General features: G+C 40.3%; 1 protein-coding gene across 1 annotated transcript; it reads right to left on the bottom strand.

Moving 5' to 3' along the window:
* Positions 1-27092: 27092 nt before the first annotated feature.
* ELOVL6 (ELOVL fatty acid elongase 6) lies at positions 27093-108525 on the bottom strand. The gene is made up of 4 exons (XM_070948494.1): positions 108226-108525; positions 44875-45006; positions 31263-31414; positions 27093-27601 (listed from the first exon to the last, which is right to left on the bottom strand). Exons 1-4 carry the CDS (start codon positions 108312-108314, stop codon positions 27177-27179), a joined length of 798 nt encoding a protein of 265 aa, XP_070804595.1. The 5' UTR covers positions 108315-108525; the 3' UTR covers positions 27093-27176.
* Positions 108526-111225: the final 2700 nt, after the last annotated feature.

The raw sequence follows: 111225 nt of genomic DNA, 5'->3' as shown, positions 1-111225 counted from the left end.
AAATGTAAGTAAAGTAAATATTAAAGCTACAATCAAATAAATGCAAAATCATTTTAAAAATTAAAACCTGGTGAAAGAGATATATCTGTGGAGTTCTTGGGGCTTTTTGAGTTTGAGTGCTTGCTTGAGGATATTTTCTTACCCAAGTAGGTAACAGCATCACTGCAAATGAGGATGGGATTTGCTACCTGTTTATGTTTGCTAGTAGTAGTAGAGGTGTGGCTTCCTGCTTGATGTTTCCTTGATCAAAGTATTGTTTTATACATGATTGTTTGTTTGATATTGATCCTTGTTTATGTGATTATGCACTGCTAGAGGGAATGTGTTCTTTTTGTTTCCTTCCTAGGTTTTTTTGTGTCTCTTGCGTATGATGTATAGATGTGGTTTATCTCTATGTGCCTCTTGGTGCCTGATTTATCTGACATCCAAACATCCAAGACTTCCTAGCATTTTGGATCTGGATTCATTCATTCATTTTATCTGGCCGTCAACTCAGGGGTGAAATGCTCCCGGTTCGGACTGGATCGCCCGATCCGGGAGTGATGGAGGCGGGTGGTTCGGAGAACCGGTAGCAAAAATCCCTGCCCCCGCCCCCCATGTCCAGCTGAGCTGCACAATCATCAGAGGCTTTTTTTTTTTTACTTTTTAAAGCATTTTTTCTACAACCTCTTTGGCTGAAAACTCTTTTTTTCTTTTTTTCAGGCAACTCAGTTGGGATCGTCAGAGCCTTTTGAAAGCATTTTTTTACAACCTCTTCGCCAAAGAGGTTGTAGAAAAAAATGGTTTTAAGAGAAAAAAAAATTGGCTATGCCCACCCAGTCACATTACCCCCCCACCAAGCCACGCCCACAGAATGAGTAGTAACAAATTTTAGATTTCACCACTGCATCAATTCACATACGAACTGTAAGTCACAATCATTAAAATGAAAATAAAAAACTAGGTTAGAAAAAAGCAACAAAATACATTGAACCAGTGTAATAACAATTGAACTCAAAATACAGGAAATCCTCAATTTATGGCAGTTCATTTCGTGATGGTTCAAAGTTACAATGGTACTGAAAAAAGTGACTTATAACCATTTTTCACACTAATGACCGTTGCAGCATCCCTGTGGTCACATGATCAAACTTTGGCAACTGGCATGTATTTATGACAGTTGTAGTGTGGTGGGATCATATGATCCCCTTTTGCGATCTCCTGACTAATAAAGTCAGTGGGGAAGCCATATTCACTTAATAATTGTGTTACTAACTTAACAACTGCAGTGATTCACTTAACAACCAAAGCAAGAAAGGTCTTAAAATGGAGTAAAACTCACTTAAAAACTCTCTCATTTAGCAATGGTAACTTTGGGCTCAATTGTGGTCATAAGTCTAAAACTACTTGTACAGAAGCTGGCCTCACCAATGCTCTGTTCCAATCCATGGGAGAAGAATCAGTGTTCCATGAAAAGCCAACAGGAGTGGGATTGTCCTAATCTCAAGGGATATGTTTTTTCCCTATAGGGAAGATATTGTGACAGAGAAAATGTCCTTCCTGCATCCCGTAAGATGACACTGTTTAATTGAGAGGAAATAGAATATGCTCACCCTTTCTCATCTGACTAAGAACTTGTCACTTCCACATCATATCAGTCCCTATTTTACCCACTTTCTTTGGTTAACTTTTAGTATTTAATGTTTTAGTATTTAAATGTTTTAAGACATGGGTGTCAGACTTGCGGCGTGATGTTGCCATCACGTGACATATCACAAATCTTTTCCTCTTCGCGGAGCTGGGGTGGGTGCAGCCTGCATGTAACTGTTTGACACCCCTGTTTTAAGATGAGATAAAAGACAAGAAGGGGGTCAAGTGATATCATGCATGTCATGATGTTATCACACAAACGACTTTATTTATTTGCATGCTTTCAAACTTCCAGGAGCTGGGAGCAAGTAACAGGAGCTTACCCCATTGCGCAGCATTCAGGTCTCAAACCCAGGCTGTCAGCTTTCTATCTGACAAGCTCAGCATCTGTAACCCACTGAGCCATCACGCCCCCATGTGGTTCATATCTTGACACAATTATCATGGGTTTTATATTGGATTATTTCTTTGGTGCAATGCGTTTACTGCCGTTGTTTTTGTAACTCTTTGGTTAGTTTGATGTATGGTTTTTAATCCTTTTATTAGAGAAGGTTTGATAAGCCAGAGTGGCATGTAAGTCACAGTACGTAAATGAACACAGTAACTAAAATTGTGTAATGTACATAAATTGTGTGATGACATGTTGTGCCGAATGTCATAAATGTCCTAATGGCTTCTACTGGATGTCTGTGAATGCTATGTTTCTCTGCATTATTAAACCTTTTAACTCGTAATTTTTATTTAGAACATTTTAATGCCTCCATTTGAGGTAAAGCAATTTCTGTAAATGGATATAACTCAAACCACAATAGTATTATTGTGAAGAGTTGTAAACAAAAACAATTTTAAAATAACAGTTAAAATTGGATTGCTCACTTAGATATACAAAGATGTAAGAGAGGCAAAATTCATAAACACGATTTTTAAAGATATTAGAATAAAACAGGAATGATGGGAAATACACACAGAAATTTTGTTTGATTTTTATTACATGCTTACAAAGCAGTTGTTGAGAAGTTCTTGGTTGTGAGTGTTCAGATAAGCAAATTGTCTTAATAATTTGAGAATTTAAAAGGAGGTCAGGTGTTCCTGGATGTGTATTAGATCAGGTTATATAGGGTTTATGTCTATTGTAAATATTTTGAAATCCAGAAGATTAAAAGTGGTTTGATTATTGTTATCTCTTCTGCGTTCCTCATGTTGGCACATAGGCACAGAGTGTGGTCTAACTGTCCTAGTTTCAGAATTATTTTCTAGGGCAGTGTTTTTGCATATACCAATTGTTGAGGCATATCACAAGTCACAAGTATTAATGAATATTAAAAGTAATCTCCTTGCCCAGTTTGTATCAAACAATATAACAATGGGAAAGGAGATTATTACCTCATAGCAGAGGTGGGTTTCAGCAGGTTCTGACCAGTTCTGGAGAACTGGTAGTGGAAATTTTGAGTAGTTCGGAGAACCGGTAGTAAAAATTCTGACTGGCCCCACCCCCATCTATTCTCTGCCTCCACAGTCCCAGCTGATCAGGAGGAAATGGGGATTTTGCAGTAACCTTCCCCTGGACTGGGGAGGGAATGGAGACTTTACAGTATCCTTCCCCTGGAGTGGGGTGGGAATGGAGATTTTGCAGTATCCTTCCCCTGCCATGCCCGCCAAGCCACGCCCACCAAGCCACACCCACAGAACTGGCAGTAAAAAAATTTGAAACCCACCACTGCCTCATAGGCAAGGCTTAATTTGATATACTTAAACTGAAAAGGAATAAGATGGCCTGCCAAAGGTGACATTTCATTTGAAGGTGTTGCAATATTTTCAGGATCAGACTCAATAAAGATAATAAGAATTAGAGATTTAAATATATTTCTCTTTAATAATAATAGGCATTCTATATTCGCTGAATATTCAAGATAGAAGCAAGGAAAATGGTGAGGGTGGCTCCTTATATATACAAGGGGTGGAGCCAGGAATGGGAGTGGTAAATTATGAATACATTAAAATCCAAAGAATAAGTTAACCCCTGATGTCCCATATATACATTATTTACACAATAGAGAATAAGGCATTTACATCTGACAAATCCCCCTCTAAATGCCGGTTCGCTATACAACACCAATTACATTCAGATTCAGGACAATATAATACATACAATTTAGAAGTTAAATATTTGTGCTGTTTAGAAGGTAAAGGCTTCGTTAATATGTCAGCTAATTGTTCAGAAGTATCACAATGTATTGCTTTGATGAATCCATCTTGAGATAATTGTCTCACGTGCTTAAATTTTATATCAATATGCCTGGACCTTTGTCCAATGGCATCGGATCTGGATATTTCAATGGCTGCTTTATTATCTTCATGCACAACAAAAGGTAATGCAGGTTTTTTCCAAACATCTGAGATCAAGTCATTGAACCATACAAGGTTATTTGCAGCTTTGGATAAACAAACATATTCCGCTTCTGTGGTTGAAGTGGCTACCAGTTCTTGTTTACCAGTGTACCAGTAAACTGGACAATCATTCAATAGAAAAATATAACCAGAAGTACTCTTTCTGCATGATGTATCACCAGCCCAATCTGCATCCGCATAACAGGTAATTTTTGGTTCTTTGTCATTATTAGGTTCTAATACTAAACAAAAATCTAATGTACTTTTCAAATATCTTAGAATTCTTTTGACAGCTTCCCAATGATACATGGTTGGTTTGCTAACATATCTTGACAATAAATTGAGAGGTAATGCAATATCTGGTCTGGTCCAATTAGATATATAAAGGAGTGAGCCTATAACTGATCTGTAAAATGTATTATCTTTAAATTCAGGGGAAGACTCATCAGTGTTTCTAAGGAAATCAGTTTGCATAGGAGTGTCACAGGTTTTGGCATTGTTTAAATTACATTTGTTTAGAAGTTCAATGATCTTATCTTTCTGAGTAAGTTTGAATCCCCTTCTAGTTTTGTTAATTTGTACACCAAGGTATTTATTCACTTTACCTAGAGATTTCAACGAGAAATGTTCGTTTAACTTATTTACAAAGATTTCTCTGCTCTCTTTGTGTTTTCCTATATATAAAATATCATCCACATAAATTAATACAAATTCAATGTGATCATCACTCTTTTTTACAAAGAAACAGTTATCAGCAGTGGTAGCGTTGAAATCCATGGTCTTTAGTACTTTTACCAAGCAATCGTACCATCTCTTGCCAGATTGCTTTAATCCGTATAGACTCTTGTTTAATAACCAAATTTCATTCTTATTAGTGTATTGACTATGTGGTGCTCTTACATATATTTCCTTATCTAGTTTTGCGTGTAAATACGCAGTCTGTATGTCATATTGAAATACGTCCAGATTGAGTGCAGATGCTACTACTAGAGCAGTTTTAACACTCTCTGTCCTCACCGTGGGGGAGTATGTGTCAGTATAATCTTCTGGATATTTTTGTGCATAACCTTGTGCAACTAGTCTAGCCTTGTATAAAGTATTGCCTCCTTCTAGGTTCTTAATTTTATAAATCCACCTGGTACCTATAATTGTTTTATCCTTAGGTGCGATCGCAGGAGTGAATACATTTAATCCTTGCAAACTTTCCATCTCTTTTTTCATAGCTAGTTCCCATTTTTCTCTTTCTTCACGAGGGAGTTTTAATACTTCCTCATATGTATTAGGTGTTATTTGTTCTCCATTCATATGCATTATGTAATCTTTGTATTTACTTGGTATTTGATTTCTATTGTTTCTAATAGCTCTTTCAGGTTTGCTATGGTTGTCGTGCAAATATCTAACTTCCTTTTTTGTTAATGTGTCTGTCTTTATTTTATGCTGACTATTTGTCCAAGTTTTGGTTTTGTTCTTATTTTTGTTAATGTTTTGATTTTCTATTGTCCCTTCCTCGCAAGATATCGCATCTTTGCATTTATTTGGAAATATTTCATTAAGGTGCAGTTTAGACCAATTGGCCTGCTCATGAAACACAGCTGTTCTGGAGACTATAAATTTGTTATTATTATCAATGAATCTGTACCCTTTGGTTCCAGTTTCATATCCCATAAATCTTAATCTTCTGGATACGTTTTCTCCCTTTCTCCTCAACTGCTTAGGTATGTGCACATCTGCAGTGACTCCAAATATGTGCATGTGTGCTAATTTAGGTTTCCTATTGTACATCACCTCATACGGTGTCTTATTCACAATACTGGACCAGGTTCTATTTTGAGTGTAATTTGAATAATGTAGGGCTTCTGACCAGAATTGTTTGCCTAAACCAGCATCCTCTAATGTGCATCTAATCATGGTTTGTAGTGTGGAATTCTTTCTCTCTGCAATCCCGTTTTGAAACGCAGAAAATGGATTGGACGTGAAATGTAGCATTCCCCTATCCTTTAACCATTGGGAGAATTCTTTAGACATGAATTCACATCCCCTATCTGTCATAATTTGTTTTATTCTGATATTATGTTGTGTTTCTATGCGTTTGTAGAATTCCTTAAATTTCTGAAAGGTTTCATCCTTGTGCTTTAATGTGTAAACAAAACCATAGCGACTATAATCATCCACTATTGTTAGAAAATAACGTTTTCTATAGGTAATTGATGGAGTTAATGGACCAACTAAATCCATATGTACTAAGTCAAAAATATTGTTAGTTGATCTGTTAGATTTTTTTGGTCTGGGACTGGTTTTTAGTTTGGTGGATTTACATACTGAGCATTCCAAATAATTTTCACAATTTTTTATTTTGACACCTTCTGCGTGTTCAGTCATTTTTTGAACTACAGGAAAGCTTGCATGTCCTAACTTCCTATGTAAGATGTGAGCACACTCATCATGAATTGGTTTACCTATTTTTGGTTTCTTCTCATTGTGTGTATTTTTGTGATCATGAGATATTTTACATTCATCATTGTCACTGTTACTAACATTTTCATCATCTGCTTCAATACAATCTTCCATATTTGAATCAATGTTATGTAACCATCTTTCTTTCGTTATCAGATAGGGTAGACCTCCTTTTATCATCACAGTGCCTATATTTGTTTTGTCCTTCTCTAAAGTTGCTTTCCCCTTTGAGAAAACTATATTGATGTCAGAATCTCTGCTTAGTTTTATAGCACTTAGTATGTTATGAGGTATTTCTGGGATTAATAATACCCCCTCTATTTTACCTAAACCAGGCAAGGTCACATTTCCTCTGCCTAATACTTGAACCTTTTCTTGATTAGCTACCTTTATCACAAACTTATCTTCTGTAAATGAAGATAATATACTTTTGTTGTTAGTGGTGTGATTGGTTGCACCAGAATCAATGAGCCAATTATTGTTCTCATTTTGTTGTGTTTTGGTGTTTTCTTGTTTGTTTAGTCCATTTAGTGACTCAGATTTTCTCTCTTTTGAATTTTCTCTACCCCCTCTACTTTCTCTGTAATTTGGTGGGCTTCTATATTTGTGTCTATCTGTGGAAGACTGTCTATAATTGTATTTGCTCCTATATTCTGGCCTATGTCTCTCCCTTGAGACTTTGGGACAGTCTCTTCTACTGTGTTCCCTGGACCCACAATTGTGGCATCTAAAGGCTTCATTATATTTTTCTTGGAAAGCTACTTTCCTAAAAGATTTGTGTTCTGTTTGATTACTGGAACGATTTTTTCTTGAATTGTCTTCTGCTATCAATTTGTTAGATAGACTTTCTATGGTTAAATATCCTAAATTAATAGTATCTAAGTGTGACATAAAGCTATCCCATGATGGATCAAGTGAATTGATAATAACACTTTTCATTGTTTGATCTGAAATCACTTCCCCCCTCAATTGCAGCTCAGCTCTTATTTTGTTTAGAGATATCAAATGCTCACTTATAGAAACCCCTGGTTTCACTCTAGAAGAAAAGAAATCCTTAGACATTCTTGTAGTTGTAGCTACGCTATCGCTGTGAAATAGATTAAACATGCATTGAATTATTTCTGACACAGTTAGGTTTGATTTGATGCTATGATACATTGCAGGAGATACGCTAGATATTATTATGAAAAATGCTCTATGATGTAAACAATCTATTTTTAAAGTCCAAGGTCTTCTTGGAGGACTAGTTATAAAGAATAGTAAATTTTCTTTCATAAAGACAACCTGAAGCTGTTGATACCACTCTTGTAAATTAATGCCATCAATTCTAAGTTTTGGGAAGTCACTGGGTAAGTTCCCCGCATTATTTTGTCCATTACTTACAACCTGAGGCAGTCCGTGGTCTCGCAAGTGCAGGAAATTACAGAACGGCATGGGGATGCTCGCAACGAGTCTGCGCGGTTCTCTGGCCAGTTCAAGTCTTTCGGGGCCGTCTACGTAGCTTTGCACATGCGCGTTGCTCATTTCTTCCTTGGCGTCGTCGTGGAAGGTTCTCTCCATTTCAGCTCTCTCGTTCCGCTCCTCTTCAGATGAGTCGGTCTCTGGTTCGGTTTTAGGGGTTCTGGTGGTGGCGACAGCTCTTCTCTTTCTTTCGTGTGCGTTGGCACTTGATCCGGTCTGCGGTGTAGGACGGAATCGGCATGGCTCTCTGGGCTCAGGTGTCGTCGCCTTCGAAGTCAGGATGGGATCGTGCAGGTCTCGAGTTGTCGGTTTGATCTCTTGCTTCTTCGTTGGTGCCTTGGAAATTTTCAATCTTGGCCTAAAAGCAGCAAAAAGCGTTTTCATTGCTGACTTTACTTGAGACTTTGTTAAATCGTCTTCACTTTCTGATTCTGGTTCTTCTGAAGAGTTTGAGTCTTCTTTTTCACTTTCGTCGTCTGATAGCGTTTTTCGCGCCAGAAATTTTGAACTGAGCGTTTTGATTGGCTCTGCTCCATTCTCTTTTGAAGTTCGTTGAAACCAAGATGGCTGCCATTCAAAATTTCGCGCGGGATCACATCTTTTCTTTTTTACAACGACTTTCTCAGTATTCATTTCACTCACAGTTTTTTGATCTTTGGGTTTTTCTTTAACGACGTTTTTCTCTCTCGCTGCTCCGTTGTTCTTCAGCATTTCTTGGAGGTTCGCGATGAGGCTTTCATCGTTCTTCTGGCTTTTTAGTATCTTCAATATCTCTGACCTGAGTTCGTTATTTTCTACTTCGATTTCTTCCTGGTCATTATTTTCATTTATCAGTTCTTCTTCTTCAGTGGTGTATTCTTCGGATTCTCTCGAAATCGCGTTAGTGGATTCGTTGATCATCTCTTGTTCAGTTTCTATTTCCTTGCTGTAGGCCCTGGTGTTGGGCCTATCTTTCTTAGACATTTTTAATTATTTATTGAGTCAATTAACCATCCTCTGCTACCAGCTTGTTGCAATATTTTCAGGATCAGACTCAATAAAGATAATAAGAATTAGAGATTTAAATATATTTCTCTTTAATAATAATAGGCATTCTATATTCGCTGAATATTCAAGATAGAAGCAAGGAAAATGGTGAGGGTGGCTCCTTATATATACAAGGGGTGGAGCCAGGAATGGGAGTGGTAAATTATGAATACATTAAAATCCAAAGAATAAGTTAACCCCTGATGTCCCATATATACATTATTTACACAATAGAGAATAAGGCATTTACATCTGACAGAAGGTGCCTCCTATTGAAATGGATTGTAGTTCAAATCTGATTTAAGATGGAAGTCCATAAATTAAGAGCAGCAGGGAACATTGTCCAGTAGCATATGGTCAGCAGACTAAGCAGGTATGCTCATCACAGATGGAATTAAACTCTTACTGAATTTTGTAATATATTTTCAATTATTGTAATGCTAAACTCTATAGATAATCACCATTGATCAACATGGCCAGCTCGCATGTTTAGTGATATGGGAAATAAATAAATATTTCTCAGGGCTTTCTTCTACGGAATGGAAACAATGTTTAGACTCAGACTGGGAGAATAAAAATTTTGCCAATTTATGTGAACTGAACAGAGATCTCAGTCCTATTAATATATAGGAAGGTTTAAAACTAATAATTACCTTCATTTTTGGCTTCCCCGATGTTTTGCTTACACTAATGGAGATATAAAAGAACAGCTTACCAAACTGGTGCTTTAGCATTTTTAGATTAGTTTAGTATTTATAGTGAAACCTGTTTTAACAGATTAGGTAGGATGTGGTCATGTTCATTAACCATCCATTAAACAAAAAAATACATGTGAAGCAATTTATATTATTTGTGGAATGACATTATTATTCATTCTGTACATATTTGGATTCATACATCACACTGGATGAATACTGCATATTGCTTATTCTGTAAACTTCTGTAAACTGTAAAGATATTAACTACCGGTTGCAGGGATGAAATCCAGCAGATTCTGACAGGTTCTGGAGAACCAATAGTGGAAATTTTGAGTAGTTCGGAGAATTGGCAAATACCACCTCTGGCTGGCCCCAGAGTGGGGTGGGAATGGAGATTTTGCAATATCCTTCCCCCAGGAAGGGAGGGAATGGGGATTTTGCAGTATCATTCTCCTGCCACGCCCACCAAGCCACACCATGCCCACCAAGCCACACCCACAGAATCGGTAGTAAAAAAAATTTGGATTTCACCACTGACCGATTGGTATGGCTGTATTAGGCTGGATTGAATATCGCAAGGTGTTCTATGACTGCTATTTCAGAACTGCACATAGAGTATTTACATTTCTTGCAAAATGATGAAAATTGCCACAGAAATTTGGTTTGTTGCATGACTAGTTGATCATATCAGTCGACGAAATGTGTTGAAACATTCAGGATGTTTTTCTCCTTAGAAGAAAGTACATTGAAATGTGAATTCCTTTTTCAGAAATCTGAAGAAATACATCAGAACCAATAGAAGAAAAAGGTCAGGTCACTCTTTTTGTATGCTTTTCAGGGACAAAAAGCAAGGCTGGTTTGCTGATCTATTTCTCAAGGTCGTAAAAATTAAATGTAAATATTATTACAAGCCTTTTGTCCTGCTGCATCTCTCTTGGAGCATGCCTATCATTGAATAATTTCCATTTGGTTTTCCCACTTACTTCTGACAAAAATTGTATGTTCTTATTTCATTGGTTTTCATAATTTTGCTGTTTGAGATACTCAACCCCTTAATAACCCTATTTTAGCTTTACATTTACTGTTTGAGGTGAGAGATTTCAGTTTAATTATGTGGCAAAAGCTTTTAAACTTAAATAGGATTTTCTTTTTATGGGAACAGAGGAAGACACTAAAAATCCCTAACCCAAAGAGTTTGACAAGAAAACTTTTTGTGTTGCTATCATATAGGTATAATTCTTGTTCGGTATTGTCACATTCATGCTTCTGAGTGCCAGTTAAGATGTTATGTGGAAAGAAAGAGCTTTCTACTAAAAATGTTAATAATTTTAACATAAGTGTTACATTTTTAAAAAAAGTCTTCAAAGAAATCTGAACTCTTTCCTCCTTTTTTGTGTTTTAATACCACCAGAGGGCACACATTCTTAAAATATGTCCTTATGGATCTAAGGTTAGTTTTATACTAAACAGTAGTCAAAGAAAATAAAGAGTTTAGTGATGCTGTAATATATTCTGGCATCTCTTGGTGTTTATGGCATGATGTAGCAGGCTAACGTCAAGGAGACAGCCACATAACAGCCAGATTCACAATTCTAGTCATCCCTATACCACCTGTATTTTCAAAGTTATGGGGCAGGAGGAAATTAAAAACCTAACATGGTAGAAAGTAAGGAAAGTTGTTGGCGAAGATTATACCCAAACTTTGGAATTCCTTGCTAAGGAGGTCAAACTAGATTTATCCATATTGTTCTTCCAGCAGAATGTAAACTATTTTTCTTCCTGCCAATATTTTGCATTTTAAATGCCTCTCTTGGAATGTGAGGCAACCACAGTTTACCTACATGAGGCATTAAAAATCTTTTCAAAACATAGAGATGATTTTATTCGCCCCATCATAGTGTTTTATGTAATTCCAGTTTCTCCTTTAGCACATCCAGTAGCCATAAGATACTTCTTATTTAATTGGTGGTTGTTTCTCCCCCCACCCCCATTTCCTTTCCTATATTTAAGTTTGGAATTAAATTATGTTTTAATTTGGTTTTTAGCCAATATGGTCTTTTAAATTGTAATTGAGTTTTTAATCTTTAATTTTGTTACTGTTATTTGCCTGCAGCACCAATTTGGGAAGGATATGAATTAAATAATTCAATAGGCACCATGTCACGTTACTATGAATGACAAAATAAAGAGAGCAGGCATGGAATATGAAGTAGCCCTCTTGAAAAGGAAAATGTGGACAGATGTAATTAAAATCTCTGAAGAGCAGAAGAGACTTTCCAACAATCCCCAGGATAGTTATTCTTGGAGCCTAAAACAAAGGCTATTTTTCACCTCATCATTTCTCCCAAGATGCACTGCAGGGAAAAACATACTCATTGTACACTACAAAAATGACTTGTTTTTCTAAGAATTTTCAGCAAACATACCTTATTCCAGTGATGGCTAATTTTTTTGCCATCGCATGCCAGGAAAGGGAGGGGGCGGGGGAGGGTCACGTGCCCACACGCATGCACGCGCAATCCCCCTCCCCGCTCCTGGCACATGGTGGCCTGGTAGGCCTGTTTTTCTTTCTTACCTGGTTCCAGATCCTCTCTATTTATCTGGGAAGGGCGAAAACAGCCTTTTTCACTCTCTCGGAGGCCCTCCAAAGGCCTGAAACAGCCCATTTCCCAACTCCCGGTGGGACAGGAAGTGACATTTTTTGCTGTCCCCAGCCTCCAGAGCCTCTCTAGGAGTCTCTGGAGGCTGGGGACAGGAAAAAAGTCCCTTCCTGTTCCACCGGGAGTTGGGAAATGGGGCCTTTCAGGCCTCCAAAGGAGTGGGAAAGGCTGTTTTCGCCCTCCCCAGATAAATAGAGAGGATCTGGAGCCAGGTAAAAAAGAAAAACAGCCTTTCCCACTCCTTTGGAGGCCTGAAAGGCCCCATTTCCCAACTCCCGGTGGAACAGGAAGGGACTTTTTTCCTGTCCCCAGCCTCCAGAGACTCCTAGAGAGGCTCTGGAGGCTGGGGACAGCAAAAAATGTCACTTCCTGTCCCACCGGGAGTTGGGAAATGGGCCGTTTCAGGCCTTTGGAGGGCCTCCGAGAGAGTGAAAAAGGCTGTTTTCGCCCTTCCCAGATAAATAGAGAGGATCTGGAGCCAGGTAAAAAAGAAAAACGGGCCTTCCCCACCCTCCTAGGCCCTCCAGAGGCAGGAAACAGCTGGAAACAAACTTCTGGTGGGCCCAGAAGGCCCAAAAATCAGCTGGCTGGTGTGCGCATGCACCCCAGAGCTGAACTGGCATGCCCACTAATATGGCTCTGCATGCCACCTGTGGCACGCATGCCATAGGTTCGCCATCATGGCCTTGTTCAAGCTAGTTACTAAGTCTGCATTACTATTAATCTTTTCATCGTTCCTATCATCCATCTCCTTCCACTTATTGATAAATACTGAGGTGGGTAGGCAGAAACGAGGCCAATTCAATTAACCATAACCATTCCGTTAATTAGAACGAGTTAACAGCAACGGCTGGATCTCTACAACAACAATTAACTGAGGAACTAAGCAATTCTGTCAGGCTTTGACAGCTCTTAAATACCCGAGCTGTCAGCGTCTTATCCAATGAGCGCTCTGCTCATTCCCGCCAGAAGAGCGCCCTCGCCTGGCGGTGGCAGACATGCATGCGCCAATCTGTCAGTACATAACACTTATAACTGTATGACTGCAGTGGTGGGTTGCCCCTAGTTCACACTGGTTCTATAGAACTGGTAGTAAAACCGGTGAGAGGCTCCCCCCACTGACCTTGACATCATTAAAACGCTTCTGCGCAGAAACTTCTGTGCTTACGCAGAAGAGTGTGTGTGTGCGAGCGAAACAAGCACGTGCATGCAGCCCCGCTGCAAACTAGTAGTAAAGGTAAGTAGAACCCACCCCTGTATGACTGTAACCTTGTTGCTGATATCCTTACAATTTACATTGACTGTTTCCTAATAGGATTTGATTGCTTATTTGTTCCTTATGACTATCATTAAGTGTTGTACCTTATGATTCTTGATGAATGTATCTTTTCTTTTATGTACACCGAGAGCATACACAAATTCCTTGTGTATCCAATCACACTTGGCCAATAAAAGATTCTATTCTATTCTCCATGAGTTAGTAATTTTTGTTTGTACACTATTCTCCTGGAAGTCAATTCAGAATATGATGCGGGAACTTATTTGTTAATTCAGTTTTCAAAACTTTTTTTTTGGACAGGGATCATCCTTGGGATCACAAAATGGAGAGCGCCCTTCCTGCCCTTTTGAGGTGGGGCACACATCAAAACCCTAATGTAAATCCTACAAACAAGTCGATCAATCAATGGCTTGATCTTTCTCCAAAGAAAAACACAGGGGGAGGGCAGAGAGGGAGGAACGGAAAATCCTTCTCTGACTGCATTCAAGACATGATTCATCCCTTTTACCCTACTTTTACTGTTACTACCCCCAAAATATTAAGGCTACTTATTGACTGGCGTAAGTTTACTAGGTTTCTTAAAGGAGCATATACAGATGATGAGATGATAAATTTTCTTTGCGATTTATATTTGATTTTATATATAGATCAGGGGTGTCAAACTCAATTTCATTGATGGCTTCATCAATGAAGGGTTTGACCTTGGGAGGCCGGGTGGGCGTGGCCATGGCCAGTTTGACATTATTGTGTTGGGGGCACCTGTGGTGGCCCGGGCGGGGCTGGGAGAATTCACTTTTCCTAGTAGTTTGTTTTACTAGCACGCATGGCCACCGTGGCTCCATTTTCAGTGATGGAGCCAGGGTGTGATGGCCTCCTGCAGCCTCTGACAATGAAAAGGGCCATTGCGTGCGGCCCTCCCGAGCTCCATTTTCACTGGCAGAGGCACCGCAGACCAGTTCTTTGCTATTTCAGGGCAGTCTCCGGGCCAGATGCGGTCCACGAGCCTTGAGTTTGATCTTGATATAGACTAAAGATGAAAGATGATTTTATAAAATCAAACTTTGGGTGATGAAGCCTCAGAAAATGAAGCTTAGATAGGAACAAGCATAGTTTGGTTAGTAAATTAGAGGAGCTTAGCGCACAAGATGTTTGATTATGATAAGATCAAAAAAATGATAATCACTTGCTTTTGGGGAATTATCCTTGCACAATCATAAATAAAGGATCCTGCACATGTAGAAATGTGTAAATCCATGTGGGAGAGGCTCTAAATCACGTTAATTGTTTTCCAAGGACCTTGCCCAATAACCACAAATACGATTTGTTCTTATTTCAAAAGCATTTATTTATACCATGTCCTTTTCTTTCAGCTGAACATCTGGAACAAAATGGTCAGTCCCTGGGCATGGATTTATATACCACGGAGGAGGAGTCAAGGTAAGGAGGGGTCAAGGGAAGGGCTACGTGGGGAAAGGTGGAGTTAACCCATGCACTGCCGCATACAAAGTTAGGCATTTATTCATAACAAATCAATGCTTGGGTTAGTGATTGAACAAATGATTGTTCAGTCGGTTAGCCAACAAGTCTTTAATAATGAGTGGGCGATATATAAATCTTTCTGCAATTTTTTTTCCCAACCAGTTTTCATTCAATATAATGAAAAAATAGTTTGCTTGAAAGATGTTTGCAATGGAAGTAAAATTTAGGTGAAGTTTACAGAAGCTGAATGTCAATGTTGTTCTTTTTTTTTGTAGAATCATCTCATCATGGTTTTGGCTTCCTCCTCTTCCATTACACTCTTAGATTTAAAGAAAATCTAGAAAGCTGCAATTTATAGCTTGTATTTCTGATTCTACTTTCTTTTTAACAGTGGAAAACAGTTCCAGGTCATCTTTCCTGTAGTGCTTTTTAATGTACTTTTCCTCCAGACTGAACAGTGCAAGTTCAACATTATAGTAAAACAGTTGCAATGGAAGCATTTTAAAGCTTGCATGCTGATCCCAGAATAAAAGGTGCAAAGCACTTGGAGAAGCTTTGCAACTGTGAAAGGCCCATGGCAGAGAGTATTCAGAGACCATTTGAACATTGTACTTCAATTGCATTTTTTAAGTTACATTAAATGTTCTCTGTTACTATAGGAGCAGGGCAAATGGAAAAGCACCATATTTGGGGGAAAAAAAAACAACTCATTTTTTTTTATTGCTAAACTGTTCTGAATATTTCCATCTCTATAATTGAATTTCTTTTGTTCTTTGTTTTGTTTTTGGTTTTATTTCTATCTTAAGACTTCGAAGGGTGCCAGGGCACATATCACTATCTGCTGTTATGAACTTGCGAATAATCAGACATGATTTAGGGTGAGAGGAAATTAAACATCTAATTAAATTTACATTGTTAATATACTGATTTGTTTGATCTAAGACTCTTAAAGGTGGATGAAGAAAAAAAAAAACAGAATTTTCATACTAGGCCACAAATTTAAGGTTTTTTTTTTTTCTCCCCTTTGGCAATGCCAGTAAATCCTAAATTCTCAGTGGCATGAGTTTCTCGAGTTTCTCTCCCAATGGACATGAGTGCAAAATCTATCAGGTTAGCAAGCTGATTGTGCAGAGGATGGGACTAAGACGAGACACTAAGAGCGAGTCCTTTTGATGCACTATGCAAGTAAGCTCCCATTTCACTCCATACCCCTCCGCCAAATTACTGAACTGTTTTTGGAAATATGACTGCTGATCTCCAAAAAACAAAATGGGCAGCTCCGTGTTCTGAAATAAACTAAATGGCAGTCTGTCACAACAACATCTCTTTTAGTGGAGCAACTTGAAAACTAATGAAAATGTGGTTAATATCCCATTCTAGGTGGTTGCCCACCATTACCTGAATGTATTAAGGAAAAGGAACTGGTAGTGGGTTTTTTTTCATGCTGGTTAGCTATTGGATGGATGAAGGGGAAATAAAGCTAGGTGAATCTGCCAATTTCTGCCTTTAAATTACCATGCAGTAAAGCTGTCACAACAGGACCATTCCTATGTCTTGTTACATAGCAAAATAGAGTTTAGCTATTGGGAGAATGAAAATTATGCTGTGTACTTTTCTGACTACTCAAAGACTAGAGGAATGCACATTAATGAGGCTTTCGGGGAGATATATTCGTTTCTAGTTGTTTGATAATCCTAGTTGCCTGTTTTTGAATCCTTATTAAGGGGTGGCATCCAAAACAGCTTATAAATTGAAGCTGGATCTAAATAGCACAGGAAAAAAAACAATCATTTCCTGGGATATGGAATTTAGTTATTTGCAGACTTTTGTATGCTATTCATTCTAGGTGGATTCTAAAAGCATAAATCTAATGGTCAGTTAAACCACTAAATCTGACTACTGCAATCTCCTGAGAATTTTCCACTCCGAAAGCCCCGTGGAAGAGCATTTTCTTTACAGGGATGGGGGAAGGGGGCACCCTGATCTCTGAGAACAAATGTTTTTAAGTTGGGGGCTACTCTGGACACTTGTTCCCCAATCTTGTGATGTCTAGCATCATTCATTTAGTCCATTTTGCTGGAATTCAGTCAGAATTCAGTCAGTTGTCCAGCAAATTCACGTAGATCAGGGGTGTCAAACTCAAGGCCCGTGAGCTGGATCTGGCCCGCGGGGCTGGCCTGGAAATATCAAAGGACCAGCCTGAGGTGCCCCTGCCAGCCAAAACTGGCCACACGGAGGTCCCACGCGGCCATATGGCCTGTTTTCGGCCTCCTGCAGCACTCTGCCGGCCAAAAATAGCAGTGGCCATGGCCACACATCACCCTCGGCCCTCTGAGGTCAAACACAACCCTGATGCAGCCCTCAATGAAATCGAGTTTGACACTCCTGATGTAGATGGTAAACAATAGAGAAAAAGACCATGTCCTGAGAAATCTCACCCAAATGCTCAATCTTTCCTCCACAACGCAGAAAGGAGTGGAACCATCGTGAAACTGTGGTCTCAATCCACCCACTCAATCCACTCCCTGAAAGACACATCCACCACCTCCATGTTAGCATGTTTTCTTATCGTAATATTTCATATTATGTCTGAATCTGTCATAGGACAGATTTCATATAATTGTTTATGAGAACAATTTGGAAGCAGAGAAATGGGAACTTTGCCTCTCATTTTTTATACTGTACAATAGCTTTTGTAGAGATTCTTGTGACTTAATTACAATTCTTAATTTTTTAAAGAATGCAATCATTTATTTTTACTTCTTTCAAAGTTATCTTTTGAACTATGCCTAAAATATGATGTAGCTAAATTTGGTGTGGTAGATAATGGGATTTGACCAGTGGTAGGATTCAAATAATTTAACAACCGGTTCTCTGCCCTAATGATTTCTTCCAACAACCAATTCACCAAACTGCTCAGAAAGTTAACAACCGGTTTTCCCAAAGTGGTGCGAACTGGCTGAATCCCACCACTGGATTTGACAGAAAATAATAATTGAGATAACATATTTGAATGTGTTCTCATGTAATGAAATATCTAATTAGAGCAAATGTTGATATACATTGTTGCTGCCTTTTTCCGATCAATGATTGTACTGAAGCTACCATTATGATTTTGGATTTAATATCAACATTTTTCAAGAAGGCAATCAAATCTGAATGTTTTTCAAAGGATTGGGTTCTATAATGTGGTAGCAGATGGTCATCTTGCTAGAAGTATTGCATGAAATTTGATAGGAGTGTAAGATTATTTTAGAATTACTATGAGTGGTTCTACCATGGATATTGCAATATTACTATATTAATTTTGATATGATTATTGTTAACTATTTGATATTTATTGTAGACCTTTGATTCTCTATGTACGTTGCTACAACAACACTTTGTTTTGTTTGTGTCATGAATCTTTGTAGTTGTGATGGCAAATAAAACAAATGCTTGGAACATTAGATTTACTGTATTATTGTCTCTCAAGATCCCATTGCTTTCATTTTCAAACAATTCCATGTCAATGATGTAAAACTACTCTTTTGATATGATGTTAGGGCTCTCTCTATATTCTACTGTAGTATATAGTCTAGGGCAGGGGTGCCGAACTTGATTTCATTGGGAGCTGCATTAGGGTTGTTTGACCTCGGGGTGACTGGGGGGGATGGCCAGGGGGTGCGTGGCCAGTTTGATGTCACTCGTGTCAGGGGTGCCTGTGGTGGCCCAAGTGCTCTGCCAGCGAAAACGGGGTCGTGAGCTCCGTTTTCAACTGGGACGGCCTCCTGCAACCCTCTGCCAGTGAAAACGGAGTTCGGGAGGGCCACACGCAGCCCTCGTGAGCAACATTTTTGCTGGCAGAGGCACCGCAAGCCGGTCCTTTGCTGTTTCCAGAGTGGCCTGTGGGCCAGATCTAAGCACCAGATTTGGCCTGCGAGCCTTGAGTTTGACACCCCCGGTCTAGGGTCAATCAACATATCTTTCTTGGTTTTGTTATACTAACTTGTTCCTGGTTTTATTCACTGCTTTCATCCAGACAGGTAGACTGTAACCCAAATGCACTTCAAACTATTTCATAGCAATGGACAAAGGCATTAAAAAAAGCAACTATTAGTTAGGAAGCTAGATTCAAATAGACTCTGTAGAAAAAAAGAAAATACTTCGCACAGAGATGATTTCAAGTAATTACAAAATTGATCCTATTTTTAGTATGGAAATGGAATGCTAACATGGCCTTTCATTACAAAATTTTTTTTGCATCTAAAAGCAAAATGGAAATGAATAGGATAGGATAGGATACGATAGGATAGTGAAGTGGGACGCTGTGTTTCTATAGAAGCCTTCAACTTTTAACGTGCTCGGTTATGACTCATAATACTGATAAACGAAAACAGGGTCTATGCAGTGGTGGGATTCAAATAATTTAACAACCGGTTCTCTGCCATAATGACTGGCTGGGTGGGCATTGCCATGGTAGGCATGGCCAGGGGGTGTGACGGGCAGCATTTGGCCTCCTGCACCCCCCCTAGGAGCAAAAATGGGCTGCGGGGGGGGAATGTCCCCCGCTCCCCATTTTGGGCCTATTAGGCCTCCCGGGAGCAAAAACGGGACGCATGGGGAAGTGCCAGCCAGCAATTTAACAACTGGTTTGGCCGAAGTGGTGTGAACCGGTTGAATCCCACCACTGGGTCTATGGTTAAAATGGTGTCCGGGAAGAGTTTGATCACAATATGGATTTTTGGAGATTGGGTTTACATGAATGTATTTTTGTGTCTTCCACCATAAATAAATAGAATGCAAAACTAGCAATATAGAAGCTAATTAAATTTGCTTAGTGTTAAACCATGGTAGTTTTCAGAGTTCTATGTTAATTCTCAGGAAACAGTTTTATAATGATTTTTGGGATGCTGATTAGAAATGGTTTCATCAGGCTTTTTGGAATAAAGTAGCATATTTTTCTTTCTCTCAGAATGTTTTACATAAATTACAACCAGATATGTACTGATACATTCTTTTAAAAACAAAACAAGATATATTGTGCATAATAAGACAGACAAATGTGTTATTTTAAACCAAAAAAATCACATTTTATTTAGAATATCGATATACCAAAATAAAATTAAAATTAAAAACTCTCCCTTTATGGAATGAAACATCCATATTTGAAAATGGCAAAATAAAGCTATTCCTAATCATTATAGATACTTTACAGACAACTTTAATCTGAACATACATCTGATTCAAGCTTTAAGACACTGAAGAGCAAAATAGCTCTTGAGAATGAAGACAGGTGAGAAGCCTGTAATCCCATGCTGGGAACCAGTAGGGCACTAGAAGAATGATATGGTGTAAAATGGTCTCATTTTGGCTAGACAATGAGACTCTAGAAGAAACAAAATGTTTGGCAAGTTAAACTGCTGTTGACACAGAGGTGAGTAATTCTCTTGGGAAAATGACGTGAGGGCTCACCCAAGCTCAGGTGTTGGCATGCATTTTGCTGTTATTCTATTAAGCAGATGAGATGATCAAATCACATGACTTTCTTGAGCAAGGTCCCAGAAGCCATGGAAGTGATTGGCATCAGGGGAGAGATGATGGCATCTCCCATTGCCCAAGAAAAACCTGCTAGCTGCTTTGGTTCAAAATAAAGAGTGTTTATGGTGCAATAACCACAGTGGATGGAAAGGACTGTTAAGAATCCTTCTCCCTTTTGACAAAGCCGAGATATACTTTAACTGAGATTATGTAACTCAGTTGCAGTTGCTGTAAAAGTACAAAGTACTATACTTTTCACAAGGCAGTTCACTTCAGTTCATCTGCAGCTTTATATTTTCCAATATAAAGCATTGGAAAAGTGGAACGGGCAATTTATAAAATCCATTCCTGGTTTTGCACAACATGCTGAGCCCCAATATCCTTTGTTGGGTTATGGCTCATTATATAGCCTGAATCAGCCATTGTGGATGGTGGCTTTGCATGTTGTCTGATCCCAATTGTGGTTTATTTAAAAAAAAATAACTATGGTTAAGCAAATCATAGTGTGATTCTTATCCTAGCCCCTATGATGAATTCAATTATGAAATTTCAACATGAAGAACCTTCCCTCACAGCTAGGGGAGGGGGGAAGGTTCTAGGCTGTCAAACTCACAGCCCGCCAGCCGGATGCCTCACATGCTGGCCATGCCCAGGCCTGGTTTAGTGAAGGGGAAAAAAGTCCCGTGACATCGCCGTGACACTGTGAGTTTGACACCGCTGTTCCAGGCATTAGAGACCCCCGCTTGCTTATGAATGACTTATGGCTCTGTGAAAAAATAGACCCCATCCCCTGCCTACTATATCTTTTCTTTCCGAGGGGTACTAGTTACAACTATGATCCTCATCAGCATTTAATGATATCCTCCTCAATCATGACCTATCTACATATATAAAAATAGAAAATAGAGTACCTATATTCATTGTGCAAGGAACTATTTAAAAGGTGGATAGTAAAAATTCAGAGTATAGATTCATTTTTGTTTACTAACACACTCTTCTTTACAGGCTTACTCAAAACTAGCAATGATTATTTCAGGGCCATTTTAGCCAAACTGACACATGTTGTTGTTGTTTTTTCCTTCAAAAGGGAAATCGTTGTTTTCATAAAAATAAAAACTATCATGCTGAAAACTGGAATGAATGTTTTTCAAAATCTTTTCATGGGAAATAGAATGACAGCAGGAAGAAATTAAATTGCCAATGTTTAACCGGATGCGGTAAATTAGTAATAAACTTCCAAATGAATGCTTTCAGTAGGATTTAATCAGGAGTTGCTGAACTAGGGAAACAAAGGGTGGGAAAACAATTTGTTCCTCAATGTCAAGGAATTCTGAATGATAACTATTTCTTACAATTGTATTCTCCTGCAAAGGAGGAGGAAGAGAAAGAAGAAGCAGTATTCTCTGAAGTGTCCTTTGGCGTCCTTAAGATGGATCTACAGTATACTGTATATGTCAAAACTCCCAGCAAATATAACATTTAGGAATTTCACCTGGTGAATATCTAAATATCAGATGAAATGCCCTTCAGGATATGCTTACATGTTAAGTGTCATGTGTTATAAAAAATTTATTAAATTAATTAAATTTATTATGGGAAATTGAGTTTTTAGTGGTCAAGCCCATGCTTTTCTCTTAGATGGTTATATTCAAAAAAATTTCTTTGAAAGAAGCTGGCCCTAAGCAAGAAGAAAAGCTCCTGGACAGTTTACGATGAGGGAGAGAAAGGGTCAAGATTTCCAACTGCTGGCAAACAGAGCAAGAAAACTGCTAAGCGTGGCTTTGAAACACTTTTCCTCTCTATTTGGCTCAAGCCAACTCTCACTGCTGATTCGGATATTTTTTTGGTTCATTAAGATGCACACCTTAATGTTATTTCAACATAATGGCATCATATGTACTGTGTTACATACCATTTAATTTAAAAATCTATTTCATCACTTATTTTTTAGCTATATCTTCTGAGTAGATGCAAATAAACTAAGCTTTCATTAAAATGGGGGGGGGGAAGTAAAATTACTTTCTAAGATGGGTAAGTGGCTGGTATGCAAACTGACCATCGGTGATAAATAATTTGAGACAAATTTTAGCAGGACTGAGGTATGAGTCAGAATGCTAAACTGTGGACATGGTTGGGTCTATCCCAATTTATTGGGAAATAAATCGCTCCCTGATATAAGGTGATCTTGGTTTTGAATCAACATGATATGACCTGCATGGTTAGCCTTGCAAACTATTCACTCCCCCATTCTCCAGAATTACAAAATCTTAAGACATATTTCTGCATGGGAGATTCTTCAAGGCAATGCAGAGCAGTCATGTTCACACAGTCACTGATCCACTTTTAGATGTCTTCTTTTTAACTGCTCTACTCTCTATGTATTTGTGAGTCTTCTATTTCTATATCAGCTCAGCCAAGACAGACAAATCCACTGACATTAGCATGCTTAAGCATGACTCAAGTGTTTCTAGATTTAGGCCATATAAGGTGAGTGCTCAGCCTGAGAATGAATGAATGAATTCACTTGCTCAACAAGAAGAGTTTACCAGGACAATGAAAAACTTGCCTCAATATAATGTATGGTCTAAAATGGGATCATCAGCACTGGATTGGGTGTATTCCAGATAAGCTAGCTGACACACGTTTGGGTGATTTCAGAGTCTGCAGCTTCTTTAGGTCTAAAGAATAGATCATGCAAGTATATTTAACTTATTCACTATATTTTGGAGACCTAAATGGTTAAAGCAAGAGATTCTGTGGATGGGCAACTATTAAGAAAATTGCAAATGACTCAGCAAACATTATAATCTGTTTATGGAACTTCAGGAATCAAGGTTTCCAATTAGCTTTCCAATAAGGAAAAAATATTTTGCAGATTTTGCAATAATTTAACCCAGTTACTAAATAGTAACTTAGCTGAATTTATTCTTTTAAGAATATCAAAGGTGATAAATGTTAGGCCATTATGCACTGCAGTATATTTGCAAAAATATGCAAAATGCTCATTTATAAATACAGTAAAAAAAAAAAAGGGTACTAGCTAGCTATCGCCTCACACATTTTCAGAGCCAATTATTTGAATGGGAGAGTTGGGATATAAATATTTTGGTTCTGGACAGAATATGCCTATTCTGGACAAAAGATGCCTGTTTTTCTTCTGGTTCATTTTATAACAATTTTCATCTTATAACTGCTATTATTATAATAATAATAATTATTATTACAGTGCAATATCATTTTTTTTTCATTTTTCTTTCTAATAATAATAAACAAACTTCCCCTTTCAAAAGTAAACCACAACTGCTTTAATGGAAGAGGAATAAGGCTGGAATGCTGTTTCGAGTTCTGTGACATTGTGCATTTGAACAACTATCTCAGAACTGCCCTGTCAAAGCATTCTCACAAATCATATGAAGAAAGAATTTAAATGGTTGCTTACCACTCTTATTAATACTACAATAAAACAGGGGAAAAAAAACACTTTTAAATCAATGATTTTCACTGATGTAGTCCATTCCTTTGGTTACGGGGAGCAAAAACAATAAAATTCTCAGCATCCCTTGTGAAATACCATCTTTTAAAAAAGTAAATTTTCCATGAATGAGTACGGGATCAGCTTATAATGAAAACAATTAAGAGAGACATGAAAGATGCATGTGGTTAGGGCACAACTGCAGACTACCAACTACTACTTCCCACAACTTTTCCACACTTTAGTTTTGCTTCAAATATTTGTTGTGGGAGCAGAAAGCAAAGGAAGGCTTACTGTGGAATATAATTCTTACCCTCCCAACTTCAAATAACATTGTCTACATTTTAATTTAATGCCCATGTACCCTATAAGTCCTATAATTTACTATTATATCTTTTATGTTCTACCTAGTATAATATTTTGTTATTCTTGTAGTGTATAACAATGTCAGAACATCAATAACTTAAATGACACAGCTACAAACTTTTTTTCAATTTTTCACAGTTATGATTAAGCCCTAGAGAGCTTCTCAACCCCATAGCCCCGCTCCCCAAATACAGTTCACATACAGTCAAATAGAATGTAGCAGTTTTCCTGGATATCATGGAACATTGAAAGCCCTTTATGTCTAACAGGGTTATTACATTGAATGACAGACAGCACAGTTGAAGCTAAATCAAGATTAAATTACTACGTACGTTATTATTATGTAGTCTGAGGTTAAAGTAAGAAAGTTGACAACATTTTCCATTAGAAAAAAAGGTGATTCTGCCTGGCCCCATTTTTTGGACAAGTCATGTAAGGATTATATATGTAGTTACATGTACGTTTGATTCCATACGTAAAACAGCAGCTTTTCATTGTTTCTCTAGTTCTTCTAATTGTTAAAAAGAATCAAACATAGAAATGAGAAAACATTATGCTAATACACTTGTAACATTAAATTTACATACTTGTTTCTTTGAAGTATTAGGAATGTTATATATTTTATTTGGCTTTGTAAGGACTGAAATCTTACAGATAATACAATCTACTTTTTCTTTGCAGAAAATATGGCTCTTTTCAGCTATTTCTCTGAGGTTCAGAGTGGCGTCTTTTTATCTGCAGCTGACTGAAGAACCAGATGTCTTTTTAAGCAATCAAGGATGCTACAGTATAGTTTTCCTATGGATTTTTTTTTTTAAAAAAGTGAGCATGAAGTTTGTCTATACATTAATTTGTTGCAGCACACAACCACTCCATTCAGGATTTGCCCTCTTCAAAGCTTGCAGTATGATTGCATGGTCTGCCTTCTAGAGTAGTATCTCTAAGTGGCCACAGGAGGGCACTTTAAACATCTTTGCATTGCTTGTGAAGCAAATACAGAAGCACAGTGTTAGCTAAAGTCATATACAGTCTGTAAAATACTATTTAAAGTTGCAGATATCTATTCTTTGAAGTTCATAAAAATATAAAATATGTACCATACCACAATATTTGTTTCCTGATCTCTCTAATACTAATATATCTCCAAAGCTAATTTTTGCTTGTCTTTGTACCTCTCATTCCAATTGCACTTAATGATGTATCTTCGGGCTCTATCATCTTAAGATAGCTTCTATTTTCTTCTCCCTACGATGGTTCCAACCTCAGTTTTGGAGCCTTAGACTTGTTTGGTAGGAGCAGCAATTTGCATACACCAATGAAAATTGTACCTCTGTTTATGATCTATGATAAAGAAATTACAAGTTCTCTTAACAATGACTTGTGGTCATGAGCTGTGAGCCATCACTGGAATCAACAGGAAGAAAGAGAAGACATTGGAAGCAGGAAACGTTGTTCCAAAAACCAGCCTTATTGTAACATTTGCATTCCCTTATCTTGAACAATTCTGGCTAACAGAAATAACTTTGGATAAAGTGATTCAGATGACATACACCAACTAAATGAAGAGTGAACAATATCCTCTGTATCTGAAACAGTAGGATAGCATTACAGCACAGCAGCTGAAAAGATTTCTGCAAATTGGCTTATTGTAAAGGGCCATTTTCTATCCCTTTTTTCTCTCTCTCTCCTTCTCCTGCTCTCCGTTATCAATAGTTCCAGCAAATGTAACTAATTGACTCAATATTACAACTATTCTCGGCCATGTTTTAGACTCAAAATACACTTGAATCAATGCCTTCTAATGCATTTCTCAAGAAAGCATTCAATCTTCAGGTTATTCTAATTCTAAATCTTTAATTTAACTGATATACCAGAGCCTCTGACAGCATGATACAGAATATATATGAACAAAGGCACCCATGCTTTCTTGTTACCTTTTTTTTTATGTAGTGCTTCAGTGGAATTTAAATGGCTGCCCTAATAAGAGCTTTGATAGGAACCTTTTTTATAATTTGGCTTCCTAGAGTGCAACCTTTTCAAGAAGGAGCTTTTTCCCACTTTACAGAAATACTGGCATTGTATAGGAAGGAATTCTTAACTCAATTGGAGAGCAAATACTTTGGCTGCAGAAATGTCCAAGGTTTAATCCTTGGATTCTTGGTTTTATATATGTATCTTAAAAACAAAACCAGGATCTTTACTTGCAGGGCATTTCCCAAGGTTAGTGGAACTGCTGCCGGTCAGAATAGAGAAGATGGAACTCAAGAGAACCATGCTCTGACAGCATAAGGCAGCTTTGTATATTTCATAGGATACAGAATATTTGTTTCCTCTTCTTAAATTTTGTTCAAGTTTTATATCTTTAAAAACAAAAAGTTAGAAAGAATATAATAAATTTCATTTAAAATAAAGGTTATCTATGATCGGGGAAACCATATATTTTAATATTTTATTTTGCAAAATTCTGACCTTCTTCTCCTTTTATTTTCTGAATGCAAGATTGCTTCTTTTAAGAGATGCAAGAAAGAAGATGTCTTACAGCAGCCTGCTAAGATGTAAGATCATTCCTTGAGTCCTTACCATAACATGATCATAAATTTATTGGTTTGAACAAACCTATCTGTCCACAGCTGCTGAGTTTTACTTGCACCATATATAAATGGTTTTTCTTGTGCCATTTTGTTTTGCTTTGTGTTTCTGGTTTGGTCGATGAGCTGAGTGGTGGCTTAGCAGTATTCCTAGCGTTACTCAGCCTTCCTTGCTTTCCTTGTTTTGCCAATATATGCCTCAAAGAAGAAATGACAGAAAAGCACAAAGTAGCTGAGGTACATGAGGGAACACCAAACAACGTTGTAAACATGTGAGTGGCATTGGCCTTGTTGCATCCAGGCGAAAACCAGGTAGTTGATTATGCAGCCAACAAACATCTGTGTAATCTGTGACAAGGTGATAAACATGGCAAATTTGCGTGATACTCTGAAGCCCGCAGCCCGCAAGGCATAATATGTGTACATGACTGCATGTACTCCATAGTTCATGGTCATAAACCAGCCACCACCAGCCACCATGTCCTTGTAAGAGTACCAAGAATATAGTAGTACTGTAATATGATGATACCAATGGAGGAAGATGAGCTTCTGTTTCCTAAGAATAATAAATATTGTATCTCCTGCAGGGAGAAAAAAAAGAGAGAATAGTATAAATATGTATATTGTACAACACTGTTGTAGGAAAAAAACCAAGACATTAAAAGAACCCTTTGAAATACTCTGAAACATTACATCAGTTTAAAAATGTAGGTGTTCTTTAATCACAGAAATAAGGATTTTCTACAGAAATATTTTGAATGCAATATCATCTTAAAATTGGCTTTAGAATCTTTAATTGTGACCGTTTGTATTTGTTTGTATATTATGATGTATAATGACATCATAATAAAAATCTCTGCCAGGCCCTAACTTTAGATTCAATTTTTATTTCTTAATAAGGAAAAATACACAAGAAATAATCTCCATAAATTATTAAATATCAGTTAAATACATCTTTATGATAATCTTATACTTCTAAAATAGATAATAATTATGCCTGTAATTAGCATAATCAAAAGAACATATAGCAATGAAGAAAATACTTATGTTCTAAATCAGAGGTGGGTTTCAGCAGGTTCTGACCAGTCCTGGAGAACCGGTAGCAGAAATTTTGAGTAGTTTGGAGAATCCATAGTAAAAATTCTGACTGGCCCTGGCCCCATCTATTCTCTGCCTCTCAAGTCCCAGCTTATAGGGAGGAAATGGGGATTTTGCAGTAACCTTCCCCTGGAGTGGGGTGGGAATGGAGATTTTTCAGTATCCTTTCCCTGCCATGCCCACCAAGCCATGCCCGCAGAACCGGTAATAAAAAATTTTGAAACCCACCACTGTTCTAAATTACAATATGATTTCTGAGCATGTTAATGTGCTTCAAGCCTGATTAACCTTGTTTATTCTCTTCAGATCTTTAGAATGAAAAATATTTTTTTTATAGAAAACAAATATCCAAAACAGTAAGAGAAAAATAATTGTAGTTACAAAACATTAGTGTATCTTAAGACAGTATTTAATATGAATTGCAAAGAAACTTTAAATCTATGACACAGTTGGTTCAGCTCTCTCTTTGGATTAAGCATCTCAGATTTCCAGCTGAATTGTGAAGACGGTGCAAGGGGGAAAATATATTACCCTAGAAAGATTAAAAGTTGCTAAGATCTACACAAATCTGCTTTTCATATTGTGAGTTGTAACACAGACCTGATTTTAGTGTGAAGGATATTTTAAAGGCGGTGGTACTGAAAAATATAGTTCAGTGAATTGCAATGGTTTAGTCCTGAGTATGCAATACTGCTTCAGAGGGTACATGCTGGATTTTTAAATCATAGTTGACTGTATCCTAAACAGTACATACAATACCTCTCTTTTCTCCCAAAACTCAATTCTACAATCTAAATTCAATATAATTAAAAAAGAATGTCATATTTTTCAGGTTCCCAAAAATGCAAATATATACATGTTCAACAGATTCAAAAGTTCCAGAGAACTGGCTCAAGATCTATCGTAGCACTTTTAGAGAAAAACTAAAAAGTTTGTTTAACTCCTAGGTATGGCTTTCAATATTTCATTGTATTTTGATTTGTGGCAACAAGTAAAATAAAGCTGTAAGCCAAGTAGCAAAATCAAGGTTTGTTTCCAGGGTCTGAGTAGATGTGATTTTTTTTTCTTCTCCTAGTAGGTGACCTGCAACTCTTACTTATTTTGCTAAAAAATTTTTTAAAAATTTCTATGCTTTCCTCTTTATTTCAATTGTTTCTTTTAACTTTTAAAATTATATTTTTACTACTGCATATTTCTCTGAGTGTTACCTTTGAGACACAGAAGATATACTTATATGCAGGCAAGTGCTTCAAAACTAAAATAAAGAATGATAGCAAAAGACAAGTTAGATGCTGTATTTTCATCAGTAATATTCTAGTCTTAAACACTTTCCAATGCAACTACTGCAGAAGTTCACTAGCATATATGGAATTTGGAATTGGAACTATTCCAATGAGTCTAAATATAAACAAAGATTTTTGGGCAGATCAAAACAGAAATAATCAAATATTTCTATAAATGGTTGATAAAGAGAATTATGTAAGGGTTTGCTGTAAGGAGTGATGAATCATTCTGTGCCTGCAGCTCTTTGATATGTATTTGAAAAAAGAACACCTATCTAGTGAATGTGCTGTAAAGCAATTTTTTAAATTTTACATATCTCTTTTCACTACTATTCTGTTGTAGAATATGCGAGGATAAATTTAAAAACAAAATATCATCATACAGTTTATGATAAATTAACAATTGACCTGTTGGATACCTTTGATATTTCTATATAGAAAAATATTCTCAAATATTAGTTCCAATTAATTTTATTCTATCCTGTTCTCAGTGGTTTCCAGAGTGCTGGAATTAAAACCATGTATCAGACAAATTTAAGGACAAAGAAACAAAAGTTGAAAGAAAGTAGCACTATCATGTTAGTTTTTCATTTTAAGATGAATTAAAAGATACTATAAAGAATTCTCTTTGTCACACATGAAAATGTGCATTACATGCACTGATAAGTGAGCAATAATATTCATGTAGCAAAATGTACGAGTAACTTAACTACCATGTTTCCCCGAAAATAAGACCCTGTCTTATATATTTTTGGCGCTTGGCCTTATTTTTGGGGAGGTCTTATTATTTTGGAGCACGTGGAGCAAGATGAGGCTGTTTTACCTGATTTCCAGTTCTGTTTAAATATTTTCGGGGAGGGCTTATTTTGGTGCATGCACTCAAAAGCCCGATTGGGTTTATTATCAGGGGATGTCTTATTTTCAGGGAAACAGGGTCTAATAATTAAAAAACTGAAAATGCATTGCAGAAAAAGGGTGAAAACAATCTCATTCTTTATTCTTATGCTCTGTTAAACAGACAGGACTTTGTTATTTTACCAATGACAGGAACATGGAGCACTAAAGATTTCAGGATGGAGAATATTCTAAAGACATAGGGCCTGCTTCTGCTTCTGCCTCTGCCTTAGAGAAATGGGATACACCTTCTCTGAGACATGTGATGGCTGAAATTTCAAGGATATGTTGTACATCCATTTTTTTTGGTGCTGCCACAATTTTGAATGTTCACTAAACTAATCGATGTAAACCAAGGACTACCTGTACTGTGCTTGCAATGAGCTTAGTTATAGGATTGGGGAAGTGCTTGGAATTTTTTTTTTAAAAGAGAAAAGATTTCTCAAAAGAGCCTAGAGTTTTCTAAACTATACATGTTGAATAATATCAAAGCATCTTAATGCATGTCACAGAATATTTTTTTTTGTTTCTTCTAGTCTATAAAATTTTAACCAATTAACGAACCTGGCTCTTTCCACAGCACTAAGACATTATGAATTTGTGGCTGCGTTAATCATTCTCTGGGCTAGTGCAGAATTTATTGTATGGAGGAAGTGCTACTTTCTAGCGCAAAGGTAGAGCTGGAGTATAGAATAAAGAACAGAATTCAGAAATTTTATAATTCAAACCGAAACTGCATGGATTAAGAATTTCCTCAACTTTTTTGATATGCTATTCATTTTACAATTTGACTGGGGAGAGAAAGTGATTTTCAAACTTACAAATAAAAAATTCATCAGGATGCAGAGCAATATTTTAAAACCACTTAAAACACCAAGGTAAATTCTTTCGCAACTTTGCTTTTTTTTCTTTCATTATGTCCCATAAAGTTTTTATTTTTATATTTCTTTTAAAAAAAGCCACTCACCTAATTCTGGTGCTTTACTTAGCACAAATGCATACGCCCAGAATTTGCTGACTGGTCCATTGTAAAAACTCTGGTCGCAAACAGATTGCTTCAGTCCTTTGGTCATCAATATATATACCATATAAGCACCCGTTCGAACAGCACCAAATATACTTTGTGACCATAAAGAGAAAAACAAATAGTCATTAACTGTAAGAAGCAATGGAGGCAAAATTTACAGACACGATTAGTGTGCAGAGTTGGTCATGTTTTTTCTTTTAAAAAATTTCACTATATGAAAGAATGAGGAACAAACAGAACACTTAAACATTACCTATATAAAAGTAACACTAACTGAATCACTAATTGAGGAAGAAAGCAAGAACAGAGGAAAATAACATGAACTGTTTTTTTTTCCCCCCAGTGGTATTATACAAATATTAGTTCTATGAGAGAACCAATTCTGTCAATTTCTTTGTAGTTGGATATTTTGGATTCACAAACATAGCCTTTCCTGAGACAACGACTACTACTACTACTACTACTACTACTACTACTACTACTATTACTACTACTAGCCTATATCCAGGCTAATTCAGATGACTTCTAGTTGGCAGCAAAGTGATACTGAAAACTGTAGTGGCTGTCCTGATTTTTGCAAGTCCAGATATGTGAGTCTCCAAGGACAATGATGAATTAAGGAAAATCCCCAACCAAAACGTGGGGGAAGGGGGATCCAAAGTTGTTGAGGAAATTTATAAACTTAGACCTAAACATATGTACCCATAAATCATCAACAATAGTTTTTTAATCTGGTCAGGATTAGGTTTTAGTGTAGTGAAGTCAAGTGCAAAGAATCAAGACCATTTGTAAGGTTGCAGCATAGAAGATTTATTCAAGTCTAAGAATCTGGTCAAGTAAAGTTCAACACTAAATTGGAGCCAGATAAAGGCTCCGGAAGCAGTTGGACTTGGAGTGCTTGTGGGTATGCAACAACTCTAAACTGATGATGCACTTAACTCCCTCGCCATAGCTCTGGCTACTCTTTTCCCACAAGTAAGGCCTCACCAATGTTATTATATTTATCTAAAAATCAACACCCTGATTAAAGAACCTCAGATAAAAGAGAGAATTCTTATCAATGGCAGACTAGTAATAATATTCCAAGCAATTTTACTTTATTAAGATGTGAAAGAGCAAAGGAAATGCAATACATATACCATTTCTGTACAATTTCAATGCAATTTCTGTAAGGAATGCAGCATTATAAATGAAACTATGTCTCTTAATCTTATTATTGCAATGATAAAAAAAGAATCAATAACTTTACACTCTCCTCTTTTTCTTTTTTAATAAGAACTATCCATCATCCAAGGCTATTCCAATGATAATCTGAGCCCTGAAGCAAGATTGGAGAAACCCAGACAATTCCTTTCATCCAAGATTGCGGGGCATGGTGAGTAATTTGCAGATAATTTACAATTTGGTAATCATTAATTAAATTTCAAAACTTCATAGGGTATTTGTGGTTCTGTGTGAATTCTTTGGAGATTACACTGTATATACATAAGCACATTTTAAATAAGTCAATCATTCAAATTTATTTTGCTCATGGACCTACATAGAAACAATAATGCAACAATTACACTAAAATAGAAATAAAAAGTCACATTGGCAGAATAAAATCAGGTAAAGATAAAATTATTAATGTAAAATTAGTATATAGGAATTAAAAGGGAAAAGAATCTTATAAAGCTACAATTAATTTTACAATGAATAATCTAATAATCGACCCTGACCTGAGGTAATCTTTTTATCACAAGACCCATCACAAGTCTCACAGATGACTCATCACAAGACCTGTCATAAGACCCTACACCTACACCTAAACCTTATAAACAGAACACTGACATCCCCTAAACTCTGCTGAAGATGTTACCTAGCCTGGTAATAAAACATTCGGAAACCAACCCACAAGCTCAGAGAACAAACTTTTACCCTCAGCTTCTGGACTCTAATTATTAAGTTACACATGGGGAAACATACATATCTGTAGATATATGTAGTTCTAGGCTGCATTAACAGAGGGATAATCCCTTCGAACTCTATATTTTCATTTGGATTTAATGCAAATGTTTAAATGGATCACATCTCTTCCATGTGGTAAAAATATATTGTGAAGTTTCTGAAAGATGCCCTAATTAATTCATGAGCCAAACTTCAAAAGAAATACAGTCGTTTATTAGGAACGCCATTCCGGCAATATTCTGATGCAGTCAGAACTGACCTCACGTAGATTTACGGTCCCCCATGACCCTGTCTCCCCCCTCCTCCCTGGCCATGTCATAAATCATATTCTCCAATCAACCACGTTGGCGGGCTGTGAAACCCACAGGCCCCTCTACTGACTCCGCTAACCTAGGACACAATCTACAGAAAGGCATTTGTTGAATGTAGTTTCAGGGAAATCAAGCAGTTCCATCAGTTCACCCCCCCCCCTCCTGCTTATGGCAACTTGAAAGCTTTGCAAGTTGACACATACCTTTACATGATCATACCTTTTGTGGGACAAAAAATGTTTGAGAAAATGATATAAACATATATTAATAAATTTTCTATTCCATTAACAAAAGTTTAAAAGAGAAAATAAGTCTATCAACAATATTTTTTTAAATAAAACATTGCATTGTGGGTTTAAAAGCATCAGCATATGTATTGTCCCTATATCCAACTTGCTCTCCAGATACTCAGTTGATATTTAGTTTACTAAATATCAGATGCTGTTTACTCAGATCTGTATAGAAGACAGATCTACCTTTGCACATAGAAATATAAATAGTCCTGGTGACACATAGCATTTTTTATTATCGTAGATCAGACTAATTCTAGCACCATGCTCTCAAATATAACTCAGCTTAGTTATACATGCCATGATAATCTTCACCTTATAATGTAGAAGATGTGAAATGTGAATTGTTTTATAATATAACTTGAAAATTTCACAACCTTGTTGGTTTCCAGTTTCTTATGAGGACAATTTAAAGTCCAGGCAGTTTACTTAAAATCTGAAGCAGCTGCTGTTACCACATATCACGTGGTGATTCATGTGACCACATGAATACAGGGTATTTTAGCAGTACTTATAAAGCTTTATAGACATGGAAGCTGAAAGGACCTCATTTATTATTTACCTGTCGATATAACTAAGGAAGAAACAAAAAGACCAGAGGATGTCCTCTCCAGCAGCCTACACCCAGATAAGCAGGGATTAACACCAAGCAAACAATCAGGCAGAACACAATGCCCAAATCAAAGAACTACCAGGGAGAAAACTACACACCCACCAATATTTGCAGAACAAGCTACTGTATATAAACAGGGAACAAATACCACTCTCACTAGTACTGATGATGTTACCCAGTCGGGTAACAAAATGTCTGCAAGTAAAGTACCAAGGTCAGAGAATACCAAGGACTCCACAATAAGTGAAGAATTTGCTGCATTCTAAATGCACCAATTATATGGTGCACTTAGGGTAAACCTGAAGCTCATATAATACTGGTTTCATATTTTACAAAGTGCTAAAAAGGACCCTGTTTGTTTTTCAAGCTGAGCTATGTCCTGGATTTGATGGAAATGCTATTTTTAAAAAAGCAAATTAATAGGTTCCTATTTAAGTACCTATATTCTCAATAATGACACCTATAATCTATGGAGTAAAATTCATTCAGGCTATTGCTACCTGTCCATGAGCTTCATAGACAGGCAGCAACAGAATGGACATTGACTTACCTGAATGTCCTTTTTCGGAACGCTGCGTATACACTCCAGCATTGGGGAAAATCCTCTTATCTGACAGCAACTGAGAGAACTTTTTTTTACACTTTATCTACCTACTCTGTGCTCTCTCCACGCCCCCTTTTGCACCCGAATCTCCAGTCTTGAACGAAGACACAAAAGGTGAATCACAACAAAATTTATTAACACAAAACAACCACAAGCCAACAAATAAAGAGGGAGGGAAATGGAGTGTATACGCAGCGTTCCGAAAAAGGACATTCAGGTAAGTCAATGTCCATTTTCCAGAACGCTGCTACTACACTCCAGCATTGGGACATACCCAAGCCTAACTCCCAGGGTCGGGCAAAACACTAGCCTCTTCAGTAGACCCAGACACCACTGCTTGTAACACCCGTCGCCCAAAGGACGCCTCAGCCGAGGCGTAAGCATCAATCCTATAATGTCTTATGAATGGCGACAAAGAGGTCCAGGTAGCTGCCCTACAAATGTCCAATACAGAAGCCTGGGTAGCCCAGGCAGCCGAAGTAGCCGCACTCCGAGTCGAATGAGGCAAAATATTCCCAGGAACCGGGCGACGCTGATTCTCATAAGCAGAAGCGATACAGGCCTTAATCCAACGACCTATCGTGGTCGACGACACTTTCTGACCCATGGACGCAGGATGGAACGAAACAAAAAGGGCTTCCGTCTTCCGGAACGACGCTGTCCTACGCATATAACGTCTCAAGGCCCTGCGCACGTCCAGAGTATGCCAAAGAACCTCGCGGTGATGTCTCGGCGAGGGACAGAAATCCGGCAGACCCAACTCCTGCGCCCGATGAAACCACGAATTAACTTTGGGCATGAAGGCAGGGTCCATCCGCAGGACCACCGTATTAGCATGAAAAATGCACAGGTTTTTCCTGACCGATAATGCAGCGAGCTCAGAAATGCGCCTAGCCGACGTGATCGCCAGCAGGAAAGCAACTTTGAACGACAAAAACTTAAGGGAGATGGAGCCAAGTGGCTCAAACGGGGACAACGTGAGGGCCTGGAAAACCAGAGATAAATCCCAAGAAGGATAACGATGAACCGTAGGCGGTCTCAGGTTCGTAGCTCCATGAAGAAATCCCTTCACCCACGGATGATGAGACAGTGAGGTGTACGGTGGAAAGGATAACACAGTGGCCAAAGCCGCCACCTGACGCCTGAGAGTAGCAGAAGACAAACCCCTTTCCACGCCCACTTGCAGAAAGATGAGGACATCCTGTATCGTCGCAGACGTAGGATCCACATGAGCAGTCGCACACCAACGGCAAAATGCTCTCCAGGAGGCTTCGTAGATCCTCGTCGTGGATGGCCGCCGGGCCGATTGAATCGTACCAATCACCGTATCTGGCAATCGGTCTTTCTTCAGGATGACGCACTCAAATGCCAAACGGCCAACTGCAGCCACTGGGGCTCGGGATGACGAATGGCTCCCTGACACAGCACTATCTGATGTGGAGGGATCACCCACGGGTCTGCCACTGAAAATTCCACAAGATCCGCGAACCACGGCCTGCGCGGCCAATGTGGTGCCACCAGTAACATCTCCGCCCTCTCCGCTATCATCTTCCGGACTACCTGCTGAATTAACGTGATGGGAGGGAAAGCGTATAGCAGACCCGCTGGCCAACAACACCGCAGAGCGTTTGTATCTTCCGCCGCTGGAGCCGGATACCGAGTGATGAACCGGGGAAGCTGGGCATTGGTCGGACTGGCGAATAGGTCTACCAGCGGTCGTCCGAAGCGAAGAGAGATCTCCTGAAACAAACTGGGAAGCAGTTGCCATTCGGCCTGGTCGATCACTTCCCTGCTGAGCCAATCCGCCCTTGTGTTGGCCTTCCCCGAAATGTGATCTGTGAGAATTGACTCCAGATGTCTCTCCGCCCAATTGAACAGACGTACCGACTCGAGCATCAACGTCTGTGACCTCGTCCCCCCTTCCCGGTTTATGTGCGCTTTGGCGGATGTATTGTCCGTGAGTATCAGGACATGTCGACCCAAAACCATCGTCCGGAAATGCAGGAGGGCGAGGCGAATGGCTCGAAGTTCCAAGAGGTTGATACTCTGTACACGTTCCTCTGGAGACCATTGTCCTTGGCCCATCTGGGCACCCAGGTGGGCCCCCCAGCCATGGAGACTGGCATCGGTGGTGATCACGACCCGGTCCAGTTCCAGAAAGGTGCACCCCCGCAGGATGGCCGACGATCTCCACCAATGTAGTGAAAGTCTGACTTGTGGAGGCACGAGGACTTTTCTTGACGTGTTGGAACTGCCGGTCCTCTGGAACGGGAGGAGTAGCCATTGCAGCGGGCGGGAATGTCTGCGAGCCCACGGGACAATGCGGAAACACGAGACCATCTTCCCCAACAGTCTCAAAAGAGTCAAGAGAGGTACTTTCCTCTGGGCCAGGACTTGGTCTAAAAGTGACTTGATGCTCTCCACCCTTTCTGAGGACAGAAAAACCTGACCTTTCTCGGAGTCTATCAAGGTCCCGAGATGTAAAATTGAGGTCGTGGGGACGAGCTGGCTCTTGTCCAGATTGATGGAGAAACCGTGCTTCCGGAAGGCTGAAAGCACCCTCTCCCTGTCTCGCTCCGCTTGTACCCTGGACGCTGAAAGGATTAGAATGTCGTCCAGGTAACACAACACTCTCACCGGGACGGCACTGAGAGAGGCGGCCACTACTGCTACCAGCTTGGTGAAAGACCTGGGAGCCGAAGAAAGTCCGAACGGCATCGCACAGTACTGGTAATGCTTGCCCGCATACTCGAATCACAGAAACTGCCGATGCGAAGGAAGCACTGGAACATGCAGGTAGGCCTCTCGTAGATCCACCGACTGCATCAGGTCTCCCTGGCGAATTGATGCCAGAATGGACCGAAGAGAGTGCATCTTGAAACGACGGTAACGTACCGCTCTGTTCAAATCCTTGAGGTTGAGGATACCTCTGACCCCGCCAGAATTTTTGGGGACCAAAAACAGGACCGAATAGAAACCGGTCCCCTGTTGGTCTAATGGAACCGGTTCTATCGCGCTGATCTCCAGCAGGTGTGCTATCTCCTGCACCATCAAGCTGTGCGAATCTGTCGCCAGGGGAACTGGACACCGGATGAACCGTCGTGGAGGCCTCTCTGTGAATTCTATCGCGAGTCCCTCTGAAATTGTGCGATGCACCCACTCGTCCGGAGAGGACCAGGCCCACTGATGACAAAAGGCCTGGAGACGACCCCCCACTGGTCCCGGAGTCGGTGAGTCATTTGCCCCTTCTAAAGGGCCTGGAAGTGGACCCACGATAGGGGCGTTTGGAAGCGGACTGAGGTCTGCCCCGCTCCCTGAAACGCTGCCTGTCTGAGAAGCGGTCTGGAGTTTGGAATGACTGCCGCTAAGAAGAGGGGCCTCCCTGCCCCGAGTAGGAACGAAAGGGCTGACGCTGCGTGTATGGAGTATAACGCCTGTCCTGTCTGCGAAAGGATGATGGCATAACTTTACGTTTGTCTTTGTCCTCGACAAGGACCGGCTCCAAAGCAGTGCCAAATAGGTTCGGGGCTTTATACGGGGCCGCCGCCAACTTCCATTTGGTTTTAACATCGGCCTTCCACGGCCGTAGCCAGAAAAGACGTCGCGACGTGACAGATGTCGCCAACGCCCGCGATGCAAACTTTACAGAGTTCAATGAAGCGTCCGCCGAGTATTCAGTGGCAGCAATGATCTTATTAATATTGTGACGCAAACGGGTATCCTCTGGAGGGAGCCGTTCCTGAAGTTGCCGCAACCAGATCAAGGAGGCCCTATTGAAAAACGAAGTAGCCGTGGCAGTTCTAACAGTCCAGGCCACGGCCTGATGTGATCTACGAAAGGCCAATTCGGTGCGCCTGTCTTCTGATTTTAGACCCTCCAGCGGGTCAGCTGAAACCATGGAATGAGACGTGAGGGTTGCCACCAGTGCATCCACTGTGGGCAAGTCCAACATGGCCTCAAGCTCGGGCGCCGCACAGAAAAGCTTCTTGCTTGGCGCAGTGGACGACCCTGGTTGGGCCCAAGGTGCCTGTAGCACATCCGTGAACAGTTGAGGGCATGGAATAAAGTCCTTTTCCTGCTTGACTTGTTTAAATAAGGCATCATGAGGACCGGTCTCAGACGGGGTTTTCGGGGGTTGTGCTCCCACAGAACCCAAGTTAGTAGTCAAACGAGCCTTGTGCAGGAGAGACTTAAACAAGCCCGTGAAGGCCGGAGTGTCAGGTACCAGTCCTTCATCCTCGGAGAATTCGAGGTCTTCAGGGCCCTCCTCGTCATGGCACGAACCCTCAGACGAAACAGACTCTCGAGGGGAGGGAGAGCGAGCCCTGCGGGACCCCGAAGTGGTCAGCCTGCCTGAAGATGTTCCTGCCGCGGGCGTCTGGGCCGCTGTTTGTGCTCCAGCCGCCATAATCGAAGCTAACGCCGTAGACAACATCGTCTGGAAGTCGAATTGTGATGGAGGCGGAGGGTTGTCCACTGATCGGAGGCCCGCGGCTGTGGGCGTGAAAGTGGCCGAAGGTTGGCGCCGAGGCGGAGGAAAGGCTTCCAAACCCGCTACAGAAACATCAGGCATCGACTGGGACACACCCTTCTGCCAAGCCAAGGAAGCGGATCGGGCTTCCCTTCGCTCCGACCCGTCAGGAACAGGAACAGCCTGCTGGGCGGAAGCCGTATCAGAACTGTGTAATGAAGCTGACACTTGCTTGGCTTTCTCACATTGTTTTTCTAATGCCTTATGACGCCTGAGAGCGTCCTTATCAGCTGCAGCGGAGGTTTTGGAGTGGCGGGACTTGTGACCGCTAGATGCAGAACGTTTGCCCGACTGTTTCTTGCGGGACTTAGTGGATCTGACAGGGCTAACCTCCTGATCACTATCTGAGGAGAATGAACAGTCCTCCATGGTGAAAACGCCTCGAGCGGGACTCAGTAGGCAGGTTAATGAATATTTATTTATTAATTGATTGATTTATAGAGAAAGAAATATGAGAAATATGAATTAATTAACGAATGGTTGATTGATTGATTGATTGTTGCTTGATTGATTAATTGATTGCTTGATGAATTGATAGATTGATAAACTGATTGGTTCAATGATCAAAAGGGAATTGATTAATAAATTGATGATTGGTTGATTGATTGTCTGAATATACTGGTTAATGATCCAAATTCCACTAGAGGTGATGGCACTCCTGCCAAGTCAATTAAGAGGGCACCCCACTCTCTGCCCAGGTCTGGGGATAGGCCCTACACAAAAGGGCGACCAAGGGGTGAGCGATAACCATAAACGCCCCCCCTTTTCTTTACTGAGGTAATGTCACGGCCGGGACTGAAGTTCAGTAAGCAAGGCCCCAGAAAGGAGGCTGCGGCCCTTTACTTAGGGTCCGCGCTGCTCTAGTCAATCCAAAATGGCGGCCGCCCTTGCCCAAAATGGCGGCCGCGCGTTGGTGGCGTAGGAGTAAAAATGGCGGCCCGCCCGTGCTCACGAGAATGACTGGGCGCTTTTCCCCTGGTGCCGCTCGCACACGGTCGTCACTGGGGAATGATGCCCCGGCCGGCTGCCCCACGGCAGGAGGGTGGTGAGCAACCGAAAGCCACGCTGCACCCCCCCCCTAGGCAAACACTCACGGAGGTCGAGCCGAATCCACGTAAGCCAAACACCTCAGCGCCGCCCGCAGAAGCCTGACGGGACGGCCGCTGGATAAGCAACGCCACAACGTGAGGGGCGCCAGTAGCCGCTCCTTGTCAGCCTCCTCGCTGCGGCTTCAAAGTCCACCCGGTGGTTGGGGAGCGATCTGCTCAGCCCCGACCTTACCGGCAGTGAAAATCCGGCCGGATCCGCCCCGAAGGGACAGAAGCCGGCGGCAGCTAGCGCGGAAGCGCAAAAGCCGGCACGACCCAGATCCCTGGGCACGCAACTGACTATCAGCTGGCTGATTCCCAGGAGAATTAAACCTAAACCTGACTGAGACCAATACAGAAACAAAACAACAAAAAAAGGGGGCTAATCAAAAATAACCAAAAGGCCTACCGCAATACTCAGAGCACAGAGAAAACCCTCTCAGTCTGTCAGCAACTGAGAGAAAGACTGGAGATTCGGGTGCAAAAGGGGGCGTGGAGAGAGCACAGAGTAGGTAGATAAAGTGTAAAAAAAAGTTCTCTCAGTTGCTGTCAGATAAGAGGATTTTCCCCAATGCTGGAGTGTAGTAGCAGCGTTCTGGAAAATGAATGCATTTTAGTTATAAAGTAAATATACATATTTATACAGTATTTGTCTCCACTGACCTAAGTCTTAGTTTGGTTAAAAATGATAGGAAATCTAATAAATGTCACAACGAATAAACAAAAGGATAAAAAGACAGTAGTAAGAAAGTTGAAAACAACTAATAATAATCAACCATGTCTTAATAGTCACCTGGAAGACTAAGAAATAGCTCATTTCTTTTCAAACTAAAGGTTCATAGTGAAAACAACCTCAAAAGAATCTGAAATGATTTGCTGCCAAAAAAAAAAACAGTTGGTTGAGAGCACCATGTGAGAGCAAACAACATCTCAATCAGGTCATTCATTTTTATCTATTCGGCCAAAAAATGAATTGTAACAAAAGATTTAAATAGCTACTACAATTACAAGGCAATGTTCCAAAGAAAGAGCTTATTCTTAGGATCAGCTGATGCCACCTCCAGAGAATGGGGCAAAGATATCTTCAGTAGGGATCAGACCAACATCAGGGATTATGTTAGCATAATAGCGACTACATTAAAATGCAGCTTCATTAGTATTTTGGCAGACTCACTAACTCTTGGATTAATCTGCTTTGTAGGAATAAAACCGGGCCGAGATACCATTGCATGCCACTTCAGACTCCAAGAGGAAGATATGAAAACAAACAGATAAATAAAAGAATGCAAACAACATTTTTAATTAGAGGGCAGCAAGAAATTACGTTCCAAATATCGCTACTGATGGCCAACCTTGGTGATTTTTTTTTTTTTAACTTGTCAGGATCCCAGTTTGGTCTACAGCAGGGGTGTCAAACTCGCGGCCCGCAGGCTGGATGTGTCACATGCTGGCTATGCCCGGTTTAGCGAAGGGGGAAAAAGCTGTGATACCTCAAGTGATGATGCGGTGACGACGTGAGTTTGACACCCCTGGTCTACAGGTAGTCCTCACTGATGGAACTCAGACCAACAGCTCTGTTGTTAAGCTAGGTAAAGATAAAGGTTCCCCTCGCACGTATGTGCCAGTTGTTCCCAATGCTAGGGGGCAGTGCTCATCTCTGTTTCAAAGCCAAAGAGCCAGCGCTGTCCAAAGATGTCTCCGTGGTCATGCGGCCGGCATGACTAAATGCCAAAGGCGCACGGAACCCTGTTACCTTCCCACCAGGGATGATCCCTATTTGTCTACTTGCATTTTATACTGTAAATATATTTATTTAGGGAAAATTAGACAAATTGCTAGTTACTACAGTTATTGTTTCAATTTATTTCCCCAAACAAAGTCAGGTATAATTTCTTAGGAAAGTATTCAAATACTGTAAATTAGTAAAATTTGATAGAAGTAGATTTAAAAATAAACAAATACACTTCTCAGACAGAAGTGGATATTCTAAGTGTGGAAAAAAGTTCCTGCAATACTCTGACATGTTAATATTATTGCAGATTCAACAGATGACACAAAACCTTATATAACCCAAGAAAATAAATGTATATATTATTTGCAGCATGCTAAATAAATATATTAAAGCTACCATTGGGATAAAATTATGTTATTAAAAAACATATAGGACGTTAGCAAAATGAGGAAGCTTCTCGTTGTAGATGTTTTCACTTTAAATTCTCTACTTGGCAAATAATTTTCTTGTAATTAAAGGACTTACTTAATAAACTTTAACACAATTCAAAATACATGCATCAATATGGTATAAAATTTAAATAATCTCCAATGATTTTTTTTCAGAAAATAGTCTGTTATACTGTGGTCATAATGCTAATGGTAGTAAATCTTAAGTCCCGAAAGTATCTTGAGATATTTAAGAAGATTTGAACAGCAGTCTAAAAAGGAAGGAAGCCTATTTCTACAGGAAATTCTTCAAGTTATAAAAAAACCCCCAGAGGTATCCAGATGTTGGAAACAATAGAGCAGAGGTGTCAAACTTGATTTCATTGAGGGCCACATCAGGGTTGTGTTTGACCTCAGGGGGCCAAGGTGGGCGTGGCCAGGTAGGTGTGGCCAGCTTAACGTCACTCCTGTTAGGAGCAACTGTGGTGGCCTGAGCGCTCTGCCAGAATGGGCTCCTGAGCTCCGTTTTCGGCTGCCATGGCCTCCTGCAACCCTCTGCCAGTGAAAATGGAGCATGCGGCCCTCCCAAGTTCCGTTTTCATTGGCAGGGGGTTGTAGGAAGCTGTGGCAGCTGAAAACAGAGCTTGGGAGCCTGTTTTTGCTGGCAGAAGCACCGCAGGCCGGTCCTTCGCTGTTTCCAGGGCGGCCCCTTGGGCCAGATCTAAGTACCTCCTGGGCCGAATCTGGCCCCCAGGCCTTGAGTTTGACATCGCTGCAATAGAGTATCCACCATTGAAATCTGTCATCTATCTACCTATCCTAAATCAAAATATTTATGATGATGATGATTGTCTTCAAGTCAATCCTGAACAACATTTTTTAGAAGTGGGTTGCCTTGCCTTTTTCCTTAAGACTGGTGCACCAAAGTGACTCTCATACACGTTACAGCTGTTAGAAAACTTTTGGACATGTAACAGAAACCTAGGCTACATCCTACATTTCCATGAACATGACATAGCACGCTCGAGCGCATGAAAGCTTATGCCTTTTCATAAAATTTGTTAGGCTGGAAAAGTGCTACCAGACTCTTCTTATTTTCGACTACTAACAATCTCTCCTTCTACAGTGCATTCCTGTAGGATTAAGCAGTATTGCTTCCAATGTGAGTTAATTTGAGTAGACAAGTACATGATTGCAAGGTAGAATTGCCAGAAAGCTGTGGTAAACAGATTAAATCCACAATTTAAAGATGGTGAAAATAATATTGTACTTACTTCCTCAGATGTTCCTTAATCCTGAGCCAATCCTCATATGCTTTAATGAAGCTTGAAAGGACATACATCTTTCAGGAGGACAGTTTATTTTTATTTATCTAAAAAATTTGTATAGCCACCCATTTTAAAGCTTAACTTTAGATGCACCCATTTTGAGCATAACTGTAGAGCAGGGCTGTCAAACTCCCGGCCCGTGGGACAGATGCGTCACGCGCTGGCCACACCCATGCCCAGTTTAGCAAAGGGGAAAAAAGTCCCAATACGTCATGTGATGCTGCCGTGATGACGTGAGTTTGACACTCCTGTTGTAGAGCATAAAGGCACAAAGCAGTAAAATAAAACATCCATAAAACAAAGAAAAAAACCCCAGTGCCATACCCATTGCCCTGTGATGCCCCTAACATGCCAGCCACAGGCTCCCATTTCAATCCAGCCTAATACTTGGGGAAATAAGTGGCCAGATAACTGGAAAAGATGCCTCACAGGGTATGGACCACTACAGAAAAGGCAGTTTACACCATGCAATTGTGGTACATATATATTCTAAAACACATTGGCTGGGAATTCTCAGAGTTGAAATTTCTCTGTCTCCAAGCAGTTTCCTGCTTGGGGAAGGCAAAATGTAAAATGTAAGAATCCTGATGTTTTTTTAAAAAATTACTTTTAAAATATTTTCCTTATTTAAACCAGTTAATAATTTAAATATGAATAGCTTCTTCCAAAAAGTAGCTTACCTGAAAACTGCGAGACTCAAAGACCACAAAACTAATGGTTTTCTTAGTTCAAATTTTGCTCTTTTGTTCATTAGATGCCGACCACCGAATATAAAGGCAGCATATAGAGCAGAAAACAGGAAAGATTTTTTCCTAAAAAAGAAAAATGAAATAAACCTCAATGACAAAATGCTATTTGATCAGCCATTAGTGTGCAAATCTTCCACCTATATTTGAAGGTATGTAACACAGAAAAGCATTCAGGTTATTGCTACTGATATATGAGTTTTCTTTCAGTCAAGCAAAACATAGAATATTGAACGCAAATTAAGTACTCTGTGTAATAAACTCAAAATATAATTATAAAGTGCAACCCAGTTAAAATTACTTTGTGATCTTGTTGTGTTCCCAGTAATAACCCAGTATTCTGATATAAGGCTGCTTAAAGACATAATGTACCATGTTTTTCCAAAAATAAGAATGTTTTATATTTTTTTGAACCCTGAAATAAGCGCTTGGCCTTATTGCCATGAGCTCAAAAGCCTGATTGGGCTTATTATCAGGGGATGTCTTATTTTGGGGGAAACAGGGTAATTCTTTGGATTGGATTGAACACATTGTGTAAATTCAGCCAATCATGATTAAACAATGGTTCAACATGCCATATGAGCTTGCAAGTGGGTAACCGAAATATAGAAAAACAAATTAAAGCATATGACCATGTTACATCTGAACTAGACCAGAATTTTCAGTGAAAGTAGTTTTTGTATGTTTTAATTATATGGGATTTTCAATGAGCATTAATAGAAGGTAACAGGCCAGCCTATACCTATCTATATCTATATCACCTGTATCAGAGTTCTCCAATCTTTCCGGCTTTGCGGACCGGAGGGGAGGGATGATTCCACAGAAGCGGCGGGCAAGCTTGCGCGTGCAGTGGTCATGCCCACCTGCTATTTGCACAAATCGTGTGCATGTGCACATGCTCGCCTGCTTGCACAAGTGGGAATGCAAGTAGGAATGCACGTGCTTGCCTGCCACTTCCATGACCCGGTTCCGAACGGCTCAAGGACCAGTAGTGAGCCACGGCCTGGGAGTTGGGGACATCTGACCTATATATATATATCTGTCTCGGGAAATAGCTTACAAGCATTAATTGGGATTTTGAATACTACTCTAGGCATTTCAGCGCGTCCAGATCAGGGGTAAAATCCAGCAGGTTCTGACAGGTTCTGGAGAACTGGTAGCGGAAATTTTGAGTAGTTCAGAGAACCAGTAAATACCACTTCTGGCTGGTCCCAGAGTGGGGTAGGAATGGAGATTTTGCAATATCCTTCCCCCAGGAGTGGGGAGGGAATGGGGATTTTGCAGTATCCTTCCCCTGGAGTGGGGTGGGAATGGAGATTTTGCATTATCCTTCTCCTGCCATGCCCACCAAGCCACGCCCACTAAGCCACACCATGCCCACCAAGCCATACCCACAGAACTGGTAGTAATAAAATTTGAATTTCACCACTGGTCCAAATGCTCCTAAAAATATTACAATGGTGACTTCAAATACTGGATTAGCCTGTAACATAGCAGCAGATACATAATAGAGTTTCATTAGCATAATAAAAATGTGTCTTGGACTGACCTTAAATTAGAATTGAAACATAAGCATAAGGCACCGCAGCTTCAGCAACAATTCAGAAATTTCCAGTGACATATTCCCAAACAATTCATTTAGTGCAGTTGGAAAACGGAAAGTTATCTAGCTGTCACCTTAAAGAACAGGTAAACAGTTTCATAGTTGAAAATGAAATCCTTCAACAGAGCATTGAATCCAGAAGCAGATGTCTTGCTGAACTGCCAAGCTGCATTTTAACCTAATGTCTTCCTTTCTCCATGGTTATTTTACACATCACTTATGAAGGACAAGTAAAAATAGTTTCCTTCACACTGAGCTTGGCTTCTGCTGCTGACTGCAGGGACATGTCTCCGTAGGGTTTTTGGCAATAACACAGAACTAGTTTCTCATTATCATTTTCCTACTCTCTCCCCCATATAGGCTATAGTCCAGGAAATGCTAATGGTCTCCCATTGAAATACTAATCAAATCCAGCTGTGTTTATCTTTCTCAGGTCTACATTGGTAGAATAGCATTCTCCTCTACCATGCTTATGAAGGAGATAGACAGAGAAACAGACAAACACCTCAGAGGTTTTCTAATCCAACCCCCTACTCAAGCAAGAGACATTTTAAACAAATGGTTGTCCAATCTCTTCTTGATAACTTCCAACAATGGAACACCCACTTCTGAAGGCAAGCCATTTCACTGATTAATTGTTCTAATTGTCAGGAAATTTCTCCTCATTTCTAGGTTGGTTCTCTGCTTGATTACTTTCCATCCGTTGTTTCTTGTTTTGCCTTCAGGAGCTTTGGAGATTAGACAGACAGACAGAAACAGAAACAGAAACAGAAACAGAGACAGAGACAGACACACACACACACACACAGAGAGAGAGAGAGAGAGAGAGAGAGAGAGAGAGAGAGAGAGAGAGAGAGAGAGAGAGAGAGAGAGAGAAACTAACCAATGACTGACTGACTGACTGGGTTGAATCTGATCACATTGCATCACAAAGCAGTTCAAATAAAAAAATATTATTTCTCAACTCAGATAAATTCAGTTTCATCTTGGCAACTTTGCACTTATTTTTACAATTCTATAATTTTAATTCCTTACTTTTTGCTAGCATTTTAATCACTGCTATTAATAGTTAATTAACTATTAATAGTTAATTAACTATTGATTAGTTAAGTAGTTTTAACTAATTAGCACATTTTATTTTGAGTATGTCTCTTGCTTTTATAATGTAACTTCTGTAAGCTGCCTCAAGTCCAGTGATTTTAAGGGAGTCTTATAACTTTCATAAATATTCATAATGGTACAGCTTGGACCCAAATTCTTTGAAGTAGCTAAGTAGCTTTTTAAATAATTGTCCCAATTGTAAATTTATATTAAACATTTCAGAATTATGAAGATAATTTGTATATATGTAGACAGATGATATATTTTAAGCACAGCTGAGCACCATGGGACTTAACGCCATTTAGAGAATGCCTGAATCTTGGATCTCATTACATTTTTTCATTCCTATAAGCAAACTACAGTTAGGCAAAAATGATGTCTAAATTATCTTAAGTAGGTCAACAACTATATTTATACATGTCAGGTCATTTCACAACTTTTTAATTAGCTCATTTCTGATTTTTAAAAGTCATAAATGCCAAATTATCTGCATATTCTCTTTATCTAAGTAAGGAGTCAGTAAAGTGGACACAAGTTAGCTCTATTGGAATTGAGCCTATAAATGGGCTGTAAAAGACTAAGGCATAAGCCTAACAGGCCTGACAAAGTATCACACAAAACACTTGCTTTTTATTTTAGGATGGCATAAAAGCTCAACACTCAGAATAGACTGGGAAAACATTGAACAAGAATTGGTCTAAATGCATTGTCGTTTACTGAAAGCAAAGAGAAAATGTTGGGGTAGGTGGATGTATGGCAGCTGAATGCCTTTCACAGTTTTACTTATAGGAACAGTACAATTTCTGGCATGGATGGATAGCTTATTACTGCATTTATCAACATCCTAAATTACTACGTTTCAATGATCAAAAAAGTTGTACAATGAACATGTTAAAATGCTTGTCTTAATCTGAGAAGTTAGGGATAATTGTTGCACCAATTGCAGACTGGAAAATACCTATGAAAATCAAACTAACCCTAAATGTAACAGTGTTCAAGTACAATGGGCAGAACTATATCAACCAATATTAAGAATTTTCAAGATTCCTATTCCAGTTCAATCCTTTAGTTCTCTGTCCTTCAAAGGGAGAAAATAAATATCATTTTGCAATGATTGCAGATGAAGGAAAATCCCTCATGTGGAAAATGTATAATTCTAAACCAGAAGTTATTTTTAATGATAGATTTCTTTTAAAGCGTCAATGAAAATAACAGTCACTAACAAAACAAGAGTAATAAACAAGTAAGTCCATACTGTTAAACATATTGCATTGACTTTTACATACTATTTTCACTCACAGCTTGATAAAATCTCCTATTTTTGTTGCCTTCTTAGTGGGTGTTGACTGGAACATTAAGTCTTAGAGTTTGCCAATTTGAAAACTAGAATAAATGGATGCTGGTACTCTATCTTTGCTTCCCAATTTTGGGTTCACACATTTTCTGTCACAGATCTGGCATAAAGTAAGGACACGGAAACACAATAATAATATGATTTAAAAAGTTGTTATTAAACAAGTTTTAGGTGAAAGAAATGAAAAGGAAACAAAAATACAGTCAAGTCTTGATTTTTTAAAAAAATATTGCCCTTTTTAGAGTCAATTCTTTGTTGCTAGTACCTTTGGATTCTCCAATGTAGCCTCATCCTATGTGCAAAAATTCAAAGGATCACTAGATGTGAAACAAAGGAAAAACAAGCCAACTCTTTGCTGTATCTGTTAGTTATATGAGAATTTGCATATTGGATAGTGTTAGTTTTCTCAATTTGATTTCAAGGGTTTGGTGCCTGTAGCAATACATAGAGGTAGTTCTTGCTTACTGACCATTCGTTCAATTACTGTTTGAAGTTTTAATGGCTTGAAAAATGGAGATTTATGTGTCCTTAACGTTGTGGCTATTGCAACATTCCCATGGTCACGTGACTGCAATTTGGTCATTTGGCAATCAGTACTTATTTGGACAGAACCCTGTGGTTATATGATCAACATCCGAGATTGTCCCGCTTAAGCCACAGTAATACCCTTAATGACCATATTATCACAATTAGACTCAGGATTTTTTGTTTACTAGGTTACCAGTCATGCAAATTAATACTATAAATCCAGTTGCCCCTTTTGTTATATAGTATTAATTTGTCACCAAATTACCATATGCTGAAGATTAATATGTGGAGCTATTCCTTGAATTACAACAGAGGAAAAATTGTGCAAAGTTTTTTTCAATTTATTCTTAAGGTTGCATATTCTTAGCCCAGGACTCCTTGAACTTAATGGAGATTTCTTCTTAATAGATATTTGCAGACTGCATTAATCTGGCACTATTGTGGGTAGATATGAACCCTACATGAACATCAAATCAGGATTTCTGTGCATGGTCATTATATTCTTAAACATAATCATACTGAAAATAATAGAATAAAATTTAACTGGAACAAGTACATTTCCTCACTCAGGTGTATTTGATTTCCTTAACTTGAGTTTTGAAATCAAGTAAGTCCTATGAAAAAAGATTTAGAAACCGGAGATGTTAAGTCTTGAGAAGAAAAGACTAAGTAGGATAGGGTAACCTAATACTTTTCACAATAGCTGAAAAAAATAGCATAAAGCCAGAAAATCAAAACTCAGAATACAAGACGTATTTTAAACTACAGGAAGACAGATTTCAGTTGAAAATATTTCCTAACCATATGAGCAGTTTGAGCATAAAACAAGTAAGGGGGTTATGAGCTCCTTCCCACTGGAGATACTTTAATTTGGATCTCTGTACTGAGCAGAAATGAACTTCAACACCTAAGTGACCTTTTCCAGCTCTGTGATTCTATTATTTAGGGAATTAAATCAAAGACACTGACTTGGATCTTTTCTCAAATTAAATGGATTCAGCGGTTATATCTTCTGCTCTACTATCCCTGCTTCCACGGAGGAAGCACTATTAAATATGCCCAAGATTGCATTATCAATGCTCCTTGGGTGCATATGCTCCTGTGGTTCCATAAAAAGAATATAGGATATCTGACAGAGAGAGAACCAGGCAGGCAGACAGTATGATACTATTGCACTTAAGGTTCAATAATGCATTCAAAATTAAAGAGGAAGAAAAGTTACTAGCCTTTAGGATGGAAATGGGCTACCTAATTATCATTAAACTGTTACTTTTCAGGAAAAGAACAAAAAACAATGTACACTGTATCAGTTTCTACTAAATAGCATTAGATTGGAGAGCCAGTTTGATGTAGTGGTTAAGGTACAAGCTAGAAACTGGAAGACTGTGAATTTTAATTCTATCTTAGGACAAAACCAACTGTGTGACCTTGGGCTAATCATCCTCTCTCAGCTCAAGGAAGCAGGCAAGGACAAACCATTTCCGAAATCTCACCAAGAAAACTGCAGGAACTTGTCCAGGCAATTGCCAACATTAATCAATCTACTTTTTTTAAAAAAATGCTTAATTTAAGAAACTTCTTTCATTAAAATATACACTGGGTTGAATGGTGGGTTTCAAAATTTTTTACTACCGGTTCTGTGGGTGTGGCTTGGTGGGCGTGGCATGGGAAGGATACTGTAAAATCTCCATTCCCACCCCACTCCAGGGGAAGGTTACTGCAAAATCCCCATTTCCTCCCGATCAGCTGGGACTTGGGAGACAGAGAATAGATGGGGGTTAGGCCAGTCAGAATTTTTACTACCGGTTCTCCGAACTAATCAAAATTTCCGCTACTGGTTCTCCAGAACTGGTTAGAACCTGCTGAAACCCATCTGGGTTGCATCACAATGATGTGATTTTCTGACATTCAAAGCAATGGGCCCAGTTTTTATGCCTATTGGCTGCCAATAGCTATAGATCCATGCCTAATCATATGCTATCCAATTATCAGAAGATTAACTAAACACCACAGTACTCAGTAAGAACCTAGGCTATCTTTCCCAATTATGGAATCATATTTACAAACCAAGTATTAATATACCACTTTTTATCTTTTTTAAAAAATACCTCTTTGAAAATGTATATTCTACTTTGCCCTCCTCTACTTTTTAAAAACCATGTATATCAAGTTTTTAAAAAGTAGAACGGGGCAAAAAAAAAAACTTTGCAGGAAGCATTTGCTGGACATACTGCACCTATCAGCACAATGCTAGAAGGTCTATATTGTATTATGCCAAACACACAACTTAAATCCAAAGTTTTCACACTACCTAAAAATTGCTTTTATAATCCTTAAAAGGACTTTAATCCTCTTCTTTCCAGAGCAATCTTCAAAAATAGGTTTTTAAAACTTGAAGACCATTCATCTTGGCAAGGATTAAAGCATAGGGAAGGGGAAGGCAACAATTTGCAAAGAGGAAGTGGCTGAATCTGTACCTCCCCTACATTCTTTGCCATATTACACTAGTACTGGGTATACTAGTACTTTAAAGTTTCAGCTTACATCCAAACTGTACTACAGATAAGATGGGTCATGCAGAATTTCATCCATTTTTCAAAAAAGGCCAGACAATATATTCATTGTACTTATGAATATTACTTACTTCACATTAGGACAGCATATTAGCATGTATAGAACATTGGATTCTCAACAACAATTCCATGGTACACATTGTTTTTTTTTTGCTTCTGATTAAACTTCTTGTACAGAGCTCCTAAAATTGTATGAAGTTATTCCTTTGTTATTTTTATTTCCGTTTGTTTACAGGCATTGTTCTTTGTTTAGTGACATGTTCTTAGCTATCATAGAAGTTGCATTCATGATAGGAAAATCAGAAATAGATAATAGAAGAAATAAGAATTTCAAGGATGTTTTTAGTTTCAACCTGAACTTGATGCATACTTTTTCACTCTACTATTCCCATTTCTACTTAATTGCTTCTAGACGGGAGTTTCTTGCTTTCTTGCTTATTCTTACACATTAGGCAGTACATTATTTTCTCGCTGTGGTTATCATAAATACAGCCCTCATTTAATTATTTGCTAGCAAACAAAATATATTTGTGGGTGTGAAAAACAGTGACTTATAAATTGGGCAATTGTTAACAAGAGATAATTCTAATTCTTTTACTATGTTGGTGACTTATGAATTAGTGGTTACATCAGTGGTGGGTTGCCCCCGATTCGGACCAATTCGGAAGAACCAGTAGTAAAACTGGCGGGAGGCCCCACTCACTGCCCCAGATGTTATCATCAGCGATCTGTGCATGCGCAGAAGCAAGGCGCGTGTGCGAGTAAAGCAAGCGCACGTGAGCGATCCCGTTGCGAACTGGTAGTAAAGGTAAGCAGAACTCACCCGAGTTACATTTAATTAATTTCCGTGTTAATCCTGTGCAAACTGTAAAATTCTAACACAGTGTTTTCTATTTTTGATTGTTGAAGTTGACAAGAACTACTAAATTATACCAAAGATTTTAGTAGATTACTAGGCAAACTATGTGTACAGAATAAAGAAAAATAAAGCAAAGAGGGATAGAGGATTTTTAAAGTTCAGAATAAAATAATTTTTGGAAATTACTCAAAGAGATACCTCCTTCATTTACCAAACTATAAGAAAGAGAAGGCGGTACAATAAATCAGGCTTGCAGGCTTCTATTATAGCAAATTTCAATAAAAGTAGCTTTAACCTTCCTGTGGAGTTGATTTCCTGGTTTGATGTATCTTGTTCTAGAATAGAAATTCAAGCATAGTTCTTAAATTCAGTTATCATCAAACCTAAAAATAATGGTTGTTGAGTTAATAATATAGGCATCTTATGCTCAGTAAGGCTGAGGGGGGAGCAAAGTCATCTTTTAAATTTTTCAGTAATTTCATATGATTAAATTAAACCCCAGAGGGAGAAATTTTAAATTAATAAAAGACAAATCATACATGATGAAAAAATTAAATAAAATTACTCTGGATGAGTAAGACACATATTCAGCATTTCTATTGTGGTATTATTATTTAAGACTGTTGTAACTAGCAAAACATAGGCAATATGTGACAGTGTATAAGAATTTTAAAAACATTTTTAACTTGTGCCAGAACTATGTTTAGTGAGAAGAGTACTCCAGAAATGGCCTCCTCAAAAAATGTTATCCTTCCTTTCAATGCCAAGATTGTGATACAATCAAAAGGCATTTGACAAAGATTCAATACACCTAGATGAAAGATTGTGTTCTATGATATATTCTGGCTCCAAGTTATTTAGAATATATAAATTAAATACCAAAACTTTAAATCTGCTATATGTGCATTCATTTGTATTCTGAATTTGAATATGTTCTTGCTTTACAGGTTCTTCTATCTAAATTTGGAAAAAGAACAATGAGTTCAAAGAACAACCACACTGTGTTACCATCCATCATAGTGAAAGATAGTGTATTAACCATGTCACAACTGATTCTGCTTATGACTAAATGCAGAAATGTTTATTTACATATGTACATCCCCCCTGATGTGCCAACTCACGCAATATATATATGCAAAAATGAATAATGAGATTTTCAAATGAGATGGTGGGCAAGGGCAATATCAGAAAGAGTCCCCTTCTATTGACAGAGTATTCCTGTTGTCAGAAGGAAACAAGCAACTTTCAGCAATGTATTTAGTATACGCTGGCTCCTTTCCCACAATAACAATCAAAGTTGCAAAGAGAAAACCTTAGTGGGAAAAGAGCCGTTACTTTGACAGAAGGATCTTTTGGACCACATAGGCCACTGAGTCCAAACTTACTAAGTTTAAGAAGAATGAAAGAAAGAAGGAGGGATCCACAGATGATTGTCCAGTTTTTGCTTAAACATGTTCAACGAAGTACATCTTTTCTCTGTGTTAAAGTTGGGGTTGAATGAAGAAGCAGGATTCAGCATAGTGACTACATCTTTTTATTAAGTAGTCTGGTACATCCAACTGGCCTGGCTGTCCGACAGCTCCCTCTTTTAAGGGAAGCTGTCAGGCAGCCCAGCCACTGACATTGCTCTATTTTCCCGCTTTTCCTGTGAACCAATGATTTTAAACTAATGTTGTTTCTCGTTTGGAAGGCGGACCTGAGTGAAGCCTGTATCCAAGGCTTCACTCCCTATTTACATATTTAACACTTTGGAGCAGGGGTGAAATGCTACCGGTTCGGACGAGCTGGTAGCGATGGCAGCGGGTGGTTTAGAGAATCGGTAGCGACGGCAGTGTGAGGCTCCGCCCATCCACCCAGTTGTCGTTACTTCTTGGTTTTAATCAGGAAGTAACCTGTTTTTTACCCTTTGCACATGCACAGAAGGGTTTGCGCATGCGCAGAGGGTCCACATGTGCACATGACACTCACACTTCCGAACCAGTAAGGAAGGTAAGTAGATTTCACCCCTGCTCTGGATAATGGATCGTACAATTAAGCTTTTCAAACCTTCACTGGAATCTGCCATCCTGCATTCTTAGATTATGTTACTATATTGTTGCAGCAAAAAATAGGAGATAGAAGCCTTGGGTATGTTTGTTAACTTGACCAAAAGGATGAATAATAATAATAATAACACGCAGGACATCACTATTGTGGAAAAGAAAAAAGTCTGGTTCATTGATATTACAATACCAGGTGATGCATGAATTGAAGAGAAACAGCTAGAAAAAAATAACAAAATATTGTGAATTGTAAATTGAAGTTGAATGATTATGGAGCAAGAAATTAATGGTTGTACCAATAGTAATAGGAACTCCTGGAGCAATACCCAAAGGGCTGCCTAGATACATGGAAATTTTGAACTTATTAGACCTGAATATCCTGACTTTGCAAAAAACCACCCTACTTGGAACTGCCTATATACTCAGATGCTACCTTAACAGTTCTAGGGTCCCGGGTTAGGACTTGAACTGTTAATTTTTACCACTCCCAGACTGTGAATCGAATTGTAGATTAAAACTTAATTAAATAACAATAATAATATACTCAGATGTTACTTAACAGCTCTTAGGTCCTTGGTTAGGACTTGAATTGTTAAGTTTTTACCAGTCCCAGACTGTGACTCAAATTGAAGATTAAAACTTAAATAACAACAACAACAATAATACAATATATTGCTGGATTTATTAAATGGACACAAGGTGAACTAGCAATTTGGATCAAAAAAACAAGGCAACTGATGACTATTCACTATGCATTACACCCCCATACTGATATTTGCCTCGCAGAAATGGAAGCAGAGGCGTACTTCAGGTCAAATAAACTGCCGAACAAGAATAACATACATTGGTTGATTATATAAAAGACAGCCAAGAACAAGTAATGACGCATGTTAAAAATGGAACTACTAAATATACAGGAAACAAAAAGTGAGCATCAAAATAACGTTATAAAAACACAAACAGAATGCTAGCAAGGAAAAGTATTGCATAGTCAATATCTAAAAAGATCAAGGGTAAAGTGGATAAAGATAAACCTACCATTGGCTTACATTGGGAACATTAAAAAGAAAAAAAACACCCCAAAGACTTGATTTGGCTGTGCAAGTGCACACTATTGAACTAATAAAATCAAGGCCATAACTGAACAATCTTCAAATCCAGATTGTGCAAAAAAGCAGATCATATATTTAGTTTATGCAAGAAGATCACAAAACTGATTATTAACAATGTAACACAGTCATTGAAATGATTCAGTGGAACATCTGTAAAAATTATCAATTGCGAGAAATGAAAAAAGAGGTGGAACACAGAGTGAAAAGTAGTAAGAAATGAACAGATTTAAATATTGTGGGATTACCAAATACCGACTGATAAAGTCTTGACTCATAATATACCATATATAGCTGTATCTGAAAAGAAGAAAGTGGGGAATAATTGATGTTGCAATACCAGGGAGTTGTAGAATAGAAGACAAAAAAGTCTTCACAAAGTATGAAGATCTGAAAACTGAAACTGGAAGATTATGACATAAATCAGCCATGGCGGTTCCAGTGGTTATCAGCACACTGGGTGTCATACCCCAAAACTTGGATAAAACTTTACAAAGCCTTAGTAAGACCACACTTGGAATACTGCATCCAATTCTGGTCACCACAATATAAAAAAGATATTGAGACTCTGAAAAGAGTGCAGAGAAGAGCAACAAGAATGATTAGGGGGATGGCGGCTAAAACATACAAAGAACAGTTACAGGAATTGGGTATATCTAGTCTAATGAAAAGAAGGACTAGGGCAGACATGATAGCAGTGTTCCGATATTTGAGGGGCTTCTACAAAGATGAGGGGCATCAAACTACTTTCCAAAGCACCAAAAAGCAACATAAACAATGGATGGAAACTAAGGAGAGAAGCAACCTAGAAGTAAGGAGACATTTCCTAATGGTGAGAGCAATTAATAGAACAGCTTGCCTTGAGAAATTGTAGGTGGTCCATCATTGGAGGCTTTCAAAAAGAGACTGGACAACAATTTATTTGAAGTGGTATAAGGTCTCCTGCCTGAGCAGAGAGTTGAACTAGAACAACTCCAAGGTCCTTTCCAACTCTATTGTTCTATGTTCCAAGGCTGATAGCAACTACATGGCTTAGTAACAGAAATTCTGGTCCCAACTGAAGTCATCACTTAAGTACTATCTGTGTTGTCCCTATATTCTGCTGCACTATACAAAGGCACGTCTTTATGTCTTAAATGAAGATGTACTGAATTGCAGTTCCTATTCCCTTCTTTTTCTCATTTTGTTTTATTGCTTTGCTTTTACTGTTGTGTTGATCTTTCTTATGGTTCTACGCAACCCAGAGTTTCATGACTGGAGCAATTTACAAATATTATAAATCAATCAATGGATAAATAGATCAAGCAAAACAGCCTCCTGAATAGTTATATTTTCCTTTCCATTCAGGCTTCCCTGATAGATTTATTTTCTGGGGATTACTGTGTGTTCTGGAAATGAGATATCACTGCATCTTCCAGTTGGACCAGTCTAAGCAGGATTGAAGAAAGCATGTAGAGGATAAAGAGACAGAAGAGGCTTACAAGATTTACAAGTTTGGAACAGAGAAGTTTAGACACTAAGGCAGGTCAGTGCTGAGTGAGTGAATTCTCTCTTCCCTTCCTAGTAGAAAGATAATATTCTCAAAAAGTTGAAGACTCAAATTGAAAATAATAAGGCTAAAAAAACCTGAAGGCATTAAAAATAGAGCATGTTCAACAAAGTTGCAACAAGTTTATACCCATATTTCAGAAATACGAAGAGCAGGTTTGATTACCTAAAATCTTTGCATGTGCCAAATTACAAACTATGCATTTCCAATTAAGTTATGCTATGTTAATATTGTGCAATTACAATAGTACCCAAGCAGTGTTAAGAGCTCTCCAAAGTATTGTGTGTTCCTTCCTCTGTCGGGGGAGATGAGTGTTTATTGTGTACATGAAAATCATACTGGCATAACTCTTATTACCTATACTGTACTGTAGTGTACCAACTGCCAGTAATGAATAAGCATCCAATTCTAACGATACAATTGTCTGGGAAGTTGCAAATGAAAACACTAAACATCATTTGCAATATAATAAATTTCACCATGTTTTTGATATAAATTCTGAAACTTATTACTATTATTATGAGATATAAATATATAATTATATTTTAGACAGATAAATTACACATTAACATACCATTTTTTAGTTTTCTTGAGGGGGAAAGGATACCTTCATGTCAGTTTTTTATTCCTTGTGACTCTCTGGACAAGTCCAACATCATCTACCTATCCCATGTCCTTGGGAAGAACTCAACAGTGATAAAAATGCCAAATTCATTCCAAACATCTAGCTAATTATGCAAAAAATCAGAATAACTGACCAAAAATGCTAAATCCAGTTTAAACACCTGGATGACAGCGCAATCAACCATAATTTATTAAACTTCTTTTCTGCCTCACCCTGAGTGATTCTGAAGAGTGGATAACTCTTAGAATGTTCCAATATCTCAGATGATTATATTCTAGTTGCACTTTATATGTGAGGATTTGAATCTAATATTCACCTTTTCTAAGCATTTCTAAAATGCCACAATGAATTCTTTTTGAAGTCTTCTCTTTTTTATACCTCCATTTGTCTTCTGACTGTTTAAAGTAGAACACAATAAAAAGTCAAGCTTTAACCATCTACTAAAACATTTCTGAAACAACTGTGAATGAGGAAGAATTCCTCCTAATTTATACTTTAATACAAAGTAAGCAGCTTTACTTGGCTTGGCTTAGCTCTATTTTCCTCAGTACACATTTTATTTCTATGACAAGTTCATAAACTATTCTTTCCAAGACAATATAGTAATATATTAATTTTCCCAGAAAATATGCATATCTTGCCTCTCTTCTCAAAAAATAGTCATGCTATTAATTCATGAAGCATCTCTCCTCATGATTCATCAGCACCTCTCTCATATGAAATAAGTGTCTTCATTTTAATAAGAAAAGGCTGTTAGTAGCTTAAATGCTAGTATCTCATTTACAACTACTCTATTTTTTACTATTTTTTGAGAACTACCATTCTCAAGTCACAGGGGCAGCTTCCAAAATCTTAAAGACTGGCATTACATCAAAATCAGGCAAGTAGCAGAGCAGACTGCATAGGAAAAATCCTGCAATGGCCAGGATCACTCCACTGAGACCTTGCTGAATTGAGCACCTAGAACTAGAACTGAAATAGATTAACTTTTTCATCCTTCAGTATAAAGGGAACCTTCAATATTAACTATAATCTTGCCAGATTAGTTCAAGTTATTTTACTTTATACCCTGAGATTAATTATATTTCTCATTGAGAAATATAAGCTTTCCTTATGAAAGCTTTAAAAGGCTCTTTAGGTTGGTATACATGCATACATACACATTTATTTGCTATAAAAATGTATAAACTGCTTCATCACCTGACTCTAAGCAGTCCAAAAGCAATCAAATAATTCATAACTTAAACCAATTTAAAAGATCTACATGGCTGCCCATCTTAAACAATGATATGTGGCTCACAGCAACAATAAGACAATAAGAAATATAAAGCATAAAACCAGTATAATCTTCTGCTAATCTTCATGTATTAAATTACTTTCTTGCAGGTAATTTAAAATACAAGAAATTATGGCAGTTCTGCCTTAACTAACTGTCTTAAATAGTCAGATTCTGTTTGAGAAGTATTTGGGAGCTATTTCATCTGGTGAAACTCAGCTGAAAGACAGCTGGATCAGAAGTAACAATTATGGACAGCTTGTAAGTGAATATCTAGTATTGCTGATGTGAAGAAATCTTTTTTTCTCCTAACTCCCCACCCACATTGTCAACATATTAGGCTCAGATTAATCTGAAAAACTTGTGACAGAAAGAAAGAAAACAATTGTAAGAGGTTTGGGAAACCTGTTTGGTTTTTACTTAACATTTCTCATCACAATCTTATCACAATGTTCAGTCCCAATGGTTGTTGAAATTCAATACCTGCCCAAAGTCATCGTCATAGTTTTGTATAGGAGAAATAGGAAAATATATATGAAAGGATCTGTTTTCCTTTCATGACCACAAAAAATGAGGATGTGACAAAAAGAACCACAAGCTCATTTTAGTCACTTTCAAAATTTGTCACCTACACTGCTTATAATTTAACTGCATTGTCCAGGATGTGCATTTAATTATAATTTAGACTAATTTACCCCTGGGAATGCTTGATGCATAGGTATTATAAACATGTATACTCATAACTTGAAGAGCATTTCTAACAGAGGTAGCAATTTCATCTAAATTAGGAAAATTAGAAATCCCATTGCTCACAATAAAAATATCTTTGTATACCTAGCCACTCTATAATAACTCATGGAGTTTCTACAGTCACTGAAAAAATATACATCTTTATCTTTTTCCCTCATTATACACAATTTTATTTTATTTTTATATTAAGCATGTAATTGACTGCCATTTAGTTTGCTATTTAAGCAAGTAAGAGAAGGAAGCACCCATGCAAAGAGAAGTATTATTAATTTCATTTATTAATTATCACCAAAATAAGGCTATAAAGGACGCTAAAAGCAAGCTGAAGAATGAATCTAGGAATTAAATACTAGAGAAATATAAAGTTTGTACTAAATATATCTAACACTAAATCCAAAAGTGGAAAATCATCAAATAATTAACAGTTCTTCCTTTTTCACCTAATACATAAAAGCCTCTGTGGTTAATGTGAGCAATGAGATAGCCAAGTTGGCTCACACAAGCATATTATGTTGTTTAAAAAAAAGAAAAACAACAGTTATGCTTACACAGGAAGACTGATCATTACAAGTTTAAATAAGAATCAACAAGTGATGAACAAGTGAGCAAAAAAAAAATCTTAACTTTGCTTGTATAATAAATATTACTAGTCCAGAACATGACTCTTGACTGGATCTTTGGAAGCAACCTGGCACAAATTTGATTTAAAAATGCAATGTAATGTGCACCTGCTTCAGTGGTGGGTTGCTTCGGATTTGCCCCAGATTGAGTGAACCGGTAGCGGCGGCGGGAGGCTCCACCCACCCGCCCGGACGTTTCTGTGCATGCGCAGAAGTGTCACACGCATGCGCACCCACGAGCTAACCGGTAGCAATGGGTTTTGAAACCCACCCCTTACCTGCTTCCACATTGTGGAAATTTTGAGAAGCAGGAGGGGGAGAGAATTGATTACTTATTTGTAAATAATGGCTTAATATGCTGATATCCCAACTACCAAACAAAAGTCCTTCCATATGTGGAGGAAAAATCAAAATGTTATCTATGGACTGAAAAAGCTTCAATGTTAACACTACAGCAAAAAAGTGAGCAGTTCCAGACCAAAAATAAGAGATACAGCAGGGGCATTCATGAATGATTTTATCAGTGAGCTAGAAAGAAACAAAATAGATAACACATGATGTAACCTTATTGAAAAGTAAATGAAATGGACATTGACTTACCTGAATGTCCTTTTTCGGAACGCTGCGTATACACTCCAGCATTGGGAAAATCCTCTTATCTGACAGCAACTGAGAGAACTTTTTTTACTTATCTACCCACTCTGTGCTCTCTCCACGCCCCCTTTTGTACCCGAATCCCCAGTCTTGAACGAAGACACCATAGGTGAACTACAACAAAATTTATTAACACAAACCACCACAAACCAACATACAAAGAAAGGGAGGGAAATGGAGTGTATACGCAGCGTTCCGAAAAAGGACATTCAGGTAAGTCAATGTCCATTTTCCAGAACGCTGCTACTACACTCCAGCATTGGGACATACCCAAGCCTAACTTCCAGGGTCGGGCAAAACACTATCCAACTCAGAGGACCCAGACACCACTGCTTGCAAAACTCGTCGCCCAAAAGACGCCTCAGCCGAAGCGTAGGCATCAATTCGATAATGTCTAATGAAAGGCGACAAGGAAGTCCAAGTAGCCGCCCTACAGATGTCCAACACAGAAGCCTGGGTAGCCCAGGCTGCTGAAGTAGCCGCACTCCGCGTAGAATGAGGCAGAATGTTCCCAGGAACAGGACGACGCTGATTCTCATAAGCCGCAGCAATACAGGCCTTAATCCAACGACCAATCGTGGTCGACGACACTTTCTGACCCATGGATGCAGGATGGAACGAAACAAATAGGGCTTCCGTCTTCCGAAACTCGGCCGTCCTACGCATGTAACGTCTCAACGCCCTGCGCACATCCAGAGTGTGCCAGAGAACCTCCCGATGATGTCTCGGCGACGGGCAGAAATCCGGAAGCACTAATTCCTGCGCCCGGTGAAACCACGAGTTAACCTTGGGCAAAAAAGCAGGATCCATCCTCAGGACCACAGTGTTAGCATGAAAAATGCACAAATCTTTCCTGACGGATAAGGCAGCAAGCTCAGAAATGCGTCTAGCCGACGTGATCGCCAGGAGAAATGCAACTTTGAACGACAGAAACTTAAGTGAAGTGGAACCCAGCGGCTCAAACGGAGACAAAGTGAGAGCCTGCAAAACTAAAGATAAATCCCAAGTGGGATAACGATGAACCGTAGGCGGTCTCAGGTTCGTAGCTCCATGAAGGAACCCCTTCACCCACGGATGATGAGCCAAGGAAGTGTACGGTGGACAGGATAACACAGTGGCCAGGGCCGCCACCTGGCGCCTGAGAGTGGCGGGAGACAAACCCCGATCCAAACCCGCCTGTAGAAAAATGAGGACATCCTGAACCGTTGCAGACGTAGGATCCACATGAGCAGTCGCACACCAACGGCAAAAGGCTCTCCACGTGGCTTCGTAGATCCTCGTCGTGGACGGTCGACGGGCCGACTGAATCGTACCAATCACCGTATCCGGCAAACGGCCTTTCTTCAAGAGGACGCGCTCAAATGCCAGACGGCCAACTGCAGCCATTGGGGCTCGGGATGACGAATGGCTCCCTGACACAGCACGATCCGATGTGGAGGAATCACCCACGGGTCTGTCACCGAAAACTCCACAAGATCTGCGAACCATGGCCTGCGGGGCCAATGTGGAGCCACCAGTAATATCTCCGCCCTCTCCACTATCATCTTGCGAACCACCTGCTGAATCAGAGTGACGGGTGGGAAGGCATATAGTAGACCCGCTGGCCAGCGACACCGCAGAGCGTTTGTGTCCTCTGCCGCTGGAGTCGGATACCGAGTGATGAACCGGGAAAGTTGGGCGTTGGTCGGACTGGCGAACAAGTCTACCAGAGGCCGTCCGAAGCGAAGAGAAATCTCCTGAAATAGACTGGGAAGCAGCTGCCACTCGGCCTGGTCTATCACTTCCCTGCTGAGCCAATCCGCTCGTGTGTTGGCTTCCCCGGAAATGTGGTCTGCGAGGATGGACTCCAGATTCCTCTCCGCCCAGTTGAACAGACGTGTCGACTCGAGCATCAGCGTCTGTGACTTCGTCCCCCCTTCCCGGTTTATGTGCGCTTTGGCAGATGTATTGTCCGTGAGAATCAGGACATGACGACCCCAAACCAGCGACCGGAAATGCAGAAGGGCGAGACGAATGGCTCGAAGTTCCAATAGGTTGATGCTCTGTGCACGTTCCTCTGGAGACCATTGTCCTTGGCCCACCTGGGCACCCAGGTGGGCTCCCCAGCCATGGAGGCTGGCATCGGTGGTGATCACGACCCGGTCTAGTTCCAGAAAACCGCAACCTTGCAGGATGGCCGACGACTTCCACCAACACAGTGACATTCTGACCCGCGGAGGCACGAACACCGTCCTTGTGGAGTTGGAACTGCCTGTTCTCTGGAATGGAAGAAGAAGCCATTGCAGTGGACGAGAATGTCTGCGTGCCCACGGAACAACGCGGAAACACGAGACCATCTTCCCCAACAAACGTGACAGCGTCAATAGAGGAGCCTTCCTCCGGGTCAGCACTTGGCCCACAAGCGATTTGATGTTTTTCGCCCTCTCTGAAGACAGGAAAACCTGACCCTTCTCGGAGTCTATCAGGGTCCCGAGGTGTAGAATCGCGGTCGTGGGAACGAGCTGGCTCTTGTCCAAGTTGATGGACAATCCGTGCTCTCGGAACGCTGAAAGCACCCTGTCTCTGTCTTGCGCCGCTTGTGCCCTGGACGAGGACAGGATCAGAATGTCGTCCAGGTAACATAACACCCTCACCGGAACGGTACTGAGATACGCGGCCACTACCGCCACCAGTTTGGTGAAAGTCCTGGGAGCCGAGGAAAGACCGAACGGCATCGCACAATACTGGTAATGCCTGCCCGCATACTCGAATCGCAGAAACTGTCGATGCGAAGGAAGCACTGGAACATGCAGGTAAGCCTCTCGCAAATCCACCGACTGCATCAGGTCCCCTTGGCGAATAGAAGCCAGAATGGACCGAAGAGAATGCATCTTGAAACGACGGTAACGTACCGCCCGATTCAACTCCTTGAGGTTGAGAATGCCTCTGACCCCTCCCGAACTTTTGGGAACCAAAAATAGTATCGAATAGAAGCCGGTCCCCTGCTGGTCCAACGGAACCGGTTCTATCGCGCGGATCTCCAGCAGGTGTGCTATCTCTTCCACCATCAGGCTGCGAGAGTCTGTGGACAGGGAAACTGGGCACCGGATGAACCGTCGTGGGGGCCGATCCGTGAATTCGATTGCGAGGCCCTCCGAAATTGTACGACGCACCCACTCGTCCGGAGTGGACCGGGCCCACCGATGACAAAAGGCCCGGAGACGTCCTCCCACTGGTCCCGGAGTCGGTGAGTCATTTGCCCCTTCTGAAGGGCCTAGAAGTGGATCCGCGATAGGGGCGCTTGGAGGAGGACTGTGATCTGCCACGCTCTCTGAAACGTTGTCTGTCGGAGAAGCGGTCTGGAGCCTGGAACGACTGCCGGTAAGTCGAGGGGCCTCCCTGCCCCGAGTAGGAACGAAATGGCTGACGTTGCGTGTAAGGAGTGTAACGCCTGTCTTGTCTGCGAAGGGACGAGGGCATAATTTTGCGTTTGTCTTTGTCCTCCACAAGAATCGGCTCCAATGCCGTGCCAAACAAGTTCGGAGCTTTATACGGGGCCGCCGCCAACTTCCACTTGGTTTTCACATCGGCTTTCCACGGCCGTAGCCAGAAAAGGCGTCGCGATGTGACAGAAGTCGCTAACGCCCGCGATGCAAACTTGACAGAGTTCAACGAAGCATCCGCCGAATACTCTGTGGCTGCAATAATCTTGTTAATATCGTGGCGCAAGCGGGTATCCTCTGGAGGGAGCCGTTCCTGAAGTTGGCGTAACCAGATCAAAGAGGCCCTATTGAAGAACGAAGTAGCCGTGGCAGTTCTAACACTCCAGGCCACGGCTTGATGAGACCTACGAAAGGCCAATTCGGTGCGCCTGTCCTCCGATTTGAGCCCCTCCAGCGGATCGGATGAGACCATCGAATGCGAAGTGAGAGACGCCACCGGTGCATCCACAGTGGGCACGTCCAACATGGCTTCAAGTTCGGGCGCCGCACAGAACAGCTTCTTATCTAAATTGCTTGGTGCAGTGGACGACCCTGGTTGGGCCCAAGGCGCTTGCAAAACATCCGCGAACAGTTGAGGGCACGGAATAAAGTCCTTCTCCTGCTTGACTTGCTTAAACAGGGCATCATGAGGACCGGTCTCAGACGGGGTAGTCGGGGGTTGTGCTCCCACCGAACCCAGATTAGTAGTCAAACGAGCCTTGTGAAGGAGGGACTTAAATAGTGAGGGACGAAACAAGCCCGTGAAGGCTGGAGTGTCAGGTACCAGACCTTCATCCTCAGAGAATTCGAGGTCATCGGGGCCCTCCTCGTCATGGCCCGAGCTCTCAGACGAAACAGACTCACGAGGCGAGGGGGAACGAGCCCTGCGAGAGCTTGAAGAGGCCAACGTGCCTGAAGTCCCCGCCGCCGATGTCTGGGCCGCTGTCTGCGCTCCGGCCGCCATAATAGAAGCCAACGCTGTTGACAACATCGTCTGGAAGTCAAACTGAGACGGAGGCGGAGGATTGTCCACTTCTCGGAGTCCCGCTGCTGTAGGCGTGAAAGTGGCCGAAGGTTGGCGCCGAGGGGGCGGAAAGGCCTCTAAACCCGCTGAGGAAACATCAGGCATCGACTGGGACACGTCCTTCTGCCAAGCCAAGGAACCGGATTGGACCGTTCTCCGCTCCGAAAGGTCAGGAACAGGAACAGCCTGGTGGGCGGATCCCGTATCACCACGGACCAAAGAAGCTGACGCCTGCTTGGCCTTCTCACATCTCTTTTCCAAAGCCTTATGACGCCTGAGAGCATCCTTCTCAGCGGCAGAGGAGGTCTTAGAGTGGCGGGACTTGTGACCGCCAGACTCAGAGCGTTTGCCCGATTGTTTCTTGCGGGACTTAGATCTGACAGGGCTGACCTCCTGATCACTGTCTGAGGAGAACGAACAGTCCGCCATGGTGAGAGTGCCCCAAGCTGAATAGTAATTATTAATCAATTGATAGACAGATGGATTTGTAATAATAATAAATAATGAATCAATAATTGATTGATTGACAGATATCAGTTTGCCTGATTAATTGATAAATTGATTGGATGAATACTTGTTTGATTAATTAATTGGTTGATTGAATGACTGGTTGCTTTGATTACTTAATTAATAAATATCAGCTTGATTGATTAATTATTTGAATGATTGGAGGAAAGCTTGCTTAATTAATTAATTGATTGATGATTTAAAAGTCTGGTTACCGCTCTGGGCAAGCACTATGCCCCAACAAGCAGTGTTGGCACTCCTGCCACGCCAAGAACCAGGGCACCCCTGTCTCTGCCCAGGTGTGTGGGAAAGCCTTGCACAACGGCTGCAAATGGGGTGAGCTATAAACTGGCAACGCTCCCCCCCCCTTTTTCCTCCTCCGAGTCAATGCCCAGGGCGGGACAGAGACTCAGCCAGTCAGACCTCAGAGAAAAGGCTGCGGCCCTCTAATTAGGGTCCGCGCTGCCACGAGGTGATTCCCAAAATGGCGGCCGCCCTAATGGCTCAAAATGGCGGCCGCAAGTTGGTGGCGTAGTTATAAAATGGCGGGCCGCCCGAGCTTTGAAGGATGGCGGAGCGCTTTCCCCCTGGCGCCGCTCACACGCGGACGCCAATCAGGGATGGAGACCGGAGCGGCTTTTTTTACGGCGGGAGGGTAGCGAGCTCCGACAGCCACGCCACACACCCCCCTCAGCGATCGCTGACGGCCGAAGCTCCGAGGCCGAAAACACCGCCAGTCACAGCGCCGCCCGCAGAAGCCTGACGGGACGGCCGCTGGATGAGTCACGCCACTACACACAGCGAGCCGGTAGCCGCTCCTGCAAATACCTCCGTTCCGGCTCGCTGTTCCACACGGGAGTCGGGGAGCGATCCAGTCAGCCCCGACCTCCCCGGCAATAGAATAACCTTACCGGATCCGCCCCTCAGGGACAGAAGCCGGCAGCAGCAGGCGCAGAAGCGCGAAAGTCGGCACGACCCAGCTCCCTGGGCACGAAACCGACGAGCAGCTGATAGACTCACAGGAACTCAGAGAAACCTAAACTTAACCGAAAAAAAGGAGAAATAAAAAAAGGGGGCTAATCAAAAATAACCAAAAGGCCTAACGCAACACTCAGAGCACAGAGAAAATCCTCCCAGTGTGTCAGCAACTGAGAGAAAGACTGGGGATTCGGGTGCAAAAGGGGGCGTGGAGAGAGCACAGAGTGGGTAGATAAGTAAAAAAAGTTCTCTCAGTTGCTGTCAGATAAGAGGATTTTCCCAATGCTGGAGTGTAGTAGCAGCGTTCTGGAAAATCTCAGTTTCATGTGCAGAGGAAATGCAACTAATGCAAACTATGATGCATCTAATACTGCAGGGAATACTGTAAACTGTTATTTCTGGATAAAGTCCTAAGAGGATTTTCATTTGGCTCTTATAGAAGACTTTTAAGAAATCAACTGCTCTATCTTGTCCTCTCTCTACAAGTTCAAAGTCAGGTTCAGAAATATTCCTGGCAGGTGAGACAGAACAGATGACCAATAAAAGTTATAGAAGAGGAGGTTCATTTAAAAAAAAAAAAAGGGGGGGGGGTCTATCTCCCACTTTTGTTGCAAAAAACTAAGCATAATCTATCCCTTTATGCAAGATCACCTTGAAAATGTCCCAATGGATTTTGATAATGGCCATTACTGTTTGATATACTTGCTGGGTGGCTGTTCTGATATGGCTGAACTGATCAGCAAGGATAGTGTCATTTTGGAATATATGGATTGCCAGGATGAAGTCAGAATGAAAGATATTCTAAAAATGAAAATATTCTATTAACATTCTAATGATTCCATCTCTCATATTAAGAATAATAGAGATGAAGTCATTATGCTTTTTTGTTTATATACCAAAGTGGTGAAATCCAATTTTTTTACTACCGGTTCTGTGGGCATGGCTTGGTGAGTATGGTGTTGCTTAGTGGGTGCGACAGGGAAAGGATACTGCAAAATCCCCATTCCCTCCCCACTCCTGGGGAATGGATATTGCAAAATCTCCATTCCCACCCCACTCTGTGGCCAGTCAGAGGTGGCATTTGCCGGTTCTCTGAACTACTCAAAATTTCCACTACCGGTTCTCCAGAACCTGAAAAAACCTGCTGGATTTCACCCCTGAAACCGGTGTGGGAATTGTCCAGTACCACCTGGACAGTTTAACAATGGAGACAGATCTAGAAGACTTGGAGTGCTTTCCAGATTGCCAAAGGCTCCAATCAGATGATCTTCCACAATGCTTGGTACCTGGACCAATCAGCTTTGATGTAGAAAGCTCAGGGATGAACTCTCCTTCTGGACATGGATGTATTAAGATATATGTCAGGATGATAGATGCTTTGTTTTCAGGGATTAGGATTTTAAGTACATTTAGCCAACATTTCTGGCTTCATTGCAAAGCATTATATTCAATTATTTTCTAGCAACTAAGGTCATAAACTATAGAGACAGCACATACATTGGCATCGTGTCTTCTAATACTTAGTACAGCTCATAACCAAGCCCTTTAATGTAGCTAATGTTATCTGTTGCTCATGGATTATGCAATTCAGCAAAGATTCACTGATTAATCTGCTATGGATTTGGTTTAGAGCTAGGTAGCCAAGAATACTTATGATATATTTTACATAACAGTATATATTATTTATTTATTTAGCATATGGCAAATGTGTGAAGCTAGTTCACCTCCTCGCAGTACACCCTGGATAGCACGGCAATGTGAACTAAACGAACTAACAACTGCTGGCAGCCAGACTACTGTGTAGACCAGTGGTTCTCAATTTTCCTAATGCTGCGACCCTTTAATACAGTTCCTCATGTTGTGGTGACCCCCAACCATAAAATTATTCCTAAGACCATTGAAAATATGTGTTTTCCGATGGTCTTAGGCGACCCCTGTGAAAGAGTCATTCGACCCCCAAAGGGGTCATGACCCACAGGTTGAGAACCACTGGTGTAGACTTTCCTGATTCTCAAAATACATGGCAACAAAAGCAGTATGCAATAGATTTGGTTCCTTATTATTAGGGACATTGTCTTTCTTATTAGTGATATTAGGAAAAGAATAAAACTAAACATGTGGGAAAAAAGAAAGCAGAGCAATGCGTAGACAGATTGGAAGGTTAGGAAAATTTTAGGAAATAAATCTGTCCGACTTTTAGATCCCCTCCAAATTAGTCAAATTGTGAGAATATCAGTGATGGGAAGCAAAATTGACAACTAGATTTATTACAGAAAGCTACTGTTCTGGTTTAGTTGGAAATTCATTTAAGTCCTTTCCCGCATGACTGATATGTAGGTAATCCATCATGCCATAAAAGCAACTTTATTTTTCTTCTTGGAGAGAACACAAATACATAATTCAAAGCTGATGCTACAGCATCTTGGATGCTTCGTCAGCAGCACATGTTCAACAACTAATTTATTTCTTAAACATTGTAGTCCTGGAGTAATAACACTGTAATTACAACAAACCTCATCAGGTATAAAATTGTGACTTAAAGCAATCCCATGTCTTTCTTTTGGATATAACATTCCTTTTTTTAAAAGAGTAATTAATTTAACATGTTTTGATCTAAAGAGTAAATAAAATATAAAATTGTTAACGTACCTGAAAATTTGGAAGAAGCAATTCCCAGTCATATCACTATTACTACAAGAACATGCAAGACCTGAGGTAATCACTCTTTCAGTATTTCTTTCCCAGCTGCCTATCTCATCTCTGTGTAAGCAAGATGTTGCAATATTTAAAGCAATTAAGGGAACCTATTGGGCCACATTGTGAGAAGCAAACTGAGTCAAATGTGTTCTTGTTGTTGCCCAGATGGCAAGCTTTAAACACTTTCAGATCTTTGCATTGTATCCTGAAGATTATTGTGTAGCAGCTATGAAAAGATAAATGATAAAAAAATATATCAGTGCTCTTTGAACTTGGTGGTTTTCTTGCAGGTGTTTCATTACCCTAACTAGGTAATAGCAAGGACCCCTCATTTCAACCTGGAGCTATATTCTCCTTTAAAAATATATTTATTTTATTAGACACCTTGGAAATTGGAAAACAATGAGGAGTAAAGTTTTAATTAAGATTGGTCAGGACTGTGTCCTCACACCTATTACAATAAGGAGAAAGAAGGTGAAATCAAGAATAACCTATAAAGATGACTGAATTATGCAGACAAGTACCAGCCACAAACTCTCTTATCATGCCCTTGAAAAACTTTTTCTTTTCTTTTTTTGTATATGTTTTATTTGTAATTTTTCTTAAAAAACCAACATATTTTATGGACAGTGTATTGACTGGGTCAATATATTTTTTACAGTGCTAACAATAATAATACAATTAAATATACATAATCTTTGTCTTCCAACTTCCAACCTTAATATGCTCATTGTAATTGTAATAGATTCTTTATGTATTAATATATATATTATTTTCCCAATTTGTACTTGGTTTTTCCCCCCCTCCCACCCATTTGTTGGGGTCTTCTACCTTCACAGCTTTGCCTTTAAACAATACCATTCTCTCTTTATGATTCTTTATCACTTTCTCCATAAAAATAATTGCTGAGCACATTGTAAGCCGCCCTGAGTCTTCGGAGAAGGGCGGCATATAAATCAAATTAAAAAAAAAAAATTAAACATCAAAAACATTTCTTCACACAATGTATTTGTTGACCCCTGCTGAATCACTAATATTTAACATTTTAGATATTACTCAATGTTCCACCATAATTCCAATATCTCAATTTTCTATAAACACCAATAAAACCAATTATTGAAAATAAAAACTCCAATTATTGATAGTTTAATCAGTCCTGAGATATCTCTAAATCCCCTGAATTTATAGTCCTTAAAAGCTATATTCAATATATTTTTACACAGTTAATAATAATACATTTAAATATACCTAATCATAGTCTTCAACCTCCTAGCCTTAGTATATTTGTAGTTATATAAATTCTATTACATATCCATATGTGTGCTACTATTTTCCCAATTTATACTTTCTACGTTTTTCTATTAGTTTTTAATACAATCACCATATTACAAAATATTTTATCTCTATCCATCATCTCTTAGTCTTTTTAGTATTTCATCATTTATTGACTTTTTGGTGACTTTTTTATATTTCTCTCTTGGTATCCTATTTTTTTCTAACATTTTTGCACCAACTAAATGTTGGTGCATCAACTGAACTGCCTTACCCCTTGTCTGCTTCTGCTGCAACATTTGGATATCTATCCCTAACCCTTTTATTATTTTTGGAAAATCTTCCTTTTTTTCCTCTGTTCTATTGTAAACTCTTAAGGATTTATCTATTTGATTCTTAGTACTTATTGTTACTGTCTCCAGTGTTTTTGTCTTCTTGTAAATTATTTTGATTTGTCTCCTCCACCACTCATTCAAATTTCTCATCTCTCTTCTGAATATTATGTCTATCTTTTCCCATCATTTGTTGAGGATCTTCTACACTCACATCTTTATTTTTGAACAATCCCATCATCTCCTTATGATTCTTTGTCACATTTTCATAAATACTTTAAAGCTTCGCTAACATTTCTTCATAGAACTTTAGTTTCTCTATGGAGGGAGGAACCACATATTTTAATTAATAATAGTGCCCTACAAGACACATTGGCCACATAGCAATGTTCTGGAATAGATTAGGCAATTCCAGAGGTGAAATGCTACCGGATCACTCCAGTTGGGCGAACCGGTAGTGATAAAAATTTACCGGTTCAGTAGTAAAAAAAAAGCTTCCTGTTCGGGTAAACCGGTAGTTTGCTTGAAACAGCAGTTTAAAAAGCTACCAGTTCGGGCAAACTGGTAGTTAGCTCATGGTTTGGGCGAACCGGTAGTTTAAAAAAAGCTACTGATTCCTCCAAACTGGTATTTCCAAAGATCAGCTGTGCAGTGTGGGTTAGCACGCACCAAAAGGAGGTTGGGAAGGTAAGTAGAACAGCGGGGGGGGGGGAATCAGCTGTGCAGCAGGGTTTAGCTTTGCTAGAAATCCTGCTTTCTGGCGAAGCTAAATCGCATGCCACAACTGATTCCCCCCACTGTTCTACTTACATTCCCAAGCTTCCTTTTAGTGTGCAGTGCGAATGCATGGCCAGCGAATCGATAGCAAATCAGTTCGGATTTCACCACTGGGCAATACCATTGTCAAAATTATGATATACTACAAAAGTATCACTTCCATGGCCAATCTTCACAGCTCTCGGTTTGGCAGCCTTCAAATTCAGTAGCATACTACTAATGGAAACAAAAAAACAAAATCTCCTTTCATGGTACTTCCTCCTTCAAATCCTCCAAGTCTCCCAAGCAGCAGCACCGCAATTTTTTCTGTTATTTTTATATTTCGGGGCCTGCTGTAAAATGAAGCTTTTTTTGTGATCAATCTTTGGCTTGTCAGCGGGTTATTAAATGGCCCCATTAAAGAGATGGTGCAGATGCCATTTCTGGCAAGAGACAGGAAAAAAAGAGGCTGGAGAAAGACAGAAACAGGAAGAATATAAACAGAGAGGAACAAGGAAGCTGGTGGGTGGGAGTGTGGGTGGAGAACGTGAGGAACCTGGAAGGTCTGGAAGGTCCAGTGGATGTTTTGCTAGAGTTATCTCAGCATAGCAGTGTCACTGGATATTCCTCTAAAATCTACAAAAATATCAATGCCTTTCTCTGAACATAGACCTGTATAACAGGGGTGTCAAACTCATGGCCCGCGGGCTGGATACATCATGCACTGGCCACACCTACACCCGGTTTAGCGAAGGGGGAAAAGTTGTGATTAGTCACATGATGCCACCGTGACAATGCGAGTTTGACACCCCTACTGAAAACAACCTTAGTAAAATATAGACACTTTTATTTTCAATGAAACCTGCAACTGAAAATCTTCCAGATTATGTTCTAAGGGTTCTTTGTTTTTGTTTTGTGACTTCAAGTCAGCATTGATTCCTTCGCAACTGTCTGGATAACCTTGTAGTTTTCCTGGCAAGATTTTTGAGACATGGTTTGCCATTGTGTCCTTCCTAGTGCTGAAAGAGAGTAACTGGTCCAAGGTCACACAGTTGGCTTTGTGCTTAAGATAAGACTAGAAGTCAGTCTTCCAGTTTCTAGCATGATGCCATAACCACTACATCAAATTGTCTCTCTCTGAGTTTTAGCAAGAGTGAATTGGTCCACTGATTTCTTATTCTTCAGAATAACACTGTTTTATTATGTACAATGAAAAGATCCACTTTTTAAATATTGGTATAATACGAAGGGGAGCATAGAAAGTGCTAAATTAATATAAAAACCTTTGTCATGAATCAAGTAAGAATTAACTAAGAATTGTGCAAAGATAGAGTTGGAGGTTGAACCACTTTTGTAGTTTGCAAATGTGTTGGAAAAATGCAGACTGTTGAATTGTAAAGAATCCTGAGCTAGCTGAATTTTGAGACTGCTGCTGATCCTGCCGCTATGCTTTCATTAGCATCCCAGTTAACCCCAGATCAGTTTGTTGATATGTAAATATGCAGATTATTCATATAGCTCCAGTGAACTTTCCTCCAAGGAAAAATAATTCTGCAAGATTGTTTTGATCTCCCCATGCTTTTACAAAAATAAGTTCTTAGAAACAATAATATTGCACTGCATCATTGTAATGCATATTGATGTGTATTTAAAGATGATTGTGCTATTCCCCACCCTTAGTCTAATGGCGTAGGTGCCTGTATAGGGTGGGGGGATCTAATAAATGTATAAGATCTGATTTACATTCTTCACATTCTACATCAACATGCAGTCAGCTTTTAGAAAGTAACACCCTTTACAGAAAGGGTGCAGAAGAGATATGACTGTTTCAAGTTTTAATTTAGCTATAAATGAATGAAAGTATGTTTATATGGCTGCCTGCTGCTCCAGGACAAATGATGAGCTTAGTGTTTTCCTGCATATTGTTTGAGTCTTTTTGACATCCTCCTGAATTCACAGAGTTCTCTTCTTTAAAGATGTAGCCCAAGTCTTAACTTTAATCACATTTTAAAAAATAAAATCATAGAATACTCTAAATCATATTGTAATTCTCTTATCTTTCACATCCTGCTAATTAATACTGGAACTTAATGGTGCAAAGAAAACTAAGATCATGGCATCCGCCCCTCTCAATTCCTGGCAAACAGATGGGGAAGAAATGGAGGTAGTGACATATTTTATTTTTCTGGACTCCAAGATCATCGCAGATTGGGACTGCAGCCAAGAAATTAAAAGACGCTTACTCCTGGGGAGGAAAGCTATGGCACATCTAGACAGCATTCTAAAAAGCAGAGACATCACCCTGCCAACAAAAGTGCATATAGTCAAGGCTGTGGTTTTCCCAGTTGCAATGTATGGCTGTGGAAGTTGGACCATAAGAAAGGCTGAGCACCAAGAATTGAGGCCTTTGAACTATGGTGCTGGAGAAGACTCCTGAGAGTCCCTTGGACTGCAAGGCGATCAAACCGGTCAGTTATAGAGGAGATCAACTCTGACTGTTCTTTAGAAGGCCAGATCCTGAAGATGAAACTCAAATACTTTGGCCACCTAATGAGGAAGGAAGGACTCACTGGACTCGCTTACATCCAGTTGCACCTCTCTGTAAACGGCTCAACCAGTACATCAGAGATTAACACAGCTATATATTTGGCACATGGGAACTTAATCCAGAGTGGAAGCCTATATTTCTTTGCTATCAAGTTGAAGATCTCCTGATTAAAGCAATGAAGTAAGACTGAATTCATTTAGTCTGTGCCAGAGGCAAATCTTTCCATATTCTTTTTGTTGATTTTTATTTTACTGCCTTGACTAGTTCTTGGCAAGATTGCAGAAGTGGCTTCCTTTGCCTTCTTCCCACCTATTTGGCTTTGTAACAAAGGAGGGACTAAAACTGCTTGTTCCTAGTTTAATGCTTTAACATCCACACTAAACTGGATCTCAATAGATTGAGTGATCTTATAAATAGTATATATCACCAGACTTATTTTTCTTATTTTTCTGCAACACACAGTGATCTGTTTGGAAGTAGTTTTATAAAAATATGCTCGGGATTTATTTTTCCTTCCTTCCTTCCTTCCTCCAAGTTTTCATTTGAGAGGTCATGATGTACATGGAAAGCTCCCCTCCTGAATTATATTAACAAAAAATCCATGAGAGTATGATTGGTCCATCAATCATACTCTCATGGATGTGTGATCCACAGTTGTTCAAGGACTTAAAAATGGATGTTAAAGTTCAAGGTATTAAATGTTACACTATAAAATTCAGAAATTACAAGCCTGCTTTACTAAGCAATAATATCTGGAGCAATAATGGCAGTAAAAAGCTGCTTGATGCTGAAGACTCAGAAAAAAAGTGCTTCCTCCTTTAAATTGTCAGCACTCATAACTTTGATCATGTAAAGCCAAATTTGTTGTGAGCATTAGAGATAAAATCGCACACAGTTTTTAATTTGTGTATGCCAATGCAGGTGGTCTTTGGCTACAGGCTCTCTATACTGAGCATCTAAATTTAGCAGATAACATGCATGCAGGTGCTTTGATAGCTTGGCTAAGATCCAGAACAAGAATCTATCACAAACCTTCCAGCTGTGTTTACAGTATGTTTATATAGGTCACTTGCAGGTGTATTATTTCTAACCCCGAGTTCTTCAGAAAGTGTCAGTATGATGTTTAATTTATGGCTCAGTGTATTGTGCCAAGGCAAAATATGGGTTAAATTCAGCAATATTGTGCTGTGTGAATGACGTATGGATTCCTGAAATACTCTTGGATTCCCAAATAAAAAATACTGTTTAAATCCTAACTGCTTGTGATCAAAATTAAATTTTCTGTTGATTTTGTTTTGGGATTGCAAAAATGGAGAATCTAGCATACAGCATGGATCATCACAAGATTTTTACTGACTAATGAGAAATTATAAGATTGAATTAGTTCTTCCTCCATACAAGGAAAGAATCTATGTGTAATTTCACCTAGAAGTCCATTTTTTAACATGCACATGACATCTGTTGTTGTGCAGATCTAATCTATGTCAAATGCCATTTCAAACATTAAATAGCTTGAATTTATAGCAAAACTGACATATTTCGTATACTTTTAGTTCATCATATTGCAGAAATCCAGGTATATTTGATGGTTTAGTCTCTAGTATTTTCTGGGGGCAAAACAGTAGTGGGTTTCAATTTTGGCCACTACCGGTTCGCTCGTAGATACTTCTGCGCTGTGCATGCGCAGAGACGTCCAGGTGGGTGGGTGGAGTCTCCCGCTGCTGCTACCGGTTCGCCTGATCCAGGGCGAAACGGTAGCAACCCACCACTGGGGCAAACGGAACATACATTTTTCTAAATAATGTCACTTTATCTCTCAATAGTTTTAATTACAGTGGCCAAGAATGAAGGATGCTGGGAATTGTAATTATTCAACTTCTGGAGCAGGGGTCTCCAACCTTGGCAATTTTAAGACTTGTGGACTCCCAACAACCAGAATTGAAGTTCTGGGTGTTGAAGTCCACAAGTCTTAAAATTGCCAAGGTTGGAGACCCCTGTTCTGGAGGGTCACAGGTTCCTGGTTCCTTATGTGGGGAATAATAGACCAAGCAGCAGCAGAAGACAGGCCAAGTAGAATTACATGACAAATCATACCTATTCATTTCTGAACAAGACTGTATGTTTATTTAGTAGATAAGGTTGTTTGGAATTATCATACTAAAATATTTTTCTTACTCAAAACATGTGTCAAAAATAGCAGTAGGTTTTATGCAGTCATACTTGCTAATGGAGTATTTGGTATACCTAGGGATGTTTGAAACTGGTACTGAGGAATATGCAGGGCATTTTGTACACATCCTGACAATGAGTAAAAGGGGAATTGAAGTATCATGAGATTCTGTGTTTCATGCGGTGTTAGAGCTAATTACATTCTAAAATTGTAGAAATAGTATTTAATTTAAACTACAGCTTCTAGGAGGTACCTTAGCAGTTAAGTAGAATCAAATCATGCTGAAGAGCAGTTGCAATAGTGACTCAGCAGATTAATGCAACCTGTTAAATTGACAAAGGTTTCTGACCTATTCAATCAATGCATGCAATCAGTATAGTATTCCATCATTTTGCTGAAGTACATCAGCCATGTAATAAAATTTCCTTTTCCAGAATGTATTCCATTTGTTCCCATCATATTTTCATACAGCAATGCTGCTGTTTTCTTGAAATTGAGCATTAATACTATTTATATATTGGACATTTTAGCTATCATTTTAAAAAGATATAGATGTAGATATAGACATATAGATGCACGCTACTATGGGAATTCTTTGTTTTGCAAGATAGGCATAAAGTTTCACAAGAAAATATATACAGTAGAAGTTTCTTCAGACATTTTTTCTCTGTAGGAGAAAGGGAGGGATGCATTGGCAAGTTTCATGTCTTACAGGTTATCAATTGTGCTTTGTCCAACTTTGAACCCTCCTGACTATGCCAAATTATTCCTCCAATTTTAAATGTTGTTCCTCCAACAAAGAGAAATGCAAATTAAAGGGAAAAGGAGCTGTCTGCATTTACTCTCACTTGCACAATTTTTCATTACCCAAGAAAGTATCTATTATCTATGGAACAGGATTTTGTTAATAGTTACTCCATCACAGAAAAGATTTCCTACAGTTAGAAAACAAAGAGAAAGGTCAACAGAATAAATCTTTCTGGGCGGAAAATTAAAGACTGTAGATTTTTCACTAAGAGAAACTTAGCTACTTGTATTTCATAAATCTGTCAGTATTTTACTGCAGTTTAGGAATGTGAAACCTGACATATAGCTCATGCAAATATTACTATTATCTGGATTATTCTCTAAAACCTAGAATGAGAAAAAAATGGAGGCTAAGCTTGCTTGCTTTAACACCCTATTCCATGGGTGTCAAACTGTTGGCCCGCGGGCCAGATTCGTCACACAGAGGCTATGCCTACCCCGGTCCCGTGAAGGGAAAAAATGTTGCAATACGTCACAAGACTGCAACGTGACACAGAGAGTTTGACACCCATGCCCTATCCAAATAACCTTACTTTTTCTTCAGAACCTATGAGTAAGTCTGGGGAAAGAACTCTTGGGATGATCCCTGTGAAAATAGTCCATGGTTTAGCATAATTGTAAACTGGGCTAAGGGGAGACATGGTGGCTCAGTTGCTAAGATGCTGAGCTTGTCAATCAGAAAGGTCGGCAGTTCGGTGTTCGAATCCCTAGTGCCGCATAACAGAGTGAGCTCCTGTTACTTGCCCTAGCTTCTGCTAACCTAGCAGTTTTAAAGCACGTAAAAATGCAAGTAGAAAAATAGGGACCACTTCGGTGGGAAGGTAACAGTCAGTGGTGGGTTGCTCCCGATTTGGCTCGGTTCCGCTGAGCCAGTAGCAGTGACGATGTGATGTCACCGAACCGGTTTTCGTTGTTTGTGAGCTGGGCCCGCCCGCCTGCCCCTGCATTATTCCTACCTTTATTTCTTCTTTTTTTAGCCCAGCTGATAGGGGCGGCAGAATGCATTGCCGCACCTCAGCTGGGCAGAAACCTAATGCGCTTGCACAGAGCGCAAGTTTGGCGCACATGCGAGCAAAGCAAACATGCGCCCAATAATCACACACAAAGTGTGTGCACGAAAAGAACTGGTGTAACACTGGTTGGAACCAACCACTTGTAACAGCGTTCTGTGTGCCCTTCGGCATTTAGTCATGCCAGCCACATGACCACGGAATCGTCATCAGACAGCGCTGGCTCTTTGGCTTAGAAACGGAGATGAGCACTGCCCCCTAGAGTCAGGAACGATTAGCACATATGTGCAAGGGGAACCTTTACCTTTAAAATGGGCTATACCTGCAAAGGTTTATACAGAATAGAAATCCAGCAGCAGAAAATCAGAAAGTGGTTCTCCTGATTCTGATTTTTTTAAGAAGTGGTGTTCTTAATAGTGGTGTTTTATCAGCCACTTGGCAGGAAACTTTTTTTCTTTAAGAAAATGCTTCAAGGAACACTTGCTAGGAGCCAACTATTCTTACCACAGTGCCAGGTGATAATATTTTTATTGATTGTTTTAAAAAGATATAGCCTGACAATTTTATTGAGATATTGTAAACTTTGCCATCCCCTCCCACTCATAACACTGGTAGTCTTTTATGTTTGTTTGTTTTTTTTAATAGCTATTTTGTGTAGTTAATTAACAACTCCATTGAGAGCCTGCTTAAGAGTGTTGTATATACCTGTGAAACAAATGAGTGATCCTTGAAAGACTCTTCAAGGCTTTCTCAGGCAGGAAACTGCCTTATAAGTGTTGATCTGGCTGGTTCAATACTAATGATCCTTTCCAGGTTTCTTAGGACTACAATGCTTGAAATTATAAACCCAACAGATTTAAAGCACACCAGATTAGACAAAACTGTCATACTCAGAATGGCAGCAGCTCTTTCAGTATTTTATCTAAGGGTTTTTTTTCTCAGATTTGCCTGGACTTCACAAGGCTTGAACTATGGACCATTTGCATAAAAGGCATGTCTTGGCACTGTGCTTTGCCACTTGCCCTGTGTCACCACCAAATGCAAACATACGGCAATCCTCCAATTCTCTAAGATGAAAGTAAACAGAATTATGCAGAGTCATGGATCATTTAAAGACTTTATACCATTGGTGGGATTCAAATTTTTTTACTACCGGTTCTGTGGGCGTGACATGGCTTGGTGGGCGTGACAGGGGAAGGATACTGTAAAATCTCTATTCCCTCCCCACTCCAGAGGAAGATTACTGCAAAATCCTCATTTCCTCCCGATCAGCTGGGACTCAGGAGGCAGAGAATAGATGGGCGCGGGGCCAGTCAGAGGTGGTATTTACCGGTTCTCCAAACTACTCAAAATTTCCACTACCGGTTCTCCAGAACTGGTCAGAACCTGCTAAATACCACCTGTGCTTTATATGTGTGTGTGTGTGTGTGTGTGTGTGCATGCGTGAGAGAGAGAGAGAGAGAGAGAGAGAGAGAGAGAGAGAGAGAGAATACATACACACACAGAGAAAGAAAGAGATACAGATACACACAATGAGTTATTGCGACAGCATTCTGATGCTGTTGAAAAGATCCAAGCAGTCTTCTCCAACTAACACTTTCCAGATATATTAAAAGAATTAGGATCATCGCTGAAAAGTATCATTTAAGAAAAGCTTAATCTTTGCTCAGTACACAAAGAATTTGGCCTCAATATATTTAACAATGCAGAGCCCAACTCCTCACAAGATTTTTTTCAACATTTGGTGAAACCTGCATTCCTGTGACCTAAGTTCATGATTCCATATGCAACACTAGTGGGTCAATGGAGAACAGGCTACGGACTTCAGCTATTTGAAGAATGCTATCATTCTTTCCAAAGCCAAATAGACTATGGACCTTTACTTTCTCCTGTACTTCCAAGGCTTTCTAAATCCATTCTGTTTGAACAAAAGGTAACACCCTAGGAGAGAACTGAATAAACTCTTATTTTCCACATTTTAACCAGCCAGGTTGGAAGTTCTGGAACTTGTAGTTCAAACACTTTTGGAAGGCAAGAGGTTGCAGAAAACAAAACATAAAAAACAACAAACAATTTTCCAATAACTCATTTCAGAAAATGCCAAGGATCTCAATCCTATGCATGGGAAGCCCGGACAACTTAAAAATGATGTAACAAATATAAAGCCAATCAGGATAGACCTTAATAGCTGAACAGACACCTTACATACATAATCAGTCTATCTGCATCTATTCGAAAAGAAATTGCTTTGCAAAGGCAGTTGTCTAACCATAGTGCTGGACTAGATGACCCTGTCATCGGCTCTGACTGAATTCATCCCATGCTACTATGATGCTAGAGACAAACAGACCCACAGGAAGTGGGGATTTATCCAGAAGTCTGGTCGGGGCTATTTAGCTTGCTTAAAGAGGTTGAAGCTACTTGGCCTAATCCCTGTATTAAAAAGGATGACAGCAAGATGATACATCTTTTGGAATAAAATACTTTGCATGGATAGCTTTTTTTTCAGGAAAAGATAAATGATTCCTGCTTCCGCTCTGCCAATTTAATTCAAAATACTATTTTAAAGCATTTACTAATAATCTGTAATGCACTCGGGATAAGCACTTCTTAATAACATTTAAGTTAATCCTCATAACTACAACATGTAGTAGGAAACGATTAGCCAAAATTGCGGGGGGGGGGGGGGCGGAATCTGAAGGTTCATTTCAAGGACTCCTTCAGATTCGTATGTCAAAAAATGTATCACAAGGTCACAGACTTTGTACTATTTTTCTATGGGCCAACTACCTCCTTAACTTTCATGTTCCTCTAATCATATTTAACCAACATAACTGAAACCAGGCAGTGACAGAACAAACCTCAAGCTACTGTTGACATCTAGCCATAGCAATTAATTATTTTAATAATGGTCATATTAATATATAGCACTAAATAGAAAATGAACCAAAAATTAGCATCTGAGAGCAGACAAAGAAAGGAGAAAGCTGGGAAATGCAAGCTGTGTCTTTCTTGCTCATGGATTCAGAAAGTGATATTCAAAAAAACTATTCAAAATAGCTTTCCCGTATTCTCTTTTGCATCTATATGTATGCTCAGAAGTAGGAGCCACTTTGGGAGAGGCCATGGCCAGCGTCACAGAGGCACGACGGACTCTTTGGGAGATCCCAAGGGTTGTTGATCTCCCCGCTGTCTGAGAGTCCTTGGTGACCTAAGTCATCCTGTAGGGACGACAAACAAGAGGAGCACGTACCAGTCAACACAGGGAGATCGCAATCTCCCTGAAAAGACCGGAAAAAGCTCCTCAAATCAGACAGGGGTGGAAAGTGACCTAGAAGTCGCTAAAAAGCTGGGATGGCCGCAACAAAAGAGGAAGTAAAGAGACAGCCTGTGACATCGAGGTGAGGATTTTTCTTTTTACTGATTTTTGAGAGCTCTTCTTGATCCACTGGAACGAACATTGTCTTACCTGAATGTTCCTTTTCGGAGCACTGCGACTGCAGTCCATAGCCGGGATCTCTTCTTATTGCTTCGCCTTGACTGGGTGACATTTTTTTTATTAGTCTCTCTCTTCGTGCTGTGGCCACGCCCTTCAATCCCATCATGCACCAGTCTTTGAACGAAGGCGCGACCATCTGAATAGTAATCAAATAAACGGTAAACATATCGGAAAATACAACAAAACGTGGAAAAAGTCCAGAACCACAGAATAAGTCAGGAAACCTTAAATACAAGGGGGGGAATGGACTGCAGTCGCAGTGCTCCGAAAAGGAACATTTAGGTAAGACAATGTTCGTTTTCCAGAGCACTGCTCCTGCAGTCCATAGCTGGGATATACCCAAGCTCGAACCCCAAGGGTGGGACATCAACAGCCTCCAGAGTCCTGTGCCCCGAGGACACTTTGCAGGACTCGACGGCCAAAGGAAGCCTCCGCGGAGGCAAAGGAATCCACCCTGTAATGTCTTAAGAAAGGCGTCACCGAGGACCACGTGGCGGCCCGGCAGATATCCGAGATCGATACCTGAGTGGCCCAGGCAGCAGAAGTCGCCGTACTACGAGTCGAGTGAGGCAAAATCCCAGACGGAACCGGCTTAGCTTGATGGTTATATGCCGTAGAGATGCACGCCTTGATCCATCTGCCTACAGTTGACGAAGACACTTTTTGGCCCAAAGACCTCGAATGGAAAGAGACCAAAAGGGCTTCTGTTTTCCGGAAGGTCTCAGTTCTGCGAATGTATCGTCGAAGAGCCCTGCGAACATCGAGAGTGTGCCAATCTCTTTCACGTTGATGCCTAGGCGACGGGCAGAAGTCCGGGAGGACGAGTTCCTGCGCACGATGGAAATAAGTGTTCACCTTTGGCAAAAAGGTGGGGTCCAGTCGAAGGACAACAGTGTTCTCGTGGAATATACACAAGTCTTTTCTAATTGACAAGGTTGAAAGTTCCAATATCCTCCTGGCGGAGGTGATCGCCAAAAGGAAAGCCACCTTATAAGACAAGTATTTAAGGGAGACAGCACCCAACGGTTCAAAAGGGGAAAACATAAGCACTTGAAGAACGAGGGAAAGGTCCCAGGTCGGGAACCTATGAACAGGGGGTGGACGTAAATTCGAAGCCCCGTGTAAAAACTCTTTGAGCAATGGATGTTGAGATAGCGAAGAGTAAGGCGGACATTGAATGACAGTGGACAACGCAGCGGTCTGACGACGAAGAGTGGATGGTGACAAACCTTTGTCCAGACCAGATTGCAAGAAACAGAGAATGTCGACGATCTGAGCCGACGTAGGATCCACCAGATTGTCAGCAGACCAGGTGCAAAAGGCACGCCATGAAGACTCGTATATACGAGACGTAGAAGGTCGTCGAGAGGCCTGTATGGTATCTATGACGGAGTCGGGGAGACGGTCCTTCCGTAAAATGACCCTCTCAAACGCCATACGGCCAATTGGAGCCATCCTGGATCTGCGTGGAAGACGACTCCTTGACGTAGGGACAGACGTGTCGGCGGAATCACCCACGGAGGACGGACGGACAGAGACACGAGGTCCGCATACCATGGTCGACGAGGCCAGTTGGGAGCCACAAGTAGGAGATCCGCTCCTTCCTCCAATAGCTTCCGAATCACCTGAGGGATCAGGGGAATCGGAGGGAATGTGTATAACAGGCCGGGTGGCCAGGGGCATCTGAGCGCGTTGTGAGCCTCCGCCTGCTGGCACGGGTAACGAGTCACAAATCTCGGGAGTTGGGCATTCGTCGGGCTGGCAAACAAGTCCACAGTGGGTAGACCGAAGATGGTGATGGCCTCTTGAAAATGTCGGGATCCAGCTGCCATTCCGACTGGTCTATCGATTGTCTGCTGAGCCAATCGGCGCGAACGTTGTCCACGCCCGAGATGTGATCGGCCTTCAGGGACAGGACGTGACTCTCGGCCCAATTTAAGAGCTTCTCCGCCTCCAGCATCAAGCCCCTCGATCTCGTGCCCCCTTCCTTGTTGATATGGGCCTTGGCGGTAATATTGTCAGTGAGGACAAGAATGTGACGGCCGTGCAACAGATCTTGAAAGTGACTGAGGGACAGACGAATCGCCCTCAGTTCCCAAAGGTTGATACTTAGGCATTGCTCCGACGTCGACCAGCGGCCCTGCACCATCTGATCGTTGAGATGGGCCCCCCAGCCTACGAGACTGGCATCGGATGTCAGGGTCAGACGATTTGAGATCAGAAAATGAGACCCTAGGAGGAGCTTGGGGCTCGTCCACCAGGCGAGGGATAGAGCAATTTGAGGGGGTAGAGCTACTTTGTGGAGAGAGTTGCTGCGACCCGTGTGTTGGAAAGGGAGCAGGAACCATTGTAACGGTCTCGTGTGCCGGCGGGCCCACGGCACGATGGAAAAGCACGAGACCATCTTCCCCAATAACTGGGATAGAAGGCGGAGAAGAACAGCACGCTTGGAGCGAACGAGATGAATCAGCTCACCGATACTCTGGACCCTTTCCGGAGAGAGGAAGACCTGGCATTGAACAGAGTCGATCACCGCCCCCAAGTGTTGCAGCGCGGTGGACGGACAAAGGTGACTCTTCGGGTAGTTGATCGAGAACCCGTGGGCCTGAAAGGCTTCGATGACAAGAGCCAGATCTTGAGTCGCTTGGCTTCTGGAGGCAGACAGGACCAGAATGTCGTCCAGATAGCACAATACTCTCACAGGTTTCAGTCTGAGAGCGCCGCCACCACCGCTACCAGTTTTGTGAAAGTCCTTGGAGCAGATGACAAGCCGAAGGGCATCGCACAGTACTGATAGTGGTCCTCCCCAATCTGGAAACGCAAGTACTTCCGGTGGTCCGGGAGAACCGGAACATGCAGGTACGCCTCCCTGAGATCGACGGATTGGAGGAAATCGCCTCGACGAACTCTGTCAAGGATGGATCTCAGGGAGTGCATTTTGAATCTGCGGTAAAGAACCGACAGATTCAGCTGCTTTAAGTTCAAAATGGCTCTCCAGCCTCCCGAATGCTTTGGAACCAAGAAAAGCGTTGAGTAGAACCCTTTGCCAAGCTGATCCGGAGGAACAGGTTCTATTGCATGGATCTGTAGTAGGTGGATGATCTCGGACCGCAGCAACCGTTCCTTATCTGGGGTTAGTCGAGTTGAGCAGCGGATGTAGCGGGATGGAGGTGGACCCAAAAACTCGATGGAGAGGCCGGCGGACACCGTCCGAAGAATCCAGGCATCTCTGGTTGACTGTTCCCACTGGTGGCTGAAGAGTTGGAGGCGCCCACCAATGGGATCCCGCAACCGGCAGTCGTTTTCCTCGGCGGGCTTGACGGAAGCCGGAGCCTCGGAAAGGACGCTTAGCATTGTTAGATCTAGGCCTGTCACGGAAGCGCTGTCTGTCCGAGGACCGGTCGGTTCCTGGAAAGAAGGTGCGTTGAGAATAGGGGCCGCCTGACCCCGACGAAGCCCGAAAGGGCTGTCTCTGAGGATATGGTGTATAGCGTCTTTCTGGCCTACGATATGAAGATGCCGGCATAACCTTCCGTTTGTCCTTGTCCTCGACAAGAACAGGATCAAGAGCAGGACCGAAAAGGTTCGGAGCCTTAAATGGAGCAGCTGCTAGCTTCCACTTTGCCTTGGCATCAGCTCTCCAATTTCTGAGCCAAAACAATCAGCGCGATGTCACGGAAGACGCTAACGCCCTGGAGGCGAACTTCACCGAGTTTAATGAGGCATCCGCCGAATATTCCGTGGCGGCCACAATTTTATTTATATCTTGGTGAAGGCGCGTGTCCTCCGGGGGCAAATGCTCTTGAAGTTGTCTCAACCAGAGCAAAGAAGCTCTGTTAAAAAAAGACGTAGCCATCGCGGTCTTAATAGTCCAGGCCAGAGACTGATGCTCCTTACGAAAGGATAGTTCGGACTTCCTGTCCTCAGATTTAAGGACATCCAACGAGTCAGAGGACAGAAGCGAAGATGAAGAAAGGTTGGCAATCGGAGCATCAACCACAGGAAGAGCTAGTAAGGAATCCAACTCCGGGGCCCCACAGTATAACTTCTTGTCCAGACTGGTGGGACCCATCGAAGAGCCCGGTTGAGACCAGGGGGACTGGAGGACATCGGAAAAGAGCTGGGGGCAAGGAATGAAATCCTTCCCCGGCTTTGATGACGAAAACAAGGCATCGTGTGGAGCTGGCACAGAGGAAGAATCAGAAGAGGCAACTCCCATATTGGTCGTTTGTCGTGCCTTGTGGAGCAAGGATTTAAATAACGAGGGTCGGAACAGACCGGAGAAGGCCGGGGCATCTGGTGCAAGACCCTCATCCTCCGAGAATTCCATGTCCTCCCCCATCTCCTCATCATGGTTGGACTCGTCCGAAGAGGTGCGCGCCATCCTAGATGGAGATTTGGAGCGCACTGGAGCCGCAGAGCGAGAGGTGTGGGGCTGCAGCAAGGTGGACTGATGCATCCCAGACGCCAAGAGGGAAGAGAGGGCATTGGATAGCATAGCCTGAAGATCCGCCTGATCAGGTAAGGACTGACCCTCTGGACCCCTAAGGCCAGCAGCAGTCGGGGTAAAGGTTGCCTCCACCCTGCGTGGAGGAGCTGGGTTGTCATTGAGGCCCGCAGCAGATACGTCAGGCAAAGATCTCAAGTTCCTCTTAGTAAGGCCGCAGGAAAACCCTTCCTGAGAAACAGAAGAGGTACTGGGTCTGTCCAGAATAGGAGCACCACGATCAGGCGTAGGCTCAGCAGGCAGGGAGGAGCGATCGTGTAGAGCCAACCGTTGGTCAGAAGGAAAAACGGAGGCCAACCTGGCTTGCCTGGCTCTGTCATACTGCCGCTCGAGAGCCCTGTGGCGACGCTGGGCATCTTTTTCCGCCGCCAAGGAAGATCTGTGTTGGCGAACATCGGCAGAGGCAGAAGTAGATCGACCCTGTGAGCCTGATTTGCGTTTGGCCACAGATCTCGGGGGACTGGATTCCAGGTCCGGATCGGAAGACAAGTAGGCGTCAGCCATAGTTCAGGAAACTGACGGTGATGCCGAAGCCGGACTCCAAATGGAAGTATATACAAGGGCCAAGATAATCCTGAATGGCCCGTCCAATAACTGCTGTGGCCCAGTTAAGGAAAAGGGTATGTAGCAAGTAGATCCTCTGTCTCTTTTTTATTATTATTATTATTATTATTATTATTATTATTATTATTATTATTATTATTATTATTATTTTGGTATTTATTTATTTATATATTTTTTATTTTGATTTTTTATTATTATTATTATTATTTTTTTGGGGGGGAGATTAGAAAAAAGGGAACCAACAGTGAACTATGTACAAAAAAGGTCCCAGTAGAGACAGAGTCTGAGGGGAACACAGCAAGTGGAGCCACGAAGCAGCGTGACCAAGTGTCCAAGCAGTCACGGGGTTGCCAGGCTAGCCTTCGGGTCCCGATACCACAGGGACAGCAAGGTCAATGAAATAAAGGCAGCCGCTAAATTCAAACAAACTGCCACGAACAGTTCAGGCGGAAACAACCAGCAGTAAGGAGGCACAGAAAATGGCCACCGATTGAAATAACAAAATGGCGGCCGCAATATAAAGCCCCTCAGCTACACGCCGGAAAGCCAAGGCAGAACCGGCAAGGGTAACAGCCGTCCGACAAGGTGGTAAATAAAGGGCCAGAAGTGCCGCCCGAAGGACGGACGCTTAGATCGCTCACCACCAGCTGATAACTTCGTTGAGGCAGGAACCGCCGATCCCAGGGCGCGATCGCCCGCCGAAATTCAAACAAGCAGAGAAGGCTGGTCGCACTTCAGAGCCTGCAGGGCGAACCATGCAAAGAGCTCCGGAGCCGCTTCTAGCCGAGCCGAATGGAAAATTAAGGTGTGGGGGGGCGAAACAGCGGCCCTCAAACCCCGCGCTCACACCGGCGGCTGAATTGAAAAGGGAACCGCCCCAAAGGGTTGGGATTCCCGCGCTGCAGTCTGACAGCCGTCAGACTACTCGGGAAATGACGGATTGGAGCCCCAGATCCGCCACTCACACCCTGCAGCGTTAAGAAGGCTCGTACCGAGAAAAAAAGGAGATTAATTAAAAATAAAGCAAGATCTAAACGCAAGAATCTAAAACTTGGGCACGAAGAGAAGAAGATCACACCAGTCCTTCAGCGACTGAGTGAAAAGACTGGTGCATGATGGGATTGAAGGGCGTGGCCACAGCACGAAGAGAGACTCTAATAAAAAAAAAATGTCACCCAGTCAAGGCGAAGCAATAAGAAGAGATCCCGGCTATGGACTGCAGGAGCAGTGCTCTGGAAAAAGATTGAGGGTGGAAAAAAATCAGCTGAGTGAGGAGTGGGAGCGGGTGTGTATCCACACTCACATACAGTAAATTGGTTGTGAGGAAAGTGGATGAAAGCCTATTAAAAATTTTCCAGGCTTTGAGTGAAGAAAAAAGATTTGGAGATTTTAAATTGACTTAAAAAAGGAATTGGATACTAAGATCTTGATTGAATTGAATTGAATGAACGATACTTTGTTTATGAATGGGATACAAGAGAAAGTGATTGATGAAAGGAACTTTGTAACAATCTTAAAGAGACGAAAGCACTGATTGAATGCTAAAAGGTAACCTGCAGTGCCATCTAAGGTAGCAGGGAAAAAAAAGGAGAGATTTATTTTTTGAAGAAACTGTGAGAATTGACCTTGACATTTTGGTTGGAAGATAATAGAACAGCTGTGAAGAGTGAAGATTAGATTTAAACTTGCCTTTGGACTCTTTTTTGTTTGTGAGCTTTTGGACTCTCTGATCTTTTGGATTTTAATTTCTTTTTATAGGTTTTGTTTTTTTTTGGATTGACTAGTTTTATTTTTTGAAAATTGTTGGGATTTTAAAATCTTTTCCCGTTAGATTATGACTTGAAGAGTCAGAAAAAACCCTTTTTAATTTATTTTATTTTTTGCTTGTTTTTTTCTGTTTCTTCTTCTTCTTCTTCATTTTTTCTTTTTACCAAATCCACTTTCCCTTGGAATTTTGACTTTTGTTTTGACAAGAGGAGGTTTTTGAATTTTTGGAGGGTGGGGGTTGTTGGAAAATTTGGTTCCTTCTCTTTTCTTCTCCCTTTTTTCTTTTTCTCTCTCTTTTGCTCTATTCTATTTTAACTAATTCAAAGATCGGTTGAATTAGACATCTGGATTACAATAAACTACAAGTGGATTACAAAGTATTTGAAAAAAGAAGAAATGAAGAAATTTACACAACCAGCACCAAGTCCCTCAGCGCCAGGAAAGCAGAAAACTCCAGAAATGATGGAATTATGAAACTTTTTGCAAGCGCTTCATGATGATATAAAACAGGAATTAAAAGAAATGAAAGAAATAATGGGGAAAAATGAGGAGAGAATCCAGAAAGTAGAAGAAAAAGCAGAAATGACAGAAAAAAAAGTTGAGGAACTGGAAGAGAAATTGGTTTCAACAGACAAATCACAAGATTTGTCTGTTTAGGGTGACCCGCTCCCTCCTCCATCTGGAAGCGCGGGATGACCCCTTGCAGGGCCGAGCCGAGGACTTTGTGCAGTATCTGTATGACAAAATCGCTCAGATTCGGGAAGGACTGGCCTCTGACTGGGTATGTCCGGACGGGATGACTGAGGCAGGTCTTGAGAGTGTTATCTGGGGGGAGTTCGATCCTGTGGCTCCCGAGGACATGGACAGGGTCCTGGGACGGCTGAACGCGACCACATGTTTATTGGACCCGTGTCCCTCCTGGTTGGTACTGGCTTCCCGGGAGGTGACACGAGGCTGGCTCCAGAAGATTGTTAACGCTTCTTTGAGTGAGGGGGTCCTGCCGGCCGCTTTGAAAGAAGCGGTTGTGAGGCCCCTCCTCAAGAAGCCCTCTCTGGATCCGGCTGTTTTGGCTAACTATCGTCCAGTCTCCAACCTTCGCTTTGTTGCGAAGGTTGTTGAGAGTGTGGTGGCGCAACAGCTCCCCCGGTACCTGGATGAAGCTGTCTATCTAGACCCGCTCCAGTCCGGCTTCCGGCCTGGGCACAGCACGGAAACGGCATTGGTCGCGTTGGTGGATGATCTCTGGAGGGCTCGGGATAGGGGTTGCTCCTCTATCCTGGTCCTGTTAGACCTCTCAGCGGCTTTTGATACCATCGACCATGGTATCATGTTGCACCGGTTGGCGGGGTTGGGGGTGGGGGGCACCGTTCTGCGGTGGTTCTCCTCCTACCTCTCTGACCGGTCGCAATCTGTGTTGACGGGGGGGCAGCGGTCGACCCCGAGGCACCTTGCTTGTGGGGTGCCACAAGGGTCGGTCCTCTCGCCCCTTCTGTTCAACATTTATGTAAAGCCGCTGGGTGAGATCATCCGTGGCTTTGGGGTGGAGTTCCATCAGTACGCTGATGACACCCAGCTGTACATCTCCACCCCAGGCCACCTCAACGATGCCCTTGAAGTGATGTCCCAGTGCCTGGAGGCCGTGCGGGCCTGGATGGGGAGAAACAGGCTCCGACTCAACCCCTCCAAGACCGAGTGGCTGTGGCTTCCAGCGTCCCGATATAGCCAGCTGACGCCATCGCTGGCTATTGGGGGCGAATCACTCGCCCCCACGGAGAGGGCTCACAACTTGGGCGTCCTCCTGGACGCACGGCTGTCTTTAGAAGATCATTTGACGGCCGTGGCCAGGGGGGCTTTTTATCAGGTGCGCCTGATACGCCAGCTGCGCCCCTTTCTAGATCGGGACTCTCTACGCACAGTCACTCAGGCACTAGTCATTTCCCGCCTGGACTACTGCAACGCTCTCTACATGGGGCTCCCCCTGGGGTGCACCCGGAGGCTCCAGCTGGTCCAGAACGCGGCCGCGCGGGGGATTATGGGGGCGACAAGGCGCTCCCATGTGACACCTCTCCTGCGCGAGCTGCACTGGCTCCCAGTGGTCTTCCGGGTGCGCTTCAAGGTGTTGGTGACCACCTTTAAAGCGCTCCATGGCTTAGGGCCGGGGTATTTACGAGACCACCTTCTGCCACCAATAGCCTCCCACCGGCCAGTACGCTCGCACAGAGTGGGCCTCCTCAGGGTGCCGTCCGCCAGACAATGTCGGCTGGCGACCCCCAGGGGGAGAGCCTTCTCTGTGACGGCGCCCACCCTCTGGAACAACCTTCCCCCAGAGTTACGTATAATAACAGACCTCCGGATTTTTCGTCGGGCCCTGAAAACCTATTTATTTCAACAAGCTGGGCTGGCCTGAGTTAAATTTTAAATTGATTTTAAATTGGGTTATCTTAATTTCGGCCAAAATATTTAATTATTTTAATACTGTTCTTAAATTTTGTATGCTTTGTTTTTATCTTGGCTGTGCACCGCCCTGAGTCCTATTTGGAGAAGGGCGGTATAGAAATTTAATAAATAAATAAATAAATAAATAAATAAATAAATAAATAAATAAATAAATAAATAAATAAGAAAAAACAATTATCATATTGCAGATGGAGTGTTCTGAATTTTACTTAAGATTTCAAAACATAGAGGAAGAAAAGGGAGAAAATTTACCTGAAGTAATTGCAAAGGTCTTAGCTGAGGCCTTGGAACAACCCAAGAAAGAGATATTAAATGAGATAGACGAAGCATTTAGAGCAGGGGTGAAATCTAGCAGGTTCTGACAGGTTCTGGAGAACTGGTAGCAGAAATTTTGAGCAGTTCGGAGAACCGGCAGCAGAAACTTTGAATAGTTTGGAGAACTGGCAAATACCACTTCTGGCTGGCCCCAGAGTGGAGTGGGAATGGGGATTTTGCAGTATCCTTCTCCTGCCACGCCCACCAAGCCACACCACGCTACCTACCAAGCCATGTCCACAGAACCGGTAGTAAAAAAATTTGGATTTCACCACTGATTTAGAGTCTACACCAGATATGCAATAAGGAATAAACTCCCAAGGGAAGTACATGTAAGATTTACAAAAAGGGCAAAGAAAACAGAGATATTACAAGCGGCAAAAATTTCAGCATTGAAATACAAGGACAAAGAACTTGTGGTTTAAAGACAAATACCCAGAAGAGTTAGAGATCTGAGGAGAGCGTACCAATTTCTAACGAAATTCTTAATATACAAAGGAGTGAGTTTTAGATGGCTAATACTTGAAGGAATTATGCTGACATGCAAGAAAAACGATATAGATTGGACTCGCTTGAAAAAGCAAAATTATTTTATAATTATTTTAAGATCAGCATAATGAAAGGTACTAGACAAGGATGTCCACTTTCACCATTGTTGTTCATTTTGACTTTAGAAGTTTTAAATAGAAATATCAGATGAGATGAAGAGATAAAAGGGATAAAAATTTAAAAAGTAGAGTATAAATTGCAGACCTTTGCAGATGATTTGATATTTATGATAGAAGATCCACAAACAACAGGTCCTAAATTACTAGAACAAATAGAAGACTATGGGAAGGTCTCCGGCTTGAAAATAAACAAAGATAAAACAAAAATCTTGGTTAAAAATATAATAGAAAAACAAAAAAGAGATATAGAAGAAAATTTGGACATACAGGTAGTGAAAAAAGTTAAATATCGTGGAGTATATCTAACTTCAAGATGTGTTACAATAAAAGAAGATAACTATTATAAATTAAAGCAGCAGATTGAAAGAGATTTGGAAAAATGGAAGAATCTTCAATTATGATTTATGGGCCGGATTGCACTGATAAAGATGAAAATACTACCAAGACTATTATTTTTATTCTAGACTGTGCCGATAAAAATTGAAAACACTTACTTTCAATATCTTAATAAGACAATAAGGAAATTTATATGGCAAGGGAAAAAAGCAAGAATAAACATAAGAATGCTGCAAGATACGAGATTGAGAGATGGATTTGGTTTATCAAATTGGGAATTATATTACCAAGCAGCAACATTGACTTGGTTAAAGGAATAGGTGGAGTTAAGAAATACAAAGTTGTTAACACTGGAAGGTTATGATTTACAACTAGGATGGCATGCTTTCTTGTGGTATAGTAGAAATAAGATACGCACATATTTTCATAGACATTATGTAAGAAATGCATTGTTATTGGTATGGGAGAAAGCAAGAGATAAATATTACGTGAAAATACCAATATGGTTATCGATTATGGAAGCATTAATATACCCAAATGTCTTTAATTTTGGAAATATTGTTAGATATAAGGATTTATTAACAGATAAGGGGGAACTGAGAGGAAAAAAGAAACTAGAAGCCTAGAGGATTGAGGCAGACTGATATATGTATATACAGATACAAACAAGATATGAAAAAGATGCTAATTTATATGGAAAAGACTGAGTTGAATGGGATACTCACAGGAACAGATGATAATTTAATAAAAAAGTTCTGTAAGTTTTTACTTAGTATTGAATTAGAGGAGGAGCAAGTAAAAGAAACAATGATAGCTTTGGGAATAAATTTTGGGTATTCAATTGATTTGGAAAAATGGCAACAACTATGGAAAGGAACTACTGTATAAATTAACGATTTCCACTGCATATAAGGAAAATCAATATAAAATGTTTTATAGATGGCACATGCCACCTGAGAAATTAGCAAAAATGTTTAAAGATAAATCAGCCAAATGTTGGAAGTGTCATCAACTTCCAGGATCATATTATCATACAGTATGTGGTGGACATATTCAGAAGCCAAAAACTATTGAAGTAAAATTAAGACATGGTTGGAGGAAATGATACATCATCGTACTGAATTTAAACCAGAGCTGTTTCTATTGGGTATCCTGCCAGAAAAAACGAGGAAGGAAAATGATTATTTGATAATACATGTGATAACAGCTGCAAGGATTGTTTTTGTGCAAAATTGGGAAGCAGAGAAAATACCTTTGGAAGAAGAAGTAATAAAAAAATTTTTAGACTGTGCTGAAATGAATAGATTAACTTTGATGATTAAGGATAGAGAAGACTCAGAATATTTTAAAATTTGGAATTATTTCTATCATTGTTTGGAGAAGAGATATAAATGATTAAGTATATAAGTATGTATAAATATGTGATGAGTAGAATATTAAATTATATTATTGACAAATTGATATTATGGATTGGATAAGGATCAAGATAGAGGAAATAATAACTACACAGAAGAAGAAAGAATTATGGAAGACAACACCGAGATGTCGCAGGGAAGAGATAATTGATGTATTAAATGTTTGTTTGTCTAAAAAATAAAAAACTTTTTTTTTAAAAAAATAAGAAGTAGGAGCCACTTTGGTGAAGTGGTTTAAGGCAGTTAAGCTGAAGTCTATATATCTGAAAGTTGCCAAGGTTGAAAAACCCTGATTTAAAGTATCAGGCTACAAACCAGGGCATCCTAAGGGACAAAGTTAGCTGGTGACTTGGGACAGTCACTTTCTTTCAGCCGTGGAAAGAAGGCAATGGCAGGTCACTTCAAAAAATCTTGCCAAGAAAACTACAGGGTCTTGTCTAGGCAGCTGCCAGGAGTCAAGACTGACTCGATGGCAACAAAACAAAACACAAATGCTCAGAAATACACAATCATAAAATAACCCTGGCTTGCCTTTAGTAAAACACCAGCAAATCTAAGGCTCTCTATGCTGAATTCAGGTCCTGTATCATATGTTTCAGTGGAGGAAATTACATCATATTCAGAGACCAGAAGTCCCTTTGACAGATATTGCCTTATACATTTGACCAATATTTAAAAACATTATTTATTTTGGACAAATTCTGATCATATTATTGTCTTCTAAGTTCTGAACTTGGAATAAATACTTTGCAAATCACTTTTTATCATCCACATTTACTTCTACATTATTTCTTTCTAGAAGAAACATCAGTGTAACTCCTAACCCCACAATTAATCTGGAAAAATAATAATATCAAAATATCTATAGGACTGTGGAGAACATTTCACTTTGATGTGGTGAGCTGTTCTGAGTATAAGGTAAAAAAATAAAATAGCAAAGTGAATTAAATCCCTCTTCAAATTGTCCTAATTTATGTTCTGGATGGGTTGTCAACTGATTATACAGCTAAAATTAAAAAAAACATATTCCTTCCATATAATATTAATCATTTATTTTGCTGCTTTTAAAAAATGTATCTTTCTAACAACTTGTTTTAACTTTCCTTTCTATGTACATATTTCTGATGTTTCTGCTAAAAGCCCAGAATGAAAGAAAATAAAAGATTGCTTTATGCTGCACAGGAAAAAAAGTACTTGACTATTTCATAAAACATCTATTTGGTTTCTGTATTATTTCCCATCTATGCATATATAATGAATTAAATTGTCATCTTTTTAATATTTATACCCTCTATTAAAGTGATCCTGACAGTGGTATAATTCAGTTGTATTTACATTTTAAACAGATATCATAAGGTTTAGAACGGAATGTTACAGGACACTATTATGTTCTACGATTTTCCTTAACATTATCGTGTACAATATTTGTATCCTAGATTAAGCTCAGTTACTGAAATAAATATTTCAGGCACTTAAAAGCAACTTCTTTTTGATGACACTATGAAATAACCTTTCTTGAAAAACATGCTCTGTCATTTATTTACACATGCATACATAGAGGTTTTGTTCTCAGTCCCTCTAATTTTGTCCAAAACATAAAACGAAAGTCTATTTCAGAACTGTCAGAAAAGACCACTCTGTAAGGAAGCTTTTAAAAAAAGACCGACAAAAGTCATGCTGTGATGCATTGTGTGTGATTCTAAGAAAAGATTTTTCTTGAGTTTTGATGGCACCTCTCTCTCTCACATTCTCTCTCTCTCTCTCTTTCACACACACACCCCAAACCCCCAAACAAAAAGCCAACTCTTCTAATGTTATGAACCTTATATTCTCTAGGAGTCAGCACAACCCTCCCAAATTCCTATTGGTGCGTTCCCTATCAGCAGACATCAGAAGGTGAACACTATTGGCTGAGTGCTCACAACGACAGTGACTGTCTTTCAATGCTGTTAGCCCAGCAAGCTGTGCAAATCAAAGCAAAGAGGAAATGGGGTGTTATGGCATGTTCGGTGGAGTGTTTTTTTCTCTCCCCCCCCTCTTTTAATTGCAATTTCCCCAAACTGCAGCTGTAAGTTAGGAACAGCAGCTTTTAGTCCCAACAGCCAATATAGACTGTATCAGTTTAAACTAAATTAGTTGTGTGTAGCTGAATGAAATATTGGATCAAAAGCATGATTTTAAAACACATTCTATACAAAAAGTTTTCTACCATCTAAGGAAATTGAAGCCTAATCCTTTCATTACTCACTCTTTGCAAAATACAAGATTTGCACATCAGCAGAGATTGAAAGGAAGATCTCAGATTATAAAAGTAGTAACTATTTTGGCAGGGGAAAATTGCAAGCTCAGTATTGCATAACAGGAGAGTACCTAGCTCATAGACTTAAACTTATAGTAAGATATCGTTCCAAGTTTTTCAGTTTTAAATACCAGTACTTTTTCTGGATCAAAAATAACTGTGCTTTGAATCTCTATTTCAAATGCACAAAAAGCCCTCAGCCCCACTCTAAAAGTGTAGCTCCCAGTAGATTACTCTCAAAGAAATGCGATTCTGGCAAACCATACAGCTCTTTTGCCATTGAATTAATGCTCCAGAAGAGTTCACTGTTGTGAATGTTTAATTAAAGAATGTGGAAGGAAAAAAAAGTGAGGGCTTTTTGTGCATTTGAAATAATATAATATAGTATAGTATATAGTATAATATACTAATAATATAGTAAAAGTGAAATATAGCATTGTGCCAAGAAATTTAAAGTTGGGAGATTTCACCAAATATCAGAACAGGAGCCAACCAGAATATACCAAGCCAGAAAAGGAGTTGCCGAACAATATATCTTTCCTGCTCAAGAGAAGCAAATGATTAATGTGGGTATACTGCACAGCTTAATAATATTTCACCAACTACAGGAGGTTCTCAACTTACATTTGAGGTTAAAATGGAACTGAAAAAAGTGACTTATGACTAGTATTCACACTTATGACCAGCTTTCCCATGGTCGTGCGATCAAAATTTGGACGTTGGCAACTGGTATGTATGTATGTATGTATGTATGTATGTATGTATGTATGTATGTATTTATTTTATTATATTTCTATACCGCCCTTTTCCTGCGGGACTCAGGGCGGTGTACAGCCAGGATAAAACATAACATATAAAATTTAAAAACATTTTAAAAAACAAATAATTTTGGCCCGAATTTAAAACAACCCAATTAAAACCAAAATTCGATTAAAAAACTGAGAGGATGGGATCAAGCCAGCCCAGCTAGATGGAACAAGTGTGTCTTCGGGGCCCGACGAAAAGTCCGGAGGTCTGATATTTATGACAGATGCACTGTCCTGGAGTCATGTGATCACATCTGTAACCTTCTCAACTGGCTTCCAACAAGCAAAGTCAATGGGGGAAGCCAGATTCGCTTAATGACTGCATGATTCACTTAACATTTGTAACAATTCACTTAACAACTGGGCAAAAAAGGTTATGAGGCAAAACTCCACAGCTGGCTTCCTTAGCAATGGAAATTTTGGGCTCAATTATGATTGTAAGTTACTACTAGCTCTAGTAATTTATATCGAATTCCAACATAAATCAGCCATGCACCATGAAGATCTTTCAGGGTATCTTATTTCTCCAACAGTAGGAAATACTATGTCTCAGATGAAGTTACATTTCCTCAAACCAGTATTTGTCTAAGTTTATGCAATTGTGCACTGTTAACTATTCAAAATATGCAGGGACAAATCTCTATTTCCCCTCTTCTTTTAGAGCATGGGAGTTCATTTTTTGCAGTAAATAAGGTAATGATTATATTTGAATTTGTATATACTTACCATTACCTACATTTTAGAGACCCTTTTAAACTAATGTTAGATCAAAGATTTAATTAACATTAAATGTGCATCACTTGCATTGCTTTATGTAACCCATGTCATAATAATAACATCTAGTAGCACCACTTTGCTGGCCAGAAGGGTTTTAATAGAAATCTGGGTAAATCTTAGCTGAATGAGATCCCATTCTTATATATACTATATATTGCTATATTTTCTATTTCACATTTTTCTTTTGGATTTGCTTGGGTGAAATCACAATTCTATTTAGCACATGTGGATTGGAAGTCAGTAACTTCACTTGAGACCTTTTCATTACTGTTGGTTTTCTGAATTCTAGTACTTGAATTGCTACTTGAATGATCGCTTGTAGAGATCAATGAAATCATTTTTGGTGCCTTGATGGATCTTTGCTGAGCACTATTGATCCAAAGGTCACAGTGTGAGAAGCACTATTGTAGACTTTGAGGACAGAAATGAATTTAGTTAATTTTGCACTTTTAATCAATATACAACCTCTAATACAATTATCCCTCAAAATTCACTTTTTAAAAAATGTTGCAATTCACCAAATGAAAAATATGCACAAAAATGTTAATGCATGGTGCCCAAATGTGTTTTCATTTCTGTAATGTAGACCAGTTGAAAAATACTACTTTGTACTAAAACATGTGGAAAATATATACTAGGCATGCAATATTACATACTAAGTGAATTTTAAACAAAATTTTGAACATGATAAAGCAATTAGACGAACTAAGATCCAGATTGAAAAAATAAAAAAAAAATCACAAAATACAAATTGACAGATTTTGAAACTTCAAAACTCTCCCATCAGAATATACGTGTATAGCCAATCACAATGCAATTAGCCTATGATTTTTGAATTTTAGAACGCAATAGTATCTTAGGTTCCTTAAGAGAGCTTAACAAATTGTTCCTAAATGGAAATACAAATGTATTTCCAAACCTCACAAGATGCACAGATAACACAAAAGAAATCTAGTTAATGCCCTGGACAAATTTGTCTCCAATCTTCTAAAACACACAGGGAATTTGCAATTGATGCATGATAACACTTCAGTAGATTAAGCTAATGAGAAAGAATTCCCTGAAAGTTAATGTTTGTAATGCTTCTATACATATCTCTGTTCATGTATCCAAGTGTTCCTTTTAAAAAATGGTTATTATTATATATGCATCAATTTGCATATAATTGAAAATAATTGAAAATAATGTCATGTAGAGGTACTTATTTTGTGTTTAGATGTACATATAAATAGTGCAGATAGTATAATTTTAGAAGGGCAATTTTCTTTGCAAATATGTATATGGAGCAGAGGTGGGTTTCAGCAGGTTCTGACCAGTTCTGGAGAACCAGTAGCGGAAATTTTGAGTAGTTCAGAGAACCAGTAAATACCATCTCTGACTGGCCCCAACCCCATCTATTCTCTGCCTCCCGAGTCCCAGCTGATCAGGAGGAAATGGGGATTTTGCAATAACCTTCCCCTGAAGTGGGGCGGGAATGGAGATTTTACAATATCCTTCCTCTGCCATGCCTACCAAGCCATGCCATGCCCACCAAGCCATGCCCACAGAACCGGTAGTAAAAAAATTTGAAACCCACAACTGATATGGAGATATACTTTTTAAAAAGATATGAAGCAGCTTCTAGCAATTTTTGTAGGAGACAGAGAAAGAGAGAGAAGGGATTATTTAATCTGTCATTTGAACATGTGAATGTTTTTAAAATGTTACCTAATTTTAGGTTCTATTTAATTGGGCCAAACTATGTTATAATAATAATTTTAATTGATGTTTGTGTATCTATATTTTTCTTGACTGTACACGGCCTTGAGTCCTACGGGAGAAAGGCGGTATAGAAATATAATAAATAAATAAATAAATTTGATTAACTGGAAGCACAGCTTTAATCAAAAATTCCGTAGTTGCTTCATCTTACTGATTTTCTACTGATAGTTGACAATTCATAAAACTTGGTAGTATCACACATCTAATTATTACAAAAGTGACATAAATTTGCTATATCTTAAAATCTCTTCTGCATTTTAAAACTATAAACCTACTAATTTAGTTACAACACTGTTTAATGTAAATAGTTGGCTTTGCTTGAGGATACAAACTGCATTTCAAATGTATTTATGCACTAAATTTGTTTTGTCATTCCATCTCATAAGCAGGTATAACAACAACAGTATTCTAATAGTTGCTTAAATATAATCTGTTAAATGTAGAAGACTCCCGTGTTGTTTAAATGTTTTATATCAGGTAGAGGTATACAATTATTCTATAGCAGACTAGAGTTAAATATAGCATTCTTAAAAAGAATCCCAGCTAGCTAAACACTAGTTAGTTCTACTGTAGATGAATAGGGAGTTCACAAGAGTCAATACATGTAAATAAGCTGCCTAGCTGAAAGACATTTCTGTTCTCCTCATTCAGCACAGAAATGAAGCCACATAGAAATTCAATTCCCCATCTCTCCTTTATCAGCTTCCAAAATCTGTTACAAAAAAACAACCCATTAGTTTTTGTGGGCTTGTTTGCAGTACTTGGTTAGAATGTACTTAATAATCACCACAGAATATGTATCAATATACTGCATGTACCTCAAAATTTGCAGAATATGGGTAACAGTTTGTTGGCTTACAGAAAACTCTCTTATTAGAGAACATAATATTACATGAAAATGCTTGGGATAAACTTGACTTTGCTTTTACCTTGTGACAAAACTAATTAAATTATACCCAATGACTAGCATTGCAACTGTAATTACAAGGGAATGCAACATGTAGCACAACAAAGAATTTGACTGGTAACCTATATAAAAAAAAGTAACATATTTTCCCTGCCCAGTTGTGTCTGACCTCTAGGGGTTAGCCCTCATCTCCATTTCTTAGCTAAGGGAGCCAGTATTGTCCGAAGATCCTTTCCAAAGTCATGTGGCCAGCAGAATATGTTGAGGGGCAAGGAATGTTGCTACCTTCCTACCAAAGTGGTATCTATCTACTTGGTTTTGTATGCTTTTGAACTGCTAGGTTGGCAGGAGCTACCGCAAGAACAGGAGCTCATCACGTCATCTGGTACGTGGATCCGGACTGCCAACATCTTAACCGTTAGGCCACCCCACCCCTTCAACCCAGGTCTATATGATACCTTATATTGCTAAAAGACATTATGTGACAGTCTTGTCTGACCAAAGCTCATGACAAATGGGCCCATTTGATAATCACCAAGGTATGTGGAAGATTGCAATGTGGAACGTAAGAGTAAACAGTGTAGATCAATGAAGAAAGATGAAATAAATAAAATAGATATGTTGTGTGTCAAGAAATGAAAGAAAAATAGGTATGGTGTATGTGTCAGGAAAAGGAAAGGGTGTAATATTCTGATGGATGTTTGAATCTCAAGACTAAATGTTGCTCAAATGCTGTGCAATTGTTTTGAGGAAATAATTTTTAAAGCATCATCAAGATATAAATGTAGATGTATAAAGGCTGGAAAGAAAAAGATTTCAAGCTTCCTTTCTTATTCTATGTTCTTATCAATACTGTATCTTTTCTCAGTTGACGCTTCTTATCTTGTAGTTTTGAGATGAGCACCTGGCAACTTGAATTTGCCTTTCGGAAACTGACAAGCCATCCTAGGAGAAAATGTTTAAAATAGCCTTACAGCTCTTTTCTCCCCCCCCCTCTTTCTTTCTTTCTTTCTTTCTCTTTCTTTCTTTTCTTTCTTTCTTTCCTTCTTTCTTTCTTTCTCTCTCTCTCTCTCTTTCTCCCCCTCCCTCCCCAAATCTACAATCATTTACATTTATTGCCTCTCAGCTCTACTTAGTTCTGTAGCGCTTACTGTATACAGACTTATATTTATATGGCATTTTATTGCAATGAAAGTCATGAGAATGACTTATTGAAAAAGAATCTTTAAGAGCATAGAGGTTGCTTTTGTCTGTTATACAGCTTAACAAAGCCACAACAAAAAACTAAACACATATAATAGAGTCTCTAGAATCAACCAACGGAGGATCTTCTACAAAGAAGAAAACTTTTTTTATTGGAAAAGTTGTAATTTAGTTAGAAAGTACAAGGTTTCATTGAACAAGCCCCAGTTACAGTCCAAGTAGAACTAAAAAATGATTTTGTACCTTTTTTTAAAAAAAAAAACCCTAGATATCCACTGCCAACTCACTACAGTTAAGATAGAAGTATATGGACTAATAATATAATTCTGTATAAGCAAACTTTTATATATTCAAGATAATAGATCCAAAGGATTTGTCACTTTTTCTAGAATTTTCTGAAACAATATGCAGTTAAACATGAGGTGGCATTTCACTCCAGTTCATTCACAAAATACAGTCTTACAAATGTGACACCAATATGTAGTTATCTAACATTAAAGTTAACACAGTTAATTCCCCTATGAAACTGAACAGCATGTGATGAACATTACTATGTGAGATATCCAGCAGGTAACATTGTGCAACAAATTAGCATACTCCAGGGATACTATAATTATGACTGTGCAATACACCATATTCTGTATTTCACATTTTCATAGAGCATTCCGGAAACTTTTTAAAAAGAAATCTCTTTCAGATAAATTTATTTTGATATTATAGCTGAAGAAATAGAGATAGGAGCTATATAGTCCTTGGAAGTTAAAACTTAGTAAATATTCAAAATATAGTCGAGCTGAAAGTATAAAATGGTAAGTTATATTACTAGAAAGATTAAAATTCATTTTGTAGTGATTGAAGATTGAAATTCTCCAATTAGCTATAATTTGGGTTGTCTCAATATATAATCTTTTAACTGAGTTCCCAAGATAATTGAACATAATAAGTTTAGCCAGAAATAATTCTGCTGTTACTGGAAAAAACTAAGAAATAACAAAACTATAAGTAAAAATATAATAATCTTATGATGTACAATGTAATTCAGCAACAGAAATTGTGATTTCTGATCTCAAGGAATCTGAAGTTCAAATCCACCCCCCTCACAAAAGTTTGCTTAGCAAGTTTGGACCATGCACTAACATTCATCCTACTTGACAGAAGGCTATTTTTCCAGAGATAACACTGGAACACGGATTGCATTGAGTAACCAAGCTTATCTTGCATATATTTGAGATTACAGAAAAGTGATTTCAAAATTTTGTGTGGTTCTCATGACAATTTGATCCTCTAGTATAATTTACTTTTTGTAACTTCTCATATAATTGTCCCACATTTTAAGTCATTGTCATTATTACTGTATATGTATTGTTTGCAGAATCAGTAGTGAGCATACATTTATTTCAATGTTTATGCAACATTTATTTCTCTTCAGAAAAAAAAACCTAAATAGTGTGTGTGAGAGAAAGAAAATACCTTTCTTCTTTTATCTTGTGGGTAGCACTACTGACAGAAAGTGATGATTTCCCCCCCCCCATTTCTTTGTGGGAGAAGAATGTAAAGAAGGGAGGAGCTCAACAGGCTGTTTAACTAGTTAATGTGATGTAACAAGAAGAAAAGTACTGATAAGTCTTGTGACATTTTAGAAATTAATGTGTATTATGGTGCAAGGCTTTATAGAGTTACCAATTTTTAAGCAAGTGGGTTTTTTTACTAAAAGATCTACCTTGACTTGTGTATGGTCACATCAAGAGACATAAAATCACTTTTATCTAATATGCTATGTTTACTAGTTTTAAAAGTGGTTTACTTCTTGTTCTTGGCATATTGTCCAAATCAAACCATTAGACTAAGGGCAGTTGTTAAATTGTGAGCAGAGGAAAAGGAAATATAAAACCTTACAGTGAGTTTGTATATCATGGTCAACTGATTTTAATCATGTTTTGAATGAAACACTACTGTCTGGATTATATAATGCACTACTTTAAATCATGATTTATAAATTGCAGTTGTTGAATTGACACAACACACTAAGCCCAAACAAAACAAAATCTAATATGGCTTAATATATGAATTGATCATATTGATCAGACTAGAGCAGATCTTATGTAAGGAAAAAACTTGGAAAAAAGGAATTTTTTTCAAACACATCGCCATAATTCTTACTTATATTTACTGTAATCATGCCACAATCTTGCCCTGACATCAGTTTCATTAATTTCCCTTATCTTCGTGAAGTTGCTTCTGTTTTATCCCCAGCCATCAGTGAGACTAGCCTAAACATTACAAAAGTAATATTCTTTCCCCTTATTTCAGTGCTTCTCAACAACTGCCTCAAGGTGTATAAAATCTTTGCCATTCCTTACACTGAAGTTAAGTGACCTGTAATGGCTGTGGAGAGAAATGTGTTTGGGATTTTAGGAGGTGTAGATCAGCCAACTGTCTTCTGATCACTAGCTAGCTTCCAGCCCAGCCATTTATTTCCTAGCATTTTGTCTTCTGGGTTAGCAGTTGGTTTCTTGAGTTCCTTTCATAGCCATCCTTCCCCATAATACTGTTTTTGACACCTGGCTTCTGACAAAGTAGAAGAAACAAACCTTCCTTATTTTGTTAGAGAAAAGGGCATATTTAGGCTTATTAGCTAGTTTCCTGTACAGTTTCAAGCATTTTTGTTTCCCCCCATAACAGCTGGTCGGTTTTAACTCACCTGTTTGGCTGTTTACCCTGGTTTTGGGGGGGGGGGAAGGGGAGGTTCTGAATCAGAGTTCTAGTCAGTGCCTGGACACTCACCTCAATTTTCTTGGCAAGATTGCAGAAGTGTTTTGCTATTGACTTCTTCCTAGGCATGAAGAGAATGACTGCCCTCAGGTCACCCAGCTAGCTTTCTGCCTCAGGTAGGTCTAGACTTCACAGTCTCCCAGTTTCTAGCCTGATGCCTTAACCACTGCACCAAACCACCCCTCAGTCTTTCTATACAGTATTTTCCTGTTTCATATAATTTTAATAGGGCGGGGACAAAATGGGATGTGGGTGGTGGACCAGACCAGAGAAGACGGGCAGAATCCTGAAGCAGAACTCAGTCCAGTTCCTCATCAGTCACTTTGCCTATGACTCCCCTTTTTCATTTGGTATGGGGGTGGTGGAATCCACAATCCAAAACTTGAAACTGAAGTGGGTCCTTTTATTTCCATTGCGGGAACCACAGGTTGCTCCTGCATTTCTTCTGAACAGGCCTTTGCCACTCTGGGAGCTGCGTGATGTGCAGTCACCATGAACAACAGACACCCCACCCCCACCCCCCACCGAGTGCCAAAGCCATATTTGCTAACGCCTACCTATTTAGCTAGCTGGAATGGGCATTAGTAAGTGGGGGGGGAACCTATCTTGCTTTTTGTTTTCTAGGGCACCTGGCAGCCTTCCCTTCAGCCCATTCTAAATTCATACTCTGGGCCAAGTTTTTCTGTCTGCTCAGGGTAGCTACAGGCCAACCTGCTTCTGGAGAAAAGGGAGGGAAGCCGCTGTGTTGTGCAAGGCCGCCTCAAATGGTCCCTTTGCCGACAGTGGTCCAAGGCAGGGGTCTCCAACCTTGGCCGCTTTAAGCCTGGAGGACTTCAACTCCCAGAATTCCCCAGCCAGCAAAGCTATGCAAAGCTGGCTGGGGAATTCTGGGAGTTGAAGTCCTCCAGGCTTAAAGCAGCCAAGGTTGGAGCCCCCTGGTCCAAGGGACAACTTCGACCTCACGCCGAGGCTGCAAAGCGAGGAAGGCGGGAAAGGGTCCTGCTAGACCCGTCGCGTGGAGGCCGAAAGTCGGTCAAAACCCGCCAAAGCAGCAGCCGGGGCCTGCTCAAGGTTGGAAGTATGAGACCTGAAGGCGCGCGTCAAGTGGCTGGAAGCGAGGCTAAGTCTGCGCCCTTGCCACTTCAGCAAAAGACGCCGTTGTAGCATACGGGGTACGTGGTGGAGAATAAGCCACGCCGAAAGGAAAAATAAAAACCCGGATACCCACGACTAAGAGACACGCGTCTATCGGAGCCCTCCCTTCTTTCCCAAATCGCGGCCGCTTCAGTTCTTAAAGCACTGAGGCTCAAACCTCCCCCGAAAGGTCCTTTTCATTCATTTATTTATTTATTTATTTCCCCGCCCCCCACGTTTGCCGCCCTTTCTTCCAACGCAAACAGAGCACCGGCCGGCGATTTCGAGTCGCTCTCCTCCCCTTGTAAGAAACTCAACTCTGCACATGCGCCGCAAAATTAACGTACAAGTTTCCGGGATAGAAGAACCCCGAGCTTGCCATAAACCCCGTAAAAAAAGACTCGGCCCAAGCTCCCGGCGCGCACCTCCTTTCTCCTTCCTCCGCCTACCATTCATTCGCCACTCAAGGCGTGTGTTGGTTTTGAGAAAGGCGCGCGCGCGCATACAGGGAGCCTCGCGGGCCGGCCTGAGCAAGCGTGAGAGCGAGCCGCCGCCGCCGCCGGTTGGTCAAGGGATGCGCTGAGAAGAAAAGCCCTGGAACGACCAAACCGCCTCCCCCACCTCCCCGTGTTATCCCACTAAGCCTAAAATAAATAAATAAATAATCCTCCAATGTATCTTTTCGGCCTTTCCAACCTATCGAAGGTTACTTCTATCAACCGCTGTGCCTCGTTAAGAGGTTGCCCCAGCTTTTAAAAAAATAATACTTCAGTCAAGGTCATTCCAAGCCGCACAGGTTTCTCCCTTAAAAGTCAGATGGCGTTAGGGGAGAAGGAACAATCACAATAAGCCCAAAGCCACGATTTTAGTTCGCCATGGGATTTTGACGACGCAATAAATAAACTTTCCGAAGCACCCTGGCAGGAGGGCATGAAATATTAGCCTAACGTTATTAGCCTAACCTTTGCTATGGATAACTTAAGGGACTCACCGAAGATGGGCTACACTACTCTCTTTTAACTTCCCCTCTTGAGCTTCAGGCACACTTGGGTTCCTCCCCATCCATCCCTTGAGCCCTGTGTCCCTCCACGGCAGCGCCTTTTAATAAGTCACCCAACAAATCAATTTTATGGGTTCTCCATATATATATGTATATACCCCCCAGGAGGAGGTGAAGAAGAAGAAAACATGCCCGCCAACGGGTTAAGGGGCGGAAATAGTTGGAAGGGAGGGCAAGTGGACTACTAGTAGTACCAACAGGAGTTTTAAGACCAGGGCACGGAGGTACTCCGCGTGATTAGGGGAGGAAGATCAAAGGCCCGAGCCAAAAAAAATAAATATTTTTTTTAAAAAAAAAGGCGGAAAAAAGCCTATTGAATCCATCACTTGAAAATATAGTATATTATATAATTTATTCTGCACCGGAGGAGGAGGAGGAAGGGGGGGGGGCAACCCAGGAGGCTCGTTCCCCGGCAATGGTATGTTCCTTTTCAGTCCGAATACTAGAGCCAGCCACGCAAAAACACGACCTTCCCCCCCAACCGCGATCTGCAGACACCCCCCCCCAAACACACAAATCAGGGCACCCCCTAAAAAAAAAAGCCATGCATCTATATCCACGTACGTATCCGAGGCGCGCCGGGCAACGGAGTTCACCCTTCGCTCCCGGTCACTTCACGGCTCTCGGGTTTTACTGACCTGACCCCCCCTCTCCCCCTTGCCGGTCTCCCTCCACCACCACCACCCTTCCTTCCTTCCTTCCTTCGCTCCCTTTAATCCATGCCATGGAGATCGCCAGACGCAGACGGTCACCACCTCGCCTGGGGAAGGCGCGAGCTCCGTAGTGGAAGAAAGCGGCCAATCCGGCGCACCAGCCTCCCTCTCATCACTTACCAGTTTTCTTGCATCCATTGAATCGCTTCATTCTCGTTGAACTGCTTCTCGAATTCGTATTCCTGCAAAGTCAACACTGACATGTTCATTGGACCGGTCTTTGAAGAGAACGCTTCGCTACGCCTAGCTGTAGAGTCTGCGATAGACCCTGTTTTTCCACCTCCCTTGGGTTTTGTTTTTTATAATTATTATATTTTTTCCCCCTTCCCCTTTCGGAGCGTCTCGTCAGGTGTCTTCTCTTCTGGCGTCCTTCTCCCTTTCAGCTCTGTGCTTGTCGTAGCATTGCTTTTCTGCTCTTCCTATAGCCTCTCCTCTCTCGTGTCTGGAGATCTCCTCGTCTCTGCAATCTAGCCTGGGCGGCAAGGGATCCGCGGCGGTCTTAGTGCTCAACCTTAGTCCTCCCAGAGCCATTCATTCTCTGCTTTTAAGCGAGACATTAGTTTTCGGCCACGCTCCAATCGTCGTTTAGAAGGCGGAGCTTGCAGCGGTCCGAAGGAAAGCGTCCGTCTTTTTTGTAGGTAACCCCGGTAAATTAAGATGCCGCCGTTTGCCTAAGTTCTTCTTGAAGGGTTTGCTTGGTAGGATACTCAATCAAGAAGAGTAATAAAGAAAGGATCACGCGAAAAGAAACAATAAGAGGATAGTCATAGCGCGGCAGAAGGCAAGCGGTGAATATACCTAACTGAAAATAATTTTTTTTAATGCTTTGTCTTTTGCTTCGAAAACACCTTTTTTTAAAAAAAAAAACAACCCAAAACAATGTGATAATGATAAATAACGAAGCAAATCTGATGAGGAAGTGAAGATGAAAAGAAAACGGAAAGCCAACTAATCACTAAACTTTATCCGAGTACATGTTGTTTTATATCAGCAGTTGCTAATATAAAATGTTTTAAGAAAGGGATTGCCCTGCACACTTTAGTAAAGGCTCGTGGAATTCAAATTGGAACACGCTGTTTTTGAGTAGTGAATAATTGATAGGGATACAGAGGTCAAGTTGCTTTAAATAAATTATCTGTATTTAGAAATTACAGCTTGATCATTTATTATGCTAAGTCCTAATAGGGTTTATATGGTGTGTTGATTTAGCCTGGTGTGTGAATTGTATTATTTCACTTCTTTTCTGTTCCAGGACATTCATTCGCTTTTGGTTTGTCCACACCAGCACACAGGATAAGATGAGAGACTCAGTAAGTGTCTGAACCAAATGGATATCACTTGGCTAATCAACTAGTAGTACCGGTATAACAATATAGATCTAGAGTGGTTAATGATCTGACAAAATTAATGTTTTCTAAAGGGAATGATTTCTGTTCTGCAATAATTATCATGGCTTGCCAATTTTCTTACAGATTACATTAGGGATGTCAAGTGTAGAAATAGACTTGTATAATACCTTGATTATTTGTTCCTACTTAAACCCTTTCTTAGAATCAGATACATAACATAATAGAGATCTTTTCCTGCCAAATAGTCCCTACCATGTTCTGCCTCTTTAATTATAATCCAGGATTATCCCTTGACTTTGGGGTCTCTATACAATCATTACAACATCAGGAGGCATCAGCTGGCACTCTTGCTCCTGTTGGTCCTCAGTTTTGTTATTATAGAAGAGCACTACAGCAGTGTCTCTCAATAACTCTGTTAGACCTGCAATCTAACACTGGTGGTAGTTCTAAACTGGAACTGCAATAATGTCCTGATTGGACCATTGTAACAAGCTTTACATTAACTTAAATTGGGTTCAAAACATAGCTAACTAAAGGGTAAAAGGTATCAGAGAGTTTCAACAGTCAACTCTTCATTTTAGCACCAGCTACACTGAATAATTGCTATGTTCACCCAATAGAGCCTTGATAGTACAGGGGTTTAGTGCACCCTGTTATTAACACAGCTGCCTGCAATTTCTGCTGGTTCCAATCTCTCCAAGGCTCAAGGTTGACTCAGCCTTCCATCCTTTCTAAGGTAGGTGAAATGAGGACCCAGTTTGTGGGGGCAATAAGCTGACTTTGTATAAAATATACAAAAGAATGAAGGCTATTGCTTAACGCATTGTAAGCCGCCCTGAGTCTCCGGAGAAGGGCGGCATATAAATCAAATTATAATTTATAATTATATATAATATATATAATATATAATTATATATATATATACTGTATTTAATATGACTGAATTAATCCATTGGAAGGACAGTTGTACAATTCACTGAATCAAACTAACCAACTGGTCTATACTCCTGCAGCATGCCAAGGAAATAAAGATTAATATTAACTAAATTAATATTTAGTAAGCATAATGTGTTGTGTGAAGGCAATGATTGAATCTTCACCTGACATGTGATGAGAGAACACACATATTTTAAAGCCAATTAAAGATGCTGATATTTAAGGTGCTCAGTGGTTTGAAATTGGGGAACATTTCCTTCAGCATGCCAAGGAAATAAACATTAATATTAACTAAATTAATATTTAGTAAGCATAATGTGTTGTGTGAAGGCAGTGATTGAATCTTCACTTGACGTAATGAGAGAACACAGCATATTTTAAAGCCAGTTCAATATGCTGATATTTAAGGTGGTCAGTGGTTTGAAATTGGGGAACATAAGGTCACTCTTCAATAAGTCTCTACACACAGTAGAAGAATGTGGTGACCCATCTTGTTCCCAGCACATGCAGTATTGTACAGTCTTCTGCTAATTCTTCCAGTTCCAGTGAATAACCAGTTTTTCCTGCTTCATCAGTCAGAGAGCCAAAGGGCCTAAATTTTATCTGACTCCACCCACCCATTTGAGAAGGTGTGTTTAGGCAAGGAACCTAGCCTTGATTATCATTGATACATTTCTGGAGCAAATGTCAATCAGAATTCTCAAAATATTTTCTCTCTGAAATCATTTTTTTAGCCGGCTGACATGGGAAAGGAGGATGGAGCAATATAATGTTCCTGCTGTATTCTCACAACACTTTAGCCTACTACTCTATGCTGAATATCCCTAGTGAAAAA

The sequence above is a fragment of the Pituophis catenifer genome, unplaced genomic scaffold (assembly GCF_029215685.1).
Source record: "Pituophis catenifer annectens isolate HBS135680 unplaced genomic scaffold, rPitCat1.0.hap2 SCAF_8, whole genome shotgun sequence".
NCBI lineage: Eukaryota > Metazoa > Chordata > Lepidosauria > Squamata > Colubridae > Pituophis > Pituophis catenifer.
The sequence above is the reverse complement of the archived record's forward strand: the minus strand, read 5'-3'. Positions and strand labels throughout refer to the sequence as shown.

What these genes read in the sequence shown, in the direction of transcription:
- ELOVL6 (XM_070948494.1), bottom strand. Translation starts at nt 108,314, where the DNA reads ATGAACATGTCAGTGTTGACTTTGCAGGAATACGAATTCGAGAAGCAG. An exon ending in CAATGGATGCAAGAAAACTG is followed by an intron (nt 45,007 to 108,225) that starts GTAAGTGATGAG and finishes TTTCTTTTTTAG; the next exon opens with GAAAAAATCTTTCCTGTTTT. An exon ending in AAGTAAAGCACCAGAATTAG is followed by an intron (nt 27,602 to 31,262) that starts GTGAGTGGCTTT and finishes TTCTCCCTGCAG; the next exon opens with GAGATACAATATTTATTATT.